The sequence below is a fragment of the Pan troglodytes genome, chromosome 16 (assembly GCF_028858775.2).
Source record: "Pan troglodytes isolate AG18354 chromosome 16, NHGRI_mPanTro3-v2.0_pri, whole genome shotgun sequence".
NCBI classification, from domain to species: domain Eukaryota; kingdom Metazoa; phylum Chordata; class Mammalia; order Primates; family Hominidae; genus Pan; species Pan troglodytes.
The window spans coordinates 12,541,428-12,674,632 of NC_072414.2; the positions used below are offsets into that span (position 1 = coordinate 12,541,428).

Consider the following 133,205-nt stretch of genomic DNA (forward strand, 5'->3'; position numbering starts at 1 on the left):
TTGAAAGTTGTTCCGATAGATTACAACTGCAGGCCAACCAGAGGGGACCCATGGTCACTAGAATGGTCCAGTGACCTTTATACTTCCGTGTGTTTAAGAATCACCTGGGATCCTATTTAACATTCAAGTTTCCGAGCCTTCCCCTAGCCAGGCTCTGTGCCAGTAGATTTTATACACGAAATGTGAGGGAACCATTACCCTTTTCAAGTGATTAAAAAAAAATCAGAGGTGAAGCAATTAGATTTGACTACATTTAATTTGATGTTTTATCTTTCAAGAGATTGGGATGGTCCTAGTGAAAATTATAGCTAATCTGAATACGGCTTCTAACTGTTACTGGGTGTTTATGTCTTTTCTTTACTCTAGTCAACAATATTGGGCAGGTGTAGTGGCTCACGCCCATAATCTCAGCACTTTGAGAAGCCAAGGCGGGAGGTTCACTTGAGCCCAGGAGTTTGAGACCAGCCTGGACAACCTAGGGAGACCTCCATCTCTGCAAAATAAAACAAACAAACAGACAGACATAAAAACACCTAGCTGGGCATGTTGGTATACACCTTTGGTCCCAGCTACTTGGGAAGCTGAGGTAGGAGGATTGCTTGAGCCACAAGGTCAATCCTCCAGTGAGCCGTGATTGTGTCACTGCACTCTAGCCTGGATAACAGAGCAAGACCCTGTCTCAAAAAACAAACAGCATACGTCTTATTGTTTTGTTCGCTTATTTCTGAAATAATCTCATTAGTAAAGCACTATACTTGATAAACAGTCTGATTTAATGAATAAGGATTTAAACTTTAGATTTTGGAGAGACAAGATTAACTAACCGTTGATCACAAGCAGCACACTGTGCAACAAGCTACTCTGATAGGACAAAAGTCCTAGGAGGGCTATATAAGCAAAATCTCACTCAAGGACTGAACTTTAAGCCCTATTCACTTTTAGCTAATCAAATGATGGGCACGTTGACTTCTATAGGGAAGAGAGAAGAGGATGTGTTTCTGAGCTTTCCTTCTTCAGTCAGGCAACTCTGTGATTCATTAATTTCCTCCCTTCCTTCTCCACACCCTGGCATGTTGGCCCGTAGCCACAAGGTGGCAGGATAACCAGTAACATTTTATTCAAGCCAACTGAAGCCCTGCAGGGGCTTTGAGGTTCACACACACTGTCCACCTTCCACATACTGATGCTGGGAGCAATTTAGAGCAAACATCATCCAGAGTCATATTACTAGATGACTGGATTGCTTTTTTTGTCCCTCAATCCTGCTCTCCTTTCAGTGCTAACTCAAGGAAACGCTAAGTTTACACTTTGCAGGAGCCCCTGGAATAAAGCTTTAAACCATTTCACATCCAACTCAATGATCTGTTACAAAAAATACCTGTTGATTCTCTGTCATTTTAATGGATACCTAGCTTCCTTTTATAAATTGGCATTACAATAGTCTGGTATTAGTATTGATCTGGAATCTATGTGCTTCCAGATCAGTCCCATTCCTTTTACTTTTAGAATAAGACAAAATGTAGCTCAGACACCATTCTTCCATGAAACCACATCTCTCTAAGAAGATGCTGGAAAGTCGGTCTTTCTCAAAAAGTAGTTTTCCCCTCAAGTTTCAACACATTAGTCCACTGTAAGTTTAGACAGTATAAATATGTATAAAGTATATATATATTATATATATATATTAGTATAATATTATGCTTCAGATTTTCCTGCATGTTTTTCTTTCTTTTCTCTTACACCCTTCTCTGTGATCTCATCTGACAATCACTACCATGGCAACCAAGCCTCTGTGACATTCCAGCAAGCTCATTGTCTTCTGTTCACTAAACTTTAGTTAGTAGCTCGTCCCAGTCAGTAACACTCTGGGAGGGCTCAGGCCACATCACCAAATGTGACAGGATAGCCTTGAACTCATCAATTGCTGGGTAAGAAAGAATTTTAATGCAATGGCAAAAAGCCAATCAAACAAGCAAACAAAAACAACAAACCCTTCCTTGAGGACCAAGAAGCCATTAGTTAGCTAACCTAAGAGCTCCAGGTGGAGACCTAGTTCCTGATTGGATTTCTGAATTTGACCACTAGGCAGAAAACTAGCACCCAAAACCAGTTGGAATAAAATTGCCCACCTACAGTGGAGCCAAGGCCCCCAGATTCTTTTTGTCAGGTAAGAATAGGTTGAAATAGCCTGGCTGGTTGTGGGACAGGCCCCCTCTGTGAGTGGTACAGTTAAGGACACCCAGACTGCCCTTTCACTCTGCTTTCCCTGGGGTAATGTGTATGGCTCCTAGTCTTTCACGTTCTCTTCTGTGATTTGGGAGGAGGAAGAGAAGATACTCACTGTACATATTGTGTCAGTTAATACTAATCTGAGAGCAATAATTTACGATCTTTTGAGGTGAGGTTTGATTTTTACCACTGTGCTGTTCCTGTCTCCTAATATGTTGTATCAGATTGTAACTAACTTGAGGTGAGAATTAATTGAGGACTATATATTTGAGCCTCCTTAGAACCTCACCCACCTTTGAGATAACTTCATATTTTAGGTTTTCTCAAGTCAGAGTGTTGATTCCTTAAATCAGTATATGCTGGGCAGTGAAAAAACACTGGTACACTTTGATTGCCTAAGCTTAGTGAACAGCAGGGGCGGTGGGAGGCAGGCCTTTTTAACAACTGTCTTTGCTGAGTTTCATGCTGAAAAAGCCTTGAGGCTCAGACTCAGCCCACAGGTCTCTGCACTCCCTCCACCTCCCTTCTGCCCTTTCCATGCATAGCCTTCACAGCAATTATTTGTGAATTATTTATTTTTTTGAGCTCTTAAGGTTAATTTTTCTTAAGAAATATTTACTCTCAATATTATAAAGGTGTAGAAGTTTATTGTAGAGAAATGTGGGAAAACATATCGGCAAAAAGAATATAAGGATAAAACCATTTAAGGTTTCCCCTTCCATCTATACTTACATTTATAGTTGGGCTGTAATGGCATTTAAATGCAAAATGTAATATACATGTTTATATTATTTATATTTTTAAAATATTAATAATTGATTAGTTAATTCAACAATAATAATTAACATTCCAGACACTACTCTAAATACTCATGAATACAGCAGTGAACAAAATGGATAAAAATTCCTGACTTGTGGAAGTTATATTGTAATGGGGGAAGACAGGGGGTAAATAAACTATGTGGCATGCTGGGGGGGCGATGAGTAAAGATGGAGAAAAATTAGAAGGTTCAGGTCAATAGGAAGTGTGTGTTGGAGGTGACAGGTGGCAGGTGTACATTTTTCCCTCAGCTTAATTAAGGTTTAATTTGAAAACGTTGTATATATTTATGATATACAAGGTGATATTTTGATATATGTGTACATTGCAAAATGATTAAATCAAACTAATTAACATATCTGTCACCTCACATGCTTGCCATTTTATTGTTGTGAGAACATTTAAGATCAACTCTCTTAGCAATTTTCAAGTATTCTTTTGGCCCTTAGTATCTGTGGTTCTGCATCTGCAGATTCAATCAATCACAGATGGAAAATATTTAGAAAAAAATAAAAATAACAATATGACAAAAAAATTCAAATATAGTATAACAACTATTTACGTAGCATTTACATTGTCTTAGCTACTGTAAGAAATGTAGAGATTATTTAAAGTACATGGAAGGATGTGTGCAAGTTATATGCAAATACTGTGCCATTTTATATGAGGCGGTTGAGCATCTGCTGATTTTGTTGTCTCCAGGGTGAGCTGGAACTAGTCTCCCCTAGATATAAAGAGACAACTGAACAATATGTTATTATTAATTACAGTCACCATGCTATACAGTACATCTTCAGATCTTATTGATCTTGTTTAGCTGAGACTTTGAACTCTTTAACCAATATCTCCCCATCCCCACTGGGTGTAATTTTCAATAGCTAGTCAGGGAAGGCCTCACTGAAAAGGTGATATTTGAGAAAAGACTTGAAGGAAGTGTTGGGGCAAGAAATATAAATATCTACCAAAAGAGCATTACAGGCAGAGGAGATGGTATGTATAGGTGCCACAAGGCAGGGGGATGGCTGGCATGCTTAACACACAGCAAGAAAGCCTCATCTCTTCCTCATGCCTGCCTCACATTCAATATATTTAAATATGGTTCCCTCCCCATCATAACCCTGCAATGGCCATTGCAGAAATCACCAATAACATTCATGTCTCTAAGTCTTATGGACATTTTTTTTTCAAGATATATCTCTTCTCAGCAGAATTCAGCACTGCTGTTCCAACACATTTTTTCCTTTGGCTTCAGTGTCAACTCTATTCTACTTTGCCTCCTGATTGCCCAGAAAACTCCCACATTTCTGGCTACAACTCCTCTATTTAATTTGTGGGCTTCTTTTCCTTTATTTGGCCATTAAATTCTGAAGCTCTGTGAGGCCGAGTTCCAGGCCTTCACATCTTTCAATGCTATACTATTGTCTAGGTCATTTTCTTCTCCAAAGCTTTGGTTATTACTTATTTGCCAATGAGTATATCAAATTGTTAATACAAATTGCATCCTCAGAGTTCCAGATGACAACTGCTACATGGTATTAATATTTGACTGCTGGATGATAGTTTTACTTGAATGTTTCAGGGGCACCTCAAACTCAACTCCAAAATTGATCTAATGAACTTTCCCAAACCACATTCCCTTCTTGCATTTCTGAGAGAATGGATTCCCATTCATCTGACTACAGTGCTATCCTGAAAGCAGATCCAGAGACTTAGATTTCACCTGCAGATGATTCATTTGGTAGGTATCAGAATCTCTGGTAGGAGAACTGGGAAGTGGGGCAAAGACCCTTATAAAGAGTGAACTATGAAGCAGTTACCAGAATGGATAACTGTGGATTAAACTTGGAATAACTCTGAGATCCAGTGTAGAAAACTTATCTCAGAAACATGCTGAGAGATAAAGGGTATTCGTACAACAGTTTCTGATAGTCATTAGTTATGGACTGTCTCCTAGCGGCATTGATTCCTCAGCATGCCCAACCTGCAGCAGGGACAGCAAAAGCGGCTTCTGTGATCAGAGAAAGCCCTCAGGTAAGGAAATGCAGGGGTGAATGCTGGAAGTCAGGCTGGCATGCACTGAAGTATTAGGGTGAGGCGCCATGGCAAGGTATCTGACCATCTTTCTAACCTTTCACCTCCATTTCCAATCTTTAAATACATTTTACTTCCCAAATATGTAATAATATGCATTTCCTTCCATTTCTACCACCACCTCTACCTGCAGAGGTTGACTGCCTCCATCTTTTTCAAATATACTTGCCTCATTCAGCACATTCACATTGTGCAACCACCACCTCTTTTGAGCTCCAAAACACTGTCATCACCCCATAGAAAACCCCAGTCCTCTTCCCCTCCACCCATGGCCGCCACCTGGAGTGTGTTTGGCCCATGGAGGACACTGCACATTGTTGGTGGGCATGATTAAATAGTTGCTGCTTTTCTGCAGTTATCACTGTATTTTGAGCAAAAGTTTCATAATTTTCAGTGTTTTATCTGGGTTGATAGGATCCAATTTTAGTTTTTGAGTTTCTTTTTTGAGCAACTATAACAATTTTAAGGATTAATATGTCATGACATTTATTCTTTACTAGAGGTCTTCCAAAGAACTAAGATAAATTTACTTATTTTAAAAATAGAATAAAATTCATCCTGTCTTGCAAAAATACACAAAAAACAAAAACAAATATACTTGCCTCATAATTAGTTTCACATTTACCCTTGTCCTTCTCTAAACTCTTCACTACCGTGGCCAGAGTTACTGTTTCAAAAAGGGAGATGAAATCATGTCATATTCTATTCTCTGTGCCTGAAATCCACTTTTCACCCTCATCTCCCTTTATTTAAAGTGTGTTATTCATTTTTCTAGGGTCTCAACTCAAGCATTCCTTTCTCAAGAAGCCTTTTATGGTATGAAGAGTGAGACAGAGTTCCCTGTGCCACCTCCATTGAATCATGTTAGGCCTTAATGTACCTTTCCTTTATAACACTTACTGAATGATTAATTTGGCATTTATTTACCTGGCTATTTTATTCAGGGTTTAGGATTTATACTAGATTGTAAGCTCCCCAAGAGTGTTCCAGGTCTAGTTTAGGTCACCATGTATCCCTGATTAGTACCACACATCCCAGTGCACCATGGTTCTCAACAAATAACATGTTATATAAATCAATAAATGACAGGAATAAAGATGTTTTTCAATTTGTATTACAATGTTTTCTACTATCTGGCAGAATCTTAGTAGGATTTAATAGAAATCAGGCAGTGTCTACTCCTTAACCTGACTTTGAGAGAGAGACACTGATTTTTAAGAATCACTCCCAATTCTGACTTTTTCTCATCATTATGTGGGTGAGGTAGAGATATTTCTGAGGCTTTTTTGTTCAGGAACTTGTCTCCTTGGACATTTTAACTAGGTCATCACTAGATCATTGCTACATGAAGTATGGTCTATTGACCAGCAACATCAGTGTCAGCTGGAGACTTTTAGAAATGCAGAATCTCCATTCTAACTGGTGTGAGATGATATCTCATTGTGGTTTTGATTTGCATTTCTCTAATGACCAGTGACGATGAGCTTTTTTTTCATGTTTGTTGGCTGCATAAATGTCTTCTTTGAGAAGTGTCCGTTCGCATCCTTTGCCCACTTTTTGATGGGGTTGTTTGTTTTTTTCTTGTAAATCTGTTTAAGTTCTTTGTAGATTCTGGATATTAGCCCTTTGTCAGATGGATAGATTGCAAAAATTTTCTCCCATTCTGTAGGTTGCCTGTTCACTCTGATGATAGTTTCTTTTGCTGTGCAGAAGCTCTTTAGTTTAATAAGATCCCATTTGTCTATTTTGACTTCTGTTGCCATTGCTTTTGGTGTTTTAGTCATGAAGTCTTTGCCCATGCCAATGTCCTGAATGGCATCGCCGAGGTTTTCTTCTAGGGTTTGTATGGGCTTAGGTCTTACACTTAAGTCTTTAATCTATCTTGAGTTAATTTTTGTGTAAGATGTAAGGAAGGGATCCAGTTTCAGCTTTCTGCATATGTGATCACTAAAAAGTCAGAAAACAACAGATGCTGGAGAGGATGTGGAGAAATAGGAATGCTTTTACACTGTTGGTGGGAGTGTAAATTAGTTCCACCATTGTGGAAGACAGTGTGGTGATTCCTTAAGGATCTAGAACTAGAAATACCATTTGACCCAGTGATCCCATTACTGGGTATACACCCAAAGGATTATACATCGTTCTACTATAAAGACACATGCACAAGTATGTTTATTGTAGCACTGTTCAAAATAGCAAAGACTTGGAACTAAACCAAATGCCCATCAATGATAGACTGAATAAAGAAAATGTGGCACATATACACCATGGAATACTATGCAGCCATAAAAAAGGATGAGTTCATGTCCTTTTCAGGGACATAGATGAGGCTGGAAACCATCATTCTCAGCAAACTAACACAAGAACAGAAAACCAAACACCGCATGTTGGCTCACTCATCAGTGGGAGTTGAACAATGAGAAAACATGGACACAGGGAGGGCAACATTGCACACTGGGGGCTTTTCAGGGGTGGGGGGCTAGGGGGAGGGATAGCATTGGGAGAAATACCTAATGTAGATGATGGGTTGATGGGTGCAGCAAATCACCATGGCATGTGTATACCTATGTAACAAACCTGCACGTTCTGCACATGTATCCCAGAACTTAAAGTATATATATCTTATAAAAAGAAATGCAGAATCTCATGCCCCTCTGACTCAATAAGCATTTTAAAAAGTCTGTCAGTATTTTGCATCACTTTGTTTTTCCAAGCCTTGGCCCAACACCTAGCACATAAGATGAAATTTTGGGTGATGAATGAATATGCTAAAAAATAAGAGTGAAGGAATATATGAAAGGAGGGAAAGAACACCATGGGAAAGTGAAAACATATCATACTATGATATTTGAGTATTAGATCCTGACAATTTAGTTTCAGCACTTTTGGTTTTGTATGATATGAGGAAATAGTGTTCACTTTGTCAGTATTAAGCTCATAGGTGTTAAAGCAAACTAAATATGGCCTGAGAAGGACTTGTACTTCCATATTTGAATCCTCGTGGATGAACTGTAACTTAGCTTAATAGGCAGACAAAATTGAAAACCTAACTTGCGAGTATGCACCTGCAACAAATAGCTAAGTCTTAGCCAATCTTAGCGGCCATACTTCAATCATTAATACACTGATGAGGCAAATGCCAATCTGTAACCAATGCAGCTGTTCCTGTAACTCACTGCTGATTTCTGTATGTCATTTCCCTTTTTTTTGTCTATAAATTTACCACCACATGGCTGTGCTGGAGCCTCTGTGAATCTGCTGTGATTCTGGGGGCTGCCTGATTTGTGAATCATTCATTGCTCAATTCAACTCCTTTAAATTTAATTCAGCTGAAGTTTTTTCTTTTATCATATGTCTGGAAAAATCCTATAAGAATAATGTAAACAGCATTTGGTTTCCAGGGTGGGATGCAGTTCCAGGAGAAAGGATACCATTCATTTCTTCTGAACGTCTTCAAGAGACATGTGAATGATAAATGTGCCTGATAACATCTCAGGCACGTTTGTGTTATCAGAGGAAACTAAGGAAAATCTGAAAGTTTCTTGGGTGTATAAATAGAGATGGCTGGAAGAAGATGGGGGAAAGTGAAAGCCATAACTGTTGAGAAAATTAAGCTTGTTGAAATATGCAAATTGGGTCTCAGCTCCATACATGGTGCTGATAGTTAGGACACTGAGACTGTCTCAAGAAGACAACCTTAAAGGCCTGAGAATCCAGTCTGTTTCCCTCTTCTCGGGCACCTCCTTCCCAGAAATGACACCATTAACACTTTTTAGCACTTATGTAAAGGTCTGAATCATTTGAAGTTACATGCCACTGTAGGACATTTTCTCTCTGAGTTGTTGGTAGACATTTATACTGTAGAGAAAATTTTGCACAATTTAAGTAACTATTTAGAAAATGAAACAAAAAATGGACAAATATGAAAAATATAGAAAAATTATTAATGGCACAGTTCATTTACATCAAACTGTTACTAATACTTTGCTGCATTACTCCTATTTTTTCTACTTCGAATCATATTATGACTAATTTTGAATTCTACTTTTTATTCTATTTTTATTCACTTTAATAGCCTATCTTAAGTCTTCACCCATATTTTGGGATAATCTTTAAAAATATTTACTTTAATACGGGGAAGCATTCTATCATGTACACATACTACAGTTCTTAACAATAATCTACTGGTGGATGTTTCATTTATTTACATATTCCATTCATTCCCCAGGGCTTATTTTTCAATGAGGAAGCTTGAAGAATTGAGATAGATAAGAGGAAATGTAAACGTACAAAGTAGAGTATGGCTGAGGGAGGAGTACGAAACCAAGAAGCTGAAACTCTTGTCACACTTTATTTATGTGATGATTTTAGAGCATTGGTCCTATTGGAAGGACACTGGCAGGGTCCTTAAAACAGCACATGCTGCACTGAAGAGAACCTTGTTTCTTAAATGAGCTCTAGGCAACAAGTACATTTTCTTAGAACATTTATAGAAAATATGAAATACAACAAATGTCTTCGTGTACCTATGTATTGTTTTTATCTTTAAGGATTAGGTATGCCTATCGCGCAATGTTTTTTTACAGATTTTGCTGTCAAAGGCTCCTCAGTGGCTGCTTCAGCCAGCAGCTAGAACTTCAGGTCAAAGTCCTGTTATGCAGATGCAGCTTCATTTCCTGAAGCAAGATCCCTCCCACTTCACTCTGATGGGAGAGTCTTCTTTCTTCACAACTATTAAGCTAAGATTTTTGAGTTAACATTTTAAAAATATATTTTTCCTTTTATTTTTAGTTGACATGTAATAATTATATTTATGAGATATAGAGTACTAGTCCAATACACATAGACAATATGGGATGATCAAATCAAGGTAATTAGCACATCACCTCATGCATTTAGCACTTCTTTGTCTTGTGAACATTCAAAATCCTCTCTTCTAGCTTTGTAAAAATACACAATAAATTATAGTTAACTATATTCACCTTACAGTACTACAGAAACATTTAAAACGTTATTTCTTGAGATCTTGGTTCTTTAGGTGACTGTTGTGGTGGTGATTAATCAGTATCATGAAAATACTTACGTTGTCTATCATGGTATTTCAGAAGACTACACTTATAGAGCTGGGTGCATACAATTACCAACCACAATGATATGCATTTACATATTTCACCTTTTGACCTATGTCTTCATGAATATAGTTCATCTGTTTATAACTCTTATACTTGTGTGACTGTTGATAGAAGGCCTGAATGTTTATGCTTGCAAAAATGTATGTTATCGCTTATTTTATTGTGTAAGGTGATCTTTGAAGTGTTCTGTTGTGTTTTTATTTTTGTGTTTTTATATGTTACTCAAATAAATACCTTTTAAAAATGTAAATAAATATATCTTAAAGAATTTTTAAAATTATTTTTTCCAGAATTAAATTTTCAGGATTTCAGTTTTTGGGATGGTGATTTTTGGAATTTTAGACTTTAAGGATTTTGTTCTTTTGATTTTCAGCATTCGATTATGGTGTTTGGAACTGTGTCTTTCAAGATTGTGATTGATTCCAAATGCAACACAGGGTTAAAGGAAAGTGGAAAAGACATGAAAAAAATCTAAGCTGTGCCTTACCTGAAGCTGTTGTGTGAGAATTATAGAAACATGTAGAGAGTAGACATCTAAAGTTAGGTTTCTGTCTGCTGGAATACATGAGTCAACCTCATCCTCCTTGGTCTCCCATTTGAGAAAGTGTTCAGCAAAGAGGAACACAGTGGCGCTCACATCCAAAATTTCTTAGAAGGCCTTTAAAAGGGTCAGTGTTGGAAGGTAACATTATCAAGTATAGCAGTTATTTGGAGCCCACCCAATAACCATATTGTGGTTACAAGCAGATGTAAAGGGCACTGCAGTCTTTCCTGATTTAGGAAGCACCGATTACACCTGACTCTTAAGGAGAGTATGTAGCAGACACATTTTGAGCCATGGCTATCGTACCCTGGACAGCTCCTTTTGGAGGAGTGGTGACTAAGAGCACGCCGTGTGTACACTTGGTCTTCACTGCTGACCTCCAGTCTCCACCTGCTTCATTTTTAAATAAATGTGCCAAGGTTTATTTTTGACCGTTCTGGATCATCCAACATTTCCAAGTGGACTCATCTAGGGATAACAGTGAGAAAGTTTTGGGAAGATCTCAAAAAGTGTTTCTTTAACTGAGATCTTAATTGGTTCAGCCTTTAGGGAAAAAGGGAAAGATGATGAGGCCTGGGTCTAATCTGAATAATCAGTTGACCTTAAGCCTGAATCAGAATATCAAATATAATTGGAAGCCTTGATATATGTTTTTATACTAACATAGCTATGTTTTCCCACAAAATAGATGATACTGGATTTAGGACTGAAAATGTAAGAGCAAGGGGTTCTATGAAGTCCAAGGATATAAAGACAGAAGTCAGTTATGGCAAAGAATTTACAAAACGCTTCAAAGGCTTATCCGTCTCTTCCCTTCTTTCTACAATTCTGCACATGTGCCAGCCCCAAGGGTTCTGTACTTATGTTGAGATTTTTGGATCAATATCTGTTTTAGTGGTACTTAACTTTATTTGCCCACTTGTTTCATGAATTTGTCATTTTAGTTTCACTTAAGAAGTACATTGTCAAACTATAGTGAATTTGGTGAAGAACAACTAGAGGGGACTTAGAAGTACGGAAAATGAGTAACAGTAGAAGGAATTGGGATATTTAAATTGGAGAACAAAAAGGTTTATTGAAACAAATGAAGGGTAATTATTTAATAAAGCAATTGAATTTGTCCCATTTAATCTCTAAAGTACAGAATTACTATAATTCTATAGGGTGACACATTTTAATTCATCATGGAGACTTACTTTTTAACAGAGAAATATATGCAATGATGGAACGAGCTGAAGAACAATACTTTCTATCAATTGCTTTTGTCAGATCTAGGTTGGGAGAGTGGGAGAGGGTATCTAAGCATCAGATGCAAATTTCTTTCAATCTTGAAATTCCATGATACGATCTAAGATATTTCAAGAAAAAAACCATTCAGGTTGATTTCAACAACATAAAAAACTGTAATGGAAAATATTAAGGCTAATTAGAACGTGAAGTTTTATTAACATTGATAACAATAATAATATTTTCTAAGGAACACTAGTTGACAGCAGACAAAGGGAGGGGGATGAAATACTGGACTTGTGGTCAGCAAAGTCCCAGGGTTATGCCACAGGACTACAAGTACTCCAACTCTATTAATAAAGGAAGAAATTGCTAATTATTTTTTCCCTGAAGCAATGTGTGTGGAAGTCTTTCACTTTCTGAGCCAAAACTTGAGGAGCTGACCCTGAGGTGGCAGTTTCCCTGGGGGAGCTGCTTAGATAGCTTTTCATGCAGGGATAGTCCCTCAGTACATTACCTTTCAGAGGCTATGGCATCAGGCCTCTATCCAGAAAGGGAGGAGGACTAGAGAGCGCTCAGGGGAGAGGGTGATAAGAGAGAGGTTTGCTTGTCTAGGTGATGTTGCTGAGTAGCCCAGTGTGGACTCTGTGTCAGGGAGCTCCAAAGTACAGCAGCAACTTGGGGTCTTTACAGCCCCAGAATTTATCTTATCTATGGCATTTGAGTTAATAGGATTCAGCTTACTGTAAAGAAGTAAACACCCTAGGGGGCTATATAAAGAAGCCCTCTTTGGCCCATTTGTCTAACAGATGGTCTCTGAACTTGTTTGCAGTGACTTTTTACGTTTTTTTTTTTTTTTTTTGCTGTGTTTTTCCAGATTTAGACATTTATACTTTCTCTCAAGCTCATGTCATGCCAACAAAAAGTAGAGAATTAAACTAATTAGCCTACACTAAGGTTTCCATTTACAAAAGAGAATTTACTTTAATATTATGAAAACAACACGTGCTTATTTTAGAAAAAAATAATAACACAGGAAAGTATAGGAAGTTTAAATCGTCCACAATCCCATTTCTAAGACCAATTCTAGCCTCCTCTGTTTCTCTATATTTTGTATATTAGATATCTATGTAATTATTTTCAAAATTGGAATCGTAGTGCATGCAGTTTTGTTAATACTTTTGTGTAATATATCATGTGTCTTTCCCCATAGCACTACGTGTTCTTTGAAACATGATTCTTAATGAGAACATTATAGTCCATTTTTATCAATGTACTTTATCCTTCTGTTTGGGGGCACTTATAATTTTATGCAAAATCTCTGTAAATTTGTGAAAATTTTCTCAGAAATAGATAACGTGTGGGTATTTTTAAGATGTTTACCTCGTTTTTTCCCATTTATCTCCGTAGCAAGGTAAGCTGTCATCAGTTGGAGGTAAGCGGAAGACAGTAGAGAGTACAGAGCCCTGGACTGTGACTCAGAGGATGAGCACCAGATCCAGTTTGCTGTGCCACAGTGGTAAGTCACCTAACCTTTATGTGCTTGGATTCCTCATATGTAATACAGGATCACAACTATTGTTCTCACTCATGCAATACTACTATTGTGAGAACCTCATGAATTAGAGAAACTCTGAATTTGCCATTTAGCTTTAGAACACTGACAAGTAGCTCATTGATTCTTGCCTCATTCCTCTGGAATAAAGTAGCTTTTTATCAAACAAGTGAACACATTGCTTTCAGTGGAGGCAGAAGGAATTCATTTTGAAAAATGCACGTAGCATTCTCCAACCCATTTTTGCATATTCTTTTTTAAGGGAATGCCTTGTGTGAGAGGACTAGCAGGGTATCAGAACTGTTTTTTGAAAGAACTTTGTTTCCAGGTGCTTTCAAATATGTTGTCTTCAACTATCATTTTCAGTGTAAAAAGTGGGCTTGGAGTAAGCACTGCCTGCAGACCACTTTTGTGAGCCCTCCCTTCAGTGATGTGATGGCAATCCAGGCCCCTGCTGGGAGAGATTTCTGCCTGATTAAACCTCTCACAGCCTCTAATCCTCTCTTTCTCATCTGGCTTTCCTTAGCCTTCTCCAAAGTCACTCACAGAAGGCATCCCACTCAACCTCACCTTGGGGCAAATCAAAATAGTCCTCCTTCTGAAGCTACCGGGTAAAGCGGTGGTAGTTGTGCAGCTGCTGCTGATCAACAGGCTCCAGAAACAGCAGCAGGAGGTGAGCAGTCCCTGCGTTGGCCACCAAGTGGTAGGTGGCCAGCCCTACCTCCAAGTTGCACTGTTTACTTATTCATCTTTCATGGTAAAGCCTCCAGTTGCCTATTATGAAGTCAGCAATAATCATATGTCCCCTATCTGGGTCCCTGAAAAGATGGAAAGAGGCAGATCAGGCTGGTGCTCTGAGAATGACAGACATCAAACAAGAATGAAAAGTGTCACCCTCCTTGGACTTATTCAGTAACTCATGCCCTTGAGCAAAGGAGGATTTTCTATCAAAGGACATGGATTTCTGTGTCTTTCTCTTGAGATAACATTCCTGGGTGACCACAGAAAGCTGGCTCTGGAAGCACAGAAGCTGCCTTTCCTTGAGTAATAATGTCTCTTCAAAGGGAGCTGGAGCATGAGTAGTGTACCTGCCTCAGATTTCAGTGAAAAGTTCAGAGGAGGCCTGAGAAGAAGGTCCTGGGAATGAATCATCTAGATGACTCAACCTTGCAAAGCCATCCACCTCATTGTGGATATCATTCAATACAATTGGTGCTCCATCATCCTATTTCCATGGCTATTTCCTCACATTTTTCAAAGTCTGTTTCTTGAGCTCTGACTGTGTCAAATAGCATGCCCTGTTATTCCTGGGCTTCCCTCTCTATTCTAGTATTCAGGGAGATTTCAGAGGCTGGGGTAAATCTCAGACCAAGGAGATGCAATGGTTTTGAGGTAGAGATCCTAGGAATATAGAATTCTGAGCTATGCAGTGGTCCTTTGCTTTCAGGAAATCAAGTTTGATAGTATCACCTGAAGCATACTTACATTATCCACAAATGACAGCTCCTTACTTGAGCAGTTAAATTGTGGCAAGTCTTAACACACAGATTCCTCTTAAATGCCACCTAATCCCTGCCTGGCTTCAAGCCTCTGGCTTCCCTTGGAGAGGGGTAGAGTCTCTCTGTGTGAGAGATTCTTCATTTCTGCTTTCTGCCCTGTCAGTTTCTACTTACTTGCTCTTCCACCTTGTCCACAAGGCTTATCTAGCAGCTGTTTACCTCTGAGCAGAGAAAATGGAAGTCAGCGGAGACAAGGTTGAAATTTCTCAGGAAGGATTTTTTTTTCCCACCTTATCGTGCAGCAAGAGTAAAGCCTTTTTTTCGGTGGTTCTTTCCTCCACAATGGCCATTGGCAGCCCTCTGTCACACACAGGTGTGACTCCCTTGTTATTAACTGTCAGGTGGGAATTTCTAGGGAAGAAGGAGAGTGCTTTGTTAACCTCTTAACATCTCCCCAAATTGCATCATATTCTCTCCCTTCCCCTCCCAGCTACCTTTTCTATTTTTGATTTCCCCTTTTTCAGTCTGATTTGGGGATTTCAGTTCCCACTAACTTTGTATAATATTCTCCTATCTCTGAAAGAACAAGTTCCATCTCCATTTTCCAGGAGAGTTTTTTCCTTGCAGTAAGAGCACCCCATCATCTCTCCATTTCTACCTCCCCATCCCAGTGCTCCCTTTATGGCAGTACAATTGAAGAGGGACCCGCAGTCTTGCTGAAGGAACATGACCTTCCCACTGAAGTTGGGATTACGGAATAGAGGGAGAAGAGGAAAGATGGATGTTTATCTGAATGGTCGGATCTTGTTTTCCAGAGGACACAGGCCAATGGGAAACTTTTGGGAAGGAAGTAAAAAAATCAAAGCCAGAACTGGGTTTTGGTAATTTAATCTCCCAAAGACAGAAAAGTCCCCATACTCTAACTCGTATTTTGCTTGACTTGACTGAAGCCCTTCTGAATATTTTTTCTGCTTCTGTTCTGTTCTTGCAATAACAATGACATAAGTTTGCCTTTGGAGACACTAAAATAGTTTTCTCATGTCTTGTTCCAAGCATTTATTTTATTTTATTTTATTTTTTTGGCGTATTTATTTATTATTACTGTACTTTAAGTTTTAGGGTACATGTGCACAATGTGCAGGTTAGTTACATATGTATACATGTGCCATGCTGGTGCGCTGCACCCACTAACTCGTCATCTAGCATTAGGTATATCTCCCAATGCTATCCCTCCCCCCTCCCCCAACCCACAACAGTCCCCAGAGTGTGATGTTCCCCTTCTGTGTCCATGTGTTCTCATTGTTCAAGTCCCACCTATGAGTGAGAATATGCGGTGTTTGGTATTTTGTTCTTGCGATAGTTTACTGAGAATGATGATTTCCAATTTCATCCATGTCCCTACAAAGGACAGGAACTCATCCTTTTTTATGGCTGCATAGTATTCCATGGTGTATATGTGCCACATTTTCTTAATCCAGTCTATCATTGTTGGACATTTGGGTTGGTTCCAAGTCTTTGCTATTGTGAATAATGCCGCAAGAAACATACGTGTGCGTGTGTCTTTATAGCAGCATGATTTATAGTCCTTTGGGTATATACCCAGTAATGGGATGGCTGGGTCAAATGGTATTTCTGGTTCTAGATCCCTGAGGAATCGCCACACTGACTTCCACAATGGTTGAAATAGTTTACAGTCCCACCAACAGTGTAAAAGTGTTCCTATTTCTCCATATCCTCTCCAGCACCTGTTGTTTCCTGACTTTTGAATGATCGCCATTCTAACTGGTGTGAGATGGTATCTCATTGTGGTTTTGATTTGCATTTCTCTGATGGCCAGTGATGGTGAGCATTTTTTCATTTGTTTTTTGGCTGCATAAATGTCTTCTTTTGAGAAGTGTCTGTTCATGTCCTTCGCCCACTTTTTGATGGGGTGGTTTGTTTTTTTCTTGTAAATTTGTTTGAGTTCATTGTAGATTCTGGATATTAGCCCTTTGTCAGATGAGTAGGTTGCGAAAATTTTCTCCCATTTTGTAGGTTGCCTGTTCACTCTGATGGTAGTTTCTTTTGCTGTGCAGAAGCTCTTGAGTTTAATTAGATCCCATTTGTCAATTTTGTCTTTTGTTGCCATCGCTTTTGGTGTTTTAGACATGAAGTCCTTGCCCATGCCTGTGTCCTGAATGGTAACGCCTAGGTTTTCTTCTAGGGTTTTTATGGTTTTAGGTCTAACGTTTAAGTCTTTAATCCATCTTGAATTGATTTTTGTATAAGGTGTAAGGAAGGGATCCAGTTTCAGCTTTCTTCATATGGCTAGCCAGTTTTCCCAGCACCATTCCAAGCATTTGTTTTTCAAGCACCATATGTGGGCCTTTTGTTCTGTGGAGAATAGGGGAAATAAATTTAAATTTATTTTTTTCCATACACATTTGCAAGAGTTTTTGTAGTGTCTTTTTTTTTTTTTTTGGCTTATCAACATTTTTGTTTTTTGAAAACTTTTCTACCAACTTTTCCACCAACTCTGTCTCTTTTGCAGTTCATTTGGGTATAAAGTTTTGCTTAAGAGGTGTATCAACCTCCTAGAGTGAGGCTTTTGAGAAGAGGGGCTACTTCTAAACTTCCATCACTTACGTCCATTTTCTTAATTTTATACCCAATACATGTGTGGCAGAGTTTGTTAGCTACATATTTAACACCCAATTTTATTATCTTCCTAACTAATACAACCTCAATTTTATTCAATTTGAGAATGTGCCCAGTTTAATAAATTAGATGTTGCAGTCTCTTCTGTTTATGGTGATTATAATTTGACATGCTTATGTTCCGATATATAAACGGAATATAGTTTTGCCTCTTTCTTGCTGTCTGACATTTCAGCAGCCATCTTCAGGTAATAAGGTGAACTTAAGGACAGAAACACGTACTACAAAAGTTTTGTCAAAAAGGCAGGGAAGCCTAGGTCCCTGATGATATCTTGGCACTGTCCACCTCTGGACTGCAGTGGACTGATTATCTTTAGAAGCACTCATGAGAGAAGAAAACTAAACCTTTATGTTGCATAAATTACTGTAGCTTGAGTTTCTATTATATGCAGCTGAATCTAAGTCTACTATGTGCAGCAAATTTGAGTCCCTGGATAGATCTTGAGTTTCCAACACTTAAGTAAAATGTGGAGTAATTGAATTACTTAATAAAAAGTAATAATCATTTATTCCAACCATAGATACTTTGCTTCTTTGGCCATAGTTGAATTATTATCTTTTAAAAATGGTTCTGTTTTTATTAGGATGACTAGTAGTATATACTCTTGATAGATAAATGGCTTATGTTCTTTAAAAGAGATGAGTGCCCAGTTTGACTACTCATAAAAAAAACTCGGAAGAGATAAACGTTTAAAATATGTTCTTATAATAAACACAGATAAATAAAAGGTAGGTATCCATGGTGTACATGTGCCACATTTTCTTAATCCAGTCTATCATTATTGGCCATTTGGGTTGGTTCCAAGTCTTTGCTATTGTGAATAGTGCTGCAGTAAACATACATGTACATGTGTCTTTATAGCAGCATGATTTATAATCCTTTGAGTATACACCCAGTAATGCGATGGCTGGGTCAAATGGTAATTCTAGTTTTAGATCTCTGAGGAATCGCCACACTGACTTCCACAATGATTCAACTAGTTTACAGTCCCACCAACAGTGTAAAAGTGTTCCCATTTCTCCACATCCTCTCCAGCACCTGTTGTTTCCTGACTTTTGAATGATCGCCATTCTAACTGGTGTGAGATGGTATCTCATCGTGGTTTTGATTTGCATTTCTCTGACGGCCAGTGATGATGAGCATTTTTTCATGTGTGTTTTGGCTGCATAAATGTCTTCTTTTGAGAAGTGTCTGCTCATATCCTTTGCCCACTTTTTGATGGGGTTGTTTGTTTTTTTCTTGTAAATTTGTTTGAGTTCATGTGGCACATATACACCATGGAATACTATGCAGCCATAAAAAATGATGAGTTCATGTCCTTTGTAGGGACATGGATGAAGCTGGAAACCATCATTCTCAGCAAACTATCGCAAGGACAAAAAACCAAACACCACATGTTCTCACTCATAGGTGGGAATTGAACAATGAGAACACATGGACACAGGAAGGGGAACATCACACACCGGGGCCTGTTGTGGGGTGGGGGGAGGGGGGAGGGATAGCATTAGGAGATATACCTAATGCTAAATGACAAGTTAATGGGTGCAGCACACCAACATGGCACATGTATACATATGTAACACACTTGCAGGTTGTGCACATGTACCCGAAAACAAAGTATAATTAAAAAAAGGTAGATATCAAAAACATAACAATTCAAACCCTCTTTTAATTAAAGTTGGTTCTTGTATTAGTAGTAAGCAGGGAGCTTGGGGGGAGAGATGTGTACAAATGTAGATGGGAGGTTCCAGGGTAAAGTTCTTGATTGGGAAGGTTCATTTGATTGTATGACATGTTCCTCCATTCTCTCTCTCTCTCTGTCTTTTGTTGTTGTTGTTGTTCTAAGCATCTAGAATGAAAACCACAAGGCCAGGGTTTACTATCAAGGACCACTCTTTCCTTTGCAGAAAAAGCTGGTTCTGAGTGAAATAGAAGGACTAGGGTGCCAAATTAACTCCTCTCCACAAAGTGACCCCACGTGGAAAAGTACTTGAGAAGCTCTGTAAAGACATGGTAAAAGCTTACCAAAGACAGTAGCATTATCCTTTCCTTACACACAAAGTGGAGGGGAAGTGTGGGTAAGTGGTGAGTCTAAAAGCATTGCTTTAAATTATGCATCCATTTGTAAACACTAATTTTTTCTTAACTCCATGTTGTTTGTAAATTGAACAAAAAATACATATTTGTCATGGAAAAATTAGGAAATAAAGATACTAGCATAAAAGAGGAAACAATGAATCTTAATTACCCATAATCCCATGACTTCATGTTTGTGTAAGATTATATAATACTATTGTTTCATGATCTGCCATTTTCACTCAGTGACATATTTTGCACGTGAAATACGTTTTACATAAATATTTGTATAATTTGAGTAGTTATTACCTTAAAACTACTGGAAAGAAATCCCTTAGTTCTTCTACTTCACTCATTTCTTCTCTACAGTATTCATTTCTGGGGTAAATCCAGCTCTTTGGCTTGCATGGCCATGTAGTTCTGAAGTTAGCTACACAGGACTTAGCCACATTTCCCAGAATAGGATGTATGGTACAGCAGAATTCTTACTGAACTTGAAGTCAGAAGAACTGGTTCCTTCACTTACTATGGGTGACCTTGGACAGTATACTTGATTTCTTTGAATCTCATCAGTGAAATGAGTATGGGAATGTCTACCTTAACTGTGTGATGACAGAATTTGTGAGGATGAACTGAACAACTATATAAACGTGTTTGGGAAATGCCGAAGAGCCCTACAAATGAAAGACATTAATAATATTAACTGAAATAGATTCCATAAATACTATGTGTAAGATCCTACCTTGATTTACCTCATTTAATCATCAAATCCACTGTCTGACAAAAGTATTATCATTAGTTCTATTTTATAGTCTAAACAAATCTAGGCAGAAATGTCAGATAATTTGCATAAGCTCACACAATCAGTGACTTAGATTTGATCCAATCTATTTCATTCGATAATGTTGGTCTTTTCCCCTAATAGTAGTAAAAACTGTGGGCTCCATTGTTAGCCTGCCTGAGATCAGATGCCATCTCCAACTAGGCAAGTTACCTTTTCTGCCCGTTTCACTCTTCAAAAATTAGAGATACAATAATACCAACCCAATTTCTTTGGGTTTCATAAGTGGGAAATAAAATAATACATAGAAAAGACTTGGAACATTGCCTGACACAAAATAGGTGTCTTAAAACGTTAATTATTATTATTTTCAATGTTGCCAAGACAGCGAACCCTGTGGTGGTGAATTTGCATATGAAAACCTGTTAAACTGATACACACTCTTTCTTTTCTCCTAATATTTTCGCACTTCCACCTTATGTCCTAAGTTTTCTAGTAATCTTGAATGTACATAATGTTTGGTTGTACAAATAAATTTTGCTTTGTGAGGGAATTAATTGTAATTGAGGGTACAATCAAAGTTTGTTCAGCGAATTCCATCTATTCAGTTGTAAAGGCAGCGAATAAACACCATGACTTGTATTTGAAAGTAGAAAATACTGACTTTCAATTGTCATTTCCCCCGAGGAAACCATTAACCAGCACAATTATTTTTAAATATCAACCTGAAATAACACTGCATTTTTACTGCTATTCTTTCTCTCTCCTTCTGTCTCTTTGGGATACAGTTTGGCTTTGAAAAAATATGGTATATATGCGGTGTTTGGTCTAATTTAGCACTATGGAAGAGGTTGTGAACCAGTCATAGTATTTGAGGTGGTAAGAAGAAACCTTTGAAAAGGTAGTGGCTGCACAAATGTATTAACTTAGTACCACAAAGTAGGGAGTTCTGAAACTGTGGTGGAAATATTGCCTGCCTTGACTACCTGTTCTTCTTGAGTCCATTTGCTGATCAGAACTCAGGTAACTTAAAAGTCATATACCCTGGAAAGGAGTAAAGAAACAGGAAAGATCCTCAGCGGCTATACAAGTGAGAGATATGGCAGAGTTCTAATAAGATTGACTAAAAGCTTGATACTGTCTTACATCAAAGGAGCAAATAATTGTTCTACCTGGAATGTCCAGACCCCAATTCACAAATGCATTCCTACCTTTTGAACTGAATAATGATCTCTTTCCCAATAAACTGTTACAAGACAGAAAATCTGAAAGGAAAATTGTTGCACATACATCATATTCTTATATTCTGTATTTTCTGGGACAGTCTGTTTCAGATTAGATGATGAGTCCTAATTCAGGTTTGCAAAATATTATCAAGGCAAATCTTTATGGAGATTTTATTGAGATATTATTTTATAACAAAAAATGGGATAACTGCAATGTTCATCAAAAAAATTGGTTGTAGAAGGAAGGAAGGTGTTGGAGTGTTCAGTAACCTTACCCCAGAATGCCACAGTACAAATTCTGTGAGAAGTCATTCTTGTGTAGTAGAGGCATTCATTTTTCTCCTAATATCCCTTCTGAAAATTCCCTTTTACTAGTCAGCTCTTAGCTTCTTGGAAGGAAGGCCCTTCGTCTAGGACAATGTTCATCTCCCCACATAAAAATTCACAATTCATGGCATGTTAGTTCAATAAAATATTATGCTTTCCAAGAATGATAATTATGAAAACTTGCTATAAATGGGAGCAAGTTCAACATTAAATCACATGAAACAGACATATTAACAAAAATAGATACATTAGAGCAATTGAACTATAAATGCTTTTTTCCTTTAAAAATTTTCCTTCATGTTATTTTCACATTTTTTTTAGCAACAAATGACAATGAACTGCCATTGATTTTATTTTTTGAACTTAAGCAGTGTATCCACAAGTACACCATTGACCTGTCCAATTTTTAGGGGGAGATATTCTGTTATCTAAAACTCAATAAATTGACCCATCATGTTTTTGGTGATACCTTATTTAGGTAAAAATATTAGGCATTTAGAAGAATGCATTTGTGAATATTTTGACTGATATTACTACAGATGGAATTAGAATCTGCCCTTTAGGGGCTCAGAAGAAAGTAATGTTTGGATGTCATTAGGCTAGAATATTTTATTGTCCCACAAAAATGTTGATAAATTGCTTATAAGGGCTTATTTATTAGAAATGACCATGTCACCAAATAATAAAGCCAAATATGATAGGAATCACAATCAGAAAATATGTTTCTTCTTCTTTTATTTACAACCAACCAAACAAAATAACATAGCTGTAATTTTGTCAATGTCAGAACAATAAATTTAAGTCAAATAGAACTTAAAGAATTTTTATCACAGATGAATCAGATGGAAACTATCCAGAAAACACCCAAATATGTACATTTCTCAGTTAATACTCAGTCTAGGTGCCAAAGGGAAACCACACGCTTCCATTTATCTATATAATGTGGCAACTTTAATTTGTAAGGGGCCCAACAGGTGTTTAATTTCATAGGCTGATATAGTCAATATCACTAGATCCATATTTTTTAGATTTAAATAACTATATAATTCTGATTTCTCTTTGTTAGACTGTACTGATCTGATCATGGAGGAATAATCTAATATGGCTTAGATTATGTTGGAACTCCCCAGAACTTTCCTCAGGGCTGCCTTTGTCTCCTTATTCTGGAGGCTATAGATAAGGGGATTGAAGAGTGGGGTCACCATAGCATAGAACAGAGTTTCAATTTTCTGCATCCCCGTAGAATGTCCGAGTCCTGGACTCACACACATGACCGTAAGAGAGCCATAGAACAGTGATACCACAGCCAAATGAGACCCACAGGTAGAGAGAGAAGGCTTTATGTTTCCCAGTGCTCGAAGGCATACCCAACACAGCTTTCAGGACAAGAGTATAGGATCCGATAATAAAGAGGAAGTTACCAAAAATAACTAATGAGCTTAGAGTGTAGCAAAACAGTTGGATTCCTGGGGCAGAGACACAAGCCAATGCAAATAGTGGCCCTGGGTCACACACAACATGGTCGTTAATGTTTGGACCACAGAAGGGCATCTGAGAGATGAGAACAGTGGGGATCAGGAAACACAGAAATCCACAAACCCAGCACAGTATGACCAGTTTGGCACAGAGATGCCCAGTCATGATATTAGGATAGTGCAAGGGATGGCAGATAACAAGGTACTGATCAAAGGCCATCACAGTCAAAATCAAGCATTCAGATGTACCCAAAGAGAAGAAGAAATAAAATTGGAGAAAACATCCAGCAAAGGAGATGGTTTTTTTCTCTGAAAGGAAGTTGACCAACATCTTGGGAACTGTAAAGAGACATACCATATCTCTAAAAAGGAGAAATTTCCCAGGAACATGTACATGGGAGTGTGAAGTCACCGGCCACACCACAGGGCGCAAGCAATGGCTCCATTTCCTGTTATGGTCAGTGCATATGTTGTAGTGAAGAGTGAGAAGAGGAAGATCTGAATTGTCCACTCACAAGATAAATCTTGGAGTATAAATTCATTTACAAAAGCAAAGCTGGAATTTGGCTCAGAGACATTCATTGGGCCAGTGACCTGCAAGGTCAAGAGACACATTATCAGTCAGGAATCTTTTACAAAATGAGTTCCTTTTTTAAGAATGAAGAGAAGACAATGAACATGAAGTCATTTTTCAAAAGAATAATTAGGAAGAGAATGTAGTTTACTTTTTCTTGGCTATACAGTATATGAGTTTTGGGCTAGTAGGTAGCTGATTGAACAAAAACTTCTGCCAGCTTCTAAATCTCTCCTTAATATGCAATCGTGATAGAACTAGGTAAAGTTAAATTCCTTTTGTAAGGTCATTATTTCGGGACAGAAATGATTTAATATAGTTTCTGGATAGCATACAACCCAAAGTTAGTACTTTGAGAGGGCACAAATGTGTTAGTTTCTTACTGCAAACCCAACTTACAGGGCAATAGACTCAGCAAGGAAAGTTTTGACCATTTACATTTCAGCTAAACATATTACTTAACATTATTTACATATGCAAAAGAAATGCACATATTTTAAAATAAATTGGTAGCTATCACGTTAAAGCCATTATCTCTGAATTTCTATTGCTGCTGCTGTTAGCTTAAGTGATTATCTAATGTTGCTTACCAATATTGACTTTTAATATTAATATTGTAAAGCTGCAATGTTTTCTGTAGAAAGGGAAGGCTTTAAGTTCCTGATTAATCTTTTACCTTAATTTCATAAACTGATATAGTGATTATTATATTGATAAAATCAATATAATATTGATTTAGTCATTATGTACAAAAGTTTGCAAAGATCTAGACATTAAACTTTATTTTTGAAGGTATTTCATAAAATTTGGAGATTGATTTTCCTTATATGCTTTTTGTAAAATTGAAAAATTTTACTAAATGACAGAAATCAAACACTTTCTTTGTTATAGGTAAACTTCTTTCTACATTCTTATAAAAATATATTAGGGATTAGAGTTACCTGAAAAAACTTTTTTTCCCTCAGAAATATGGAGGGATGTGAGTTCTAGATGTCAAGAGGGCTTGCATTTTGAGAAGAAACACAAATTTTCAGAAGTTTTTCTTCCAATTTGATCTCTACACCAGTGCTCTGGGAAGTCTTTTGGTATGACTAGTTAGAAGTTATGTTTGTGCCTCTTTTAGTAATAGATGCCTCTTTAATAGGCTTCCAACCAGAAACATTAATAAACCAACATTAGGAAATTATGGAAACGGATTGACATGGGAGTGTCATGATTCTCAGCAGTGCTCAAAAGGTGAAGCCATCATCGTTTTGACATGAACCAAATCTCTAAATGATGTATTTTATAAACCATATTCTGCCTCCAGCTAGACAGTTTTATTGTGGCCCCAAAATTAAAAATGCGCTTTATAAAACTCACTTTCTCCTGGGATGTGTAGCCTCTGTAGCATTAGGAAAGTTATCTTCCAAGCCAATGAATCTTTAAAAAGTTAATGATTACATATTCTCTGAAGAATCAGTAAAGAGTAATGACAACTATTCTAAGACATCATTATTTACAAAGAGCTTGCCCACCAGACGGATTCCAAAAAATCTTCTGGAAGACACAATCTGAGGAGAAATAAGATACAAAATGTTACCAAAAGTTCTAACATAATGTTTAGGAACATTTCAAGTGTTACTGTGCATATGTTGGAGGATATACAGCCCAGTGAGGAAAGTACTGATGTTCCAACATTGTCACACATTGAACAAAAACTTACAGAATTTAGAAATGACTTTTAGAAGGTTGGCACTTTTTTGGCAGAATCCTTTAGATATGAGAAAAAAGTATAAGAAGTAGCAACGTTTAAGTTAATTGACAAATACTTGAGAGGAACATGTGACTTCCCAATTAACATGAGAGAAGTATTGACTTTTATTTGTGTCCCTTCTATTTTTACTTTATGGCATTTAGGGGCCAATATAGTGTAACTAAACACTCATGTGTGAGTGAATGCTCCTACCAAGTGCTGTGAAGTAGTTGAGGACATCAGGGATGTATGCCCTAGGACCACAGACATCTGTCTAAAAGCAAACTTCCACTTTGAAAGACTATGGAGGAAAATGTTTATTCAGACCTTTATTATCACTTAGTCATAATACTTAGAAACTCCTAAAACATAGCTTTGATCTTCTTGTCTGCTCCAAAAGCCATCAATGATTTCAAGGTCCCAAGTTCTCCACAAATTGACTTCAAATGACTTTCCTGGTGTTATCTTTCCCTACTCTCTTTTACAGATAAATTAGACAGTAGACAGCATTTCATTCTCTGAATAGCTTCAGTTTCCTATGTTCTCTTTTTTGTGGTCATTTTCTGTGTTTGGAATTCTATTTATCTCCACCTACACCTGTAAAAACCCTCCTTCAAGGTCCAGTTCAAAAGACATTTTTTTCCCCCCAGAATGTTTTCCCCTCTTCCCCTAAGCAAGGCACCTTTTCCATCATTGCATTTTTTTTTTTTTTTTGAGACATAGTCTCGTTCTGTCCCCAGGTTGGAATGCAGTGGTGTGATCTCAGCTCACTGCAACCTCCGCCTCCTGGGTTCAAACAATTCTCCTGCTTCAGCCTCCTGAGTAGCTGGGACTACAGGTGCGCGCCACCACGCCCAGCTAATTTTTGTATTTTTAGTAGAGACAGGGTTTCACAATGTTGGCCAGGATGGTCTCTATCTCTTGACCTTGTGATCCACTTGCCTCGGCCTCCCAAAGTGCTGGGATTACAGGTGTGAGCCACCATGCCTGGCCCCATCCTTGAATTTTTATTTTACCATCTTTGTGTCTTTGTCATGATACTAATCATAAGCTGCCCTATATCAATGTTCATCCATGATATTGGCTTGAAGTTTTTTGTTGTTGTTGTGTCTCTACCAGGTTTTGGTATCAGGATGATGCTGGCCTCATAGAATGAGTTGGACAGGGGTCCCTCCTCAGTTTTTTGGAATCATTTCAGCAAAAACGGTACTGGCTCTTCTTTGCATATCTGGTAGAATTTGGCTGTGAATCCATCTAGTCCTGAGCTTTTTAAAATATATATATATTTTGGCTGGTAGGCTGTTTATTACTGATGCAATTTTGGAGCAGGTTATTGGTGTGTCCAGGAATTTACCCATCTCTTACAGGTTTTCTAGTTTGTGTGCATAGAGGTGTTTGTAGTAGTTTCTGATGTTTATTTTTTATTTCTGTGGGGTCAGTGGTAACATGACCTTTTTCATTTCTAGTTGTGATGTTTCTTTCAAAAGATTAGAATGACTAGTAAAAATTATATCTATTCTGATTAGGGCTTCTAGGCATTATTAAATGTTTACACCTTTAATTTACTCTGGTCAACAATATATCTCTGGGGATTTTTTCTTAAATAATCTTGTCACTAAACCACTATACTTTATAAACAGCCTGATTAAATGAACATACATTCGAACATTAGACTCTGGATAGACAAGATTAATTAACCTTTGACACAAGAAGCTCACAGTACAACAGGCCACTCTGATAGGACAAAAGTCCTAGGAAGTCTGTGTCGGCAAAATCCCACCTAAGGGCTAAACTTTAAGCTCTATTCACTTTTAGCTAATTAAGTAAATATACTGCCATCTCATGCTGATAGTGATGAGCAGTCTCGGGGGAGTTTGACTTCTATAGGGAAGAGGGAGGGGATGTGTTTGTGCACTGTGCTTCTTCAGTCAGGCACTCTGTGACTTCTTCATTTCCTTCCTCTCCTCTTCAAGCCCTGGCATGTTGGCTCAGAAGCACAAGAGGGCAGGATAATCCTCACTGTCTCATTCACACTGACTGAAACCCTGGGCTTTGAAATACAGACTCACTCCTCCCAAGCTCTACTCTGATGCTGGGAGCAATTTAGAGCAAATGTTATCCCAAGTGACATTACCTAGATCACTAGGTTCTTACTTTCACCCACCTCCAATCCTGCTCTTCTTTCACTTCTAAGTCAAGGAAACTCCAAGTTTACACTTTGCAGGAGCCCCTGGAATATTTGGGGTTTCATATTGCACATCAAAACTATTTCTCACTGACCCAATCATCTATTAAAAATCTTGTTGAATTTCTGCCATTTTAATGGCCATCTATCTGCCTTCATATGAAGTTCTTGGTATTATAATAGTCAGTGTGCTTCCAAATTAATCCCAATTCATTTACTTTTACTTTAAGATGAAATGTAGGCAGAGCACAGTGGCTCACACCTGTAATCCCAGCACTTTGGGAGGCCAAGGCGGGTGGATCATGAGGTCAGGAGTTCAAGACCAGCCTGGCCAAAATAGTGAAACCCTGTCTCTATGAAAAATAGAAAACAAAATAGCCAGGCATCATGGCAGGCACCTGTAATCCCAGCTATTTGGGATTCTGAGGCAAGGAGAATCGTTTGAACCTGGGAGGTGGAGGTTGCAATGAGCCGAAGTCGCGCCACTGCACTCCAGCCTGGGTGACAGTGCAAGACTCCGTCTCAAAAAAAAAAAAAAAAAAAAAAAAAAAAAAAAGAAGAAGAAGAAGAAGAAATGTAGCTTAGAAACCATTCTTCCATAAAACCAAAAACATATCTCCTTAAGAGGATGCTGGAAAATCAGCCTTTCTCATAAAGTAGTTTTCCCCACAAGTTTAAACACATTACTCCACTATAAGTTTAGAGACTATTTTAAAAAACTATTATGCTTCAGCTTTTCCTGCAGTTCTCTCTTTCTTGTCTCTTACATACTTCTCTGTGATCTGGTCCAACAATTATTGCCATGGCAACAAAGGCTCTGTGACATCTCTAGCAAGCTCATTGTCTTCTGCTGTATTAAACTTTAATGGGTAACTAGTAGACAGTAACACTCTGGGAGGGCTCAAACCACATAACCAACTGTGCCAAGATAATCCTGAGCTCACTATTGTCAGGTAAGACAAAGTATTTTAGTGCAATAGCAAACAATTAATTAAACAAACAAAAACAAGAAACCTTTCTTGGGACAGGAAGCCATTAATTAGCTAAGCTCAGAGCCACTCATTGAAACTAGGTCCTGATTGGGTTTCTGGATTTGACCACTGGGCAGAAACTAGGACCCAAAACCAATTGGAATGAAATGGTCCCCAGATATTGTTTTCATGTAAGGATAGGTTTGGAAGTATTCAGACTTAGTGGTGGGCCAGGCCTCCCCTGCGAGCAGTACAGCTCAGGACACCTGGACTGCCCTTTCCCTCTGCCTTCCCTGGGGTAATGTGAATGGCTTAGTCTTTCGTGTTCTCATCTGTAACATGGAGGAGGAAGAGAAGAGCCTCACTGCACATATTGGGTCATTAAGAATGATCTTAGAGCCATAATTTACAATATTTTGAAGTTAGGTTTGATTTTTACCATTTCACTACTCCTCTCTCCCAATATGTTGTGCCAAATTGTAAGTAATTTGCAATTAGAACACATTGAAGACATATATTTGAGCTCCTTAGAGAGTCTCACCCACCTTTGTGGTAACTTTTTGTACTTTAGGTTTTCTCAAGTCAGAGTGTTGAGTCCTTAAATCAGTGTTGGGTAGTGATAAAATTTTGATACATTGGGTAGTGATAAAATTTTAATTGCCTAAGCTTAGTAAATGGGGGACAGGCTTGCTTATCAACAGTCTTTGTGGCATTTTATGCTGAAAAAGCCTTGAGGCCCACAGTTCTCTGCACTCCCTCCACTTCCCTTCTGCGCCTTTCATGTGTATCCTTTACAGCAATTTTTTTTGTGAGTTCTTTTCCTTTTTGAGATCTCTCTTAAGGTTAATGGTGTACAGTAGATATCCAGAACTTACTCATCCCTTTTAGCTGAAACATTGTACCCTTTGACAAATGTCTCCCCATATCCCCTGGCGCAATTCTCAATAGGTAGTTAGGGAAAGCCTCAATGAAAAGGTTGGGATTTTGGGATGCTGATAACATTCAGTTTCTTGAACTAGGTACCTTTGCACAGGAGTATCAGTTGATAACAATTCATTGAGCAATATACTTAGGATTTGTGCACTGTACTTTTTGTATGTTATAGATGAATAAAAAATTCAGAAATCTCATAAAGGTGATATTTGGATAAAGACTTGAAGGAAGTGTGGAGGCAACAAATATAAACATCTGGGGAAAGAGGGTTCCAGGCAGAGGAGACGGCATGTGTAGGTGCCACGAAGCAGGAGCACGCCTGGCATGATTGAGACGGCAGGGAGTCCTCTTTTTCACCTCCACTACACCTCTGAAATGGCCATTTCAGAAAGCATGAAATTTATTTTAACAAATGCTCACTTTTGATATTTTACAAGTGTAACTACAAGTTTATTATAGAAAAATTTGAGAAAACATATATATGCACAAGAATACAACATGACCATTTAACACTTAAAATTTTTCGTTTCATCACACTTATATTCATAATGTTTGTATTTAAGTGTAAAATTTACTATACATGTTTATATTATTTATATTTATATTTTAATATTAAGAACTGATTAGTTAATTCAACAATAATAGTTGATTGTGAATGTTCCAGGGACTACTCTAAATGCTCATGCACATAGCAGTGAACAAAATGTACAAAAATTCCTATGTGGAACTTATATTCCAAAGGGAGAAAACAGGTGTTAAATAAATAAGTAAACTATATAGTATATTAGGGAGTGATGAGGAAACGTGGAGAAAAATTAGAAATGTCAGGTCAATAGGGAGTGTGTGTGGGAGCTGGCAGAGGTGCATTTTACCGCCAGCCTTACTAAGATGTAATTGACAAAAACAGTATATAGATTCACATGAGAGGAAAAAACAATTCACAGAACTAGCATTGTTCTACTTCTTTCTTTACAGAGATGTATTTGACTGTCTGGTGAGACATTCTGGAGTTTAAGCTGTCATTTAAACCAGTTACGATTTTCCATAGGGAGCTACTCTGTCTCTTGGGTCTTTTCCCAGTTAAGCAAGGCTACTTTCCATGGAATCATTATCCAGTATATGAGGCTCACTTGGCACTTGTTCAATATGCGCTTGCCTTATAATAGGTGATGGGATATTTTTTATTTTATATTAAAAAACTATGCATTTGTGGCATACAAGATGATTTTTTGATATGTATACATGGTGAAATGATTAATTCAAACTAATTAACATATTTATCATTTCCACATACTTTCATTTTATTGTGTGAGAACATTTAAAATCTCTTCTAAAAATTTCAAGTATACTTTTGGCCCTATGTTTCCATGAGTTCCACATTCAGGCATTCAACCAACTGGATAGAAAGTATTAGTACAAAAAACCCACAAAAAATACAGTAAAAGCAATAAAAATAAAAAAATGCAGTATAACAACTATTTATAAAACATTTATATTTATTAGTATTATAAGTAATCTATAGATGATTTAAAGTGTATGGAAAAATATGCGTAGGTTACATGCAAATATAAAATGATATCATTTATATAAGGGACTTGAACATCCCAGGATTTTGGTGTCCTTGGGAAGTCCTGAAACGAATCGCCCCCCAGATATTGCAGATATTTAGGGACAATGGTATAACACATGACTGTTAACTACAGTCACTATGCTGTACAGTAGATCTCCAAAACTTATTCATTCTGTTTAACTGAAACATTGTACCTTTTGACCAATATCTCTTATTTCCCGAGTGGAATTTTCAATAGCTAGTCAGGAAAGGCCTCACTGAAAAGGTGATATTTGGTCAAAGATTTGAAGGGAGTGTTGGGGAAAGAAATATAAATATCTGGGAAAAGAGCATTCCAGGCAAAGGAGATGACATGTATAGGGACCACAAGGCAGGAGCATGCCTGCCATACTTGAGAGACAGTAAGGAATCTTCATCTTTTCCTCATGTCTTTCTCACCTCCAGTATATTTAAATATGGCTTCCCCCCACCACACCCTTAAAATGGCCATTGCATAAATCACCAGTAACATTTGTGTTAGTCCATTTTACTTTGCTATAAAGGAATACCTGAGACCGAGTGATTTATAAAGAAAAGAGGTTTATTTGGCTTGTGGTCCTGCAGTCAGTACAAGCATGGCATCAGCATCTGCTTAGCTTCTGAAGCCTAAGGAAACTTCTACTCATTGAAGAAAGCAAAGAGGGAGCAGTTGCGTCACATGGCAAGAAAGGGAGCTAGGTGGGGAGGGGGTTGTCCCATACTCTTTTTAACCATCAGATCTGATGGTAACTCTACTATGGGTAAAATGCAAACCCATTCCTGAGGGTTGGGTTGGATACCATCACCATCCCATGAGGGATTCACCTCCATAACACAGACACCTCCCACCAGGCACCCCCTCTGACATTGGGGATCACAATTCAGCCTGAGATTTGGAGGGTGCGTTGAATATAATGTGAGCTGTAGGCTTGTAATACATGGTCTTTATTATGTTGAAGTATATTTCTTCTAAACCAACTCTGTTGAGAATCTTTTCATGAAACAATGTTGAATTTTTCAAATGCTATTTCTGCATCTAATTAGATGATTATATAATTTTGGGCTTCATTTTGTTAATGTATATCACATTTATAGATGTATGTATGTTGATCCACCTTGTATCCTTGGGGTAAATCCACTTGAGCACGGTAAGTTATCTTTTTAACGTGCTGTTGAATTCAGTGTGCTAGTATTTGATTGAGGATTCTTTCATCTATGTTCATCAGGGATATTGGCCTGTAATTTTTCTTTTCTTTTTCTTGTTCTTGTCTGGCTTTGGTGTCAGAGTAATGTTGGCCACGTAAAAAAAGTTTGGAAGTGAAGTATTCCTTCCTCTTAGATTTTTTTTGGATTGCTAATTATTTCAGTGTTTGGTAGAATACAACAGTAAAGCTATTCTGGGCTTCTCTTTGATGGGAGACTTTATTACAATTCAATCTTCTTACTCATTTTTGGTCTGTTCGTACTTACTTTTTCTTCATGATTCAGTCTTGGTATCTTGCATGTATCTTGGAATTTATTTATTTCTTCTACTTTATTCAATTTGTTACTGTACAATTTTTCATAGTACTCTCTTATGAGCTTTTTTTTTCTTATGAGCTTTTATATTTCTATGGTTCAGTTGTAATGTCTCCCTTTTCACTTTTGATTGTATTAATATTTGAGTCCTTTCTCTTTTTTCCTTGGTCTGGCTAAAGGTTTGTTGATTTGTTTATCCTTCTGAAAAAACACTCTTTATTACATTGAGTTCTTTTCTATTGTAGTTTTAGTCTCTATTTTGTTTATTTCTATTCAGATCCTTGTTATTTCTTTCCTTCTGCTGACTTTGGGTTTAGTTTGTTCTTTTTTTATTAGTTACTAGAGTTGTAATATCAGGTTGTTTATTTTATATTTTCCTTTTTAAATTTTTATGGGTACACAGTGACTGTATATGTTTATGGGTACATGAGATATTTTTCTACAGGCATACAGTGTATAATAATTACATCGCGGTAAATGGGATATCCATCACTTCAAACATTTACCCTTTCTTTGTGTTACAAACAATGCAATTATGCTCTTTTAGTTATTTTTAAATGTACTATAAATTGTTTGGCTATAGTCACCTTGTTGTTCTATCAAATACTAGATCTTACTTATTCTATCTAACTGTATTTTTATGCCAATTATCCATTCCTCCCCTTAACCCCACTATTCTTCCTAGTCTCTGGTAACCATTACTGTATTCTCTATCTCCATAAATCCAGTTATTTTAAGTTTTAGCTCCCACAAATAAGTGAGAACATGGAAAATTTGTCTTTCTGTCCCTGGCTTATTTTATTTAACATAATAACCTCCAGTTCTATCCATGTTGTTGCAAATAACAGGATCTCATTCTTTTTCATGGCTGTATATTACTCGATTGTGTACATTAACCACATTTTCTTTATTTACTCATCTGTTCATGGACAAACAGGTTGCTTCGAAATCATGACTATTGTGAATAGTGCTGCAATATGCATGGGAGTGCAGGTATCTCTCAGGTATCCTGATTTCCTTTGTTTTGTGTATATACCTACCAATGGCATTGCTGGGTCATATGGTAGCTCTATTTTTGTTTTTTTTGAGAAACCTCCAAACTGTTCTCCATAGTGATTGTACTAATTTACATTCCCACCAATAGTGGGTTCCCTTTTCTCCATATCCTAGCCAGTATTTCTTACTGCCTGTCTTTTGGATATAAGCCATTTTAACTAGGGTTAGATGATTCGTCTTGTAGTTTTGGTTTGCATTTCCCTGATGAGCAATGATGCTGAGCACTTTTTCACATGCCTATTTGCCATTTATGTGTCTTCTTCTGAGCAAGATCTTTTGCCCATTTTTAAATTGGATGATCAGAATTTTCCTATAGAGTTGTTTGAGCTCCTTATATATTCTGGTTATTAATCCCTTGCCAGATGGATAGTTTACAAATATTTTCTCCTATTTTATGATTGTCTTTTCAACATCAATTGAAATGATCCTATGGTTTTTGTTTTTAACTTTATGTGATGAATCACATTTATTGATTTGCATATGTTGAATCATCCTAGCATTTCTAGAATAAAACTCAATTGATCATGGTGAATTAAATTTTTAATGTGCTGTTGGATTTAGTTTGTTAGTATTTTGTTGAGGATTTTTGCATCAGTGTTCATCAGGGATATTGGTCTGTAGTTTTCTTTTGTTGATATGTCTCTTTCTGGTTTTGTATCAGAGTAATACTGGCCTAATAGAATGAATTTGGATGTATTCTGTGTTCCTATATTTTTTGGAATAGTTTGAGTAGTGTTGGTATTAATTCCTCTATAATATTTGGTAAAATTCAGCAGAGAAGCCACCATGTCCTGGGATTTTCTTTGCTGGGAGACTTTTTATTAGGGCTTTGATCTCATTACTTGTTATTGGTTTGTTCAGGTTTTGGATTTCTTCATGGCTCAAACCTCGTAGGTTGTATGTATCTAAGAATTTATCTATTTTATCTGGATTTTCCGGTTTATTGGCATATGGTTGCTAGTGATCCTTTTAATTTCTGCAGTATTGGTTTTATGTCTTAATTTTATTTATTTGGGTCTTTTCCCTTTTTCTCTTAGGTAAAGTTTTGTTGATTTTGTTCATCTTTTCAAAAAACAAACTTTTCACTTTGTTGATCTTCTGTATTGTATGCTTTGTTTCCATTTCATTTATTACTACTCTGATCTTTATTATTTATTTTCTTCTAATAATTTGGGTTTGTTTGCTTTTGCTTTTTTAGTTTTTAAAGATACATCACTAGGTTATTTGAAATTTTTCTACTTTTTTGGTGTAGGCACTTGCAGCTATAAACTTTCACTTGCCAGGTTTTGGTATCAAAAGAGATTCTGGCTTCATAGAATGAGTTAGGGGGGAGTCCATTCTCCTCATTTTTGGGAATAGTTTCAGTAGAGTTGATACTAGCTCTTCTTTGTATGCATGGTAGAATTTGGCTGTGAAATCATCTGGTCTAGGACTTTTTTGGTTGGTAGATTTTTATTGCTGCTTCTATTTTGGACCTTAATATTGGTCTTTTAGGGTTTTAATTTCTCCCAGATTCAATCTTGGGAGGTTGTTTCCAGAAATTTATCAATTTCCTCTAGATTTAGTGGTTTGTGTTCATAGAGGTGTTCCTAATAGTCTTGGAGGATATTCTGTATTTATCGGATCATCTGTAATGTCACCTTTGTCATTTCTTAATGTGATTATTTGAATCTTCTCTCTCTCTCCTTCTTGCTCTCGCTCTCTCTCTGTTACTGTAGCTGGCAGCCCATCAATCTTGTTTATCCTTTTAAGGAATCAACTTTTGGTTTCATTGATTCTTGGTATTAATTTTCTGGTGTATTTCAGTCAGGTCTGCTCTGGTTTTAGTTATTTTTTTTCTGCTAGCTTTGTTTTAGTTGTTCTAGCTATTCTGTTGGATGCTAGGTCATTAATTTGAGATATATCTAACTTTCTGCGGTAATTGTTTAGTGCAATAAACTTTTCTCTTAACACTGCTTTTGCTGCATCCCAGAGATCTTGGCATATTGTGTCTCTGTTTTCAGTTGTTTCAAAGACTTTTTTGATTTCTGCCTTAATTTCATTGTTCACCCAGAAGTCATTCAGGAGCAAGTCACTTAATTTCCATGTAGTTGTGTAGTGTTGGGTGATGTTTTTAGTCTTTATTTTTATATGATATACTATTCTAAGCTGACAACAATCACAACTGTACGCTTTATTTGCCAACAACAACCGTACACTTTATTTCTCCTCTCCCACATTTTACGATTTGGATGTCAAAATTTACATCATTTTCTTATGTGTATCCATTGACTATTTTTGCTCTGAGTGTTTTAATAGATTTGTCTTTTAACCATTGTACTATAGGAAAAAATTGCTTTACACATCATCATTACAGTCTTAGAATATTCTGGATATGACTTTGTATTTCTTATCCCATTGCATTTGTGTTCTCATATGTTTTATGTTTTTAATTAGCAGCCTTTTAATTCAGCTCAAAGAACTTCCTTTAGTAATTCTCTTAAGACATATTTAGTGGTGATGAACTCTCATAGCTTTTGTTTGTCTGGAAAAGTTTTTGCTTTTCTCTCATTTGCCAAGGACAACTTTCCTGGGTTAAGTAGACTTGTTGGCCTTGTTTTTTCCCTTCAGCACTTTGAATACATTATCCTACTCTCTCCTGGTCTCCTGAGATTTTGTTGAGAAATCCAGTGACAGCTATTTTGATATTCCCTTCTATGTGATATGCTTCTAATTACTTGCTGTTTTCAAAATGTTTTCTTTTTCTTTAATTTTTGGTATTTGAATTACTGTACATCTTGGATAACTCCTATTTGGCTTAAACTTGTTTGGATAACTCTGCATTTGCTGTGTTTAGATGTTAGCAACTTTCTCCAGATTTGGTAGTTTTTTAGAATTTCTTCTTCAGATATGCTTTCTGGTCTGTTTTCTATTTCTTTTCTTTCTGAAAAGTCCTATTAGATGAATATTAGGTCTTAACAGTTTCCCTTCATATCCAGAGTCTTTCTTTATTCTTTTTCAATCTTCTTAATTTTTTCTCTTCTGACTGAATTATTTTAAATGTTTTGTCTCTAGCTTACTGATTGTTTCCCTTCTGCTTGATTGAGCCTGTTGTTAGAGCTTTCTATTGCATTTTCATTTCAGTCACTTTATTCTTTAAGATTTCTATATTTTTATTATTCCTATTTGTCAAACATCTTATATTGTTTATTATTTTTCAATTTTTATTTAATTATCTATCCTTATATTATCGTAGTTCACTAATTTTTTTTTATTATACTTTAAGTTTTAGGGTACATGTGCAAAATGTGCAGGTTAGTTACATATGTATACATGTGCCATGCTGGTGCACTGCACCCACTAACTCGTCATCTAGCATTAGGTATATCTCCCAATGCTATCCCTCCCCCCTCCCCCCACCCCACAACAGTCCCTATAGTGTGATGATCCTCTTCCTGTGTCCATATGTTCTCATTGTTCAATTCCCACCTGTGAGTGAGAATATGCGGTGTTTGGTTTTTTGTTCTTGCGATAGTTTACTGAGAATGATGATTTCCAATTTCATCCATGTCCCTACAAAGGACATGAACTCATCATTTTTTATGGCTGCATAGTATTCCATGGTGTATATGTGCCACATTTTCTTAATCCAGTCTATCATTGTTGGACATTTGGATTGGTTCCAAGTCTTTGCTATTGTGAATAGTGCCACAATAAACATACTTGTGCATGTGTCTTTATAGTAACATGATTTATAGTCCTTTGGGTATGTACCCAGTAATGGGATGGCTGGGTCAAATGGTATTTCTAGTTCTAGATCCCTGAGGAATCGCCACACTGACTTCCACAATGGTTGAACTAGTTACAGTCCCACCAACAGTGTAAAAGTGTTAGTTTCTCCACATCCTCTCCAGCACCTGTTGTTTCCTGACTTTTTAATGATCGCCATTCTAACTGGTGTGAGATGATATCTCATTGTGGTTTTGATTTGCATTTCTCTGATGGCCAGTGATGGTGAGCATTTTTTCATGTGTGTTTTGGCTGCATAAATGTCTTCTTTCGAGAAGTGTCTGTTCATATCCTTTGCCCACTTTTTGATGGGGTTGTTTGTTTTTTTCTTGTAAATTTGTTTGAGTTCATTGTAGATTCTGGATATTAGCCCTTTGTCAGATGAGTAGGTTGCGAAAATTTTCTCCTGTTTTGTGGGTAGCCTGTTCACTCTGATGGTAGTTTCTTTTGCTGTGCAGAAGCTCTTGAGTTTAATTAGATCCCATTTGTCAATTTTGTCTTTTGTTGCCATCACTTTTGGTGTTTTAGACATGAAGTCCTTGCCCATGCCTATGTCCTGAATGGTAATGCCTAGGTTTTCTTCTAGGGTTTTTATGGTTTTAGGTCTAACATGTAAGTCTTTAATCCATCTTGAATTGATTTTTGTATAAGATGTAAGGAAGGGATCCAGTTTCAGCTTTTTACATATGGCTAGCCAGTTTTCCCAGCACCATTTATTAAATAGGGAATCCTTTCCCCATTGCTTGTTTTTCTCAGGTTTGTCAAAGATCAGATAGTTGTAGACATGCGGCATTATTTCTGAGGGCTCTGTTCTGTTCCATTGATCTATATCTCTGTTTTGGTACCAGTACCATGCTGTTTTGGTTACTGTAGCCTTATAGTGTAGTTTGAAGTCAGGTAGTGTGATGCCTCCAGCTTTGTTCTTTTGGCTTAGGATTGACTTGGTGATGCGGGCTCTTTCTTGGTTACATATGAACTTTAAAGTAGTTTTTTCCAATTCTGTGAAGAAAGTCATTGGTAGCTTGATGGGGATGGCATTGAATCTATAAATTACCTTGGGCAGTATGGCCATTTTCATGATATTGATTCTTCCTACCCATGAGCATGGAATGTTCTTCCATTTGTTTGTATCCTCTTTTGTTTCATTGAGCAGTGATTTGTAGTTCTCCTTGAAGAGGTCCTTCACGTCCCTTGTAAGTGGATTCCTAGGTATTTTATTCTCTTTGAAGCAGTTGTGAATGGGAGTTCACTCATGATTTGGCTCTCTGTTTGTCTGTTATTGGTGTATAAGAATGCTTGTGATTTTTGTACATTGATTTTGTATCCTGAGACTTTTCTGAAGTTGCTTATCAGCTTAAGGAGATTTTGGGCTGAGACAATGGGGTTTTCCAGATATACAATCATGTCGTCTGCAAGCAGGGACAATTTGACTTCCTCTTTTCCTAATTGAATACCCTTTATTTCCTTCTCCTGCCTAATTGCCCTGGCCAGAACTTCCAACACTATGTTGAATAGGAGTGGTGAGAGAAGGCATCCCTGTCTTGTGCCAGTTTTCAAAGGGAATGCTTCCAGTTTTTGCCCATTCAGTATGATATATATTGGCTGTGGGTTTGTCATAGATAGCTCTTATTATTTTGAGATACGTCCCATTAATACCTAATTTATTGAGAGTTTTTAGCATGAAGGGTTGTTGAATTTTGTCAAAGGCCTTTTCTGCATCTATTGAGATGATCATGTGGTTTTTGTCTTTGGTTTTGTTTATATGCTGGATTACATTTATTGATTTGCGTATACTGAACCAGCCTTGCATCCCAGGGATGAAGCCCACTTGATGATGGTGGATAGGCTTGTTGATGTGCTTCTGGATTCGGTTTGCCAGTATTTTATTGAGGATTTTTGCATCAATGTTCATCAAGGATATTGGTCTAAAATTCTCTTTTTTGGTTGTGTCTCTGCCCGGCTTTGGTATCAGGATGATGCTGGCCTCATAAAATGAGTTAGGGAGGATTCCCTCTTTTTCTATTGATTGGAATAGTTTCAGTAGGAATGGTACCAGTTCCTCCTTGTACCTCTGGTAGAATTTGGCTGTGAATCCATCTGGTCCTGGACTCTTTTTGGTTGGTAAGCTATTGATTATTGCCACAATTTCAGCTCCTGTTATTGGTCTATTCAGAGATTCAACTTCTTCCTGTTTTAGTCTTGCGAGAGTGTATGTGTCGAGGAATTTATCCATTTCTTCTAGATTTTCTAGTTTATTTGCATAGAGGTGTTTGTAGTAATCTCTGATGGTAGTTTGTATTTCTGTGGGATCGGTGGTGATATCCCCTTCATCATTTGCATCTATTTGATTCTTCTCTCTTTTTTTCTTTATTAGTCTTGCCTAGCGGTCTATCAATTTTGTCGATCCTTTCAAAAAACCAGCTCCTGGACTTTTTGGAATTCTTTGTCATTTTGCAAATCTCCATTCCTTTAGGGTCCATTGTTAAGAGTTTTATTAGTTTTTATTGGAGGTGTCATCATTCCTCGATTCTTCACAATCCTTTTGTTCTTGCACTGCTGTCTGTTCATTTGAGGAGGTAGCTACCTCTTTTTATAGGTATTAGTTGGCAGGGATAGACTTTCATTATTTAGTCTAGCCTTTGATTCTAGATTGGCCAACTGGTACCAACCCTGGGAAAGTAGAGCTTGCTTTCTGCTTTCAGATTCTCCGGATGGCTCAGCTTTTGTCTTTGCTCTGAGTTCAGTTGGGACTACTGGTTGGGTTCTGATTTTTGGTATGACCACTAAATGAGCTATGCAATCAGACAAAATTGCTTGCTTGGATGGTGATTGTCTCTGACTGGGCCAGGCCACAGGATGTATTTCCTGGCTGGATGGTACCACTATTTGAGTTCTGGAGTTGTATGGGGTTGCAGGCTTACTCACAAAGTTAAGTGGGGACACTGCTCAGGATGGAGAGAACAGCTACTACACTTGGTGGGAATGCACATTTGATGTGTGCCTTCCTGACTGGGTAGGACCTCGGGGTGGGCTTTGAGATTTGAGCCAAACCACTGTTTGGATTCCTTGTTGGGGTGCATATAGCCCTTTCACTTTGCCAGAATGCACTGCGGCAAATATCTCCATCTCTGAGTGGGCTTTGGGGATGTTTTTGAGGCTGAGTTGAACCACTGTTAGAGTCCCCAGGTAAGGCAGTTCTAGACCCTACACTGTGCTAATAATGGGCTGTGGTATGCATCTCCCTGCCTGGCTGGGTCCCTGTTGTGGGTTTTGAGACTAAGCCAAACCACTGTTTGGGCTTCTGAGTGTGGCAGGTCTAGCCCTTGTACTTTACCAAAATGTGCTGTGGTCATCTCCCCCTCTGGACAAGGCTTTGTGGTAGGATCTGGGGCTCACATGGAGGCTGATTGTCTAGGGATTCAAGCCAGGTAGAACTTCCTATTTCCCGGGGCAACCAGCTTGACTTTGTTGGTTTGTTATACTGTTCACTAATGCCCCTAATCACATACCACTGCTGGTGGTTACATAGACCTACCACCAAGATCTGCGTGTTTGTCACTATGAGCTTTGCCTTCCTGCTCTGTTTCTACCTGACCACAGGTAGTCTAGCCATGCTATTACCCCTATGCTCCTTGCAAGGTGAGACCAGAGTAGGCTTCCTGGGAAGTATCTTGAAACACAGGGAACGTGAATGTCCACCTCTAGTTCTCTTTTCCTACTGTAGAAACTGTGGGCCTAGAAAAATTCTAAGTGGTGTTGTGCTGACTTGGGAGAAAGGGAGAGGTGATGTGGTCAGAGTGAAGCTATTTTTTTAATACTTCTCATGTGGCGTTTTGTTTGGTTCTCTAGTTCACACAGGTTTCTCAGGCTTAATCCGGAGTTTTGAAGTGTTCACATAGGAGTTTTTGTCTGTGTACAGTTGTTAATTGAACATTCTATGAAGGGTAGGGAAAACTGGGACCTCCTATTCTTCAGTCTTCCTGATGTCACAGACAATCTGCATTTTGAAAAGATCCATAAGTGATGGTGATTGATATGGATATTAAAGTTGAGAACTACTAGGTTAAACATCTATTTCATGTGAAACATGAAAAATAAGCTAGATTTTGAGTTGCAATTATAGGGTAATACACATTTTTCAACTTTTTCATCTTTAATCTTGTTCATAAGAGGCTGCAACTGATCCAAAAACAACTTATTCCCAGGCTATAGCAAAGGTTTTCAAACTCAAACAATGTAGAATGACAAAATGTAGAGTTCACATCTTCTCTGGCTAAGATAATGTTGACTAATGAAAATAATGGTAGATTGGAAAATCTATTTGAGTTACTATACTTTCTTGTACCTAAGATAAAATACCCATATGATGATTATTGTTAATCCTCTACAGAAACATGATGAAAAGAAGTTTTAGTCGAGCAGAGGAGATAGAAAGCAAGATCACAGGGGGTTGGGGAGTGAATATGAAATGAAGAAGTAGAGGTTGCCTATACTCTTTCATGTCACTTGGCACCCTCCAAAGTAAAAGGAATTTGATGTAATCAATTTGCCACCCATTGCTGGCTGGTTTTCTCAAAGATTGGTGCCATATTGAGGGCTTAACATTGGTTTCTCATCGAGGCTGCATCTTCAGTGGCTCAGTGATTTGTCACCAACCTTGGTAAGATAATGCCTGTATTTTTTGGCACGTGCATATTTTCCATTTATACAACTTTCTTTATATTCCCTTTTATAAGCTCTGAGGTGAATGAAATCAGAGCTGGCTGACATTTTTAGATGACTCATTCTTTTCACTTAGCTATTGAGTGCCTCCACTCTGGAGGATACTCTCTAATGGGCACAGAGTTGAGAAACAAAGATCTGCATACTTTGTGCTTATTCTCATAGGCCCATACATAGGCCTCCACCTCAAATTTCATTAAATCTGATTTTTCTGTATTTTGGGGGGGTTTGCTTAGTGAAACTTTTTTACAACAATTGTTATTCTACACATATCCTTATCTTGCATAGCAAGCTATTTCTCCCAACATTCAAAGTGGACAACTAAGTATATTGCTACCAAATCATTGGCTTACGAGGATTTCCTCCACCACTACATTCTATGGCTACCCTGGAGAGGCGTTAAGCTGCAGCATTAGTTAGTTTTTATCTTGTCTAAGTGTAGATTCAGACAATCCATTTGTGATCCAAGCCTGAGGCTCTTTCTTCCTTTATTAGCTGGTTGTGTGAAATACCATGAAGCCATAGGTATGAACTGAGGAAGAGATATTGTCACAGTGAAGGCATGTTTGTATCTTACGGAAATGCTTTTTACTGTATCTAATAGTTTTTAATTCTTTCTATCAAGTGCCAGCAAGCTCAATATGAGATAGAATTTAATATTGGTAAGATAAGATTGGTTAATGATCAACTTGAAGATAATTACAAATATGGGCACTGTGCACATTTATAACAGTTGAGATGATATTTTATTAAGAATTTCTATCATTTTTTCTCATATAATTAAGAAATATAAACAAAACTGGCATGGACAGGTGAAACTCAGTGTTAAATTTATCAGCACTTTAAAGAGATTCCACCGTTGAAGTCAGTTTGAATGAAGTTCTAAATTGTTTGTATTTTCTTCCTATATAAAAGAGTGTTTCAGGCAAGTATTTAGCTATTTAATTTACATTTCACATGTTAGGTATAATAAAACAACCACTCTTTTCCCGAGAACTCACATAAATCCTGCCTTTCAAACCCAGAAAATATTCTCAACTCAGCTTCCTTGTGACACAAAAACTAATTGCAGTTGCACCTAATTTTGTGGAGCAAATAGCTATGAAGGCTTACAAATTAAAATTCTGTAAACCACATTTCATATTGTGATTCCTTTTCATCAAGTTTTTGAGAGTTGTATTTGAAAAAATGGCATAGAACAAAACAAAAGTCAAAATTAAAGCAAGATATTAGTCAAATATTTTATAAAATGGATTTTAAGAGTTTTATTTTAGTACTGTCCAGCAGTACTCAAATAAGTCACACAGTATTAATACTAAATTAGTTATGATATCAAATCCTGTGTTTAAACTGGGTTTACAACAAAGAAAGCTATATCCTGAGTAATGCTCACATTTTTGTTTAGGTCTTTGCTGCACTATATTCCAGGTAACGAATCCGCTTTAAATTCCTAATTCTTGGTTGTGTACTCTCTGAAAAAACACTGAATATCAAACTAAGGCTATTAGTCTATTTACATAATGTAAAGACCACTTGCTACATTTTGACAAGCTGGACTTCTTAAAACTTGGCTCTTTTTCAGCCATTATCTCTTAGTGGATAATGATTGGATTATAGTGTTAATTGTGAGAGCAGTCTATGATATCTGTCACATGTGTTATCAATTGCTTTAGCTCAGTAATACAAAAAGGACGTCTGTATTCTTTTTAAAAAGTTGAGTTACATATACACGTTCTGATTAGCATAGACATAGAATTTTACATACTTATTATTCACTTCAACAGAAAATCTAATTCACTGTTGAAACATTCTTAAATAAGACCACAGTAATGCAGATTGTGGTGAGTGGTGTTTAAGATGTTAATGGCTCATTATTATAGCAGTTCTTAAATAAAACAATAAATTTGTAGACAAATATTCATGTATAATAAAGTTACATTTGATAAATGAAAATTCTCTTATTTATATTTTATTAACATCTTTTCCAGTCCTGAAGATTTTCCTCACAGAATCTTTCATCTCTTTGTTCCTGAGACTATATATTAGAGGATTACAGAGTGGTGTTATCACAGAATAGAACAAGGTAATGATTTTTCTCATTTTTACTGGGTGTGCTGATCCAGGACTAACATACATCACCATGATAGAGCCATAAAATAAGGTGACAGCTGCCAAATGAGAGGCACAAGTGGAGAAAGCTTTTCATTTGCCAGCCTCTGAAGGCATCCGTATTACAGCCAGAATCACCAGAGCATAGGAACAAAGGCCAAAGAGAAAGGTGCCAATCATGAAGATAGAATTGAATGTGGAGTAAATGAGCTGGGTGATGATGATGTCTTCAGAACAGGACAGCATCTTCAATGGGACGGGATCACAAATAAAATGGTTGATAATATTTGGGTCACAGTAGGATAGCTGTGAAATGAGAATCACCAGAGTTAGGAAGATTACAAAGACACATGACCACGCAAAGATGATAAGGCCAGTGCATACTTGTTTAGTCATGATGCATAGATAACGTAGAGGGAGGCAGATGGCAAGATACCTGTCAAAGGCCATGATGCAAAGGAAGAAGCCCTCATCATACCCCAAAGAGAAGAAGAAGTAGAACTGTGCAAAACAACTCATGAATGAGATGGACTTGCTTGTGGAGAGGAAGTTGGCCAGCAGTTTAGTTGTAGTAACATAACATATTTCCAGGAGAGAGAAATTTCCCAAGAGGGTGTACATGGGAGTGTGAAGGTGCTGGTCCTACCACACAGCACAGACAATGGCTGCATTTCCTATCAGGGTGAGAGTATAGGCTACTGAGAAGAGACCGAAGTAGAGGAGCTACATTTCTGGGCTTGAGGGAAAGCCCATGAGGATAAGGCAGCTAACAAAATTGATAGTTTCCCTGCTGGACACATTCATTAGTCTGGAAGACATGGAGATGGCAGAGGTAACTGAAACATGAAAGGGAGCGTGCTGTTTCTTCTTGGAAACAACCAAAATTCTTTACCATGTATATTATAAAGTAGTAAACAATTAGACTTTTGTTTAAACAACAAAACTGTGACTTTCATGACTCAATTCCTACACATATTTATTTTAATAAATCACAACAATAGAAAGAAGGGAAAATATGAATTTTGGAGAGTTTTTTTTCTCGCTAAGAACACTAGACTTGAAACCAGGAATGCAAATTTTGTGATTCCAATAAATTACCTATATACAATGAGTCTACCCTTTCTTCTGTTTACCTGCATTATTGATACTGTATTTATCTGGGCGTGTAGTTCTTTCAGCAGTACTATGAATACCTGATTCATTATTATTAGTGATATAAAAATAAAATACAAAACCAAGATATTTAAAAATACTCTTTCTCAATATAGTGCCATGCCAGGGCAGAAATTAATATTTACTTTCAATTTCAGCTACTCCAGGTTACTTGTAGTGTTTTAAAGTGGTAATAAGAAAGAACTCTGTCATTAGAGAATATATGGTCTTTTATGCTGTTTCATGTATCTGTACCAATGTTTAGCATAAAAAATACATTCTTTAATTTTTAGGCAGCTGGATACGCTATATGCTGTGAGGAAGTGTGCCGTACTTTGGCTCTTAAATTGCTCTGACTAAATATTTTTATATGCTTCCAGGTGAATGTATGAACTTCATATGCCCATTGTGACATTGACCTTAGGGAGAAAAGCTGGTCTGCGTGACTGTGGCGAAGTTCAATGTGCTTGTTTTTTGTTAACCATGGTCAAGTCAGCTGCAGGAAAATAAGAAAGGCATGTAAAGTTTATATTACAAAAGTTTCCATGTTTTTTATCCATTGCTTTCTTCCACATGTTCCTTTTCTTCCTTTGACCTTTGGTGTTATTTTGCATCTCACTGTGGTTGTTATCTGAGGCCTTTCCTATCTAGGCAAATCCGAAACATGAAACTTTTCCCCTGATTACTCTCCGGTTAACTTCTAGCCCAAATAACAACAAAAACAAGAAAAAGTCATATGAGCTGAAGATTTTTGTTTCTTAAATAATAACTAATTTGTATAATACCAAGTCTTATGAATGTAATGGAACTGAAAATCAGTATTTGGGCTTAAGAAAGAAAATATTGCTGGAAAGAGAAATATGCCATATTTCTTCTGCTCACCAAATAACAAAAATTACCAAAATATACCCTTCTCCAGCAATTCATCAGTTAATATACATCTTCACTTGAAATACTATTCTTTTTGTATATATGGCTATTCATATTTTAAAGGGATATGAACCATAATTGAAAAATATTTTCCAGAGTTCAGGGAAACAAGAAAAACTTATATTTTTCAGCTTCATTCTTTGCCAGCATTTCATTCTGAGATACATTTTTAGTTTTCTCAAAGACAAGAAGAAAACATTTTCTATGATTTTTGCAAAAAAAGTGGGTGACTCACATGTTATATACTTCCCACTCGCTCTTTGAGTGAATGCTGAGAAGGTCAGGGACAGGAGACAAAATATTATTCCCCAGAGCCAAAGACATGTGAAGAACTTCCAAGAAATTGCATGATCCTGTTTGTTATCTCTCATGGGTTGCAAAAAGTAAACCCTAAAAGATTTTCCCCACCTTCAAAGCATATATTAATGGTCAAAATGCAAGCTCAAGTGAGTGTATTATATATATCTATTTACTTGCACCATAGCCTTTTGGGACTTGGAGCTCTGTCTCTCTTGGGATATTTTGATAGTGTTTGTTTAAAAGAGGATAACATTTTGAATTTTCACAATCAAAAGCCAGTTCTTACTATCCCCTAAAGAATAGTTAAAATGTAGAAGCAGATCTTATCTTTTCTTTTTTCTTTCGTGTTCATGTATTGTCAAAACTTCCTGAGGAATAATTAAGTAGTAAAAGGGATTGTCAATTTAGCTACAGTGGTAAGCTTTACCATAATACTCTCTAGCTCTATTTTGAAGAAAAAGAAATCATTCTCTGGTCATCAAATATTTGTACCTGCAGAGTTATTAGAGATATTTGAGTTGAATTTTATGTAGAGCACAAGAAATTTGATTGGCATTTGGTTATTCCACAGATATTTACTGAATGCCTACTGGATACTTAAACATATACTGTATATATTTTTAATTTTTTGAGGAACCTCCATATTGTTTTTCATAATGTCTGTACAAATTTACATTACCACCAACAGTGTAAAAACGTTCCCTTTTCTCTGCATTCTCACTATTACCATCTTTTGTCTGATCATGAACATTCTGACTGGGCTGAGGTGCTATCTCATTGTGGTTTTGATTTGCATTTACCTGATGATCAGTGATGCTGAGGATTTTTTCATATGCTTTTTGGTCATTTGCACGTCATATTTTAAAAAATATCTAGTCAGGTTTTTTGCCCACTTTTAAATTGAATTATTTGATGGTAGTGTTGCTTTTTGCTATTGAGTTGCTTGAGTTCCTTATATATTTTGAATGTTAACCCCTTATCAGACGTATAATTTGCAAAAATTTTCTCCTATTCTGTAGGTCATTTTTTGGTTCTGTTGTTTCTTTTGAGTGGAAGCTTTTTATTTTGATGTAACCTCATTTGTCTATTTTTGTTTTTCTTGCCTTAGCTTTTGCCTACATCAATGTTGTGTAGTTTTTCTCTTATGTTTTCCCTTCTAGTAGTTTTACAGCTTTAGGTCTCATGTTTCAGTGTTTAAACTATTTTTAGTTGATTTTTTGTATATGGTATGACATAAGGGTATAAGTTCGTTCTTCTGCATATAGATACCCGGTTTTCCCAATACCATTTATTGAAAAGACTGTCCTTACCCCATTGTGTGTTCTTGGCAGCTTCCTCAAAATATTAGGTGACTGTGTATCACCTGTGGATTTATTTCTGGGCTCTGCATTCTATTCCATTGGTTTATGCATCTGATTTTATGCCAGTATCATGCTGTTTTGGTTACTATAGCTTTACAGTATACTTTGAGGTCAGGTAGTATGATGCCTCCAACTTTGTTCTTTTGGGTCAAGACTGCTTTGGCTATTCCAGGTCTTTTGTAGGTTCCATACGTATTTTAGGATTGTTGTTTCTATTTCTGTGAAGGATGTCATTGTTATTTTGATAAATCCATAGATTGTTTTGGGTAGTGTGAACATTTTAACAATATTAATTATTTGAATCCATGAATGCAGGATTATCTTTCCATTTATTTCTGTCTTCAAATTTTTTTCATAAGTGTTTTATGGCTTCATTATAGGTATCTTTCACATCCTTGGTAAAATTAATTCCTAAGAATTATATTTTTTTATTTTGGAGCTATTGTAAATAAGATTGTTATCTTGAATTCTTTTCAGACAGTTGATTATTACCACATAAAAGTGCTGCTGATTTTTGTATGCTGATTTTGTATTCTGCAACGTTACTGAATTCACTTATCACTTCTAAGAGTTGTCTTGATAACGTTTTTATGTTTTTCTCTGTATAAGATCATGTCATGTGCAATGAGAAGCAATTTGACTTCTTCTTTTCCAATTTGAATGCCTTTTATTTCTTTCTCTTGCTGATTCTCTGGCCAAAACTTCCAGTACTATATTAAATAGGTGTTGTGAAAGTGAGAATCCTTGTCGTTTTTCAGTTCTTAGAAGAAGGATTTTCTGTTTTTCCTACGTCAGTATGATTTTCACTGTGAGTTTATGATATATGGCCTTTATTATGTTGAGGTGTGCTCCTTGTATGCCTAAATTTGTTTAATTTTTATCATGAAGCAATGATAAATTTTATCAGATGCTTTTTTTGCATCTATTGAAATGATCATATACTTTTTGTCTTTTATTCTATCAGTGTAATGTATCAGATTTTTGATTCATTTATACTGAATAACCCTTGAATTCCTGGAATAAAACCCACTTGGGTGTGGTGAACTGTCTTTTTAATGTGTTGTTGGATTCAGTTTGCTAGTATTTTGTTGAGAATTTTTGCATCTAAGATCATGTTATTGCCTTGTAATTTATTTTCTTTCTTTCTTTTCTTTTCTTTCTTTCTTTTTTTCTTTCCTTCCTTCTGTCCTTTCTTTCTTTTTACTTACTTTCTCTCTCTTTTCCTTCCCTTCTCTTCTTTTCTTTCTTTTTCTGTCTTTCTTTTTTTCTTTCTCTCTCTCTCTCTCTCTCTTCTTTCTTTCTGACAGAGTTTCGCTCTTGTTGCTCAAGCTGGAGTGCAATGGTGCCATCTCAGCTCATTGCAACCTCCACCTCCTGGGTTCAAGTGATTCTTCTGCCTCAGCCTCCCGAGTAGCTGGGATTACAGGTGCCCACCACCATGCCCAGCTATTTTTTTTTTTTGTATTTTTAGTAGAGACGGGGTTTCATCATGTTGGCCAGGCTGGTTTTGAACTCCTGACCTCAGTTGATCCACCTGCCTTGGCCTCCCAAAGTGCTGGGATTACAGGTGTGAGCCACCGTGCCTGGCCTTTTCTTTTTTTAAATTTACTGTAAACCTTGGTATGTATGTGGTAGGTGCATATATTTATTGAGTACATGAGACACTTAGATACAGGCATGCAATGCATAATAATCACATAATGGTAAATGGGGTATCCATTCCCCTCAAGCATTTTTATCCTTTGGGTTACAAACAATTCAATTACACTCTTTTAGTTACTTTAAAATGTACAATTAAATTATAATACACAATAGTCATCCTCTTGTACTATTAAATACTAGATGTTATTCATTCTTTCTAACTACTTTTTGTGCCCATTAACCATCCCTACCTGCCCTCCCATCCCCCTAACCACCATCTTTCTCAGTTTCTGATAACTTTCCTTCTACTCTATATCTCCATGAGTTCAATTGTTTTAATTTTTAGCTCCCACAAATAAATGACAACATACAAAGTAGGATTTATCCCAGGGATGCAAGAATGGTTCAATATGTGCAAATCAATCAATATGATAAACAATAAACAGTATGAAGGAGAATAACCATATGATCATTTCAACTGATGCTGAAAAATTTGATAAAGTTCAACATCCATTCATCATAAAAATTCTAAAAAACTGGGTATAGAAGGAACAAACTGCAACATAATAAAAGCCATATATGACAGACCCACAGATAGAATTTTGCTGAATGGAAAGAAACTGAAATCCTTTAATATCTGGAGCACAACAAGAATGCCACCTTTTACCACTTCATTGACTATAGTACTAGAAGTCCTAGCTAAAGCAGTCAGACAAGAGAAAGAAATAAAAGGCATCCAAATTGGAAAGGAAGAAGTCGAATTATCCTTGTTTGCAGATGATGTAATCTTGTATTAGGAAAGACCTAAAAACTCCACCAAAACACTATTAGAACTGAAACAAATTTAGTAAAGTTGCAGGATACAAAATCAACATATAAAAGTCAGTAGCATCTCCATATGTCAACAGTGAACTGTCTGAAAACCAAATCAAGAAAGTAATCCCATTTACAATAGCTACAAATAAAATTAAATACCTAGGAATTAACCAAAAAAGTGAAAATCACTACAGTGAAAACTATAAAACGTTGACGAAAGAAACTAAAGAAGACACAAAGAAATGGAAAGATATTCCATGTTCATGAGCTGAAACAGTCATTGTTAAAATGTTATACTACCAAAAGCAATCTACAGATTCAATCTCTATCAAAATACCAATGCCATTCTTCACAGAAATAGAAAAAACAATCCTAAAATTGATATAACCAAATGACCCAGAATACCCAGAGCTATCCTGAACAAATAAACCAAAACTGGATAAATCACATTACCTGACTTTAAACTACACTATAAAGCTATGGTAACCAAAACAACATGGTACTGGCATAAAAAACAGACCCATAAAAAACAGGTCAATGGAACAGAATAGAGAACCCAGAAGCAAATCCGTACATCAACAGTGAGCTCATTTTCTACAAAAGTGCCAAGAACATACATTGGGGAAAGAACAGTATCTTCAATAAATGGTGCTGGGAAAACTGGATATCCATATGCAGAAGAATGAAACAAGACCCCTATCTCTTGGCATATACAAAAATCAAATTAAAATGTATTAAAGGCTTAAATCTAAGACTTCAAAAAAATTAAACTACTAAAAGGAAACATTGGGGGAAACTCTCTTAGATATTGGTCTGGGCAAAGATTTCTTGAGCAACACTCCATGAACACAGGTCACCAAAGCAAAAACGGACAAGTGGGATCACATCCAGTTAAAAAGCTGCTGCACATCCAAGGAAAAACAGTCAACAATGTGAAGATCCAACTCACAGAATGGGAGAAAATATTTGCAAACTGCCCATCTGACAAGGGATTAATAACCAGGAAACAACTCTATAGGAAAAAACCCTAATAATCTAATTTAAAAATGGGCAAAGGATCGGAATAGAGATTTCTCAAAAGACAATACAAATAGCAAACAGATATATAAAAAGGTGCTCAAACACCATTGATCATCAGAGAAATGTACCTCAAAGCTACAATGAGATATCATCTCACCCCATTTAAAATGGCTTTTATCCAAACATAGGGAATAACAAATGCTGGTGAGGAAGAGGAGAAAAGGGAACTCTCATACTCTGTCAGTGGGAATGTGAATTAGTACAACCACTATGGAAAACAGTTTGGAGATTCCCCCAAAAACTAAATGTAGAGCTACTTTACGATCTTGCAACCTCATTGCTAGATGTAGACCCGAAAGAGAAAATAGCAGTATAGCAAAGAGTTATCTGCATTCTCATGTTTGTTTTAGCTTTGTTCACAATAGCGAAGATTTGGAAACGACCTAAGTTTCCATCAATAGATGAATGAATAATGAAAATGTGGCACATACATATACAATAGAGTACTATTCAGCCATAAAAAGAATGAGATCATTTGCAACAACATGGACGGAAGTGGGGATTATTGTGTTAAGTGAAATAAGCCAGGCACAGATAGACAAACTTCCCATATTCTCACTTACTTGTGGGAACTGAAAATTAAAACGATCAAATCATGCAGATAAAGAGTAGAATGATGGTTACCAAAAACTGAGAAGGATGGTGGAGGTGTGGGATGGGGAAAAATGGGGATAGTTATGGGTACAAAAAATATAAAGAATAAATAATATTTAGTATTTGATAGCACAACAGGGTGAATATAGTCAATAATGATTTAATTGTCATTTAAAAATAACCAAAAGAATATAATTGGATTGTTTGTAACAAAAAGGATAAATGCTTAAGGGAATGAATACCCCATTTACCATGATGCGATTATTATGTATTATATGCCAGTACCCAAATATCTCATACTCTATAAATATATACATCTACTCTGTACCCACAGAAATAAAAAATAACAAAACAAAACAAAAAACATTGTTTAGCAAGCCCAGCTAAGGGTCATCTGACTCTCTAGCAAATGTGATTTTGTTTAACTCACTATATATGAATTATGGAATCTCAGACATTGTATAATTACATATAGCTAGATGTTATAGAAAACGGCTAAATTGTATCTTTTTAGTGTGGTAGAAAAGATAATCCCAAAGATTAAGGTCTTATTGCCCCTTTTTAGAGTTGTATGAAAGAATATGAATATTTTTGTTATGTTGATATTTTTAACTTTTAAGTTCAGAGGTACACATGCAGGTTTGTTATATAGGTAAATCTGTGTCATGAGACATTAACTGGATTACATCAAATTTAACAATTTTATTTTAGTGTTCATTTTTTTGCTGTGATTATGTAAAATCACACTTTTCATATTCTTTTTGGAACGGACTTTGTTATCCTGCTATCCCTCATTAATTAGTTAAATACAGTTTTTGATGTGTTCATTATGTATTTGAGAATTATGTTTTATGATATTTCAAAATTAGACTTTGACAGTCTATAAAAAATTAAATTACTAATGACAACAGCTGTGTTTTCTGGGTACGATCCATGAATAAATGCCAGTAGGTAAGCTGCTTGAGGTTTCAAGAAATCAGGTGTTGTATCAAGACACTCTATATTACCTTAAAGGATAAATATCAAGCTATCCCTGGAATTATCTCAGAGATAAATACCTTAGCTTGGTATTTATCCTTCAGCTTCTGCTACTTCAAGGAGCATGATTGAGATAAAAACCAGTGAGGAGACTCTTCAGATACAGACTGAGGCATTGAAAATGGATGGCATATACAAACAAATCAATGACAAATTACAAATTAATCAATCCAAAGTAAGTAAAATAAGTGGGTTCTGTTATGCAACAGGTCTAATTGCTTCAGAGCCTGCAGGTCCCAAGGTCAACTTCCTAGCAAGAACTAAATTTAACACAACTCAAACAGCAGCAGCCTAGGGAATCCCAGGGCTCATTAAGCTAAGTAGTGTTGTAAGAACCATAGCAACCTCAGATACAGATAGAGTCCTAGGGATAGGAGATATTTCCAGTTCATACAGCCAGCCGTCAATTAGGGCTTGGCTTATAAGGAAGCAATTAAGACATGTGCTGGGCAGCTGTGATGGTCATCTGAGGATTGTCCATTTTTCTGGTCTGAGGCTGAAGAGAGGGTTGGTAGGATGAATGGCAGGATAACATCTTCCTTCCTTGAAACCACATAGCTTCTGACAAGCAAAGATGTAGGTTTCTCAGATATATTTACTCAAAGCTCCCCTCCCCTTCCTGCTCCTCTGTCTGACTCTGATGCCATTTTTATGTTTACTGTTGTCCTCACTCTTTTTCTCTATATATTCTGGCATTGATCATTTTTAAATTTAAGAGATCATTTGAGTTTTGTTGTTTTAAATTTACACTTAGAAACATTCACAGAACAGTGAAATTCCTATAGCATCAAGGAATTCTAGGGCTAGTGGCATCTTAGAAGATAGTTGCAATATTTGGATACGATAGGACCAAATTTACATAACTGAAGGCACAGCTTTCATGGCAATATTGTCTTAAGACTACCTAATTCTGTTATAGTCCCTTCTAGATTCTGTTTTCCATTTCTTTAATTATTAAAGTTTCTTTTTACTAAAATCTTTACATTCCACAGGTACAATATAGAATGCAGTGTTTCAAACAAGGCCAAAGAAGTTTAGAACAGAAAGATTGTTTCTTTCTCAAGAGAGAATACCACTATAGGTACCATCTTCAACTAATGGTGTCCACTTCTTGGTTTTCAGGAGAAATTTAAAAATGCATCAAATGCATCTAAAAGGAATTCATATGGAATTGAAACTTCAGCTAGCCAATCATTTTCTATTGTTGAGATAGTCAAATTTCCTCCTCTAATAATGCATTTAGCTCCACACAGACCAAAATAAATACAAGACAGACATAATAGCAAATTATGGTGTACTGTTATGCTTAAAACACACACATGCACAAGTACCAGGAGAAAAATTTTACTCCTTTTCTTCATATTTTCCTCATAAACATCTCTGGTTCCTTGTTTAGAAAGACAAGAGACCAGCTGCTCAGCTGTACACAAGTAGCCTTTGATTATTTAAGGTGCTTTAGTTTGTCCTCTTCTCTCTAAGCAGGACCCTTCCATAAAGACTTTCATTTTGCATTAAGCATTCTCAATTTTTTTGGCTCATTTTGTGTACTTAAAAATGTTTTTATTGACTTTTTCACATTCTTAGGTTATTTTTAGGATATGAAACATGAAATGCTTGATAGGGTCTGATCTTACTGCTAATGGGATAATGGAGCTGGTATTTTCGAATGTGGCTTTCCAAGCCCTGCAGGGCTTTGGCAAGGGAAATTATATTGTGACTGGGGTTAGTTTTCGGGTGTAGACATTCCTTCATGTTGTTGGGTGTATTGTTCTTTTTATTCTTCACAGAACAGTGACAGGCTTAATTTCTTACTGTGATGAGACTTCAGAAGCTGGGAGATGACGCTACCAAATGTGGAAATGTTATTTAACCTAAAAGGGAGCTTTCTATATTGTTTAGTATTATGTTTTATATTGTCTGAAGATTGCAAATTTACTGTCATTAAAAAAAAATCCAAGAATAACCAGAATCCAGCCCTTACCTTGATTAAAACTCAAATAACTAACATACAGGGCTGCCTATTTTTAACTTCTGTAATTGTAAAGATTTTTATATCATTATTAATCAAAATCTTATCACAGTAATCACCTAGGAACTGTCCAGAATATTTATAGTGCTGAAATTTCCTAATATTAAATCTTACTTTAAACAAGTAGGCCATAAAATCAGGCTTATAAATGGTTTGTAGTAATTTGGGTTATAACATATTTTACATATTCTTCTCATTTAATCTATCCTTCTGATTTATTTTAATATTGTCTGTTTTAATGTAATCTTTTCTTTCTCAACATATGTTTGGTGGAAATAACAAGTGTACCATACACCCTTGGTATATTATGCCCTTCACATTAGGAAATAATCACATTGTTTCTCAGCCATATTCTGAGACTAAATTATAACAGTGTGTAGGATTATGTGTTCCCATTGTTTTCTGGCTTCTAGAAACCTTTTTTAATTAAAAAAATAACTTTGGTTTCTCTCAGACTTTTCCAGTTTTCCCAAGATTATTTTAAAAATTAATGCATAATTTTAATGAGACTTGACCCCTGTTAATTATACATTTTAGATAACTGAAAAGAACATCAAAATGATGTTTTCTTATGGCAATTTACAATCCTTGGTGCATCCAAAAAAGATTAGAGAATTTCCAATATAGCAGAGCTCAAGTAGGGCTGTTACACATAACAGCAAATCGTTCCCTAACTTGTATTTCTTGCTTTGGTTTATTTTCCAATTGACTCTAGAAAGTGAGGGTGATTCCTTCTATCAGTTATGAGATTATAGATTTAGATGCACCTGTGCACTTGGCTATACAGGCAGATGAAGACGATGGTCACAATCATGGTGTGACAGAGGCGTCCAAATGTGACTTGAGCCCCAAATCTCTCACTGGCTTATCTTGGAATAATACCCTAGAGAAAGTTTTCTTGTCATTAGAGGTTTTCATTTTTAGAATTTAAGTACTTTTCTGCATTGTCTATGTAAATACCTGATATCTAGTATGAAGGATTTTATTGGATAACATTCTCTGAATGACTTGATAGAACCAAGTGCAACATGGATTACAAAGCTTGGGACACAAAATAAAATCTTGTCTTATTTCATATTTTGTCTATAGCTGGTTCTAGATAAAAAAAATTCTAGACAGGGAGGCATCTACTAATTTTTAACTACTGCAATGGAAGAAATGTATCAACATTCTCTGATTTTCTGTTTGTAATCCAAGGTACTGTCACCAAACATTGGGGATGAATATGAGTGTAGAGCAGGGGAAAATGGATCTAACAATATCTTAGCAAATCTTTTATTTTCTTATGTATCTATGGTTGTTGAAAAGTCCAGAAGCAACACAACTCTGGTTTCTCTTATTACTTTGTCCTGTGAAAGGGTCATGGTGTATCTATATACAACACTTTAAAACATCGAATCAACTGTTAAAGGGAACATAGGTCAATTTTATTTTATTTTTTCTTGTGAATAGCACTACCAAGAACATACCCATGTCTGTGTCATTTTGAAAGAAGGGTTTATGATTTAGTTTCCTCTGTCTAGATACCCAGTTATGCGATTGCTCAGTTGGATGGTAGTTGTTAAGTTTTTTGAGGAACCTCCAAACCGCTTCTCATAGTGTGAGAACTAGTTTTTATTCTCTCCAAGAGTGTAGCAGTGTTTGCTTTCTTCTGCTGCCTTGCCAGCATGTAAATGTTGGACTTTGGACAAATGGCCATTCTGACCGACGGGAGATGGTATCTCAGTGTGTGTGTGAGTTGCATTTCTCTGATGATGAGTGATGTTGAGGGTTTTTTTGTCTATTGGTCACTTGTACATCTTATTTTTACAAGAACGTCTTCATGTCTTTTACCCATTGTTTGATTGGGTTATTTGTTTTTCTGCCTTTTGATTTTTTTAAGGTCATGTTAGAGTCTGGCTATTAGGTCTTGGTCAGAAGCATAGTTTGGGAACATTTTCTCCCATCCTGTAGGCTATGTTTTTACTGTGCTGGTGATTTATTTTGCTGTCTGGCAGTGTTTTAGTTTCTTAGGCCCAACTTGTCCATTTTGGTTTTTCTTGCCGTTGCTCTTAGGGACTAAGTTATTTAAATTCTTTACCAAAGCCCGTGTTGAGAAAGGTATTTCCTAGTTTTTCTTGTTGGACTTGTATAGTTTGCGGTCTTCTGCTGAAATCTTTCATTCACCTTGAGTTAGTTTTTGCATCTTGTGAGAGGTAAGGCTGTAGTGTTGTTCGCTTCTGCAAGTGGCTAGACACTATCCCAGTGCCATTCATTGCACAGTGAGCCCTTTCCACATCTGAATTTTGGTGTTTCAAAGGTCAGATGGTTGCGGGTATGTGGGGTTGCTTCTGGGTTTCCTATTCTGTCTAGGTGGAGGTGGGTCTGTAGCTTTTCTGTGAAATTTGAAATTGGAGAGTGTGGTCCATCTGACATCGTCTGGATCTCCCAGCCTGGCTTTGGAGTTTCAGAGCATTTTGTGGTCCCATGGGAATTTTAGCATTCATTGTTTCTTCACATTGCTTTCAAAAAACAAAATCGACCCCATCCTAAAGGTGTACAGGTAGGGGGTAGAGTGGAATATTTGGATCCATGCATGCATCACATAGTGATGAAATCAGGGTATATAGTGTCGTTTTTTGCCTTGTAGAGTGTTCCTGTCTTTGAGTTGAGGAGAGCCAAAACCCTTCTTTCTGGCTGTCTTGAAAACTATCCTCTGGTAAAGTTTTCTCTAGTCACCCCGCTGAGGAATAGAACAGCAGGTTTCATTTCTCTTATGCAATGTGTCACTTTGTACCTGTTTCCTGTCCCCACCCATGCCCAGCCTTCTGTTCCAACCCTGGCAAGCACTATGGTGCTTTGTAGGTCTATGTGAGATTAAAGGGTCTTAGATTCCCCATGACTGAGGTAATGTGAGGTTTGTCTTTCTCTGCCTAGTGTGTTTCATTTACCATAGTGTCCTCCAGGTTCCACAGTGTTGCCGCAGATGACGTGATTTCAGTACCTGTGTATGGCTGAAAAGTGTTTGTTTGTGAATGGATATTGCGGTTTCTGGATCTCATCCTCTGCGGGTGGACAGGTAGGTTGATTCCTTATCTTGGCTATTGCGACTGGTTCCAGAGTCAGCATGGGAAGGCAGATGTGTCTTCTGTGTACTGATGACATGATTCCAGTGCACACCCTGCGGTAGCGTGGCTCAGTGAAATGGTCCTATTTTTAGTTTTCAGAGGAACCTCCAGGTGGCCTCTGTAGTGTGCGTACTAATTTACCTTGTCAACAGTTGTGGATAAGAGAGCTCCCCTCTCTGGAAATTCACAGCAGCATTTGTGGTTTCCCTTCTTTTAAGATATATGAAGTTCTTTGTAATACTGTTTCCTTTGAGAGGGACACGATTATCTGAGTCTTGTTCTGATTTTCATTTTTCTTATGATTAGTGATACTAACTACGTGTTAACAAGTACATTTGTTTTCAGTGTTGTGTGTTCTTTGCAGAAAAGACTCTTTGGTTTGTTTGCCCAATTTTGGTTTGCTAATTACCTTCTCTTTTCTGCTGTTTTCTGCTAGTTAGTAGTGTTAGTTACTTACACCTTTTCCAAAAGTCTCCTTAGCTGCGTTTTCCCCGATATCTTTCTTATCATCCTTTGGATGTTTGTTTCTTTTCATTCATTGTTTTCATTCTTTCTTGCCCCCAAGCCATATAGTCTGATGAGTCTGATGCGTATTCAGGGGTGTGCAGTGTTGTGGTTTTCCACTACGTTGGTTACTGATGAAATAAAGGAAATTCACTAGCGTACGAATCTGTTGTGAGTTTTGCTTGTTTGTTGTTTGTATTCTTTTATTTCCCCCATATTTTTTCATTTTCCTTTTTGCAAACTGTAAGCATAGATCCAGGTTGACCCAGGTATCTGCACACCATATACTTTCTTCTCAGAGAGTGATAGTTTCAAGTTTTGGGTATAGGTCTTTCATTCATGTTGAATAGATGGTTGTGAATTTCACACAATAAGGACCCTATGTTGTTATTTTGCCTAGGGATATCCAGTTCTCAGAACGCTGTATTGGACAGAGTCTCCGTTCCTGTGGTGACTTTTGCGGTTCTTTCTAAACATGTGCTTACGCTATATCAATTTGAATTTACTCCTGGGCATCCTCATTGTGTCCGTTGGCCTGTGTTTCTCTGCTAATGCCTATCACAAATCATCTGGGTAACTAAAGTTTTGGGAAGTAGTTTAAAGTGGAAGAGTGTAATGGTCCACTGACTTTGTGTGTGTAGGAATCTGGGTAACTAAAGCTTTGGGAAGTAGTTTAAAGTGGAAGAGTGTGATGGTCCACTGACTTTGTATGTGTAGGAATCTGGGTAACTAAAGCTTTGGGAAGTAGTTTAAAGTGGAAGAGTGTGATGGTCCACTGACTTTGTATGTGTAGGAATCTGGGTAACTAAAGCTTTGGGAAGTAGTTTAAAGTGGAAGAGTGTGATGGTCCACTGACTTTGTGTGTGTAGGAATCTGGGTAACTAAAGCTTTGGGAAGTAGTTTAAAGTGGAAGAGTGTGATGGTCCACTGACTTTGTATGTGTAGGAATCTGGGTAACTAAAGCTTTGGGAAGTAGTTTAAAGTGGAAGAGTGTGATGGCTCCACTGACTTTGTGTGTGTAGGAATCTGGGTAACTAAAGCTTTGGGAAGTAGTTTAAAGTGGAAGAGTGTGATGGCTCCACTGACTTTGTGTGTGTAGGAATCTGGGTAACTAAAGCTTTGGGAAGTAGTTTAAAGTGGAAGAGTGTGATGGCGCTCCACCGACTTTATGTGTGTAGGAACTGCTTTGGGAGTGCGGGGCACTTCATTGTCCCACAGGACTTTCAGAAATGTGATGTGATCCTATTTGAAAACAAAAATTTCATATGGTCTATGCTTTTACTTTAAGGGTGCAAGGGACCGTTTGACATATGGATCAGTGCTGTTGTGATCAGATTACAGGAACTCGTGTCTCTGTTTCAGGCTACAGTGAGGATTTCTTGGTGGAGAGAATACCCCGATCACCCCTTCATGCTATATCGAATATCATGCTAGGATATTGTTAAGCCTAGTCACCCTGCTAAGCCGTAGAACACCAGAATTCTTGCCATTCATCTGAGCGTCACTTTGTAGCTGTTTCCAAGCCTCCCCTCAGCCTCTGGTACGCACTATTGACGTTGCTCCTCTATGAGATTCACTTCATTAGATTCCACGTGCGTGAGATTGTGCTGTGTTTGTGTTTGTCCTCCTGTGCCTGGCTCATTTCCTTTAACTTAATGTCCTTCAGGTTTCTCCACCTTGCTGGAAGTGACCTGATGTCCAGAAGTTTGATGGCTGAGGAGTATACCATTGCGCTTGCGTCCTTCATTTCCTGCATTTCTTCCTCCATGGATGGACAGGTAGATTACCTCTATACCCTGGTTATTGTCCAGAGTACTTCATCAAACATGGGAAGGCAAATATCTCCTTAAGTTTCAAGTTTCCTTGGCTTTGCCGGTATACCCAATGTTGGGATGGCTAGAGGAACTGGTAGTTGTATTGTTGTTTCAGAAACCTCCTGCTGTCTCTCCCAGTGGATATACAAATTTGCATTCCTACCAATAGTGTGTGAGAGTTTCTCTGTCTGCAAATCTACACTGCCCTTATCTTCAAAAAGTTTTATTGCTGTTCCTGGTCATACTCGTTCTCTGGGGAGTTTGGCAGTATCTGAGTGTGGTTGGGATTTACATTTAGGGGATGATTACTGATGTGGAGAAACTTCTGTTACCTGCAAGTCTGTTTCAGGTCTTTTCAGAAATGCCTATGCCAGTCCTTTGGGCATTTTTAGCGTATGTATTGGTTTTTATGATTTTTTCCACTTAGGACCATTAGTTTCTTGAATATGTTAGATAAGAAGCCCTTCCAGATCCACAGTTTTCCATAATTTTCTCCCAGTCTGTGGGATGTCTTCTGTTGGGTTCACTGTTTTCTCTCCAGTGTTGAAGCTGTGTGAAGCTCTGAAGTTGTCCTTAGTCTCACGTGGTCACATTAGCTTTTGTTAGCGGTGATTTCTGTGTCCCTTTGAGAAGTAAAGCGAGATGGCAAAGCCATTGTATGGTCTACGGGTAGTTGATTCCTATGTGTTTTCTGTTTGTAGCTTAGGTTCACAGGTTCAAGTTTCCCCACAGTAGACACACACCCTATGCGTTTTCCTTGGAGGTTTTGGTTTCACAATAGCTCTTTGGTGTTCAGTGGATTTTGTGTCATTTTTTGTGTCTTGTGTAAGAGAAGGGTTTATTTCAGTCCTTTGCACATGAACCCCCCAGTTTGTTCAACCATTGTACCTTTGGTGTGCTTTTGGGGGAAAAGCAAGAATCCCATGGGTTCAGTGTTTATAATTGTGGGTTGATTATTTGGCTCCTTTGTTGTGTCCATTTGGTTATCTTTCTGTGTTCATGCCACTAATGGATGGATTGGGCCACTGTAGGCTTTTTCTTTTGTTTTGTGTGTTTTCTTGTATTTTCTTCCTTTTTTTCCATTTCCATTTCCAAAGCTGGGTTTTCTAAAATGATAGCTACTTTTATTGTGATGGAGGGGTGTACGCCTGCAGGTTCATTTCACTACATGGCTATACAGCAGACTTTTGATGCTTGAGGTCTCAACTTACCCGTCACCCAGGCAGTGAACACAGCACCAGTTGGATCATTCTTCCTCCAAGCCTTCCTGTCTCCCTCCTTTTTCTGTCTGGTAGTACCCAGCGTCTGTTGATTTCATCTTTATGTTCGTGTGTGTTCAGTGTTGAGTTTCTGCCTGTAAGTGAAAACCTGTGGTGTTTGGTCTTCTGTTCTTGCCTGAGTTCGCTTAGCAGAGTGGCCTGCAGTTATATCTATGTTGCTGCTGAGGGCATGATTTTGTTTCTGTGTTTGATTTTCCTTGGTGGCTTCTTAGTATTCTGTGGTGTATAGGTATCACATTTAAAAACATCTGATTTTCTGTTGGTGGGCATCTAGGTCAGGTCCACATCTTTATTCCTGTGAGTAGCACTCCCATGAACTTGCAAATGTGTGTGTCTTTTTGATAGACACATGTATTTTTCCCCGGGGTAGATACACAGGGTTGGATTGCTGGGTAGAAGGGTAGCTCTGCTTTCTTTCCCTCTTTGTTGTTGTTGAGAAATCTTGAAACTGCTCTCCGCAGTGTGAGACCTAGTTTGCATTACCCCAAGAGTGTAGCCGTTTTCGCTTTTATGTACTGCTACACAAATATGTTTTGTGTTTGGACAAATGGCCATTCTGACTGGTGTGTCATGGCACTGGTACCTCATCTCTGATGATTAGTGATGTTGAGCATTTTCTCGTGTCTGTTGGTCTTTTTTAGGTCGTGTTTTGACTAGTGTGTTTGTGTCATTTGCCCATTTTTTACTTGTGTTATTTTTCTGCTTCTTGATTTAGGTAAGGTCCTCTAGATTCTGGCTGTTAGAACTTGGTCAGATGCTTGGTTTGGGAACATTTTCTCCCATCATGTAGGCTATGCGTTTACTGTTGGCAATTGCTTTGTTGTGCAGCAGGTCCGTAGTTTCTTGGGCCAGACTTGTACTTTTTGTTTTTTCTTGCATTTGTTTTGGGTACTAAATTGTCTTAAGTGGTTTGCAAAAGCCTATGTTGAGAAAGGTGTTTAATAGGTTGTCTGTTAGGACTTTTATATTTGAAGTCTTCTATTTCAATCTTTGGTTCATCTTGAGTTAATTTTCCATATGATGACAAGCAGGGCTGCAGTGTTAATTGTCCTGCACATGGCTAGTCATGTATCCCAGCGCCATTCATTGCATAGTGAGCCTTTTCTTTATTTCTTATTTCTGTGGTTTTGTCAAAGGTCAGATGGTTGTTGTTCTGCCAGGCTACTTCTGCATTTTCTAACTTGTCTAGGTGAAAGCTAGGTCATTTTTTTTCTGTTACGATCTATTCTGATTTCTTGGGTTCAAGAACAGATAAATAAATTTTAGAAACTGAAGAACCCACTTACATTCTCAAGGTTAGAAACCATCACCATCATCCTATTCTGTGATGCTATGGACTTTGAGTTACATCTTTGCCCTTTTCCCTCAAGTCTCTCCTCTGGATTTATTTTGTGAAATTAGATTCTGAGTCACATTTTGTTGCATAAACTGTGCTTGAGCAAAAAAAATTTTTTTTTTTTCTAAAAACATCCTTAGTATACACGGGGTGAAGAACAACAAACGTGTCTCCTCTTTCCACTAGTCACACCATTACACTCCTTTCCAGCCTCTTTGCTGCTGCATATGGCCATTCAAATGAGCCCTGGCTAAGTACATGTCGATAGAAGTCAATGTTTGCTTCTTGCAAGCCTGGCCCGTGATTCTATGTTCTGATTTAGAACATTCTGATTTAGAACATAAAAAGGAAGTGAGACTTGCTGAATGAGACAGAGAAAGCACTCTTGAACACTTCCTCTGACAAGCTCCAAGGCACACTAGTTGTCTTGCAGTGCTTTGGACAGCTACTCGTTTGTTGGACAATAATTTCCCAACATGGGGACAACCCAGAACATTTTCCACGTTCATATTCTGCTTCAGTTGCTCATGGTTTTGATCAAAGCTAGACAGTGACTAATCCAGGAGACTCAGACCCCAGGCCAGCGTGGAGTCCTGTGGTTGAAGACAGGCTGGACCATCAGAGGAAGAAAACAGCCATTTTTTCTGGATTTTCACTTTCTCTGTTTTCAGGAAACCTGAAGCCGGTTATGTTATTCAGGCATGACTGAAAAGAGATTATTTTGAGTTGTTTTGGTGGCACCAAGAAATGTGCCAATGTGACAGCCAAAAAAGCAGAAAGACCAAGGCATTGAGAGTGGGAGAGCCACTGATGATGCTGGGTTTGGTAGGCTTTTCGAGATCTCCCAGCCCCAAAACAGCCAAGCAACTTTGTCCTGGGTTGTGAGTGGGCTCAGCCCCTGTGTACACCCATGCTTGGATTCTGGCATACATGGCACCCACAGGAGGCAACGCCCCCTCCAGGAGACCGGTTGGCAGGACCCTGTCTCCACACGTGAAGACAGCAGGCAGAACCCACACGTCCTCTACTTCTCCCAGTGCCAGTCACCCGTGGGGGTTCACGATGAGACCCACAGGTCCAACCTGCAGGCAGAGTTGCCACCCCAGCCTGAGTCAAAGTGGACCTTTTTCTGCCAGAGAGGTCTGCTTTCCCATTGGCCAAAATGGCCTCAAATGACAGGGACAGAGCAAGGCACAAGTGCCCATTAGAGTGTCTGAGCCCACCTGGTGTCTGCTCCCACACATCTCCTGGGAGGTCCCAGCAGGCACCCAGGCCTGGGCCACAGCTTACCCCACATTCAGAAGTGGATAGCACAGCTGCCCTGTGCAGGCCTCAGGGAGGAAAGGGAGAAAGAGAGATGACAAAAGCAAGACAGAAGAAATGCAGCAAAAGCACACACACCCACACACACACACAGACACACATCTGGGGCAGGCCATCCTGTCACCATGACGAGCAGTGCAGGCAGCCGAGAGCCGGGCAGGAGGCGGTGCCGCTGTCCCCTGAGTTAGGGTCTGGATCCAGGGAAGAACATAGAGTCCATAGAGTCAAGGGCCACTGACCTCAGGACCTGCAGCTTGCAGGGAGGGGATGCTGTGAGAAGAACTGTTCCACGTCACAGCTAAATATGTCTGACTTCAAGAAAATATTTCAAACCAAAGTACATTTATGGAAGATTCTCGATGATATAAAAAAGCACAGTTTAGAAAATGTGAAAGCAATCACTGGACAGATTCATATATTTTCATCTAAATTTAGTTACAGAGTTTTTCTAAAACTGGGATCAGGCCAGGTATGGTGGCTCAGGCCTGTAATCCTAGCACTTTGGGTGCCTGAGGCAGGAGGATCACTTGAGGCTGGGAGTGGGAGACCAGCCTGGGCAACATGGTGAGACCCCTTATCTCTACCAAAAATACAGAACTTGGCCAGTCATGGAAGCACACCCCTGTAGTCCCAGCTACTCGGAAGGCTGAGGTGGGAGGATTGCTTGAGCCTGGGAGGTTGAGGCTGCAGTTAGACAAGATTGCACCACTGCATTCCAGCCTGGGTGACAGCCCGTCTCAAAAAATAATAACAATAATTCCTGATTTTAATAACGATTCTGGAGTTGTGGTTCTCACTCACGTGGGAGCTAAAGAAACTTGATCCCATGGACAAAGAGAATACAATGGCAGTACCAGAGGCCGGGAAGACTGGGTATGTGGAAGGGAGAATGAAGAGAAGTTGGCTATTGGGTACAAACCTACATTTAGAAGAAATAGGCTGTAATGTTTGACAGCAGGCTGTGGTGGCTAAGTAATATTATTATGTGTAAATATTCAAAGTAACCAGAATACACATTTTATGCATGTAACAAGTATTTGTATGTACCCTACAAAGAAGTAAAATATTATGTGTCTGTAAGATGGAGAGGTTATGCCCAAGCCTCCAGAGAGGGGCTCCTTGGATCCACACAGCACATCTTGCCCACCTGCATCCATTGCTGCACTATGCTCGTCATATCTGGGCCTTCATGTTCTGGTCCCCAAGGCAGGTGATGCTGACTCAGGTGGCCACACTGTGGACCTGGGTGTTGGTGGCCCAGAGGGTGGGTGCTAGAGGCTTCCTGCCCTTCTTGTTCCACTGGGACCAGATGGAGCCAGGCAGTGACAGGCTACCACCTTCTTGACCAGATCCTGGAACACAGGAGTGTCACCTGGCCCCTCGTCATCCCAACTTAGCACCCAAAGTACCTTCGGGCCTGGACCATGGCTGGGCCGGAACTCAGGATGGTTAGGATGCAGCTCAAGCCTTGTGGCATCTCTGGGTTCTCTGTCCACTGAGGGTGCCCTGGGACACAAAGCTGGTGGGAAGAGGTTGGCATTTCCCCAGCCTATCCTTACTCATGCCAAGCACCCCAGACTGTCCTTCCTGGTGCATTGCCCTGGTCACATTCCCCAGGGCAGCTCAGGGCTTTGTTTAGGGATTTCCCATAGTCAGGTGCCTGATAAGTGTTGAGACGTGCAAGGCCACGTGGGCAGATGGGTAGGTACTCTTTGGTGAGCACCCCCAGCAGGGCAGTCCCCCACCCAGGTGTCTACCTGCTTCTGCTTGTGTTTGACTGTTACAGCATCTCATGCCAGGGCCACCAGCTCCCATCCCTCCTGTCAGGAAGGACACAGACAGCAAGTGTCTGGGGGTAAGGCATTTGCCAGGTGATACAGGTGGCGAGTGCCAGAGCTGGGATTTGAACCCAGATCATGGCACTCTGTATGGGGCAATGGAAGGTTTGAGGATGGCCATGTAGGAAGGAAGGGCAACGTGGCCCCACTGAGCCCAGCTGCTCCCTGTGAGCCTGGAGGAAATTGCTCAGCCCCCTAGCTGGGGAGAGAGTCCAGGAGGCCAGGCTTCCTCTTGCTTCCTGGCTCAGGGGATCACAGAGGAACAAGGAAATTTAGTGTGTGTGTCTTCTTTTTGTTTCATTCAAAATTTAATTTAGTATCAAGCAAGAGGAGCTTTAGCTTAACCTTGCATATCACGCAAGATTTCAGTTACAAAATAGTACCTTTTTTTTTTTTTGCACTTGTGATTGGCTTTTCCTCTACTTCTTTTGGTAAGAGCAGGTTGGTGTCCAGGCTCAGAATCCATTTTTCCTCCCACACCAAAGCACCTGTGGTTTGGGTGAAGCAGACTGGAGCCTGGCTGCATAAAGCTTCACAGCAGGAGAGTCCTTGCAGGAGCGTTGAGGTGCCACTGCCCTGGTCCAGCTCAGAGGCCAGCACCAGGGAGGCTCAGTGTCCTGTTCTCAGGATCTGCACATGGGGTTGCCTTTCTGCATCTCCCCATCAGTGGTAGGTGCTCCTCCAAGCCCCCTCTTGCTGGCCTGGACACAGCGGCCTGCACCTTGACCCTATTGCATGCCAGTGGAGCAGAGCCCCCCAGGCCAGAAGCCCCACAGATGTTGGCCCTGGCTTGGACAGGCAGGGGGCACTGGGGCAGGAGCTGGCTGCGATCCTGTGGCCCCAAATGCCCCCTCGCTGATGGCCTCGTGTTCTGGGTGTGGAGCAAAAAGGAGCAGGTATCGAAGGCACCTCAGGCAGGTGCTGGGCTCGGTGGGCGTCTTGTGCTCCATGATTTTTTTTCAAATTTTATTATTATTATACTTTAAGTTTTAGGGTACATGTGCACAACATGCAGGTTTGTTACATATGTATACATGTGCCATGTTGGTGTGCTGCACCTATTAACTCGTCATTTAGCATTAGGTATATCTCCTAATGCTATCCCTCTCCCCTCCCCCCACCCCACAACAGTCCCTGGTGTGTGATGTTCCCCTTCCTGTGTCTGTGTGTTCTCGTTCTATTCCCACCTGTGAGTGAGAACATGCTCCGTGATTTTGAGGCCATTTGCAGCCCGCTCCGCCAGCCGGTGCTCCGAGCTGCAGCAGCTGCCATGCACAACAGCACCACCAGGAGTGTCCTGGGGGCTTTCTTCAGAGGAGGCTGTCAGCATCCTCAAGTTCCAGCCACTTAGCCCCAGTCCTGCTTCAAGAAGCTTTTTCTTTCACCAGAGGCTTCTCAATGGCCTGAAAGCTCGGCTGACTCCCAGGAAGTTTGCCGGGAACACCAGGCTGTCAGTGACATTCGTGGTGCCAAGACTTATGCAGGTTGCACGTATCGGCTACTGTCTGTGCCACGTGCACTGACACCACCTGAGATTCAAACGCCGCACGCGCACGCCGCGCGCGGCAGTGGCTTGGCTGGCTTGTAACGGCTTGCACGTGCATGCCGCGCGCGCACGCCGCACGCGCGGCAGTGGCTTGGCTGGCTTGTAAGGGGTTGCACGTGCATGCGTGCGCGCACGCCGGATGCGTATAACGGTTTGGCTGGCCTGTAACTGCTTGCACGCGCATGCCGCACGTGCGTAATGGCTTGGGTGGCCTGTAATGGCTTGCACGCGCATGCTGCACGCGCGTTAACGGCTTGGCTGGTCTGTAACAGCTGGCATGCGCACACTGCATGTGTGTAACGGCTTGGCTGGCCTGTAGCGCTTGGCTTGGCTTTGCGTTCTTTGCTTGGCTTGGCGTTTGTCGCTTGGATTGACATTTCTTCCTTGGACTGACGTTTCTTCTGTCACGTTGCTTTGCTGGACTTGACCTTTTCTCTCCTGGGTTTGGCATTCCCTTGGGTGGGCGGGGTGTTTTCTTGGGGGGTGGGGTTGGCCCTTCCTGGGGTGGGCGTGGGGTCGCCCCGGGTGGGTGTGGGCTTTCCCCAGGTGGGTGTGGGTTTTCCCTGGGTGGGGTGGGCTGGGCTCCCCTGCTGGGGTTGGCAGGTTTTCTCTTCAAACAGATTAGAAACCGGGAGTTATCTGCTAGTTGGTGAAACTGGTTGGTAGACGCGATCTGCTGGCTACTACCGGCCTCCCCTGGCTGTTAAAAGTAGATGGTGGCTGAGGCTAGTTCAATGCCGGCTTCCTCCTCTGTGAAGAAGCCATTTGGTCTCAGAAGCAAGATGGGCAAGTGGTGCCGCCACTGCTTCCCCTGGTGCAGGGGGAGCGGCAAGAGCAACGTGGGCACTTCTGGAGACCACGACGACTCTGCTATGAAGACACTCAGGAGCAAGATGGGCAAGTGGTGCCGCCACTGCTTCCCCTGGTGCAGGGGGAGCGGCAAGAGCAACGTGGGCACTTCTGGAGACCACGACGACTCTGCTATGAAGACACTCAGGAGCAAGATGGGCAAGTGGTGCCACCACTGCTTCCCCTGGTGCAGAGGGAGCGGCAAGAGCAACGTGGGCACTTCTGGAGACCACGACGACTCTGCTATGAAGACACTCAGGAGCAAGATGGGCAAGTGGTGCTGCCACTGCTTCCCCTGCTGCAGGGGGAGCGGCAAGAGCAAAGTGGGCCCTTGGGGAGACTACGACGACAGCGCTTTCATGGAGCCGAGGTACCACATCCATCGAGAAGATCTGGACAAGCTCCACAGAGCTGCCTGGTGGGGTAAAGTCCCCAGAAAGGATCTCATCGTCATGCTCAAGGACACTGACATGAACAAGAAGGACAAGCAAAAGAGGTAACCAGGCCTGGGCTGGGAGGAGGTGGGATGTGGGGGGATGATGGGGACATACCCTCCTGGCGGGGGAGGAGGGGAGCCTGGTTTTCTTGCCTCCGCAGGCCTCACACCACCCTGGATGTGGAAACCTCAGAGAGGTCAGGGCACAGGCCCCTTTATGAGCAGCAACACAAAAACAAAACTTTAGCTGATTTCCAATCAAAGTATAATTTCCCTCCTAGAACACTAATAGACTGTTTTGAAGTGATTTAACTTGCAACATTGTCGATGCAGCAGATTATTTTTAATGTACAGATTTTAAAACAATGTTCTATACATTAAAAAAGTGTATATTGAGAACTAAGAATGAAGCCCCATAACACATCAACTTCAGGACTAAATATTCTTCAAATAAAATCCAGTATGGATTTTATATCAATGTACACTATGTAAATATGTTCTTTACTGAGTAATCTTAGAAGGAAACTGAAATGGGAAGACGGTTCTTGTGCTTGAATAGGAAGATTGAATTTTCTTCAGATGTGAGCTTTTTGGCTGGGCGTGGTGGCTCACACCTGTAATCCCAGCACTTTGGGAGGCTGAGGAGGGCAGATCATGGGGTCAGGAGATCGAGACCATCCTGGCTAACACGGTGAAACCCCATCTCTACTAAAAAATATTAAAAAAATTAGCTGGGCGCGGTGGCAGGCACCTGTAGTCCCAGCTACTCAGGAGGCTGAGGCAGGAGAATGGCGTGAACCCGGGAGGCGGAGCTTGCAGTGAGCCACTGCACTGTACTCCACGCCACTGTACTCCAGCCTGGGAGACAGAGCAAGACTCCGTCTCAAAAAAAAAAAAAAAGTGAGCTTTTTCTATTTATCACTTTTACTTAAGCCAAATAAAAATAGCAGTTTTAGAGTTTTTAAATTACACATGCTGTCTTTTATTATTGTGATAAGTTAATTTTTTTGTAGCAGAATGGACAAAGGCTTGCTTTTCCAGATGTCAAAATGTGCATGTTATTTATTTCCACAAATTGTTTACTAACAGCTGAAAAGACATCAATGAATAAAACAGAATAGGAAATTTAGAAATACCCAAATATATGTAGGAATTTAGCGCTTGATAATGGTGATGTTTTGTATTATTTAAAAAAGATGGATTGTTCATAATTCATTTTTGGAGAAAACTAGCTAGATGTTTATATCACAAAAATCAGAGTATAGATTAAAAATTTTAAATATACAAAAAGAGAAACATACCAGAAGAAAACACAAGTGCCTATTTATATATGCAGAGAGAGAGATATATATATATATATATATATTTTTTTTTTTTTTTTGATGGAGTCCCACTCTGTTGCCCAGGCTGGAGTGCAGTGGTGCAATCTCGGCTCACTGCAACCTCTGCCTCATAGGTTCAAGCAATTCTCTGCTTCAGCCTACTGAGTAGCTGGGATTACAGGCGCCTGCCACCACGCCTGGCTAATTGTTTTGTATTTTTAGTAGAGATGGGGTTTCACCATCTTGGCCAGGCTGGTCTTGAACTCCTGTCCTCGTGATCCACCCACCTTGGCCTCCCAAAGTGCTGGGGTTACAGGCGTGAGCCACCATGCCTGGCCTATATATGCAATAAAATAAGCACATTTTAAAATTGGGCAAAGTACTTTTTTGCATATCTACCAGTGACCTATGTGCATAGGAAAAGATAGCATTCCTGGTAGAAGAAGAAATTTAAGTTAGAAGAGGAATGAAATACTGTTTTCTATTTAAGTTAGAGGAGGAATGAGAGGCTAGGTGCAGTGGCTTACGCCTGTTACCCCAGCACTTTAGGAGGCTGAGGCAGGTGGATCATGAAGTCAGGAGTTTGAGACCAGCCTGGCCAGTGTGGTGAAATCCTGTCTCTACTGAAAATACAAAGAATTAGCTGGGCATGGTAGCATGCACCTGTAATCCCAGCTACTCAGGAGGCTGAAGCAAGAGAATTGCTTGAACCAGGGAGGTGGAGGTTGCAGTGAGCCGAGATCGTGCCACTACATTCCGGCATGGGTGACAGAGTGAGACCCCATCTAAAAAAAAAAAAAAAAGGAATGAAATACTGTTTTCTATCCACAAAGTTTGTGAGGATGAATAACAGTGGTACTTATATAGTTGTTTAAAGTTTAAGTTGCTGCAGCTTTTCAAACAGGCACTTTAGTGGTAAGAACCACATTTTAAAAATGTTATGCTTTTTACTCATCAGTTCCATTATACTGAAATATCTTTACCAAATAGATGTCTGTTTTTCTTAGTATTGCTTAAAATAGCAGTGTATTTAGAAAAGCCCATATAAAGATTTCATGAAAAAATTTCAGTGCATCCATAGGACGGAATAATATGTAGCTATTGAGGGTGTCAGTACATAGAGATATGTCGACATGCAAAGATGTACTTTGCTATAGCAAGTGAGAAAAAAATCAGTTTGTTACACATATACATGAACAGAATCTGCTCTTGTGTTAGCTGAAAATATGTAGAAAATATAATCAAACTTGTTTCTGGGGATTTGTAAATGAAGTTTTTCCTTTTATCTGTGATTTCTGCAATGAACATCTGAACTTTTAGTTTAAGTTCATTAGTAATGAAATAATCCTTGGGAAGAGAAGGAATATGCTTCTTGCATAGATGCAAATAATTTCTCACATTCTATTATTTATTTTTATTTCTGTGGTTGGCTATCTTCTGTGAACTTTTACCCTCTTCAGAAGTAGAGGGATTGTGTTTACCTGTTCCTGTAGATTTTATTGTATATAGATTTTATTATATAATTACCTTTTCATTATATATAGATTAACATGTAAAAAGTATGAATTAATCATTTTAGTTGAGTTATATATTTATGAAAATTAAAATAGCAAATATAAATGATTATTACTATTGCAAATGTATTGCCCTACTCTACAGGAGTTTTCTTTAAAAATATTGAACTCCCAAGCTGTGTTCATCCATTTTTTTCAATCCGTTTAGTCATCAGACATAAGCCAGACACCTATTATGGGGCAGGCATATTCTACTATCTCTCAGGATCCTTCCATCTTTGAAAACATTTATGTTTGCCTGCTGGGCTTGAGCAAGCTGAGAGATTTAAAATTGGGGCATTAGGACTTAATCTCAGTTGAAGCTTTTCCTCCCTCCTTTCAAACAGAAGCATTTCTGAAGGTAGAAAATAGTAAAAGACAACCCTTAACTGCCCTTTTGAAAATGTATAAGTCTTGGATAAAGACTGTTTTAGTTGTTTTAAGAACTAAAATGTGGTACATAAACAGCATGGAATACTATGCAGCCATAAAAGAAGGAACGAGAGCCTGTCCTTTGCAGGAACATGGATGGTGTTGAAAGCCATTATCCTTAGCAAACTAACATAGGAAGAGAAAACCAAATACTGCATGTTCTCACTTATAGGTGGGAGCTAAATGATGAGAACACACAGATACCTAGAGGGAAGCAACACACACTGGGGCCTATCAGAGGGTGGAGGGTGGGAGGAGGGAAAGAAGCAGGAAATAGAATGAACGGGTACTGGGCTTAACACCTGGGTAATGAAATAATCTGTACAACCAACCCCATTGGTGCACGTTTACCTATGTAACAAACCTGCACATCCCGCACATGTACCCCTGAATGTAAAAGTTGAAAAAAGCTCCACAAATAGTTTCATAAATCCGTTTTAAAAAGAGAAAATTTATAACAGTCTTAAATCCTAATATGAATGATTGGAAATATCTGATGTACATACATTGTATAAATCTAAGTATTGACAAAAATGAGCCCATGCTATTCATTTGAATTCCAAGTTTTCTTTGGCTTAAAGTTTATTGAAAACCAAAGTAAGAATTGGTTTATCTTAGAAATTTGTTTTTGTTTTCACTTCAGCTCTCTTATTCCATAGTACTTTTAAGAACTAAAATTTAAATGCTGGTCATCTGACTGGAACCGCCCCAGACCTGTTATATTATAACATATTCTACTTAATGTAAGGCACCAGAGATTGTATGATGCCCCATTATTTTATGCCTCAATAAGAGAATTATTTAAATGCCGCCAATTATAGTAAATCATGAATTGTAAGTGGTATTTCAGTGGAGACAACATGGAGACAATGATCATCTTAGAATCACTAAAATACAATGTTACCTGTAATATTTAAAACACACCTGAAAGTGTGGGTATAATTGTATCATCTCACTTAATTCAAATGTTGTCTTTAGTGGTATTAGTAAAAATTATAATATCTAACAATTATTGAGCTGTTATTTGTGTCAGGAACTATTCTGTATCTTTTGTGCAGAGTCTCATTTAAGCATTACAGTGGTTTCCTGTGAGAAAGCTACTATTTTCATTCCTATTTTATTGATGAGGAAACTGAGACCCCAAAAGGCTAAGCAACAGCCAGAAAGTGACAGAGCTTCAAGTAGGATTCCAGCCCAAGTTGAATGTCATCCAAGGGCTATGCTCTTTGTATTCATATAGGCTGCTCTTTCATTAATACAGCGAGTAATGAGAGATAATAAATCGTGTGCTTTTTTCATGGGAAAGTTAAATGTTTGTTTTGAAGGCAGAGTAATAGCAGGCTATTCAGTGTTTGCAATTATGTGTATCATTGATATGGCTGTAGCTAGTGCACTACAATTTCCTAAAAAGTCTTCTCACTCTCATAGGACTGCTCTACATCTGGCCTCTGCCAATGGAAATTCAGAAGTAGTAAAACTCCTGCTGGACAGACGATGTCAACTTAATAACCTTGACAACAAAAAGAGGACAGCTCTGACAAAGGTATGCAGTAGCCAACTATGTCAGCGTGAGGTGGGTTTGATTTCAATACATAGCATAAAAATGAGTTTTCTCCTTTAAATATAACTAGTTGGTGAAAGCTGTGGAATGTTATTTTGAAATCCTAGGATTTGTAATTTGTTTATGGTGTAATACTGACAGGCCGTACAATGCCAGGAAGATCAATGTGCGTTAATGTTGCTGGAACATGGCACTGATCCAAATATTCCAGATGAGTATGGAAATACTGCTCTACACTATGCTATCTACAATGAAGATAAATTAATGGCCAAAGCACTGCTCTTATATGGTGCTGATATCGAATCAAAAAACAAGGTATAGATCTACCAATTTTATCTTCAAAATACTGAAATGCATTCGTGTTAACATTGACCTGTGTAAGGGCCAGTTTTCCGTATTTGGAAGCTCAAGCATAACCTGAATGAAAATATTTTGAAATGACCTAATTATCTAAGATTTTATTTTAAATATTGTTACTTTCAAAGAAGCATTAGAGGGTAGAGTTTTTTTTTAATGCACTTGCGGTAAATACTTTTTTTTGAAAACACTGAATTTGTAAAAGGTAATACTCACTATTTTTCAATTTTTCCCTCCTAGGATTCTTTTCCCCTAATGAATGTAAAATGGCAAAATTTGCCCTGAAATAGGTTTTACATGAAAACTCCAAGAAAACTTAAACATGTCTCAGTGAATAGAGATCCTGCTTCTTTGGCAAGTTCCTAAAAAACAGTAATAGATACGAGGTGATGCACCTCTCAGTGGCAAGGCTTAAGATATTTCTGATTGCTCATGAGGCAGAAGTGGAAAGGGAAAAAGAGAGCAATCAGAAATATCAGGGCCGGGTCAAATGGTATTTCTAGTTCTAGATCCCTGAGGAATCGCCACACTGACTTCCACAATGGTTGAACTAGTTTACAGTCCCACCAACAGTGTAAAAGTGTTCCTATTTCTCCACATCCTTTCCAGCACCTGTTGTTTCCTGACTTTTTAATGATCGCCATTCTAACTGGTGTGAGATGATATCTCATAGTGGTCTTGATTTGCATTTCTCTGATGGCCAGTGATGATGAGCATTTTTTCATGTGTTTTTTGGCTGCATAAATGTCTTCTTTTGAGAAGTGTCTGTTCATGTCCTTCGCCCACTTTTTGATGGGGTTGTTTGTTTTTTTCTTGTAAATTTGTTTGAGTTCATTGTAGATTCTGGATATTAGCCCTTTGTCAGATGAGTAGGTTGCGAAAATTTTCTCCCATGTTGTAGGTTGCCTATTCACTCTGATGGTAGTTTCTTTTGCTGTGCAGAAGCTCTTTAGTTTAATTAGATCCCATTTGTCAATTTTGGCTTTTGTTGCCATTGCTTTTGGTGTTTTGGACATGAAGTCCTTGCCCACGCCAAATGACTATAAATCATGCTGCTATAAAGACACATGCACACGTATGTTTATTGCGGCATTATTCACAATAGCAAAGACTTGAAACCAACCCAAATGTCCAACAATGATAGACTGGATTAAGAAAATGTGGCACATATACACCATGGAATACTATGCAGCCATAAAAAATGATGAGTTCATATCCTTTGTAGGGACATGGATGAAATTGGAAACCATCATTCTCAGTAAACTATCGCAAGAACAAAAAACCAAACACCGCATATTCTCACTCATAGGTGGGAATTGAACAATGAGATCACATGGACACAGGAAGGGGAATATCACACTCTGGGGACTGTGGTGGGGAGGGGGGAGCGGGGAGGGATAGCATTGGGAGATATACCTAATGCTAGATGACGAGTTAGTGGGTGCAGCGCACCAGCATTGCACATGTATACATATGTAACTAACCTGCACAATGTGCACATGTACCCTAAAACTTAAAGTATAATTAAAAAAAAATAAAGTGGAATTAGTACAGCGAAAAAAAAAAAAAAGAAATATCAGGGCCAATTTGGAAATTAGGCAATAGAGGGAAAAGACCATGAAGAGGTTGTGTGTGTGTGGTGGTGTTGTTGTTGTTCATTTATTTGTTTCCTTTGTATGGTGAGACAAAGTTCTCTTTGATTTTAGAGAATGACAGTTTTCAGTTTGGGAGAGGGAGTTAGTGGGTTGTAAACTGCCTAGAGATTAATTTTAGGCGGCCTCTGAGGAACCAGATTGGCAGTGAATAGGTGGGTAATGTAAGGGGAAACCCTTGAGCAGGGGGAATATCAGTAATTATAACTGACTTAGTATCCTATTCTGGTAGAAATGGCCAATTAGAGCCTCAGCTCTGCTTTCAAATCTAGAGTGTCTGGATGGGAAGGTGGAAGATAAATGAGTAACAAGATCAAGTTGGATTTTGAGTTGACTAGACCCTGTTGTGTTACCGGGAAAAATTATATGGTGTTTTCAGCAAATGGGTCTCTCTCCTACTCTTTACTCTTTTTGGCCAAATCTTCAAATGAGAAAGGGAATTGGTTATGTGGGTGGTGAGAAATGAGACTGAAGTAATTGTCTATTGCACTAGCTTTCAGCTAGAATTGTGCATCCCAGTAACCTGAGGAAAATTTTTAAATAATCAACAAATCTGGGCTTTTTCCTGAAGATTTTGATACAGTAAGTCTAATAAAGCTTGGATATGTATATTTAAAAATGTTTCCTTGAAGCCAGGCATGTTGGTGCATGGCTGTAGTCCCAACTGTTAGGGAGGCTGAGGTGGGAGGATTGCTTGAGTTCAGGAGTTCGAGTCTAGCCTTGTCAACATAATGAGACCCTGTCTCTAACAACGACAGCAACAATAACAACAGCAACAATTTTCTCAAAATCTGGATGCACTCCTGCTTAAGAACCACTGAATACATAAATGTAATATATAAATTCTTATATCTCAGAAACTTAAGGTATCTCTAGAAGAGTTGGAGTTGGATATGTGCTGATTTCTTTAAATCTTTCCTTTCCAATAACATTAATCTGACTTTTTTTTTTTTTTTTTTTTTTAGATTGGGTCTCACTCTGTTTCCCAGGCTGGAGTGCAGTGGTGTGATCACAGCTCACTGCAACGTCGACCTCCCGAAGCTCAGATGGTCCTCCAACCTCAGTTTTTTTTTCTTTCTTTCTTTTTTCTTTTTTTTCTTTTTTTTTTTTTTTTTAGTAGAGATGAGGTTTTTGCCATGTTTCTCAGGCTGGTCTTGAACTCCTGGGCTCAAGCAATTCATCCCTCTCAGCCTCCCAAAGTGCTAGGATTACAGGTGTGAGCCACTATTCCTGGCCTAGTCTGACTTTTATCTCTGTGGTTGAGACATTAAAATGAATATTATTGGTAGTATCTATCAGGTTACAGAATAATATATTTTCCTTTCTACCATCAGTTATTCACTGCCATTCAGAAGGTCTTTAGTAGTTTGCTGTGAGCAGTCTTTCAATAAGTAGAGGATGGCCCTCTCAGGATTTTGTGTCTCTTTGTTCAATCATTCAAGTGCTTAGGTCAGTAAGTCATTAAGAGCAGAGTTTTCTCAGTTGGAATTAAGCAAATTCTAAACTGTTTTTTATCAATTGAAGCTGTATTATGGACTGTCCAGTGTGTCTCTTTAAGTATGTAGAGCTTTGGCATAATCAGCATGGCAGTTTTAAACACTTAAAACCATGGAGTTATTAAGAATACAGATAGGAATTCTGTTAATTTAGTTTCAGTAGTCCTATGAACTGATTAGTAACAATCTGGGAAAATTAAATATAAATAGATTTTAAATAAATAAATGTTGGAAAATTTTTTCAGATGAGCAGTGTGAGTTTTAATAGCAATTTTTGTTGCATGTTGGAGGTTGAACTTTCAATAAAACATGAAACTAAAGAAATATTTTACATGCATATTCTTGCTTTATACGCAATTTGTCTTAGGGTTGAGGATATAGAAACAAAAGATACAGCCCCTGCCCTCAAGAAGCTCTTTGTTTAGATGGGAAAAAATATTATCATCCAATAATACCATGTCAAATGCTGGGTTAGAAGCAAAGAGCCTTGGAAGCAGTAAATGTTTAAAGTGAGTTTTTGAGATGAGTAGAGTTACTGTGGTGAGGCAGAGAAGGGGTGTTTCCAAGGAAAGGAGCAGCGTGTGGGAAAGCACAGAAGAGTGAGAAGGAAGTGACTACATTTTATTTACTTTCCATGCGTGTAAGTCCATAAGATCTTATATAAAGTTTCCACTTCGGTTGAGGAATATGTACTTTTTTGAATTACATACGTTTTTGCTTTATATTGTTTTGCAGCATGGCCTCACACCACTGTTACTTGGTGTACATGAGCAAAAAGAGCAAGTGGTGAAATTTTTAATCAAAAAAGCTAATTTAAATGCACTGGATAGATATGGAAGGTATAGTTCTTTCTTTTAATCTGTGTGTTCTAGATGGATAGCAGTCACTCAAGTCATAAATATTAAATTAATAAGATTAATGTATACTTATTGGGATATAGTGATCAGTATGAACACATATCAGTTAGGTAGAAAAACAATTATTTGGACTGGGCAACATAAAAGTTTGAGTAGGATTCATCTTTTATTATATTGACTGATGTTATTTGCTATGTGATGTTTTTGGTTACATGATCTTATGTTAGCTAAAGGGATTTCATATTTTATGAAGTTTGAACTTTAACTTTTAGTTTACTTTATGACTCGGTATTGAACTTCTTAACCCTTTCTAATAGTTTTTAACCTGTGTCTTACATGCTTTTCCACTAAATACGCTGTATGAAACATGAATAGGGGTTGAAAATCCTTTTGTCTTTTCAATGATTCTGCCTTAAGTTGCTTTCTTTGAAGAATATTAATGTTAGCTTATCCCTGCATGACAATTAACTGCTGTTCCCACATACTGTGGGTTCAATAGCTTTTTTCCTTTTTTATTTCCAGTGTATTTTGATGTTTTTATTTTTAATTGGTATGGAGAGAGGGAGTGAAGATAGTTTTAAGTGGATACACTTTTCCTTTAATGAAGACAAGCCGTAGGTGGGTGATAAAGAGAAAAGAGCTAGGCTTTAGATTCACACAATACTGGGTTTAATTCCTAACTTTCTTACTTGCTACGTGTGTGACCTTGGGAACGTTATTTACCACCAAATATGTTGTCATATATGAAAAGTAGGAGAATATATCCTTCAAAGTTGGCTGTGCATAAGAAAGATATATGTGGCATTTAATTCAGTGCCTAGCACATGCTTATTGGCATCATTAACTGAAACTCCTGTGACTACTATTCTTACCATTATTATTAATCTTACTTGCTTTCAGCATGCAGAGAGCTCTTATTTATTTTACCCCCTAGCTGATTTTCTATTACAGCATATCAGTCTAGGGAAGCTGTGATGAAATCTTCACTTAAATCTTTGTTCATTTCAGATAAGTGGCCCTAATATTGTTTCTTGTCCATCAAAGGACTTTAAATTAGTAGCTTCTGCTATGCAATACCCCACTGAGATAAGAGGGTTTTTTTTTTTTTGTCCCTTCCTTTTAACCTTGGTGGTATTTTACAAAGATGAACTCTTGAGCACTGAAGATGCTTATGTCTTTTAGTGCATGTAAATGTTTGATTCTGCATGGACAGGCAAGATGTTAAATTGGTAAAGTATATCAAATTAGCTTTTAAAATAACTTTATTACTGTTCCTATCTCTGTCATTTTAGAACTGCTCTCATACTTGCTGTATGTTGTGGATCGGCAAGTATAGTCAGCCTTCTACTTGAGCAAAACATTGATGTATCTTCTCAAGATCTATCTGGACAGACGGCCAGAGAGTATGCTGTTTCTAGTCGTCATAATGTGTAAGTGTTTACATTAAAAGGCTAGTTAATGCTAAATTGAGGTTTAAAATAATTATAACAGTTACATCTTACATATCAGGTGAGATGTCATAGTTTAGTTCAGGTAGTTTTCGAGTGGCAGTGAGTTAGTCCCCTGCATCAGCCAGAAATCAGACAAAAAACAAGACAAGTTAGAAGTACCAGTGGGTGCAGGATTCTTTATCTCAGGACTTCTAAGACCTTTATCCATAGAGATCCCAACGTTGTTCATTTGATCCAAGTGTAGCACCTATGCATGGGATAAAAAATAGTATCACATCTTTGATTTTTCTGATTAGTTATTTGGGTCTTGAAATGTCCAGTTTATCAGAAAGTCTTGTACTGTCTTCTGGGGACTATGTCCTAGATACTCCTTGAATTTTTCAGGAACTGAAGGGGTTCACTAAATCCAAGGAAGACAGTCCCTTTTATCAAGTCAGAAGGAGGAGGAAAAAAAAGGACATTGCAATCATTCTGTTGTTTTCATTGATTCTGCTGCTGCATTGTTGCCACTCAAACTGGTCCTGCTGCCTTAAGATGAATCGGTAGATTCAGGTCCCTCAAGTCTTCATGGCAATTGATACAGTGACTTTGATGTTTTTTGTTCCCATACCTATGGTTATATGCTCAGCCATTGTTCCCAAAGCACCAGCCCCCTGCTCTGGCCCCTGGGCATCCTGACTTTATCCACACACAAAATGAGCAAATTGACCCTTCCCCCCATATTCAGAACCTAATGTGGAACCCACATCTTAGCCAAGAATTAGCTGAGGCCTTCATGGTAAGAGATCCTTTGAGGCCGTTGTTGGTCTTTTCTCTAGCAGATATTAGGTAGGCTTGTTCTAAAGGGTCAGAGGAGTTCCAAAGGGTCAGAGGGGTGGCAGAAAGAGATCAGTGTTTGTTTCTTCTTCTTTGCTACCAGATCTATACTGTGAGGCACCTTGGGCAGTAGAAAGTCCCATATGAACCTTCCCCTGAGCAGTGGCTCCCAGCTGTGGTTGGCCCCTTGAGTGACCCGATTTACATGATAATGAAAATCGTCCAAGCTACTTCCATCTCTAGCTCAAGATTTTAAGATATTTTCAAACTCTAGCTCACAGGAAGCCATTGAAGAGAATTCTCAGAATCTCAAGTAGGTTAATTGGACTTAACAGAGCCAAGCCTTGTCCATGACTCATCACTAATCATGTGTAAAAGCAGGGCTTTGTGCTTGCTTTGGCGGCACATATCCTAAAATTAGAACAATACGGAGAAAGTTAGCATGACTTCTGCATAAGGAGGCAGCACAGATCTTTGAAGCATTCCATATTTTGTGCAGTCACTGGAAGGTCATTTGACTATTTGCTGACTAGCTCTAAGGAAACAGTGTGAATCAAAGCAAAATGGGTGCCACCAAAATATTGAAATTGTGATTTGCGCTGCAAAAATAGTCATGTAAGATGGTCTATGAGATGACTTAGAGCTGAATAACATGTTTGGTGCAAAATATATTGTTAGTATGTATGTCGAAAATTACAGAATGTCAACTTGCAACTTCTTCATGGAAACTAAAAAAAATAAAAGTAGACTTTTGGTCTCCCATGTCAGCCGGAATTGAACATCAATATAAAGCATCATTGTAACCAACATCTGCTGGCTCAGAGTTTGAGTCTGTAGAGAAGGCTCATTGGTCCAAACCAGGTCTTAACATCCATTGGTTTTTCTGCCCTTGGTGTGATTGATCAACTCCGTAATAGTGGACGATCACATTATCTACTTTAATGAGATATTTATGAATACATTTAGTTACAAACTATGACATAGTCGAGATGCCCTGAAATATAAGCCATAAAGAGTAGGACAACTAAGAGGCAAAATTAGGACTTAATAACATTTTCTGAAAACTACAACATTTGCATATTAGAACCTATGAACAAAATATGCATTGGGTTTTATTTGTGATTCCAAGATAATTTTAGTCATAAAGTTTAGGAAGAGATTATTCCATTGCTTTACTATTTCTCTCAGCATTTAAAAAATGTTATCTCATTAAATCTTTATAAGAACCTAGGGAAATAAGGCAGTAAAGTCCTCACTTTGTTGAAGAAGACATTGAGCCTAAGAGAAGCAAGTTGTCCAAGAACAAATAGCTGTTCATTATGGAGCTAGGACTTATGCAGAGTTGGGACACTTTCTATTATGTCAGGTTAATGCAACCTAATTTACTGGGTCACATGCCCTCGATTTATGAGTATTTCACCCTACATTTTTTTCTTCTTTAATTAGAAGCTTAAAGAGAAGTTTGCAGAATGTACTCATAAGTGGATGGGATAATACTGTTAAGTTCTGATATTATTGTTTGAAATACTCTTAAGAATTTTACATTTGGTAAGTATTTTTTATGTCAGTATTAAAATAGTAATTTGGTTTATTACAATTTTATACATAGAATTTGCCAGTTACTTTCTGACTACAAAGAAAAACAGATGCTAAAAGTCTCTTCTGAAAACAGCAATCCAGGTAAGACTTACAACAGTGAATCACTTTAGGTCAGTTTTCCCCAACCTTTTTGGCACCAGGGACCGGTTTTGTGGAAGACAATCTTTCCATGGGCTGGGGAAAGGTGGGGATGGTTTCAGGATTATTCAATCATGTTACATTTATTGTGCTATTTTATATTATTATTACATTGTAATATATAATGAAATAATTATACAACTTACCATAATGTAGAATCAGTGGAAGCTCTGAGCTTATTTTTCTGCAACTAGATGGTCTTATCTGGGGGCAAAGTGAGACAATGATAGATCATCTGGCATTAGATTCTCATACGAAGCACACAACCTAGATCCTTCGGATAGGCAGTTCACAACAGGGTTCATGCTCCAATGAGTTTCTAATGTTATCACTGATCTGACTGGAGGCAGAGTTCAGGCTGTAATATGAGCCATGGGGTGTGGCTGTAAGTACAGGTGAAGCTTCCTTGGCTTGCCTACTGTTCACCTCCTCCTGTGTGGTGTGGTTCATAATAGTCCGTGGACTGGTATGAGTCTGTGGCCTGGGAGTTGAGGACCCCTGCTCTGGGTGGTTCTACCATAGATAAAAAACTAAAAGTAAGGAATTTTTGATCACAAAAGAACACTGAAGCACAGGTCATGTTACACATGCTTGTCCCAATAAGGTCTCACTATTACTGACTTCATTCCTCCTCATTTGAAGTTGGAAAGAGATATATTGACTTTTTTGGAACAAGATGTGTTCTTCTACCTGCTGGTTAATTGTCATCATAACAGTAATTTTGTTAGAACAAGATGCTCTGCTACCATTTGCCAAAAGAGTGTCATAATAAATATGCAAATTGCCCAACTCTAGGCTCAGCAGATTATCATAAAAGTAGAAAAATGTTTCACACTAACAAAAATGCTAGTATGCTACCTGATTGTAGACACCTAATACATTGTATAGTCCAAACTGTATGAGGACACCTTTAATTTAGCCATCTATTTATCAAAGAGCTTCTGTAAGTTAGGTTTTATAAGTTGCAGGCGACAAAAATGGAATAGATGTAGTTTTCATCTTTAAGGTGCTCATAATAGAGCTGTCTCTATTTCATTTCTGTGCTTTTTCAACAGAATTTACAAAGAAAACATTTCTATTTATATTTTCACTTGTCCACTTAAATAACTATCAAATGTCTTTTAGATACTAGCCATTTTTTCTAATGCTACAGAGCACAAACAATTAAAAGTAGAGACAGGAGCTTGTTATTATCATTGTCATTTTCATTATTTTACTACTTTATTCAGTGCTTTCTGTGTGCTAGATGCCCACTGGAAGCTTATAATTATGATTTATTATATATTGATTATGTGCCAGACATATGTAATGGGGAATGAAAATTTTGGAAAAAAGTAGGTATGATTTAAGGTAAGCATGCAGAGAGAGAAGAATTTTTCTAGGTAAAGAAGCAGAAGAATAATGTTTGGCAGAAGGAACATGCAACGAGGTTGTGTGTTTGCCAGAAGGAACATCTAATGAGATTGCCTGTTTGGCAGAAAGAGCAGCAAGTGCAAAAGACAAGATGCTTGAGTGAACTTTGCAGGGATTCTGAGCAATTCACTTTTGCTAATACCAAAAGTGTGAGATATGAGAGGTTGGGAATGAGGTGAATACTTAGCTAAGGCAAGTTCATGATAGACTTTTTAATACTATAGAAATGAGTAGGTTTTACCCCGTGGGCCATGGGAAGTTTACCAGGTAGAATGCTTTGGACTGCAAATACTAGATGAGCAGTGGCTAAAACAGTAGGAACCAGAGTTGTTTTGTTTGTTCATTGATATCCTAGGATCCCACTTGTCCGTCTTTAAGCTGTGCTGTTGGCAGTGTTTTATTCACGTAACTGGTAGAAAACTTAGAAGCATGCAAGGGCTTCCTGTAATATTTCATTGGCTAGGTCAGAGTACCTGCTCATTCCCAAACCAGGCACTGGGAAGGAAAATACATGATTAGCTTAGAATAAACATTTCTCTTTCTGAGGCTGAGGAGGGGGATTGGGATAATAAACATCCCAATAGACTTGTGTTTCTTCTGCAAGAAAGAATAAGGAATGGCTATTGATAGGGAGCCAACAATGTGTGCTGCAGGGGCTCATTGGAGAAATTTGAGCAGGGGAGTCACAAGATTAAATTTGAGTATTAAGTCTTCTGGTTATGGTGTAAAACGGGTTAGAAAGCTTTTTCTGTAAAGGACTAGGTGGGAAATATTTTGGACTATGTGGTCTCTGTCATGTCTTCTTAACCCTGCTGTTGTCTGCTGTTGTAGTGTGAAAGCCACCAGAATTATATGTAAGCAAACAGGCATGACTGAGCTCCTATAAAACTTTACTTACAATGCCATAATGCAGATTGGATTTGGTCTGTAGCCTATAGTTTGCTGGGATTGATGGAAGGTTCTTTACTATGTAAAGAAACCAGGAGACAAAGGAAGCTTTTGCAGTAGTCAGCTATGGTTTCCTTGTCATACATCCTTGGAGTAGCATCAATGTATTACAAGGTTTTCACCTGTCCATAGTGAAATAAATAAAGTTAGGAATCTCAGTTACTCGTTTTAATATGTTGGCCTTTGTTTTTTTTTTTTTTTTTTTTTTTTTTTTTGGTGTTATGCTTTTTTCATTTGTTTAGCTTAATTTTTTTCCTGTAAGAAATAACATTAATTGTTGGCAGGTTTTTTTTTAATAAAAGCCATTTTGTAAATGTTTATGTTCCCAGAGGCAGTGGGAATACAAAACGGAGGCAGAAGAGAGGTATCGTCAATATGATTTAGTGATAATTGAATGAGAAAGGCTTGGGGGACAGAGAGAAATCTCAGATGATGTACAGGTTTCCAGGTTGTACACTAGTATTTAATCTAGACGTGAGGAAGGAGTAGGAAATTTTCTGGTGAATACAGAAGAGCAAAGAACAGCAGGTCAGCAGGAATGACTGTTTTTCTATGCATGTTTAATGGAATATTCGTGTAGGATATTTTGAGTAGGTAATTGAATAATCAGCATTTGTAACTTGCATCCTACTAGTTTGACTCTCACTAATAATACTTGTCAAAGATCCAAGAATCTGAAAGTGGATGATAAATGTCCATGTGTATCACCATCCATGACCGAAAGTCAGCATCCACAGAACACAGAATTGGGACAGATGAACTTAATAGATAAAGATGAATATCGGAGTTGTTCCTGTTAGGGAATGATACTCTCCATGACCTGTGTGAGTCACAGCTGCCAGAAAAGAAAGAGCAAGGAGCGTATGAAGGCAGCACAGCAAACTCAGTCGTAGAGTGCCCTGCTTGGCTTTGTGTCATAGTTCTGACTTCTAATAAATCATTTTCTGCAAAATAGGCTTTGTGTTTTTCCCTCTTGCTGCCTGCAGCCAAAAAGAATCCCTTTAGCAGTGCATTTTTGTGTTCTTCCTTTAAACAAATCAACATATAAATAACAAAATGAAGAAAGAGAGTGTTTTTTGTATAGGCTAGTGTTTAACATAAACTTGAGAGTGCGTACGAGGATTATAGTTAGAATTTACCGACTGGGTAGGAAGACTAGATAGAAATCTAAAGATTGCTGACTCAAACACAATGTGGTTTCTTTGCTTTACTGTCACAGCTCTGACTTCACAACTATTGGTTAAATTCATATGCACTATAACTTTAGAAAGCACCTGCCCAAACCAAGTATTAAGTGATTTATTATAATTTCTCTGACTTACTATAGAACTGACTGTCCACGTGTTCATGAGAATTGAATTTGCTACATAGTATCATCTTAGCTTTGTCCACATGAGCTGTCACCTTGTCTTAATGAATAATGGTTCACTAAGAATATTGGTTTTGGCATTTAAAGTGATCTATATCTCAATGCAGATAGGACCAGGGACCACTCTTGAACATTAATGTCCAAGCATCTTAAAATTACACATAAGGCTTTCATTATCTGACTTCTTCCCCACTCTCCATCTTTAGCCCTTTTCCCTGTGTGCCCTTTCTCTGGCATAACTGAGCTGCCGGTAGTGCCCTACTCACTTATCCTTCTATTGTAGGCAAATACTTTCACTCTTTCAGGCCTCGTTCCCACTCTTGCTGCTGCCGGGCATGCTGTCACCCTTTCCTGCCCTCTACCCCTTTTAATCTGGCCAGCCTCAATATTTAAGTCTCTGCTTGGGCATGTGTTCTAGAAAAGCCATCCCTGAGATGCTTTATTGTCATTCTTTTTAAACTCTGATGCGTAGCATGTATGTAGCAGGACTCAATAAGAAATTTCTGAGTGCAATGTGAGTAAGATGATGTGCAAGACTCTCCTCTGCAGTTTTGGAGCAGAGGGGACAGACATGTGGAGGAATAATGTACAGCTTAGGGGGTAAAGATGCAGTGGAAAAATCAGTAAACTATTAAGGCAGCCTCAAGTAAGGAGGTACCTATTTATCTGGGGAAAGATATGCAGAATCAAGGAAGACTTCTCATAGCATTGTGTTAAAAGATGACAATAAGGCTGGGTGTGGTGGCTCACACCTGTAATCCCAGCATTTTGGGAGGCTGGAGCAGGCAGATCACAAGGTCAAAATATCAGGATCATCCTAGCCAATGGTGAAACCCCATCTCCACTAAAAACACGAAAATTAGCTGGGCATAATGGTGCATGTCTGTAATCCCAGCTTCTCGGGAGACTGAGATAGGAGAATCCTTTGAACCAGGAAGTCGGAGGTTGCAGTGAGCTGAGATTGTGCCACTGCACTCCAGCCTGGTGACAGAGCAAGACCCTGGTTCAAAAAAAAAAAAAGAAAAAAAAAGAAAAATGAAAATAAATATGTCAGAATAGTGGAGGGAAACATTTTTAGATATTAGGAAGTCATTGTACACTAATAAAGGTGTCATTAGTAATTTTGGAAATCATTTATAAGGTACTATTGTTGCAGAAAACAGGAGGCAGGAGAGACCCAGTGGGTGAAACAGGAGGATTTCATTTAGGTGCGCGCGAGCTCAGTGGATTTGCAGCCAAAAGCTGAGCCCTGAACAAAGACAGGGCTTGGCTTATGTAGGCAAGCTTACAGAAGCAAAACAAAGGCAGTTAATCATATAGTGGCAGTTTTGCAACCTCAGCGTAGCTTGTGACCTTGCAACTGCAATGAAGGAAAACAGGAACTTGCAAATAATATGCATTTGTAAAAATAGCTATGAGTAAATGCTGAGGGGAAGGGGAGACATTAAAGAAATTTGTTTTCTTAACCTTGCTCTGGGATGTCTGGAGCCCATATCTGTGGGCTCTGGCTTCTCAGGCAGGGTCACCACGACCTTTCCTGGGCCCTGCTTGTTACTATCCTTAGAGTCAGAGTAGCTAAGTGCAGGAAAACTTGTTTCTCTTTAAAACTAAATTTCCTTTTCTTTACATTTACTGCTTCACTATTAGGAAGTGGAGAACAACATACTGTGTTACCTTATGTGCTTCTACTGTATTTTAAAGTTGCGTTTCTGGTGGTTTTGTTCATTTATGTTGGGTGGATGAATTTGTGAGTGAATGACATCAGGTGTCTCCCCAAGTAGTTTGTTGAAGTTTGGGAGGATTATTTCCTAAATAACTATTTCTTGAAAAACTAAACACTCAACTTATGAAATAAAATGTTGTCTTACATCTATTTTTATAAAGGCAATAGTTTTTAACTGTTGTGAGTGGTTCATTTTAACTGAATATATGGATTTCTCAACAGAACAAGACTTAAAGCTGACATCAGAGGAAGAGTCACAAAGGCTCAAAGGCAGTGAAAATAGCCAGCCAGAGGCATGGAAAATTTTAAATTTAAATTTTTGATTTAATGTTGTTTTCTTTGCTTTAATAATATTAGATAGTCCAAATGAAATTACCTTTCAGACTAGGTTTTGAGAATCAATAGATTCTTTTTTCAAAGAATTTTTAAATAGATTCTTCAAATTTATTTTAATAAATTCAGCAATCTCATTAACAGAAGAATGAATAGATGCTAATTTAACATTTGATATTTAACTTAAAAAACATAACCACTATAAAATTTAAAATATTCTTATTTTACAATATTCTTATTTAAAATATTCTCATCTGCCTTTTTGATTAGCTTACAAGTAATCTTTCCTTTTGGAATAGAGGCAAAAACAATTCCAGAACTTTATTTATTCTTTTATTTTTACAACACCCTAACATGATGAAGAAGGTAACATCAATTATTGGATTATATTATTAAGCAATAGAATTATGAACAATGTAACTCTGATGGTCCCTGAGCTGGATTCATGGTTAAGAAGTAATCATGTCCAGTGATTGAAAATCTGCAGTTTTATATTGTCAGTCACTGATACCAAGGTTAAAGATATATTCTGCCTTGTAGTCTCTCACTGACCTCAGCATTTCTGTTCAGGGAGGGAACCAGGTCATAAAACCAACCCAACTGCCTATTAAAAGAATCATATCTTGCAGAATGGGACCTTTGGTATTAGTGCACAAACACAATAACATTCTAACTTATTTCAGTTGCAGAAAATCAGTACATATTATTAAAAAATTTTTTATCTGCTGTAATTAGTACACATTAGAATATATTAGAACTGGACTTAAGCAGATAGTATAGATACATAACACTATCATATTATAGTATATAATTTCAATTAAAATTTAAGAATTTGCATCTCTTTCTGTTTGGTGTTGATTTCGGCTCCTAATAGTTTAAAGGGTGCCTACAACCCAGTTAGAAATCTTTTTAAAAAGCACTTCAGTGCACTGTAGGGGCTCACTAGTTAGGGTTTCGTGAGGTAAACTCTTTTCAAGTGAGGAAGCCTTTGGAACACTACAAATCATCTGCTAATCCATTTTTGGTAGATTGAACACATAACAAATTAAGTTTAGTCCGAACAAATAGTGACCAAGTTAAGTTTGCTGGTTCATGTTTTTCTTCTCCCTTTGGCTAAGGTGAATTATTTTTCCCATGTTAATCAGAAGCCAGTGATGTGGCAGTAGCTAAACATAGATTAAAAAGTTAATTCTTAATTGTAATTATTATTTATTTATTTTAATAGTTAAATTCTAATTTTAATTATTTTCTAATTTTTCATTGTCCATACTTGATTACTTAAGAATAAAATTTTTTTAAAACATGCATTCCAAAAGAGGAGACATCACAGAAATACAACAAGCAAATTAACCTTCTGTTTTTGCATCTGCAGAAAATGTCTCAAGAACCAGAAATAAATAAGGATGGTGATAGAGAGGTATACCTTCATATTCACGTTTCTGTTAAATTAGATTTTTACATTATGTTGTTTAACAAAGTGCAGTAAGTGTAGGCATACATGATCCTATCATGTAAGTAGCATAAATCATCAGTGAAAAAGTTAATATTTAACTCAGAAAGAATTCTGTACATTGAGTTTTCGAGAGATACAAACCCTAAGATATTCTTTGATTATTATGGAACAATCCTGAATGGTGCCATAAAATGCTAAGTAATGCCAGTTTAGGAGCTTTGGACCAATCATTTTATCTTTCTTGGTTTTAGTCTGATTATCAATAGATTATGTGGCTAAAGAAGATAGTTTCTTATTCTGTGTATCTTCCAGCTGGAAAATTGTATGGCTATTGAATGTGAAATTTGGGGAGCATCTCATTTTCTGGAATTCCATGTTTGCACCTCAGCAGTTTCACTCTGCTCCTTGTGTTGTGGCAAACTTTGGTTCCCACATTTCAGTGAGCACCATCATGTTTTTGATATCCCAGGAACCAAATGAAAAAAGAATGTTCAAAGGCAGTGGGGGAGAAGAATATCTTAGTGCAGAAAAGGGCAAACTTCCTTTCTATTCCTGAAGCCCCAGAGTGTCTCATCCTCTAAATCTGACTGTTTAATGTAAAATCTAGGTAGTAAAGACAGAAGAAGACACATTTTGCATCTTTCTTTGTCTTTTTATTTGTGTGTTCCCACGAGCCAAATAGGGTAAATACATATATAAGATTCTGAAGAGTGATTGAGAATAAAAGCACAAAATGAAGGAGGGCCCTTTTTGAATTTTGGAAAATTCTGTTTTATTCATTGAAACAGAAATGAAGCAAACTTCACAGAAATTTCTGTGATATATTAATGATATGATAATTACATCTTAAATTTATATGGTAATAGTTCTGTATATATGATCAAATTTAAGTGTGAAATATTTTTAGTGACTAAAATAATGGTAAACTGAGTCAATTGGTAAAATCTTTTTAGGTTCTTTTTATTCAATAAAGTGATAACCATCCTTAATATCCCACTCAAGGTTGAAGAAGAAATGAAAAAGCACGAAAGTAATAATGTGGGAATACTAGAAAACCTGACTAATGGTGTCGCTGCTGGCAATGGTGATGATGGATTAATTCCTCAAAGGAAGAGCAGAACACCTGAAAATCAGCAATTTCCTGACACTGAAAGTGAAGAGTATCACAGGTAAGCCTATGGCAACATTGAACAGGAGATAACTATGAGCTGGCAAACTAACCCTAATTTGGGCTAATATTCATGATGAACAAATTTTATAGTTTTACTAGGATATTCAGCCTTGCCTGTTAATCAGAAAAATGAAAATCAGCAAACAACGAGTTACCATTTTTTCCAGTCATTACTTTATTTGAAAAATAACCAGTATTGGCAAATGTGAGGGAAAAGGCATTTTCTTTTCTTTTTAGTGAACTTTTCTTTTAACTTCAAGGGTACATGTGCAGATTTGTTATATAGGTAAAGTGTGTCATGGAGATTTGGACTACAGATTATTTCATCAGCCAAATAATAAGCAAAACACCAGAAAGGTAGTTTTTTGGTCATCTCCCTCCTGCCATGCTCCACCTTCAAGTAAACCCTGGTGTCTCTTATTCTCCTCATTGTGTCCATGGGTTCTCATTGTTTAGTTCCCACTGATGAGTAAGAATATGTGGCATTCGATTTTCTGTTCCTGCATTAGTTTGCTTAGGATAATGGCCTCCAGCTCCATCTGTGTTGCTGCAAGGGAAATGGTTTCATTGTAAAAGACATTTCATACACTGCTGGTAAATACATTTTGAACATTAATTTAGTAGCATATTCACAAACACATGTGTAACATTAAGGATATGTAATATATGTAAAGGATATTTGTATAGATTTGTTACATACTTATGTATAAGGACATTTATTACAGCATTATTATATCAAAAAGATGGATCCTTATCAATAGGAAATTATCCTTGTGAAAACTAAATCCTTACCAATAGGAAATAGCTCAATTTTCATATCCAGAAATTAATGTAGTATGAAGCCATTTTTTACAAGTGAGGTTAGATCTAGAGTATACTGATTATTTCACAATTAAAATATATTTAAAGCATTAGTGATAACACATCTTAAGATAATTTTGTTAGAATTCTTGTAATATTTGCTGTGTTGCAAATGGAAGCTACATGCTACATTGACACTGTACCTTGTTAGCAACAAGATTGCTAGTTATTAAATTTTTGTTGTCAGTGCCTGAGTGCTGAAATATTGGACCCTCAGTCTGAATATTGCCAAGGGGGATTGTACATGGGGTTCTATATTTAATATAAACATTTCAGTATATTGGGTAAAACTTTTATTAAAATACATCAAAGGGTCTTTCATGTGCTAAACCAGGAGTTGGCCAGCTTTTTCTGCAAAGAGCCAGTTAGTAAATATTTTAGGCTTTGTGGACTATATCTATTTTTTTTTTTTTTTGAGACAGGGTCTCTGTTTCCCAGGCTGGAGTGCAGTTGTGTGATCATGGCTCACTGCAGCCTCAACTTTCTGGGCTCTAGTGATCCTCCCACCCCAGCCTCTCTACTAGCTGGGACCACAGGTGTGCAACATCACACCCAGCTAATTGACACTATGGACTGTAAAGTGAATAAGCATGGCTGTGTTCCAAGATACTTGACTTACAAAAACAGTCAGTGGGCTGGATTTGGCCCACAGGTGCTTATTTGCTGACCCTTGTGCTCAAAGGAAGGGGCTGCTAATGCATTGACTCTTACATGTAAAAGTGCCCTGCATGGGTGACATTATCTTTTCTTTGAGAAAAGGATATATTTGAGTATTCACCTCACCACGTTTTTCCACAGTGACTTCATATAGTTTTAAAAACTTCATTTATAAAATAAGATTATTTTCTGCATTTCTGCCACTTTATTCCTGTTAATAGAACTCAGTATTTTGCTGTGATCAATTACTTTGTATATTTGATGAGTGTCAGCTGTCCTAGAATTGGCTGATTTTATCAAGCAAGAAATACTCTCCTTGAAACTTTTAGTATTTCTTGGTCTTTATGTATAAGCATGAACAAAATGATAATCAGCTTATGTAATCTAGAAATGTTCAAGGCAACTTTTACTCTATAGTTATAAGAATTTAACACCTCAGTCTGGCATTTGTAATGCCACATGTGTATAATTTTTATAACCTTTAAAATATATAATTGTTATATAAAATTTGAAAACTACACCTGTTATATAAAATTTGAAACCATTTGTCTGTTACTTTTCCATGACTGTGGAAGAAAATTACAACATTCTCAGTCATGACTCCTAAGTGTGATGTTCTTAAAAGAACTGTCTACACTCACGAACTCAAATTTTCTTTTCATTCACTCTTGATCTCACACCAGTGTCTTCAGTTTCAGCAGTCCTCCAACGTTGTTTTTCCTCAAGATTATCACTAATTTTTTTCTGTAATAAATCTATGCATTTTTCTTACACCTCATTTTATTTAATCTGTCAGCAATATTTGAGCCAATGGAGGGCATCTCCTCCCTAACGGCATCTTCACTTGGCTTTCAGGACCTCACTCCCTCAGGCTTTTCCTCCTGCCTTTCTAGTCCATTCATCATGGTCTGTTTTGCTTGCTCCTCCTCATCTTTCTCCTTTTGGACATTGTTGTTTCCCAGGGCTCAGTCCTCAATTTTCTTTCTTGTGACTTATTCTTTTTCTTTTTTTGAGACAGAGTTTGACTCTGTCCCCCAGGCTGGAGTTCAGTGGTGTGATCTCGGCTCACTACAACTTCTGCCTCCTGGGTTTAAGCGATTCTCCTGCCTCCGCCTCCTGAGTAGCTGGCATTACAGCTGTGTGCCACCATGCCTGGCTAATTTTTGTATTTTTAGTAGAGACAGCATTTCCCCATGTTAGCCAGCCTGGTCTCAAACTCCTGACCTCAGGTGATCTGTCTGCCTTGGCCTCACGATGTGTTGGGATTACAGGTGTGAGCGACTGCACCTGGCCCCTCGTGACTTTTTCTACTGTGTATATGCTAGTGATTTCCAAATGTATGTCTCCAGCTCAGATCTCTCTCCTTAATTCCAGATTTCTATATCAGCCTGCCTACTTGACGTCTCTATTTGGTATCACACACTTGTCAGATCCAAAATTGGGCTACTGATGTCCTTCCTGAAATCCACACCTCATGTAGTCTTTCCTACTTTGGTTAAGGGTAACTCTTAACCACAAATCTGCCAAAAATCTTGGTGTCATTCTTGACTCATCTCTCTCTCTCTGACACCTCACATCTAATCTCTCAGTAAATCTTGTGAGGTCTACCTGAAGAATATGTCCAGAAGCCAGTCATATCTTGTACATCTGAGCCACGGTCATCTGCAGTCTAGATGAGTGTCATAGACTGGGAATTGATCATCCTGGCTTTTAAAAACTTCCCTTTTCATCCATTCTTAACTCAGTGGATGTATTTAAAACATGAGTCAAATTGTGTCATTCCCCTGCCCTAGCACTTCTGATTGCCTCCCATTTCACTCTGAGTATATGTCAAAGTTCCTCCTAATTATCTCCCTTGCTCTGCTTCAGCCACACTGAATTCTTGTCGTCCCTTATCTACCCCTAGTGCTTAAAGACTCCAGGCACACCTCTGTACTTGGCAGTTGCCTGTGTCTGGAATGCTTTTTCCCCAGATATCCTCCTAGCTTTCTCTTTCCATTCCTTCAGTTCTCTATTTAAAACCCCCTTTCTAAGAAGAAGAGGAAAAAGGGTAAAAAGAAACACATTAAGTAACAACCACTTTCTGAGGAAGAACCAGGTACTACCCAGATGCATCATGCTTAAGATGCAATTGGGAGCATACAAGGAACGCTCTCTAATGTAATCATGGGAAGGTTCAATGAAACAAAAGTGATTTATCATCTCCAACTTCAAACCTATTTGTATCTTGACATCAACGCTGTTAACCTTATGTCATCGTTTCTTAGAGTCTTTGATATACAAATAAAAGGTTTTTTGTGTTAGAAAAAAAAAAACCCCTTTCTCAGCAGGGACTTTTCTGGCCATCCCAACTTTCCCACCACCCTCCCCATCAAACACATAAACGTTTTGTTTTCCTGCTTTAGTTTTTCTCCTCTAACATACTGTATATTTTGCCTTATCTGTCTGTTGTTATTGTGTGTTTTTCTCACTCTCATGAATAGGGTTTTTATTTTTCACTACCGTATCCTCACTGCCTAGAAAAGGCTTAGCATTTTGGACGTAGCTACCTAATAAATACTTATTAAATGAGTGAATGGAGTTTATCCTGAGTATATTGTTTGATTGATTCTCACTTTAAAAATGTTTGACATGGGCCGGGCGCAGTGGCTCACACCTGTAATCGCAGCACTTTGGGAGGCCAAGGCAGGCAGATCACGAGGTCAGGAGATTGAGACCAGCCTGGCTAACACGGTGAAACCCCGTCTTTACTAAAAATACAAAAAAATTTGCCGAGTGTGGTGGTGTGTGCCTGTAGTCCCAGCTGCTGGAGAGGCTGAGGCAGGAGAGTGGCATGAACCCGGGAGGCAGAGCTTGCAGTGAGCCGAGATCACACCACTGCACTCCAGCCTGGGTGACAGAGCAAGACTGTGTCTCAAAAATAAATAAATAAATAAAATGTTTGACATGGTTCATTCTAACAGTTTCGCCTGGTAATTGTATGCATTTTTAAAATTGTTTTGGCTTTTTATAATAAGCTACATTCTTTATATTAATTTTTTTATTTAGGGAGAAAAGCCAATATTGTGGTTATTCACTATTTATTGTTTTACTAGTAATCATAATTGTAATTATGGTAAACTGAGTCAGAGGAATTGCAAACTTTAGTGGTATCTTATTTTACTTTTTGGAGATGGAGTCTCACTGTATCACCCAAGCTGGAGTGCAGTGGCGCAATCTCAGTTCATTGCAACCTGGGTTCATGCATTTCTCCTGCCTCAGCCTCCTAAGGAGCTGGCCCTTGCATAAGGCGGCCACACAAATTTTGGAAGCATTCCATATTTCTCACAGTCACTGGAAGCTCATTTGACTGTTTGCTGACTAGCTCTAAGGAAACAGTGTGAATCAAAGCAAAACGGTGCCACCAAAATATTGAAATTGTGATTTGCGCTACAAAAATAGTCATGTAAGGTGGTCTGTGAGATGACACCAGAGCCAAATGACGTGTGGGGTGTTGTGTGCAAAATATATTGTTAGGATGTATGTTAAAATTTAGAGAATATCAACTTGCAACTTCTTCATGGAACCTAAAAAAAAAATAAAAGTAAGGTTTTGGTCTCCCATGTCAGCTGGAGATGAACATGTATATAAGCATCATTGTAACAAACATCTGGCTCAGAGTTCGAGTCTGTAGAGAAGAATCGTTGGTCCAAGTCAAGTCTTAACATCCATTGGTTTTTCTGCCCTTGGCGTGATTGATCAACTCCGTAATAGTGGACAATCACATTGTCTACTTTAATGAGATATTTATGAAAAAACTTAGTTACAAACTATCACATAGTTGAGATGCCCTGAATTATAAACCATAAAGAGTAGGACAACTAAGAAGCAAAATTAGGATTTAATAACATTTCCTGAAAACTATAACATTTGCATATTAGAACCTATGAATAAAATACACATTGGGTTTTATTTGGGATTCCAAGATAATTTCAGTCATAAAGTTTAGGCAGAGATTATTCAATTGTTTTACTGTTTCTCTGAGCATTTAGAAAAATGTTATCTTGTTAAATCATAACAACAACCTAGGAAAATAAGGCAGCATAGTCCTCACTTTGTAGAAGAAGACATTGAGCCTAAGAGAAGCAGCTTGTTCAAGAGCAAATAGCTGTTCATTATGGAACTAGGACTTATGCAGAGTTGGGACACTTTATATTATGTAATGCTAATGCAAGCTAATTTACTGGGTCAAAGTGCCCTCGATTTATGAGTATTTCACCTTTTTTTTTCTTCTTTAATTAGAAGCTTCATGAGAAGTTTGTAGAAAGTACGCATAAGTGGATGGGATAATACTGTTAAGTTCTGATATTTTACGTTTGGTGAGTTTCCAGATCAGTATTTTAAAACAGTAATTTTATTTATTATATTTTTATACATAGAATTTGTGAATTACTTTCTGACTACAAAGAAAAACAGATGCCAAAATACTCTTCTGAAAACAGCAACCCAGGTAAGACTTGTGATAGTGAATTACTTTAGGTCAGTTGTCCACAACCTTTTTGGCACCAGGGACCGGTTTTGTGGAAGACAATTTTTTCATGGACTGGGGGAAGGTGGGGATGATTTCAGGATTATTCAGTCACATTACATTTATTGTGCTACTTTAGATTATTATTACATTGTAATATATAATGAAATAATTATACAACTTACCATAATGTAGAATCAGTGGAAGCTCTGAGCTTGTTTCCCTGCAACTAGATGGTCCCTTCTGGGGGCAAAGTGAGACAGTGACATATCATCAGGCATTAGATTCTCATACGAAGCACACAACCTAGATCCCTCGGATGGGCAGTTCACAACAGGGTTGATGCTCCAAGGAGTATCTAATGTTATCACTGATCTGACTGGAGGCAGAGTTCAGGCTGTAATATGAGCCATGGGGAGTGGCTGTAAATAGAGATGAAGCTTCCCTGGCTTGCCTGCTGTGCACCTCCTCCTGTGTGGCGTGGTTCCTAACATGCCATGGACTGGTACCAGTCTGTGGCCTGGGAGTTGTGGAACCCTGCTCTGAGTGGTCCTACCATAGATAAAAAAGTAAAAGTAAGGAATTTTTGATCACAAAAGAACAGTGAAGCACAGGTCATGTTACGTATGCTTGTGCCAACAAGGTCTCATTATTACTGACTTCATTCCTCCTAATTGGAAGTTGAAAGAGATACATTTACTTTGTTGGAACAAGATGTGTTCTTCTACCTGCTGGTTAATTGTCATGATAACAGTAATTTTGTTAGAAGAAGGTGCTCTGCTACCGTTTGGCAAACGATTGTCATAATGTACAATTTGCCCAACTCAAGGGTCAGCACATTATAATAAAAGTATAAAAATGTTTCACAGTAACAAAATTGCTAGTATGCTACCTGGATGTGGACACCTAATACATGGTACAATCCAAGCTGCATAAGGACACCTTTAATTTAGCTATCTCATATCAAAAAGCTTCTATAAGTTAGGTTTTATAAGTTGCAGGAGACAAAGATGGAATAGATGTAGTTTTAGTCTTTAAGATGCTCATAACAGAACTGTCTCTATTTCATTTCTGTGCTTTTTCAACAGCATTCACAAAGGAAACATTTTTATTTATGTTTTCACTTGTCCACTTAACAAATAACTGTCAAATGTCTTTTAGATACTAAGCATTTTTTCTAAGGCTACAGAAAACAAAAAAACAGGCAGGAGCTTGTTGTTATCACTGTCATTTTTATTATTTTGCTACTTTATTCAGTGCTTACTGTGTGCTAGATGCCCACTGGAAGCTTATAATTATGATTTATTATATATTGATTATGTGCCAGACATATGTGAGGAGGAATGAAAGTTTTGGAAAAAAGTAGGTATGATTTAAGGTAAGCATGCAGAGAAAGAAGAATTTTTCTAGGTAAAGAAGCAGAAGAATAATGTTTGGCAGAAGGAACATGCAACGAGGTTGTGTGTTTGCCAGAGGGAACATCTAATGAGATTGCCTGTTTGGCAGGAAGAGCAGCAAGTGCAAAAGACAAGATGCTTGAGTGAACTTTGCAGGGATTCTGAGCAATTCACTTTTGCTAATACCAAAAGTGTGAGATACGAGAGGTTGGGAATGAGGTGAATACTTAGCTAAGGCAAGTTCATGATAGACTTTTTAATACTATAGAAATGAGTAGGTTTTACCCCGTGGGCCATGGGAAGTTTACCAGGTAGAATGCTTTGGACTGCAAATACTAGATAAGCAGTGGCTAAAACAGTAGGAACCAGAGTTGTTTTGTTTGTTCATTGATATCCTAGGATCCCACTTGTCCCTCTTTCAGCTGTGCTGTTGGCAGTGTTTTATTCACGTCTCCTTTCATGGTTCGCTAATCCGCAGCAGCTCCAAACATCTTGTTCTCACAACACAACATCGCAAGGGCTGCATTTCTTCACGTGTGTCTTTTAAACAGTGAGAAAACTTAGAAGCATGCAAGGGGCTTCCTGTAACATTTCATTGGCTGGGTCACAGTACCTGCTCATTCCCAAACCAGGCACTGAGAAGGCAAATACCTAATTAGCTTAGAATAAACATTTCTCTTTCTGAGGTTAAGGAGGGGGATTGGGATAATAAACATCCCAATAGACTTGTGTTTCTTCTGCAAGAAAGAATAAGGAATGGCTACTGATAGCCAACAATGTGTGCTGCAGGGGCTCATTGGAGAAATTTGAGCAGGAGAGTCACAAGATTAAATTAGAGTATTAAGTCATTCTGGTTATGGTGTAAAATGGGTTAGAAAGCTTTTTCTGTAAAGGACCAGGTGGGAAATATTTCAGACTATGTGGTCTCTATCATATCTATTTAACCCTGCTGTTGTCTGCTGTTGTGGCGTGAAATCATGATTATACATAAGCAAACGGGCATGACTGAGCTCCTACAAAACTTTATTTACAAAGCCATAATGCAGATTGGATTTGTCCTGTGGCCTATAGTTTGCTGGGATTCATGGAAGACAACCATGTACAGACCAGGAGACAAAGGAAGCTTTTGCAGTAGTCAGCTATGGTTTCCATGTCACACATCCTTGGACTAGTATCAATGTATCATAAGGGTTTCACCCATCCATGGTGAAATAAATAACGTTAGGAATCTCAGTTACTCATTTTAATATGTTGGCCTTTGTTATGCCTTTTTCATTTGTTTTGCTTAATTTTTTTTTCATGTAAGAAATAACATTAATAGTTGGCGGTTTTCTTTTAAATAAAAGCCATTTTGTAAATGTTTATGTTCCCAGTGGCAGTGGGAATACAAAATGGAGGCAGAAGAGAGGTATTGTCAATATGATTTAGTGATAATTGAATGAGAAAGGCTTGGGGGACAGAGAGAAATCTCAGATGATGTACAGGTTTCCAGGTTGTACACTAGTATTTAACCTAGTTGTGAGGAAGGAGTAGGAAATTTTCTGGTGAATACAGAAGAGCAAAGAACAGCAGGTCAGCAGGAATGACTAATGTTTTTCTATGCATGTTTAATGGAATATTCGTGTAGGATATTTTGAGTAGGTAATTGGATAATCAGCATTTATAACTTGCATCCTACTAGTTTGACTCTCACTAATAACACTTGTCAAAGATCCAAGAATCTGAAAGTGGATGATAAATGTCCATGTGTATCACCATCCATGACCGAAAGTCAGCATCCACAGAACACAGAATTGGGACAGATGAACTTAATAGATAAAGATGAATATCGGAGTTGTTCCTCTTAGGGAATGATACTCTCCATGACCTGTGTGAGTCACAGCTGCCAGAAAAGAAAGAGCAAGGAGCGTATGAAGGCAGCACAGCAAATTCAGTCGTAGAGTGCCCTGCTTGGCTTCGTGTCATAGTTCTGACTTCTAATAAATCATTTTCTGCAAAATATGCTTTGTGTTTTTCCCTCTTGCTGCCTGCAGCCAAACAGAATCCCTTTAGCAGGGCATTTTTGTGTTCTTCCTTTAAACAAGGCAACATATAAATAATGAAAACAAGAGAAAGAGTGGTTTTTGTATGGGATAGTATTTAACATAAACTTGAGAGTGAGTACCAGGATTATACTTAGAATTTATGGACTGGATGGGAAGACTGGATAGAAATCTAAAGATTGCTGACTCAAACACAATGTAATTTCTTTGCTTTATTGTCACAGCTCTGAATTCACGACTCTTAGTTGTATTCATATGCACTATAACTTTACAAAGCATCTTCCCAAACCAAATCTTTACTGATTTATTATAATTTGTATGACTTTATTAAAGAATTGACTTTCCAAGTGTTCATGAGAATTATTGAGAATTCGCTACATAGTATCATTTCAGTTGTGTCCACATGAATTATCTGTCACTTTGTCTTAATGAATAATGGTTCACTTGAAATATTGGTTTTGGCATTTAAAGTGATCTATATCTCAATGCAGATAGGACCAGGGACCACTCTTGAACATTAATGTCCAAGCATCTTAAAATTACACATGAGGCTTTCATAATCTGACTTCTGCCCCACTCTCCATCTTTAGCCCTTTTCCCTGTGTGCCCTTTCTCTGGCATTACTGAGCTGCTGGTAGTGCCCTACTCACTCATCCTTCTATTGTAGGCAAATACTTTCATTCTTTCAGGCCTCGCTCCCGCTCTTACTGCTGCCGGGCATGCTGTCACCCTTTCCTGCCCTCTACCCCTTTTAATCTGGCCAGCCTCAATATTTAAGTCTCTGCTTGGGCATGTGTTCTAGAAAAGCCATCCCTGAGATGCTTTATTTTCATTCTTTTTAGACCCTAATGCCTAGCATGTATGTAGCAGGACTCAATACAAATTTTCTGAGTAAAACAAAGACTGTTTTTACAAAGATGATGTGCAAGACTCTCCCCTGCAGTCTTGGAGCAGAGGGGACAGACATATGGAGAAATAATGTACAGCTTAGGGGGTAAAGATGCCGTAGAAAAATCAGTAAAATTCTAAGGCAGCCTCAAGGAAGGAGATACCTGTTTATTTGGGGAAAGACATGCAGAATCAAGGAAGACTTCACATAGGATTGTTTCAAAAGATGAAAATAAGGCTGGGTGTGGTGGCTCATGCCTGTAATCCCAGCACTTTGGAGGCTGAGGTGGGCGGATAATGAGGTCAGGAGATTGAGACCATCCTGTCCAATGGTGAAACCCCATCTCTACTAAAAATACAAAAATTAGCTGTGTGTGGTGGTGCTTGCCTGTAATCACAGCTACTCAGGAGACTGAGGCAGGAGAATCGCTTGAACCAGGGAGTCAGAGGTTGCAGTGAGCTGATTGCACCACTTCATTCCAGCCTGGTGACAGAGCAAGACCCTGGCTCATTTAAAAAAAAAAAAATTAAAATAAATTTGTCAGAATTATGGAGGGAAACATTTTAGATATTAGGAAAATGTTGTACAGTAATAAAGGTGTCAGCAGTGATTTTGGAAATCATTTATAAGGTACTATTAGGAAGTGGAGAACAATATACTGTGTCACTTTATTGTTTCTACTGTATTTTAAAGCTGGGTTTATGGTGGTTTTGTTCATTTATGTTGGGTGGATGAATTTATGAGGGAATTTTAAACATGTGTGTATGTCTTCAATCTGGTGACATCTGATGTCTCCCCAAGTGGTTTTTTGAAGTTTTTGAGAATTATTTCGTAAATGACAATTTCATGAAAGATTAAACTCAATTTATGAAATAAAATGAAATGTCTTAAATCTGTTTTTAAAAGGCAATAGTTTTTAACTGTTCTAAGTGGTTGATTTTCACTGAATATATGGATTTTTCAACAGAACAAGACTTAAAGCTGACATCAGAGGAAGAGTCACAAAGGCTTAAAGGAAGTGAAAATAGCCAGCCAGAGGCATGGAAACTCTTAAATTTAAACTTTTGGTTTAACGTTTTTTTTTTTTTTTTTTTTGCTTTAATAATATTAGATAGTCCAAATGAAATTACCTTTGAGACTAGGCTTTGAGAATCAATAGATTCTTTTTTTAAGAATCTTTTGGCTGGGGGGGTGGCTCATGCCTGTAATCTCAGCACTTTGAGAGGCCGAGGTGGGCGGATCATGAGGTCAGGAGATCGAGACCATCCTGGCTAAGATGATGAAACCCTGCCTCTACTAAAAATACAAAAACTTGGCCGGGTGTGGTGGTGGGCACCTGTAGTCTCAGCTACTCAGGAGGCTGAGGCAGGAGAATGCCATGAACCTGGGGGGTGGAGCTTGCAGTGAGCCGAGATCTGCCACTACACTCCAGCCTGGGCGACAGAGCAATACTCTGTGTCAAAAACAAAAAACAAAAAACAAAAAATATTTTAATAGATTCTTAAAATTTATTGTAATAAATTCAGCAACCTTATTAAAAGAAGAATCAATAGATTCTAATTTAATATTTGATATTTAACTTCAACATAACCCACTGTGAAATTTAAAATACTCTTATTTTAAAATATTCTTATCTGCCTTCTTGATTAGCTTATAGCTAATCTTTCCTTTTGGAATAGAGGCAAAAACAAATTTCAGAACTTTGTTGTTTTATTTTTACAACACCCTAACATGATGAAGAAGGTAACATCAATTATTGGATTATATTATTAAGCAATAGAATTATGAACAATGTAACACTGATGGTCCCTGAGCTGGATTCATGGTTAAAGAGTAATCATGGCCAGTGATTGAAAATCTGCAGTTTTATATTGTCAGTCACTGATACTAAGGTTAAAGATATATTCTGCCTTGTGGTCTCTCATTGACCTCAGTGTTTCTGTTCAGGGAGGGAACCAGGTCAAAAAAGCAACCCAACTGCCTATTAAAGGAATCATATCTTTCAGAATGGGACCTTTGGTGTTAGTGCACAAACACAATAACATTCTAATTTATTTCAGTTGCAGAAAATCAGGACAGATTAAAATTTTTATCTACTGTCATTAGTACATATTAGAATATATTAGAACTGGACTTAAGCAGATAATCTAGATACATAACACTATCATATTACAGTATATAATTTCAATTAAAATTTAAGAATTTGCATCTCTTTCTGTTGGGTGTTGATTTCGGCTCCTAATAATTTAAAGTGTGCCTACAATCCAGTTAAGAATCTTTTAAAGAAGCACTTCGGTGCACTGTAGGGGCTCACTAGTTAGGGTTTCATGAGGTAAACTCTTTTCAGGTGAGGAAGGTTTTGCAACACTACAAATGATCTGCTGATTCATTTTTGGTAGATTTAACACATAACAAATTAAGTTTAGTCTGAACAAATAGTGACCAAGTTAAGTTTGCTGGTTCATGTTTTTCTTCTCCCTTTGGCTAAGGTGAATTATTTTTCACATGTTAGAAGCCAGTGATGTGGCGGTAGCTAAACATAGATTAAAAAGTTAATCTTAATTTTAATTATTATTTATTTTTTTAAGTTTAATTTTAATTATTTTCTAATTTTTATTGTCCATACTTGATTACTTAAGAATAAAATTATTTTAAAAACATGTGCTCCAAAAGAGGAGACATCACAGAAATACAACAAGCAAATTAACCTTCTGTTTTTGCATCTGCAGAAAATGTCTCAAGAACCAGAAATAAATAAGGGTGGTGATAGAAAGGTATACTTCTATATTCAAATGTTTGTGTTGAATTAGATTTTTACATTATGTTGTTTAACAAAGTGTAGTAAGTGTAGGCATACATGATCCTATCATGTAAGTAGCATAAATCATCAGTGAAAAATTTAATACTTAACTCAGAATTCTATACATTGAATTTTAAAGAGATGCAAACCCTAGAGATATTCTTTCATTATTATGGAATAGTCCCGAATGGTGCCGTAAAATGCTAAGTAATGCCACTTTAGGAGCTTTGGATCAATAATTTTATCTTTCTTGGTTTTAGTCTGATTATCAATAGAAAATGTGGCTAAAGTAGATAATTTTTTATTCTGTGTATTTTCCAGCTAGAAAATTTTATGGCTATCGAATGTGAAATCTGGGGAGCAACTCATTTTCTGGAATTCCATGATTGTACCTCAGCAGTTTCACTCTGCTCCTTATATTGTGGGAAACTTTGGTTCCCATGTTTCAGTGAGCACCTTCGTGTTTTTGATATCCTAGGAACCTAATGAAAAAAGAATGCTCAAAGGCAGTGGGGGAGAAGAATATCTTAGTGCAGAAAAGGGCAATCTTCCTTTCTATTCCTGAAGCCCCATGATGTCTCATCCTCTAAAATGACTGTTTAATGTAAAATCTAGGTGGTAAAGAGGGATGAAGACACATTTTGCATCTTTGTCTTTTTATGTATGTGTTCCCACCAGTCAAATGGGGGTAAATACATATATAAGATTCTGAAGAGTGATTGAGAATAAAAGCACAAAATAGAGGAGGGCCCTTTTTGAATTTTGGAAAATTCTGTTTTACTCATTGAAACAGAAATGAAGCAAACTTTACAAAAATTTCTGTGATATATTAGTGATATGATAAGTGCATCTTAAAATTATATGGTAATAGTTCTGTGTATATGATCCAATTTAAGAGTGAAATGTTTTTAATGACTAAAATAATGATAAACTGGTCAAGTGATAAAATCAATGAAAAATATTCTTTCTATTCAATAAAGGGATAACTATCCTTAATATCAAACTTTCATTCAAGGTTGAAGAAGAAATGAAGAAGCACGGAAGTACTCATATGGGATTCCCAGAAAACCTGACTAACGGTGCCACTGCTGGCAATGGTGATGATGGAGTAATTCCACCAAGGAAAAGCAGAACACCTGAAAGCCAGCAATTTCCTGACACTGAGAGTGAACAGTATCACAGGTAAGTCTGTGGCAACATTGAACAGGAGATAACTATATGCTGTCAATCTAATTCATGATGAACAAATTTTATACTTTTACTAGGATATTCAGCCTTGCCTGTTAATCAGAAAAATGAAAATCAGTAAACAATGAGTTACCATTTTTTCCAGTCATTAATTTATTTGAAAAATAGCCAGTATTGGCAAATGTGAGGGAAAAGACATTTTCTTTTCTTTTCAGTGAACTTTTATTTTAGCTTCAGGGTACATGTGCAGGTTTATTATATAGGTAAACTGTATCATGGAGGTTTGGGGTACAGATTATTTCATCAGCCACATAATAAGCAAAATACTCGAAAGGTAGTTTTTTGGTCGTCTCCCTCCTGCCACGCTCCACCCTCAAGTAGGCCCCAGTGTCTGTTATTCTCCTCTTTGTGTCCATGAGTTCTCATGTTTAGTTCCCACTAATGAGTAAGAATATGTGGCATTTGATTTTCTGTTCCTGCATTAGTTTGCTTAGGATAATGGCCTCCAGCTCCATTTGTGTTGCTGCAAGGGAAATGGTTTCACTGAAAAAGACATTTCATACACTGTTGGTAAATACATTTTGAACATTAATTTAGTAGCATATTCACACACACACAGATATATAACAGAGTAAGGATGTATAATACATGTAAAGGATATTTGTGTAGATATGTTACATACATACTTACATATAAGGACATATATTATAGCATTATTATATTAAAAATTTGGAGCTAGTCTACTTCCTTATCAATAGGAAATAGCTCAATTTCCATACCCCCAAAATAATGTATTATGCAACCATTTTTGAAAAATGAGGTTAGATCTAGGGTATACTGATTATTTCACAGATAAAATGTATTTAAAGCATTTAGTTTGATGACACATCTTAAGAGTTCTTGTTAAAATTCTTGTAATATCTGCTGTGTTGGAAATGGAAGCTACATGCTACATTGACACTGTAACTTGTTAGCAACAAGATTGCTAATTATTAAATTTTTGTTGTCAGTGCCTGAGTGCTGAAATATTGGACCCTCAGTCTGAATATTGCCAAGGGATTGTACATGGGGATCTATATTTAATATAAACATTTCAGTGTATTGGGTAAAACTTTTATTAAAATACATCAAAGATCTTTGATCTACTAAACCAAGAGTTGGCCAGCTTTTTCTGCAAAGAACCAATTAGTAAATATTTTAGGCTTTGTGGACTACATATATTTATTTTCTTGAGACAGGGTCTGGCTCTGTTTCCCAGGCTGGAGTGCAGTTGTGTGATCATGGTTGTGTGATCACTGCAGCCTCGACTTTCTGGGCTCTAGTGATCCTCCCACCTCAGCCTCTCTACTAGCTGGGACCACAGGTGTGCAACATCACACCCAGCTAATTGACACTATGGACTGTAAAGTGAATAAGCATGGCTGTGTTCCAGGATACTTGACTTACAAAAACAGTCAGTGGGCTGGATTTGGCCCACAGGTGCTTATTTGCTGACCCTTGTGCTCAAAGGAAGGGGCTGCTAATGCATTGACTCTTACATGTAAAAGTGTCCTGCATGGGTGACATTAACTTTCCTTTGAGAAAAGGATATATTTGAGTATTCACCTCACCATATTTTTCCACAGTGACTTCATATAATTTTAAAAACTTCATTTATAAAAGAAGATTATTTTCTGCATTTCTCTCACTTTATTCCTGTTAATAGAACTCAGTATTTTACTGTGATCAATTACTTTGTATATTTGATGAGTGTCAACTGTCCTAGAATTGGCTGATTTTTATCAAGCAAGAAATATTCTTGTTGAGACCTTTAGTATTTCTTGGTGTTTATGTATAAGCATGAACAAAATGATAATCAGCTTATGTAATCTAGAAATGTTCAAGGGGCCTTTAAAACCTTGGTCTGGCATTTAATGCCACATGTGTATAATTTTTATAACCTTTGAAATATATAATTGTTACATAGCATTTGAAACCTCCACCTGTTATGTAAAATTTGGAAACTATTTCTTGTCTATCACTTTTCCATGACTGTGGACGAAAATTACATCATTCTCAGTCATGAGTGTTAAGTATGTTGTCCCTTAAGTAACTGTCTACACTCACGAGCTCAAATTTTCTTTCCATTCACTCTTGATCTCAATGCCAGTAAGTCTTCAATTTCAGTACTCCTCCAGAGTTGTTTTTCTCGAGGTTATCACTACTTTTTTCTGTAAATAAATCTATGCATTTTTTCTTACACCTCATTTTATTTAATCTGTCAGCAATATTTGAGCCAATGGAGGGCATCTTCTCCCTAACGGCGTCTTCACTTGTCTTTCAGGACCTCACTCCCTCAGGCTTTTACTCCTGCCTTTCTAGTCCATTCATCATGGTCTGTTTTGTTTGCTCCTCCTCATCTTTCTCCTTTTGGACATTGTTGTTTCTCATGGCTCCGTCCTCAATCTTCTTTCTCATGACTTTTTTTTATTTTTTTAAGATGAAGTCTGGCTTTGTCCCCTAGGCTCGTGTTCATTGGCATGATCTTGGCTCATTGCAACCTCTGCCTCCTGGCTTCCAGCGCTTCTCCTGCCTCAGCCTCCTGAGTAGCTGGGATTACATGTGTGTGACACCATACCTGGCTAATTTTTGTATTTTTAGTAGTGACAGGGTTTCCCCATGTTGGCCAGGCTGATCTCAAACTCCTGATGTCAGGTGATCTGCCCGCCTTGGCCTCACGAAGTGTTGGGATTACAGGCCTGAGCCACAGTGCCTGGCCCTTCATGACTTTTTCTACTGTATATATGCTAGTGATTTCCAAATGCATGTCTCCAACTCAGATCTCACTCCTTAATTCCAGATCTCTGTATCAGCCTGGCTACTTGACAGGCCTAGCGTATCAGACGTAGCTACCTAATAAATAGTTATTTGATTAGCTGTTGGGTATCACACACTTGTCAGATCCAAAATTGGGCTACTGATGGCCTTCCTGAAATCTACACCTCATGTAGTCTTTCCTACTTTGGTTAATGGCAACTCTTCCAGTTGCTCTGCCAAAAACCTCGGTGTCATTCTAGACTCATCTTTCTCTCTCTCTTGACACTTCACATCTAATCTCTCAGTAAATCTCGTCAGGTCTACCTGAAGAATATGTCCAGAAGCCAGTCATATCTTGTACATCTGAGCCACCATCATCTGCCGTCTAGATGAGTGTCATAGACTGGGAATTGATAGTCCTGGTTTTTAAAAACTTCCCCTTTCATCAATTCTTAACTCAGTGGGTGTATTTAAAACATAAGTCAAATTGTGTCATTCCCCTGCCCAAGCCCTTCTGATTGCCTCCCATTTCACGCTGAGTATGTGTCAGAGTTCCTCCTAATAACTAAAAGGCAGTCAACCATCTGGCATGTTATCTCTCCTGCTTAAACTTCTGTTTCTTATCTCTTTTGCTCTGTTTCAGCCACACTGAACTTCTTGCTATTCCTTACCTATCTCTAGTGCTTAAAAACTCCAGTCACACCTCTGCACTTAGCAGTTCCCTGTGTCTGGAATGCTTTTTCCCCAGATATTCTTCTAGCTTACTGTTTCCATTACTTCAGTTTTTTACTTAAAATCCCCTTTCTAAGAAGAAGAAAAAGGGTAAAAAGAAACACATTAAGGAATAACCACTTTCAGAGGAAGAACCATGTACCAGCACAATTCCTAGTCCAGAGAAAAATGAAGAAAAAGAAAAAGAGATAATGAGGACTAACAGAAAGGAATTACGATTGTATCACCAGGACGCATCAGGCTTAAGATTCAATTGGGAGCATACCAGGGATTCTCTCTAACGTAATTGAGGGAAGGTTCAATGAAACAGTGATTTATCATCTCTAACTTCAAACCTATTTGTGTCTTGACATCAACTCTGTTAACATCATCATTTTTTAGAGTCTTTGATGTACAAATAAAAGTTTCTTTGTATTAAAGAAAAATCCTCTTTCTCATCAAGGACTTTTCTGGCCATCCCAACTTTCCCACGACCCTTCCCATCAAACAGGTAAACATTTCATTTTCCTGCTTTAGTTTTTCTCCTCTAATGTACTGTATATTTTGCCTTATCTGTCTGTTGTTATTGTGTGTTTATCTCACTCTCATGAATAGGGTTTTTATTGTTCATTACCATATCCTTACTTCTTAGAAAAAGGCCTAGCCTATCAGACGTAGCTACCTAATAAATAAGTATTAAATGAATGAATGGAGTTTATCCTGGCTATATTGTTTGATTGATTCTCACTTAAAAAATGCTTGACAGGGTTCATTTTAACAATTTTGCCTGGTAATTATATGTATTTTAAAAATTCTTTTGGCTTTTTATAAGCTACATTCTTTATATTAATATTTTTTCACTTAGGGAGAAAAGTCCAATATTGTGGTTATTCACTATTCTTTTACTGATAATCATGATAATTGCAATTATGGTAAAATGAGTCAGAGGAATTGCAAACTTTACTGGTATTTTATTTATTTAGAGATAGAGTCTCGCTCTGTCACCCAGGCTGCAGTGCAGTGGCGTGACCTCGGCTCACTGCAACCTCCGCCTCCTGGGTTCAAGTGATTCTCCTGCCTCAGCCACCTGAAGAGATGGGATTACAGGCGCGTGCCATGATGCCCGGCTAATTTTCGTATTTTTAGTAGAGACGGGGTTTCACCCTGTTGGTCAGGCTGGTCTCGAACTCCTGACCTCAGGCAATCCACCCACCTTATCCTCACAAAGTGCTGGGTGGATTACAGGCGTAAGCCACCATGTCCGGCCACTGGTATTTTAGTTAAAAAAATATTAGGGTGGTAAATGTAATGGACTCACAAATTCTTTCCAAGGGATTATAGACCTTTGGTATTTGAAATAAAAAGACAGTTGGAATCTTTTGCTTCGGATAGTAAGACTGTACTGGTCAGGCACTGTCTATTCTGATGGAGCAGCTGTTGCTGCTTGGCTGTCTTTCAGAAGCAAGCTGCTCACATTGATATTGGTTGGTGAGCAAGGCCAGTGGTCATTGATCGATTGACTAGATTTTGAACTGGCTCTGGGTGGCTTCTTGTTACCATGGCTACAGGTCAATTCTTTCCTAAGTTTGAGTCCACTTTAAACAGAAATTTTCTGTTCAAAAGTTGCCTTCCATTAACTATGTTCAAAATGAAACTTCTTAATATTTCAGAATTGTGGATTTAAAGTTTTGGTTATGATGACTTGGTTAATAATAGCTCTCACGAAGATTTTTTTTTGATACATCGTCTTAACCAAAAGAGTTCTCTGTATAATTTATTTCTTAAAAATAATTGTTTTGTGTTTGTTTTTGGTATTTTTAGAAGCTTTTGCTCAAGTCCTAACATAATCTCCAGTAGGAGATTTTAGTCTGTCAGTTCATGTATGTATATGATAGTCATATTGTCTTTTTAAATTCCTTTTTATGTTCACTTTTTTCTCTGTACAATAATAGTGATGTTGTTATACATTTTTATCTCATTAAAACATAGTTACAATATTCTGCTGGCAAATCTAGCTTTTTATATATTTTGACTGAATAGGTTTAAAGTGAAGAAAATTTATCAGATCATTCTATTTTCAAACAAAATCATAACTAATAAAAATTACTATTTTGAATTATAAATAATGACATTTAGATATTTTAAAAATAAGGATACCCCCCCCCAATAGTTTGGCTTTGTGTTTCTATGCAAATCTCATGTCAAATTGTAATTCCCAGGTGTTGAGGAAAGACCAGCTGGGAGGTGATTGGCTCATGGGGTCGGTTTCCTCCATGCTGTTCTTGTGATAGTGAGTGAGTTCTCACAAGAGCTGACGGTTTCATAAGGGGCTCTTTCCCCTTCCATTCTCTCTCTCCTGCCGCCTTATGAAGAAGGTTCCTGGTTCCCCTTCACCTTCTACCATGGTTGTTAAGTTTCCTGAGGCCTCCCCAGCCATGCATAACTGTGAATCAATTAATCCTCTTTCCTTTATGAATTATCCAGTCTCAGGTATGTATGTGTATGAATTACCCAGTCTCGGGTATGTACATATGTATATGTGTGAGTGTATATACACACATACATATATGTGATACATACATGTGATGTGACATATATATTTGTATATATCTCCATTTTCTTTATTCCACTCATCAGTTGATGGACACTGGCTGATTCCATATCTTTGCATATTGTGAATTGTGCTGCAGTAAACATATGTGTGCGGGTGTCTTTTTGAGAGTACGATTTCTTTTATTTTGTGTAGCTATCCGGAAATGAGAATGCTGGATAAAATGGTAGGATCTATTTTTAGTTCTTTGAGAACTCTCCATACTGTTGTCCATAGATTTGTATGAATTTGCATTCCCACCAGCAGTGTATCACTGTTGTCTTTTCACCACATCCACACCAACATCTGTTGTTTTTTGTTTTCTAATAGTGGCCATTCTGGCTGCAGCGAGGTGATATCTCACTGTCGTTTTATTGTGCATTTTCCTGATGATTCGAGATATTTTGCATGTTTTTATATGCTTGTTTACCGTTTGTACATCTTCTTTTGAGAAATGACTATTCATGTAATTTGGCCACATTCTAATGGAAATATTTGTGTTTTTCCTGTTGATTTGTTTGAGTTTCTTGTAGGTTATAGATATTAGTCCTTTGTTAGATTCATAATTTTCAAATTTTCTTCCCATTGTATAGGTTGTTGGTTTACTCTGATGATTATTTCTTTTGCTGTGCTGAAGCTTTTTAGTTTAATTAGGTCTTATTTATTTTCATTTTTGTTGCATTTGCTTTAAGGTCTTCATCATCAATTCTTTGCCTAGGCCAATGTTTTCAGGTCTTAGGTTTAGGCCTTTCATCCATCTTGAATTAATTTTTGTATATGTTGAGAGATAGAGATCCAGTTTCATTCTTCCACATGTGGCTCACTTTTTTTCCCAGCACTATTTACTGAATAACCTGTACTTTCTCCAGTGTATGTTTTTGTATGCTTGCTCAGAGATCACTTGGTTGTAGCGGCTTTATTTCTGAGTTGTCTGTTCTGTTCCGTTGATCTATGTATCTGTTTTTATACCAGTACCACGCTGTTTCTGTTACTGTGGCCTTAGAGTATAATTTGAAGTCAGGTAATGTGATGCCAACATATTTGTTCCTTTTGCTTGGTATGTCTGTTGCTATTCAGGCTCTTTTGTGGTCCTACATGAATGTCAGCATTTTAAAATAATTCTGTGAAGAATGATGTTGGTACTTTGGTAGGAATTGTATCGAATATGTAGACTGCTTTGGGCACTATGGTCATTTTCACTATATCAGTTCTTTCAGTCCATGAACATAGGATGTATTTTCATTTGTTTGTGTCATCTGTTATTTTCTTTGGTGGTGTTTTCCAGTTATCTTTATATAGATCACTCACCTTTTTCATTAAGTATATTCCTAGGTATTTCACACTTTTTTGCAGCCACTGTAAAAGGGATTGGATTGTTGATATGAACTCTCAGCTTGGTCGTAGTTGGTGTGTAGTGGTGCTACTGATTGGTATTCATTCATTTTGTAACCTCTGAGACTTTACTGAATTCATTTATCAAATCTAGGAGTGTTTTGTAGGAGTCTTCAGGGTTTTCTAGGTATAAGGTAATATCATTGGTGAAGAGATAGTTTGACTTCCTCTTTTCCAATTTGGATGCCCTTTATTTCTCTTGCCCAATTGCTTTGCCTAGAACTTCCCAGTTTTATTCTTAATATGCATGAAATAAAAGTAAAATGGAAAGTGCTTAACAATGAGTTTATTTCACATCTCTCTCTCATACACAGATAAAATTATTTCAAAGTCCTATGTTAAAAACATAATATTAGACCCTGTCTTGTTCTAAAAGGAATTTCTAAGTTGTTTATAAAATACATAGGAATCAAGAATATAAGTGGAAAATGTTTCCAAAAAATAAACATAGAAAGTATGAGTTATAGGCCATAGACCAGTACCAGTCCCTGGCCTGTTAGGACCTGGGCCACACAGCAGGAAGTTAGAGGCAGGTGAGCAAGCAAAGCTTCATCTGTTTGCAGCCACTCTCTGTCGCTCACATTACCACCAGAGCTGCTCCTCCTGTCAGATCAGCGGTGGCATTAGATCATCCTAAGAGTGTGACCTGAACCCTGTTGTAAGTTGCTCATGCAGGGGATATAGGTTGTTCACTCCTTATGTGAATCAAATGCCTTTATGATCTGTTACCATCTCCCATCACCCCCAGACGGGACCATCTAGTCACTGGAAAGCAAGCTCAGGGCTCCCACTGATTCTACATTTTGGTGAGTTATATAATTATTTCATTATATATTAATAATAATAGAAATAAAGTGCACAATGAATGTAATGTACTTGAATCATCCTGGAACCATCACAAACCTCAGGTTCCTGGAAAAATTATCTTCCGCAAACCCAGTCCCTGGTGCCAGCATGGTTGGGGATACTCGGTTAACAGATGTGAGACCCCTTTGCCTTGTCTTGGAATAATGTGCAGATATACATTGTGTGAATGACATCTGATGGCGCCGTCTTGCCCTGTAGATCATTTTGGGGACACCTCCAGTATTTCATGAAAATTAAATTTTTTTCTAGTGATGAACAGAATGATACTCAGAAGCAACTTTCTGAAGAACAGAACACTGGAATATTACCAGATGAGATTCTGATTCATGAAGAAAAGCAGATAGAAGTGGCTGAAAATGAATTCTGAGGTATTTAGTTATTTTCAAATGTTTTTATATGTGTATATATTTTTTAAAAACTATGTATTTTGGATATACAAAGGATTTTTAAGTCATATATATGTGTGTATATATTCTATATATCCTTTGTCATGTATGTATATCTGTACATATAGGATAAAGCCATGTTCTTAATTCAACTCCATTTGCCTGCAACAGTTGAGTAGTGACCTTCACAATGGCCTCAATCCAAAGGAGAAGCATTTGATATTTTTCATAAGAATTGATGATCTTTCCATATCAAAAATAAGTTTTGCTACTAAAAACAACTTTTCTAGTTTTTGGACATTAGTTTTTTTAAAAAATGTTAATAGAGAAGTCAATTGATTGTTTTCACTGATAGGAGAGTAGGAAATATATAGTTGGGTCAGAGGCCAAATTGTGGATGTCATCATCCTTACTTTTGTGGAGAGGAACACTTTGCTCCAAGTAATTTCTCATTTCAATGTAAAGAGGTTTGAAAACAATGACATGCCATGATACACATTTAGTGATAATTTATTGATAAGTATTCTGTTCCTAGAGAAATAGTTGAGTATATTTCCCCTATTTCACAGTTACTACTGTTTCAAACATTATAAAGAGGAAATAAAAGTTATCACAATGGCAAAGAATCTCATGATTTCTAAGAAAATCTCTATAAGTTGTATCTTACTTACCATTCATATTTTGAAACAAAAGGCTTCTTTTGTATTTATATATTTACACCACAGAAGTAACTGTGGTTTTGTGGAGGATCACTAGAAGTAGCGTCAGCAGACCTGGGGAAAACCCTGCATCTTGTATATATTTTTTGACTTCTCCTTTTAAGAATCACGATCTTAAATGAGTTCAGTTTTGTATGTAGGAGTGCAATGCTTAGATACAGATGTGTACAGTGTAGAAGGGTACAGTGCTTAGATTTAAGTTATAAATAAATATAATTCTTATAACTGAGTATAAAAATATTAGAAATGTAGAATATTGGTAAAATGTTCTTCAGTAAAAGAAACTTAAAGAACTTTGAGAAATTGCTTCTGTCCAAATATATGCATAGCTAAGGCTCTTAGGATGGTGTGGTTGATAGGTTAGATATCAGAGTATAAACCTAATCTTAAAAATATAGTCAAATGTATTAATCTTATATTTTATGCCTCTGGGTTTTTTGTAACTCAGAGAAAGGCTTTTTTAATTCTGAGATTCTTAAAAATCCTCTAGTGATTTATTTTTCATAGTCTTTAAATAAATATTTAAACTTTTAGGAATTCAGGAGCAGACTCCTAAAAGTTTAAATCTTTATTTAAAGACTATGAAAAATAAATCACTAGAGGAATTTACACTCTGTTAGGTTTGAGGTTTTGTCCAGTTTTTTCCAGTTAAATATCCACTGTGGGGATTCTTTCATTATACAAATACAGATGTTATTTTTTAATTTCAGAAGAAATCATGATATATCAAACTATTGAGTGCTAACTAAAAGTTCCCTTTGTTTACTTAGCTTTCTCTTAGTTATAAGAAAGAAAAAGACCTCTTGCATGAAAACAGTACGTTGCAGGAAGAAATTGTCATGCTAAGACTGGAACTAGACATAATGAAACATCAGAGCCAGCTAAGAGAAAAGAAATATTTGGAGGAAATTGAAAGTGTGGAAAAAAAGAATGATAATCTTTTAAAGGGTCTACAATTGAATGAGCTCACCATGGATGATGATACCGCCGTGCTCGTCATTGACAAACGGCTCTGGCATGTGCAAGGCCGGCTTTGCAGGTGATGATGCCCCCCGGGCTGTCTTCCCTTCCATCGTGGGGTGCCCCAGGCACCAGAGCATGATGGGGGGCATGCGTCAGATGGAGTCCTATGTGGGCAATGAGGCCCAGAGCAAGAGAGGCATCCTGACCCTGAAGTACCCCATGGAGCACGGCATCATCACCAACTGGGACGACATGGAGAAGATCTGGCACCACACCTTCTACAACGAGCTGCGTGTGGCTCCCGAGGAGCACCCCATCCTGCTGACCGAGGCACCCCTGAACCCCAAGGCCAACCACGAGAAGATGACCCAGATCATGTTTGAGACCTTCAACACCCCAGCCATCTACGTGGCCATCCAAGCCGTGCTGTCCTTGTACACTTCTGGCCGTACTACTGGCATTGTGATGGACTCTGGTGACGGGGTCACCCACACTGTGCCCATCTATGAGGGGAATGCCCTCCCCCATGCCACCCTGCACCTGGACCTGGCTGTCCGGGACCTGACTGACTACCTCATGAAGATCCTCACCGAGCGTGGCTATAGGTTCACCACCATGGCCGAGCGGGAAATCGTGTGTGACATCAAAGAGAAGCTGTGCTATGTTGCCCTGGACTTCGAGCAGGAGATGGCCACAGCGGCCTCCAGCTCCTCCCTAGAGAAGAGCTACAAGCTGCCCGACGGCCAGGTCATCACCATTAGCAACGAGCGGTTCTGCTGCCCCGAGGTGCTCTTCCAGCCTTGCTTCCTGGGCATGGAATCCTGTGGCATCCACGAAACTACCTTCAACTCTATCATGAAGTCTGATGTGGACATCCACAAAGACCTGTACACCAACACAGTGCTGTCTGGTGGCACCACCATGTACCCTGGCATTGCCCACAGGATGCAGAAGGAGATCGCTGCCCTGGCGCCTAGCACGATGAAGATCAAGATTGTTGCTCCTCCCAAGCGCAAGTACTCCGTGTGGGTCGGTGGCTCCGTCCTGGCCTCGCTGTCCACCTTCCAGCAGATGTGGATCAGCAAGCAGGAGTATGATGAGTCAGGCCCCTCCATTGTCCACCGCAAATGCTTCTAGGTGGACGCTGACTTAGTTGCATTACACCCTTTCTTGACAAAACCAAACCGCAGAAAACAACATGAGATTGGCATGGCTTTGTTTTCTTATTTCATTTTTTTGTTTTGTTTTTTATTGGCTTGACTCAGGATTTAAAAACTGGAATGGTGAAGGCGAGAGCAGTTGGTTGGGGTGAGCTTCCCCAAAAGTTCTACAATGTGGCTGAGGACTTTGATCGTACATTGTTTTTCTTTTCAATAGTCATTCCAAATATTGTGAAATGCATTGTTTCAGGAAGCCCCTTGCCCTGCTAAAAGCCACCCCACTTCTCTCTAAGGAGAATGGCCCAGTCCTCTCCCTAATTCACACAGGGGAGGTGATGGCATTGCTTTCATGCAAATTACGTAATGCAAAATTTTTTGAATCTTTGCCTAAATACTTTTTAATTTTGTTTTATTTAGAATGATCAGCCTTTGCAGCCCCCCTTTTTTGTACCCCAACTTGGGGTGTATGAAGGCTTTTGGTCTCCCTGAGAGTGGCTGGAGGCAGCCAGGGCTTACCTGTACTCTGACTTAAGGAGAGTTGGAAAAAAGTGCACACCTTAAAAAAAATTCAATGAGGAAACATTAACAAAAACAGTATTTCTGTACAGTGGACAGCTTAGCATGTTGACAACTGAGAATAAAATGCTCAGTTCTGAACTGGACAATGTAAGACACAATGACGAAACACTGGAAATGGAAATTCAATTACATCATTGTAGACTGGCTACTGCTCTACATGATTGTGACCAAAGTCAGAGATCTGAAAGAGACTTCTTTCCAGAGAACAAGACATGAACAGGTTTATTTACAGAAGACAATGAATTCTCATTTGTCTAACCTAAAAGATTACAGATTCTTTCTCAACAAGTCTAATGGAGACAGTAAAATCAACAGGCTAAAAATTAAGTTCCATGAAACAAGATAAAACTCTGAGAGAAAAGATGGGGCAGGCCGCCATCTTTCCCGTTCGGGCAACTTAGTCATTCCAGCCTGAGGGTTTTGGAGAGTACAAACCGACCAGGGAAAGAAGAGATCCCACAGCACAGCATAGCTGCTTTACCAAATCATGGCCAGACTGCTTCTGTAAGCAGGCCCCTGATCCTGTTCCACCTCACTGGACAGGACCTCCCAACTGGGGCCTCCAGCTACCCCCACCAGCATCCCTTGGCCAATGGAAATTTGAAATGTTCCTGGGACAGAGCTCCTGGAGAGAGGGGCAGGCCACCACCTTTGCTGTTTGGGTGACTAGCCGTTCTGGCCTGCAGGCTTTGGAGAGCCCAAGCTGACAAGGGGTAGAAGAGGTGCCTCAGCACAGCACAGCCACGCTACAAAAACATGGCCAGACTCTTGTTTAAGTCAGTCCCCGACCACATTTCTAGTCAGTGGGTGAAGTCTTTCAACCAAGGTCTCTGGCTACCTTGACTGCTGTTTTCTGGCCGACAGAGGTCTCAGGCCTCCCTGAGTCAGAGCTCCCAGGGGGAGGACCAGATTGTCATCTTTGCTGTTTGGGTGACCCAGCCATTTCAGCCTTAGGGCTTCAGAGTGTCTGAGGTAGCCAGGGGCTGAAGTGAACCCCCAGCACAGCACAGCTGCTCTATAAAAACGTGGCCAGACTTTTTCTTTAAGCAAGTCCCTGTTCTTATTCCTCCTGACTAGGTAAGACTTCTCAACTTGCCTCCAGCCACATCTTATTGGTGTGTTCAGATTGGCAACAGGTTCGTACCTCAGTGGTACAGAGCTCCCAGAGGAAGGGGTAGGCTATCATCTTCCCTGGAAAATACGAGTCAATTAGGGACTTGAGGGGACCCCCAGCATACCACAGCAGCCCTTCAGAAAAGTGGCCGGACTCTGTACTTGATGGGCAGATCCTCCTGGCCTGTGTCTCTAGCCAGCCCACCACTGGAGCTATCAAGCCAGTAGCAACTCAGCAGTTCCTTGGACAGAGCTTCCAGGAGCAAATGAAATCCTTTCTGCCACTGCCTTTGCAGTGAACTGCCCTTGCTATCCTCAGAAGATATATCAAGGGAGCAAAGACCCTAAGTGCCATATCAACACCTCCAATAAGCTGCAGTTGACCCGAAGAACAAGCCAATCCATCTCCCACAGGTACCACACACACTCCACTACTCATCACCAGACAGGGAACCCTGGCTTGGGCCCACAGCACAGACCCTCCATCCTGGGCTGATTACACTAAGTGATTGCTAACTCACATGTCTCTGGGATGGAGCACCCAGGAGACAAGCAAAGTGGTGGAGCATCAAGTCAGGTGATGTGGAGCCCAGAGGGCAGGGACAGCTATCTCTCTAGGCTCCACTTGCCCTTGTGAGACACTTTATCCCAACACTTTAGGAATGCTGAGGTCAGACCAGCCACATCTCATGTGCAAGATTGCCCAGCAGACATCAGGTCTGAGAGTTCCCCTTTTAAAAAAGGGGACTTGCTTAAAAAAGAAGTCTAGCCACGATTGTGTAGAGCAGCTGTGCTGTGCTGGAGATTCACTTTTGAGAGTTCTCCTCTGAGACCTGATCTTTAGAGGCTGGGCAGTCTTGCACATGAGATGGGGCTGGTCTGATCTCAGCACTCCTTAGTCTGCTTGCCTCTCCCAGGGCCCCAGCCTGGCCGCACCTGCTTACAGGGCACTCTCAGATGCCCACACCATAGTTTCTGTGCTAGTGGAGCATACCATATCAGTGGAGAGCTGCAGCAAGGTGGCCCGTATGGCCACGCACCAGCCTGCACATTACCTCTCCATACTGCAGCCCCTTATATGGAAACTTCCTACATCACTTTGCTGTGTGTGTTTACACAGGTGGATTTTGCTTTACTTGCACTGACAGCACACAGGAGTCCAACCCACATCAACTGCCATTAAAGAAAAGAAATTTCAGCCCGTAATTTCATGTCCAGCAAAATTAGGCATCATAAGTGAAGGAGAAATAAGATCCTTTCCAGACAAGCAAATGCTGAGGGAATTCAATATCACCAGATCTACCTTACAAAAGCTCCTGAAGGAAGCACTAAATATGGAAAGAATAAACCATCACCAGCCTCTACAAAAACGCAGTGAAGTACGCAGTCCAGTGATGCTAAAAACCAACCACATACGTTAAGTCTGCAAAATAACCAGCTGACAGCATGACGACAGGATAAAATCCACACATACCATTACTAACCTTAAATGTAAATGGGCTAAATGCTCCCATTGAAAGACACGGGGCAAGCTGGATAAAGAACCAAGACCCACTGGAGTATGCTGTCTTCAAGAAACCCATCTCACATGCAGTGGCATACATAGGCTCAAAATAAAGGAATGGAGAAAAATATTTCAAGCAAATGGAAAAACAGAAAAAAGCAGGTGTTGCACTCCTACTTTCTGACAAAACAGACTATACGAATAAAGATAAAAAAAGAGAAGGACATTACAAAGGTGGTCCTGACCTTTGATAAATCTCATTGCTTGATACCAACCTGGGCTGTTTTCATTGCCCAAACCAATAGGATAATTTGCTGAGGTTGTGGAGCTTCTCCCCTGCAGAGAGTCCCTGATCTCCCAAAATTTGGTTGAGATGTAAGGTTGATTTTGCTGTACAACTCCTTTTCTGAAGTTTTACTCATTTCCAACAAGGAAGGCAAGTTTTCCTGCTTCCATGATGATGGAGAGCAGGCATCTCCTTTCCTGAGTTTCAGCTTGCTTCTGACAGGGAAGGTGAGTGTAAGTTTTTTCCAGCTTCTAAGATGGCAGAGAACGATCACCAGCCTGAGCCTTATTTCCAGGTAAGTAGCTGAATTAGAGTTTTGTCTTAAAATTTTTCCTTAATGATTAAAATTTAAGATTACCCACCAGCTGCTTTTAATTTCTCCTTACCATTAGAACACTCAGTAATCATATGAATTGTGTATTTGTTTGTTTTGCTTAACTCTTTCTGTTTGTTTATGTTTGGGGTTTTATTGTTGTTGTTTCACTTTTCTCCCATCTCTTCCTGACTTGGTCAAATCCAAAGGAATGTTCCAAATTGTGGGAAGCAAGGCATCTGAAATGGCTAAAACTCCTGTGGCTGCAAAAAAAAAAAAAAAAAAAAAAAAAACAAAAAACACACACACACAAAAAATGAAAAACAAAAACAAAAAACACAAAAAAGCCAAAAAAAACCTAAAAAAACAAAAAAAGGCAAAAAAAAAAAAAACCAACAACAACAAAAAAACCCCAAAAAACAAAACAAAAACAAAAAACAGAAAATCCAGTTGGAAAATTTTTAAAACTTTTTTTTTTTATATAAGTGGTCTCATTTACATAACAAGGCCATCTTTTGCTAGCAAAGGCCAAACTGAAGGAGTAATGGTGGCGACCCAATGTTAAGGTGGCGACCCAATGTTAAGATTCTGCCCTGTTCACTACAGAAACCTGAGTTTGGTTCCTAAGTCTAGTTCTTTCTGTTTGATGTTTGTGTTGCTTTTAAAATATCAGCAGTTTGTCCCAGCTATGATGTGGTAGTAAGAGACTCAAAACGATTTTCTTTACCAGTTCTATGATTAAAAGCTTAATTAAAAGAAAATTTGTTTTTTTAAAATTATACTTTAAGTTCTGGGGTACATGTGCAGAACATACAGGTTTGTTACGTAGGTATAATATACACATGCCATGGTGGCTTGCTGCATCCATCAACCCATGATCTGCATTAGGTATTTCTCCTAATGCCATCCCTTTCCTAGCCCCCCACACTGACAGGCCCTGGTGTGTGATATTCCCCTTCCTGTGTCCATGTGTTCTCATTTTTCAACTCCCACTTATGAGTGAGAACATGTGTTTCTGTTCTTGTGTTAGTTTGCTGAGAATGATGGTTTCCAGCTTCATCCATGTCCCTGCAAAGGACATGAACTCATCCTTTTTTATAGCTTCATAGTATTCCATAGTGTATATATACCACATTATCCAGTCTGTCACTGATGGGCATTTGGGTTGGTTCCAAGTCTTTGCTGTTGTGAACTGTGCCGCAGTAAACATACGTGTGCATGTGTCTTTATATTAGAATGATTTATTATTTTTTCAGTATATACCCAGTAATGAGATTGCTGGGTCAAATGTATTTCTAGTTGTAGATCCTTGAGGAATCATCACACTGTCTTCCACAATGGTTGAAATAATTTACACTCCCAGCAAGAGTGTAAAAGCATTCTTATTTCTCCACGTCCTCTCCAGCATGTGTTGTTTCCTGATCTTTTAATGATGGCCATTCTAAGTGGTGTGAGATTGTATCTCATTGTGGTTTTGATTTCCATTTCTCTAATGACCAGTGATGATGTGCTTTGCTTCACGTGTTCTTTGGCTGCATAAATGTCTTCTTTGGGAAGTGTCTGTTCATATCATTTGCCTGCTTTTTCATGGGGTTGTTTATTTTCTTGTAAATTTGTTTAAGTGCTTTGTAGATTCTGCATATTAGCCCTTTGTCAGATGGATAGATTGCAAAAATTTTCTCCCATTCTGTGTGTTGCCTGTTCACTCTGATGATAGTTTCTTTTGCTCTGCAGACACTCTTTAGCTTAATTAGATCCCATTTGTCAATTTTGGCTTTTGTTGCCATTGCTTTTGGTGTTCTAGTGATGAGGTCTCTGCCCATGCCTGTGTCCTGAATGGTATTGCCTAACACAAGGACATTTCTGTGCCTGAATGCCATACCACCCAAAGTCATTTATAGATTCAGTGCTATCCCCATCAAGATACCACTGACTTTTTTCAAAAAATTAGAAAAACTACCTTAAATTTCATATGGAATCAAAAAAGAGTCCGCATAGCCAAGACAATCCTAAGCAAAAAGAGCAAAGCTGGAATCATCACAGTACCTGACTTCAAACTACTCTACAAGGCCACAGTAACGTAAACAGCATGGTACTGGTACAAAACCAAGTATATAGACCAATGGAACAGAACAGAGGCCTCAGAAATGACACCACACTTGTAAAACCACAAGATCTTTGACAAAACTGACAAAAGTAAGCACTGGGGAAAGGATTCCCCATTTTATAAATGATGTTAGAAATACTGGCTAGCCATATGCAGAAAACCGAAACTGGGCCACTTCCTTACACTTTATATACAAAAATTAACTTAAGAAGGATAAAAGAGTTAAATGTAAGACCTAAAAGCAAAAAACCTAGAAGAAAACATAGGCCACCAACCTCAGGGGAAGTATACTTGTAGTGAAATGCATGGTACAAACACGCATTCTCTGCTTCCTTGAGTGGGTGAGGTTGGTGGCTGGTCCATCTGCTCCAAGCGTACCCTTACAGAGGTGGCTGGTTGCTCTTTGAGGCAGCTTGGCCTTGCCTGGCATGCACAAGCTTCAGTGCAACAACTGTGCTATAAATGGAGCCACATAGGGGAAATGAGCAGCAGGCTTAGGACCAGGGTGTACACTGCCTTTGGGGCTCCAGTCCGTGCCTCAGGGATGGTATGGCACTGCGAGCTTCTTGGTTGCCAAGAGGCAGACCACAGGCCGTTTTGAGAAGGACTTCATGTTCCACTGCAGAAAGCAGCCAGGATTACCATCTAGGGTACTTGTCCTTCTGTGGCCCTGGCCAGACTTAGAATTTGGGCCAATGCAGGACAAGCTCACTCGAAGCAGTGTGGCAGTAGCTTGGGTGTGTGTGTGCCAGGCAAGGGCAAGCTGGCTCAAAAAGCAACAAGCCACCTATTTGAGGGTGGACCTGCAGCAGGTAGACCAACCACAAACCTCACTTAACCAAAGAAATACATGGCCTGGTTCCCACAGCCCGAGTGGCTGCCACGTGATGGCTGATAGAGCAGAGGACTTCAGAAAAGCAGATGGCCCTTTGGTCCTACCTTTAGGGTAGAAGAACTGATGTGCCATTTGCGGGAGCGAGTGAGGTTGGTGGCTGGTGAACCGGTGCCTGGCACACCCTGGCAGAGTTGACTGGTTGCTCTTTGAGCCAGCTTGGCCTTGCTCGGCCTGCACAAGCCTCAGTGCAACAACTGTGCTACGAATGGAGCCACAGAGACGAAACAAGCAGCAGGATCAGGAGCAGGGTGTACGCTGCCTTTCGGGCTCCAGTCCATGCCTCAGGGGTCATATGGCACTGCAGGCTTCTTGGTTGCCAAGAGGCAGACCACAGGCCGTCTTGAGGAGGACTTTACATTCAAGTGCAGAAAGCAGCCAAGATTACCGTCCAGGGGACTCGGCCTTCTGTGGCCCTGGCCAGACTGAGAATTTGTGCCAAGGCAAGACAAGCTCACTCGGAGCAGCGTGCCAGTAGCTGGGGCCTATGCATGCTAGGCAAGGCCAAGCTGGCTCAAAGAGCAACCAGCCACCTGTGCAAGGGTGCGCCTAGAGCAGGCGGAGCGTCCACCACCTCACCCACTGAAGGAAGTGGGGATGGCCAGCTTCCCACAGCTTGATTGGCTGCCACCTAATTGCTGATGGAACAGAGGCCTTAGGAAAAGCAGATGGCACTGTGGCCCTACCTTTAGGGTAGAAGAAGTGATGCACATGTCTGGCTGCTAGTTGGTGACTGGTGCACCTGCTCAAGGCACACCCTTGCAGAGGCGGCTGGTTGCTCTTTGAGGCAGCTTGGCCTCGGCCGGCATGCCCAAGCTTCAGTGCAACAACTGTACTACATATGGAGCCATATAAAAACGAGCAGCAGGCTCAGGAGCAGGGTGTGCACTGCCTTTGGGGCTCCAGTCCATGCCTCAGGCGTCATATGGCACTGCGGGCTTCTTGGTGGCCAAGAGGCAGACCACAGGCTGTCTAGAGGAGGACTTTATGTTCAAGTGTAGAAAGCAGCCAGGATTGCCACCCAGGGCACTCGGCCTTCTGTGGCCCTGTCCAGACTTAGAATTTGTTCCAAGGCAGGACAAACTCACGTGGACCAGCGTGTTAGTACCTGGGGCCTGTGCATGGCAGGCAAGGCCAAGCTGGCTCAAAGAGCAACCAGCCACCTGTGCAAGGGTGCGCCTGGACCAGTTGGACCAGCCACCAAGCTCACCCACTCAAGGAAGCATGGATGGCGAGATTACAACAGCCTGAGTGGCTGTCACCTGATGGCTGATGGAGCAGAGGCCTGAGGTAAATCAGATGGCACGTTTAACTCTTTAATGGATCTTAAGTTAATTTTTCTATAAAGCACATGGAACCAGTGCATGCCTCAGAGTTCGTACGGCACTGCGGACCACAGCAGGCCGAGTCCCCTGGGTGGCAATCCTGCCTGCTTTCTGCACTTGAACATAAAGTCCTTCTCAAGACGGCCTGTGGTCTGCCTCTTGGCCCTCCATTTAGGGTAGAGGAAAGGATGTACCATGTCTGGCAGGGAGTGAGGTTGGTGGCTGGTCCGCCTGCTCCTGGCCCAGCCTTGCAGAGGTGGCTGGTTGCTCTTTGAGCCAGCCTGGCTTTGCCTGGCATGCTCACAGCTCAGTGCAACTACTCTGCTACAAATGTAGCCACAGAGAGGAAACGAGCAGCAGGCTCAGGAGCAGGTTGTGCATTGCCTTTGGGTCTCTAGTCCATGCCTCAGGGGTCGTATAGCACCGCGGGCTTCTTGGTTACTTAGAGGCAGACCACAGGCCATCTTGAGGAGGACTTTATGTTCAAGTGCAGAAAGCGGCCAGGATTACCATCCAGGGGGGCCTTCTGTAGCCCTGGCCAGACCTTGCAGAGGTGGCTGGTTGCTCTTTGAGCGAGCTCAGCCTCCCTGGCATGCACAGGCCCCAGGTACTAACACGCTGCTCTGAGTGAGCTTGTCCTGCCTTGGCTGCCACCTAACTGCTGATGGAGCAGTGGCCTTAGGAAAAGCAGATGGCGCTGTAGCCCACCTTTAGGGTAGAAGAAGTGATGTACCATGTCCGGCCGCTAGATGGTGACTGGTGCACCTGCTCCTGGCATACCCTTGCAGAAGTGGTGGTTGCTCTTTGAGCCAGCCTGGCCTTGCCCGGCATGCACAAGCCTCATTGCAACAACTGTCCTACAAATGGAGCCACAGAGAGGAAACAAGCAGCAGGCTCAGGAGCAGGGTGTGCACTGCCTTTGGGGCTCCAGTCCATGCCTCGGGTCATATGGTACTGCAGGCTTCTTGGTTGCCAAGAGGCGGACCACAGGCCTTCTTGAGGAGGACTTTACGTTCAAGTGCAGAAAGCAGCCAAAATTACCATCCATGGGACTGAGCCTTCTGTGGCCCTGGCGAGACTTAAAATTTGTGCCAAGGCAGGACAAGCTCACTCGGAGCAGCGTGTCAGTAGCTGGGGCCTATGCATGCCAGGCAAGGCCAAGCTGGCTCAAAGAGCAACCAGCCACCTCTGCAAGGGTGCGCCTAGTGCAGGCGGAGCATCCACCACCTCACCCACTCGAGGAAGTGGGGATGGCCAGGTTCCCACAGCCTGAGTGTCTGCCAACTTATTGCTGATGGAGCAGAGGCCTTAAGAAAAGCAGATGGCACTGTGGCCCTACCTTTAGGGTGGAAGAAGTGACGTACATGTCCGGACGCTAATTGGTGACTGGTACACCGGCTCCTGCCACACCCTTGCAGAGGTGGCTGGTTGCTCTTTGAGCCAGCTTGTCCTTGCCCGGCATGCACAAGCTTCAGTGCAACAACTTTGCCACAAATGGAGCCATATAGAGGAAACAAGAAGCAGGTTCAGGAGAAGGGTGTACCCTGCCTTTGGGGCTCCAGTCCATGCCTCAGGGGTCGTATGGCACTGCAGGCTTCTTGGTTGCCAAGAGGCAGACCGCAGGCCATCTTGATGAGGACTTTACGTTCAAGTACAGAAAGCAGCCAGGATTACCATCCAGGGGACTCGGCCTTCTGTGGCCCTGGCCAGACAGAGAATTTGTGCCAAGGCAAGACAAGCTCACTCGGAGCAGCGTGTCAGTCGCTGGGGCCTATGTATGCCAGGCAAGGCCAAGCTGGCTCAAAGAGCAACCAGCCGCCTCTGCAAGGGTGCGCCTAGAGCTGGCAGAGCATCCAGCACCTCAGCCACACAAGGAAGTGGGGATGGCCAGCTTCCCACAGCTTGATTGGCTGCCACCTAATTGCTGATGGAACAGAGGCCTTAGGAAAGGCAGATGGCGCTGTAGCCCACCTTTAGGGTAGAAGAAGTGATGTATATGTCTGGCTGCTAGTTGGCAGCTCGTGCCCCTGCTCCTGGCACACCCTTGCAGAGGTGACTGGTTGCTTTTTGAGCCAGCTTGGCCTTGGCCGGCATGACAAAGCTTCAGTGCAACAACTGTGCTACAAATGGAGCCATATAGAAGCGAGCAGCAGGCTCAGGAGCAGGGTGTGCACTGCCTTTGGGGCGCCAGTCCATGCCTCAGGCATCAAATGTCACTGCGGGCTTCTTGGTTGCCACGAGGCAGATCACAGGCCATCTTGAGGAGGACTTTACGTTCAGGTGTAGAAAGCAGCCAGGATTGCCACCCAGGGCACTCGGCCTTCTGTGGCCCTGGCCAGACTTAGAATTTGTGCCAAGGCAGGACAAACTCACTCGGAGCAGCGTGTTATCACCTGAGGCCTGCGCATGCCTGGGAAGCCCAAGCTGGCTCAAAGAGCAACCAGCCACCTGTGCAAGGGTGAGCCTGGACCTGTTGGACCAGCCACCAAGCTCACCTACTCAAGGAAGCAGGGATGGCCAGGTTGCAAAAGCCTGAGTGGCTGCCACCTGATAGCTGATGGAGCAGAGGCCTGAGGAAAATGAGATGGCACGTTTAACTCTTTAATGGATCTTAAGTTAATTTTTCTATAAAGCACATGGCACCAGTCCATGCCTCAGAGCTCGTATGGCACTGCAGAGCACAGAAGGCCGAGTTCCCAGGGTGGCAATCCTGGCTGCTTTCTGCACTTGAACATAAAGTTCTCCTCAAGACGTCCTGTGGTCTGCCTCTTGGCCCTACCTTTAGAGTAGAAGAATGGATGTACCATGTCCGGCAGCAAGTGAGGTTGGTGACTGGTCCACCTTCTCCTGGCCCAGCCTTGCAGAGGTGGCTGGTTGCTCTTTGAGCCAGCTTGGCCTTGCCCAGCATGCGCAAAGCTCAGTGCAACTACTCTGCTACAAATGTAGCCACAGAGAGGAAACGAGCAGCAGGCTCAGGAGCAGGTTGTGCATTGCCTTTGGGGCTCTAGTCCATGCCTCAGGGGTCGTGTAGCACTGCGGGCTTCTTGGTTGCCTAGAGGCAGACCACAGGCCATCTTGAGGAGGACTTTATGTTCAAGTGCAGAAAGCGGCCAGGATTACCATCCAGGGGGGCCTTCTGTAGCCCTGGCCAGACCTTGCAGAGGTGGCTGGTTGCTCTTTGAGCGAGCTCGGCCTCCCTGGCATGCACAGGCCCCAGGTACTAACACGCTGCTCTGAGTGAGCTTGTCCTGCCTTAGCTGCCACCTAACTGCTGAGGGAGCAGCGGCCTTAGGAAGAGCAGATGGCGCTGTAGCCCACCTTTAGGGTAGAAGAAGTGATGTACCATGTCCGGCCGCTAGTTGGTGACTGGTACACCTGCTCCTGGGATACCCTTGCAGAGGTGGGTGGTTGCTCTTTGAGCCAGCTTGGCCTTGCACGGCATGCACAAGCCTCAGTGCAACAACTGTCCTACAAATGGAGCCACAGAGAGGAAACAAGCAGCAGGCTCAGGAGCAGGGTGTGCACTGCCTTTGGGGCTCCAGTCCATGCCTCGGGTCGTATGGTACTGCAGGCTTCTTGGTTGCCAAGAGGCGGACCACAGGCCTTCTTGAGGAGGACTTTACGTTCAAGTGCAGAAAGCAGCCAAAATTACCATCCATGGGACTGAGCCTTCTGTGGCCCTGGTGAGACTTAAAATTTGTGCCAAGGCAGGACAAGCTCACTCGGAGCAGCGTGTCAGTAGCTGGGGCCTATGCATGCCAGGCAAGGCCAAGCTTGCTCAAAGAGCAACCAGCCACCTCTACAAGGGTGCGCCTAGTGCAGGCGGAGCATCCACCACCTCACCCACTCGAGGAAGTGGGGATGGCCAGGTTCCCACAGCCTGAGTGTCTGCCAACTTATTGCTGATGGAGCAGAGGCCTTAAGAAAAGCAGATGGCACTGTGGCCCTACCTTTAGGGTGGAAGAAGTGATGTACATGTCCGGACACTAATTGGTGACTGGTACACCGGCTCCTGCTACACCCTTGCAGAGGTGGCTGGTTGCTCTTTGAGCCAGCTTGTCCTTGCCCGTCATGCAGAAGTTTCAATGCAACAACTTTGCCACAAATGGAGCCATATAGAGGAAACAAGAAGCAGGTTCAGGAGAAGGGTGTACCCTGCCTTTGGGGCTCCAGTCCATGCCTCAGGTGTCACATGGCACTGCAGGCTTCTTGGTTGCCAAGAGGCAGACCACAGGCCATCTTGATGAGGACTTTATATTCAAGAGCAGAAAGCAGCCAGGATTACCATCCAGGGGGACCTTCTATAGCCCTGGCCTGACCTTGCAGACATGTCTGGTTGCTCTTTGAGCCAGCTTGGCCTCCCTGGCATGCACAGGCCCCAGGTACTAACACACTGCTCCGAGTGTGCTTGTCCTGCCTTGGCTGCCACCTAATTCCTGATGGAGCAGAGGCCTTAGGAAAAGCAGATGGCACTGTGGCCCAACTTTAGGGTAGAAGAACTGATGTACCATGTCCGACCTATATTTGGTAAGTGGTGCACCTGCTCTTGGCACACCCTTGCAGAGGTGACCGTTGCTCTTTGAGCCAGCTTGGCCTTGCCGGGCATGTACAAGCTTCAGTGCAACAACTGTGCTACAAATGGAGCCACAGAGAGGAAACAAGCAGCAGGCTCAGGAGCAGGGTATGCGCTGCCTTCGGCTCTCCAATCCATGCCTCAGGGCTCCTATGCCACTGCACGATTCTTGGTTGCCAAGAAGCCAACCACAGGCCGTCTTGAGAAGGACTTTATGTTCCACTGCAGAAAGCAGCCAGGATCACCATCCAGGGGACTTGTTTTTCTGTGGCCCTAGCCAGACTTTTAATTTGTGCCAAGGCAGGAGAAGCTCACTCAGAGCAGCGTGTTAGTACCTCAACTCTGTGCATGCCAGACTAGGCCAAACTGGCTCAATGAGCAACCAGCCACCTCTGCAGGGGTGCATCTGGAGGAGGTGGACCAGCCACCAACCTTACCCAGTCAAGGAAGTGGATGGCCATGTTCCCACAGCCTGAGTGTCTGCCACCTGATGGCTGATGGATCAAAGGCCTTAGGAAAAGCAGATGGCCCTTGGCCCTACCTTTTTGTTAGAAGAACTGATGTTCCATGTCCTGCAGTGAGTGAGGTTGGTGGCTGTGCCCCCAGCTCCTGGCACACCTCGCAGAGGTGACTGGTTGCTCTTTGAGCCCTCTTAGCCTTGCCCAGCATGCACAAGCCTCAGTGCAACTACTGTGCTACAAATGGAGCCATATAGGGGAAACGAGCAGCCATCTCAGGAGCAAGGTGTATGCTGCCTTTGGGGGCTCCAGTCCTTGCCTCAAGGGTCTTATGTCACTGTGGGCTTCTTGGTTGCCAAGAGGGAGACCATAGGCCGTCTTGAGAAGGACTTTATGTTCAAGTGCAGAAAGCAGCCAGGATTACCACCCTCAGGACTCTGCCTTCTGTGGCCCTGGCCAAACTTAGAATTTGGCCTAGACAGGACAAGCTCACTCGGAGCAGCGTGTCAGTAGCTGGGGCCTATGCATGCCAGGCAAGGCCAAGCTGGCTCAAAGAGCAACCAGCCACCTCTGCAAGGGTGCGCCTAGAGCAGGTGGAGCAGCCACCAGCTCACCCACTCCAGGAAGCCAGGGTAGCCAGGTTCCCAAAGCCTTAGTGGGTGCCACCTAATGGCTGAAGAAACAGAGGCCTTAGGAAAACCAGATGGCACTGTGGCCCTACCTTATGGTAGAAGAGCTGATTTAGCCTGACTGGCAGCGTGTGAGGTTGATGGCTGGTCTGCCTGATGCTGGCACATCCGGGCAAAGGTAGCTGGTTGCCCTTTGAGCCAGCTTGCCCTTGCCCAGCATGCACAAGCCTCAGTGCAACAACTGTGCTGCAAATGGGGCCATATAGAGGAAAGGAGCAGCTGGCTCTGGAGCATGGTGTGCACTCCCTTTGTGCCTTCAGTCCATGTCTCATGGGTCGTATGACACTGCGGGCTTGTTGGTTGCCAAGAGGCAGACCACAGGTCGTCTTGAGGAGGACTTTATGTTCCAGTCCAGAAAGCATGCAGTGGTACCACCCAGAGGACTTGTGCTTCTGTGGCCCAGGCCAGACGTAGAATTTGACAAAGTCAGGACGGTCTCAGTCAGAGCAGCATGTCGGTCCCCGGGGCCTGTGCATGTCAGGCAAGGCCAAGCTGGCTTAAAGAGCAAGCAGCCACCTCTGTTAAGGGTGTGCCTGGAGCAGGTGGAGCAGCCACCAGCCTCACCCACTCAAAGAAGCAGGGATGGCCAGGTTCCAACATCCTGAGTGGCTGCCACCTGATGGCTGATGGAGCAGAGGCCTGAGGAAAAGCAGATGGCACTGCTTTGTAGTGCTCTTCTTTGTCTCTCTTGATCTTTTTCAGTTAATGTCTGTTTTATCAGAGACTAGGATTGCAAACCCTGCTCTTTTTTGCTTTCCATTTGCTTGGTAAATATTCCTCCATCCCTTTATTTTAAGCCTATGTGTGTCTTTGCACATGAGATGGGTCTCCTGAATACAGGACAACAATGGGTCTTTACTCTATCCAACTTGCCAGTCTGTGTCTTTTAACGGGGGCATTTAGCCCATTTACATTTAAGTTTAGTATTGTTACATGTGAAATTTATCCTGTCATGATGTTGCTAGCTTTTTATTTTTCCCATTAGTTTGCAGTTTCTTTATAATGTCAATGGTCTTTACAATTCGATATGTTTTTGTAGTGGCTGGTACTGGTTTTTCCTTTCTACGTTTAGTGCCTCCTTCAGGAGCTCTTGTAACACAAGAATGTGGATTTATTTCTTGTAAGGTAAATATGTGGATTTATTTCTTGGGACTGTATTCTATGGCCTTTACCCCAAGAATCATTGCTTTTTAAAATGCAATTTAAATTAGCATAAAACATTTACAGCCTATGGAAAGGCTTGTGGCATTAGAATCCTTATTTATAGGATTATTTTGTGTTTTTTTGAGATATGGTCTTTGTCATCGAGGCAGAAGTGCCGTGGTTTGATCATAATTCACCACAGCCCTGAACTCTTGAGTCCAAGCCATCCTTTTGCCTTAATCTCCCAGCCAGTTGGATCTACAAGCATAAGGCATCATGCCTGGCTAATTTTTTCATGTTTTTTTTTTTTTTTTTTTTTTGTCGAGATTATGGTATCAGTATGTTGCTCTGGCTGATCTCAAATTTTTGACCTCAAGGGATCTTTCTGCCACAGCCTCCTAAAGTGCTAGGATTATATGCATGATACACCATGCCTATTGTAGAGTATTACATTATTTTCAAAGTCTTATTCTAAGAGCCATTTATTGCCTTTGGCCTAAATAACTCAATATAATATCTCTGAAACTTTTTTTTGACAAATTTTGGGGCATGATGATGAGAAAAGGGGGTTTGAAACTTTCTAATAAGAGTTAACTTAGAGCCATTTAAGAAAGGAAAAAACACAAATTATCAGAAAAACAAAAGTAAGATCAAGTGCAAAAGTTCTGTGGCAAAGATGATGAGAGTAAAGAATATATGTTTGTGACTCATGGTGGCTTTTACTTTGTTCTTGAATTTCTGAGTACGGGTTAACTTTTAAAGAATCTACATTACAGATAACATTTTATTGCAAGTAAATGTATTTCAAAATTTGTTATTGGTTTTGTATGAGATTATTCTCAG

At 39.3% G+C, this 133,205-nt stretch overlaps 2 protein-coding genes and 1 non-coding gene across 3 annotated transcripts; 2 read left to right on the forward strand and 1 right to left on the reverse strand.

The window, feature by feature from the left end:
* Positions 1–1,835: 1,835 nt before the first annotated feature.
* Positions 1,836–120,850, forward strand: LOC104004591 (POTE ankyrin domain family member I). The gene is given in 25 exon segments (XM_063794612.1): positions 1,836–1,928; positions 4,628–4,786; positions 13,453–13,561; positions 14,124–14,270; positions 44,717–44,811; positions 46,370–46,504; positions 61,056–61,167; positions 69,347–69,871; positions 74,547–74,661; positions 74,821–74,994; positions 78,920–79,023; positions 80,334–80,471; positions 82,918–82,988; positions 88,721–88,791; positions 90,204–90,248; positions 91,287–91,453; positions 97,392–97,462; positions 102,776–102,846; positions 104,538–104,582; positions 105,624–105,790; positions 114,402–114,503; positions 114,505–114,520; positions 116,028–116,261; positions 116,263–119,486; positions 120,193–120,850. Coding segments are annotated over 18 exon segments (3,219 nt in total). The 5' UTR covers positions 1,836–1,928; positions 4,628–4,786; positions 13,453–13,561; positions 14,124–14,270; positions 44,717–44,811; positions 46,370–46,504; positions 61,056–61,159; the 3' UTR covers positions 117,358–119,486; positions 120,193–120,850.
* Positions 23,265–24,293, reverse strand: LOC740929 (olfactory receptor 11H12). Its single transcript, XM_001141680.6, is given in 3 exon segments — positions 23,265–23,531; positions 23,533–24,023; positions 24,026–24,293. Coding segments are annotated over 3 exon segments (981 nt in total). The 3' UTR covers positions 23,265–23,309.
* LOC129137256 (U6 spliceosomal RNA) lies at positions 81,696–81,802 on the forward strand. Its single transcript, XR_008539687.1, has one exon. It is a non-coding gene; the product is annotated as a U6 spliceosomal RNA (small nuclear RNA).
* Positions 120,851–133,205: the final 12,355 nt, after the last annotated feature.